Source organism: Ixodes scapularis, unplaced genomic scaffold (assembly GCF_016920785.2).
Source record: "Ixodes scapularis isolate PalLabHiFi unplaced genomic scaffold, ASM1692078v2 PGA_scaffold6__148_contigs__length_123643588, whole genome shotgun sequence".
Lineage (NCBI taxonomy): Eukaryota > Metazoa > Arthropoda > Arachnida > Ixodida > Ixodidae > Ixodes > Ixodes scapularis.
The window spans coordinates 27,127,942-27,249,837 of NW_024609881.1; the positions used below are offsets into that span (position 1 = coordinate 27,127,942).

The 121,896-nt window shown below is 46.1% G+C and overlaps 6 protein-coding genes across 6 annotated transcripts; 4 read left to right on the forward strand and 2 right to left on the reverse strand.

Annotated features, from left to right (window-relative positions):
• Positions 1 to 31,793: 31,793 nt before the first annotated feature.
• On the forward strand, positions 31,794 to 41,765 carry LOC115328698. Its single transcript, XM_029990062.3, has 5 exons — positions 31,794 to 31,872; positions 35,141 to 35,429; positions 35,708 to 35,895; positions 38,233 to 38,330; positions 40,867 to 41,765. The coding sequence occupies exons 1-5, from the start codon at positions 31,794 to 31,796 to the stop codon at positions 41,071 to 41,073; spliced, it is 861 nt and encodes a 286-aa protein (XP_029845922.2). The 3' UTR covers positions 41,074 to 41,765.
• An 8,766-nt stretch (positions 41,766 to 50,531) lies between these two features.
• LOC8038263 (methylated-DNA--protein-cysteine methyltransferase) lies at positions 50,532 to 67,990 on the forward strand. Its single transcript, XM_040216128.3, has 4 exons — positions 50,532 to 50,705; positions 57,000 to 57,186; positions 58,601 to 58,761; positions 67,015 to 67,990. The coding sequence occupies exons 2-4, from the start codon at positions 57,032 to 57,034 to the stop codon at positions 67,290 to 67,292; spliced, it is 594 nt and encodes a 197-aa protein (XP_040072062.1). The 5' UTR covers positions 50,532 to 50,705; positions 57,000 to 57,031; the 3' UTR covers positions 67,293 to 67,990.
• Positions 67,991 to 69,045: 1,055 nt separating this feature from the next.
• Positions 69,046 to 70,354, reverse strand: LOC8038245 (WD repeat domain-containing protein 83). The gene has a single exon (XM_002400267.4). It carries the CDS (start codon positions 70,159 to 70,161, stop codon positions 69,196 to 69,198), a length of 966 nt encoding a protein of 321 aa, XP_002400311.3. The 5' UTR covers positions 70,162 to 70,354; the 3' UTR covers positions 69,046 to 69,195.
• Positions 70,355 to 70,411: 57 nt separating this feature from the next.
• On the forward strand, positions 70,412 to 72,029 carry LOC8038246 (N-alpha-acetyltransferase 10). The gene has a single exon (XM_002400268.4). The coding sequence runs from the start codon at positions 70,744 to 70,746 to the stop codon at positions 71,299 to 71,301; it is 558 nt and encodes a 185-aa protein (XP_002400312.1). The 5' UTR covers positions 70,412 to 70,743; the 3' UTR covers positions 71,302 to 72,029.
• Positions 72,030 to 76,391: 4,362 nt separating this feature from the next.
• Positions 76,392 to 81,982, reverse strand: LOC8038247. The gene is made up of 4 exons (XM_002400269.4): positions 81,903 to 81,982; positions 81,463 to 81,531; positions 80,556 to 80,627; positions 76,392 to 76,572 (listed from the first exon to the last, which is right to left on the reverse strand). The coding sequence occupies exons 1-4, from the start codon at positions 81,913 to 81,915 to the stop codon at positions 76,490 to 76,492; spliced, it is 237 nt and encodes a 78-aa protein (XP_002400313.1). The 5' UTR covers positions 81,916 to 81,982; the 3' UTR covers positions 76,392 to 76,489.
• Positions 81,983 to 82,212: 230 nt separating this feature from the next.
• On the forward strand, positions 82,213 to 120,259 carry LOC8038248 (cytosolic endo-beta-N-acetylglucosaminidase). Its single transcript, XM_029990084.4, has 9 exons — positions 82,213 to 82,493; positions 84,933 to 85,081; positions 90,154 to 90,302; positions 94,252 to 94,569; positions 95,866 to 95,969; positions 101,587 to 101,695; positions 105,692 to 105,879; positions 111,296 to 111,550; positions 119,642 to 120,259. The coding sequence occupies exons 1-9, from the start codon at positions 82,291 to 82,293 to the stop codon at positions 119,844 to 119,846; spliced, it is 1,680 nt and encodes a 559-aa protein (XP_029845944.2). The 5' UTR covers positions 82,213 to 82,290; the 3' UTR covers positions 119,847 to 120,259.
• The last annotated feature ends 1,637 nt before the right edge of the window (positions 120,260 to 121,896 follow it).

The following is a 121,896-nucleotide window of genomic DNA, read 5'->3' on the forward strand; positions in this document are numbered from 1 at the left end:
TTTGTTCAGTATTTTAGATCAAAAAGAAAAAAACGTAGTTTATAAAGTATGGACACAAGAACTGACCCGTCGACATACCCGCCACCAGGCGGTGGAAAAAGCGGCGCATAGTAGAAGGGTGTACTGGGATCAGGCACCGACGAACGGCGACTGTAGAAAGGTCCCGGATGTACGCGGCGGCGCTGCGGTTGTATACGGCCTCGAGAATCTGACCGGTTCCGAGCGTTCCGAGGGCCTTCGGCGAGAAGGTTTTTCTCGCGGTTTGGCCGTATGGCGGTGTGGCAGCGCGAAGTGGCTCTCATTCGGAACTGATCTCCACCCCGTGTTTGATGTCATTTGTGGCCAGTGAAGTGTCATGCCGAATTAGTGTTGAATCGCGCAGCACATGCAATGCGAGCCGCCCTGGCTGTCCGCTTCATACAGTCTATCCAGAACATGCTTTAGTGGCGCCCTCTCAAGCCGTCGACATGGAGTGCGGCAGCCGTGAGCGCTCGCTCAGCTCACTACCCCTCATCTAGTTCACGCGTCCACTCAAGCAACCAAGGACGTCATGAAGGAAATTATTTTTTGCTTGTTTATTTAATTTTAATTTGTCTATAACTTTTACAATAAAGCGAAATTCGATAAAAGAAACGTTTTATTAAGTTACTACGTTCAGTACCCGTCTTATAAACCTTTTAAAAAGGTTTACAAGACGGGCACTTCCGTTTAGATTCATACCTTGACAAACAAAAGCTTCCCAATTCTTTTCATGGCCGCCGAAGTCTTTGTTCCTGCCTGTCTCGCCTACCTAGACTAATCGTCTCGCCGAAGTGATCAGTGTTCCGTGTTGACCCAGGTGCTTGAGTGAGACTTCCTGAAGTGAAGTAGTGTGTGTTTAGCAGCTGTCAGTGATAGGAAGCGACACGGGGTTTTGGCTTTCATAGCGCGGTTTGTTACTTTCGCTTTCCTCTATGCTTTTCTTTTTTTTTTTTTTTTTTTTTTTTTTGCTCGCGCGTGCAAATGCCGTTTTTAACAGGGTCCTGGGGCCTATGAATGCAAGTACTTTCGAAATAAACAACAGTTGCGAGTGCGCCTTGTGTCCTTCCACTTCTTTGTCCTTGTCTTTTTGGCGCTTTTAATTATTTAAAAAGCCTTTTGTTTGTTTGTTTGTTTGTTTGTTTTTTGTTTTGTTTTTTTTTGGGGGGGGGAGATGTCAGCTTCTTTAAAGCGGCACAGTTTCTCTGTGAACTGGTTCCAGATAAGTGATCGCGACAGCGAGTCTTCCAGCAGCCATGTCGCCCCGAAAGGAATGCTATTTGGCTGGAGGCAATCGGGCGTTTGCGTAGCAACAAACGTCCAGGTATGTTCTCGTCATTTCACTCCGGACGTTTTCGGACGTCCAAATTCTGCGCTAGCCGACGGCCTTTTTTTTTTTTTTTTTTTTTTTTTTTTTTTTTTCGGCTTTTGAATTATCTTACGTAAAGTTGTTTAAATTGAATGTGTACTGTTATCGTAAATCTCGGCTTGTGATTGCACCTTTGTAGATCATCTTATTCGTTTTGCTGGAGAGACACAAACGACGGGCATTACAAAATCGCTTGCATATTCCGCACTCCCCAGTCACCTTGTGAAAAGCGCGGAACTCGGAGTCCACACCGTGCTGGCTTCCCAGTCTTTTACCTGCTTTAGAGCAGTTTGTACCTGCTAGTAGGTATGCCTACTGAAACTGCAACTTGAAGCGAGGGGCAGTGCCAGAGAGAAAAGAGGCAAAGTTGGGAAAGCGTGCTCGCCCTCCGGAATTTCTGAACGCTCTAGTGATTGTACCATAATAAATGCACCAACGCCTCTTCCCAATATAAAAAAGCACTATATTCATTACGTAAAAAATGGTCTCGGTTCACGCATCTGTGGCCAGGTACGAAATCTTGCCCAAATTTATTCACACCGCAGGATCAGTGCAAGTAACTCGCACGAGATTTACAGAAAATATCGGTGGCGACTTGCTTCCCTGAAATTCGGTATAACCGGTCGTTTTCAGGACCGAATCATCACTCGAGCGGTGTGCGTCGTTGTGGAAACACGTCGCTGTGCAACCGCAGTCCAACAACACGAAGCATAAAAACGGCAGATTTAGGACAACAATCCGGAGTCCATTATTAAAACGACGTAATTTTGTTGAAAACGCCCGCAGCTTTATACTCACGGTATACGCCTCGCAAGTGGGCTCATTTTCGTCTTCTGCGCATAAGAAAGGAAGTAGCGGTGACGTCAGAACGCCGAACTCTGATTGGCTGATCGCGACCCCCTATCTCAGCGTCGTCTGCTCCTTTGCAACGTCGTCTGCTAGCAACGTCGTCTGCGTCTGTCTTACCTTTCCTGCGACTTTCGGAGCGAACTTGACCTCGCCTTTAAGAGAGGGCAGACGAAACAACTCGAGCGGTACGTTGTGTTTGTCTAACAACTAGCAGACGCGCATCAAGGAGGGAAGTCAAAGGACTCCCTGGCGAGATGTCCCGGGGCGCTGAGGTTTTTTTGCTTAGAACCGAGGCAAGTTCCCTCCCAAATACTTTTTCCCTCCATTCGTGTGCGGCGAGACCCCTCACCCTTTAACGGCGTCGGCGGGTTGGCGCAGTTAACGTCGTCTGCTTTACGTCTGCTAGTCAAAGCGGTCAAAGCGATGGCTGCTTTACCTTTGCTGCGTCTGTCGGAGATTCACCGCTTTTTTATCGGCGAGAGTCACCGTTGCCTCGGGAAACAAGGAGATAACAAGAGGAAGAAATTGACATTTTAATCTAAAACTGAGGTCAGCAATCAAAATATTATACGGGAAGGGTTCACAAGGGTCGCGCGGGCATATTCCACTCAGCACGCCAGCCGGTCGTGGGCAGACGGTCGCCGAGTCGCGGAGAGCCTGCTAGGCCTAACTGCCCAGCTCGTTTGGTCGCGTTCGGTGGGATCGTGGCCGTGGGAGCTTTTCCCGGGTGTTTGTGGATCCAGCGTTCTTGTTCGTCGTGGTCTTTTTCAAGTACTTTTTACTTTTTTCTTGCTGCTTGAAGTCGGGACGCGTCAGAACCGCACGTAAAAAAATAAACTTCCGTGGGTCGTCGCGACCGCGACGTTGTCGGCCATGCTGATTTGATCGTAAGAAGTGCGTAAGACAGCTTCGGAGCTGTCGTAGGATTTTGTCGTAACCTGCGCAAAACTTACGAAAATTTCGTTTCGTGAATACGAATTTGTTCTTAAGTTTTGTCTTACGCACATTTTTGGCGTAAGATCGTTTCGTGAATCTGGCCTCTGCACTTCCGAAAGTCGCAGGAAAGGTAAGGCAGACGCAGACGACGTTGCGAGCAGACGACGTTGCAAAGGAGCAGACGACGCTCAGATAGGGGGGCGCGATCAGCCAATCAGGGCTCGGCGTTCTGACGTCACCGCTACCCCCTGCGCGAGAAGCAGACGAACTTGCCCTCCGCATACGTAGGGAATCTTCCACATATTGAAACGGAACAAAGGAAGATTTAAGCGCAAAACACATGTACGACGAAACCGTCCGATCGGGCAATACGACGGTCGGGGGCGAGGGTTTTCAACGCTCTCCGGTGCTACGAAAAATCCTCGCTCCCGAAGGTCATTCCGGCAGTTCGCACGTTGGATCGGACGGTTTTGTCGTACATGTGTTTCGCGCCTTACTTTTAAAGACGTTCGCTGTGTCCTTCCAGACCAGCTGGACCGCATAAGCTGACGACGACGGGACTGAACCCGTTGAACCTCAACCCCACAACAACCGATCTGAGCTCCGTGTTAGTGTGAGTTTCTACTTCCAAGCACCGCACCACACCACAAACGTTTCAGTTCTTTGTCACATCGCCGAGTTGCACCAAACAGAACGAGATCGCCGAAGTGAACGCTGCGCTGTCGTGAACGTTGGCTTGTGGTTGCGCATTCATGGGCTCTGTGATTCCCTTCGCTATCAAAGCACACACGACGATTACGGATGATACTTTCCTTCTTTCGGAGACATCACGGGGGCTGGCAACAGAAAGAATCACAGAACGGAGCTTCTCGAGTGCCGTCAAACCGAAACAATACCGGCGCCATGTTGAACGTGCGTTGTTGTCAGATTTTCTCCGACCAAACAAAAACAAAGAAAAAAAAACGGCTTTAGGTTCCAGCGTGCATCGGCGGCAGCTTTCCCCCCTATTCCTGCCCTCCCTTCCCCCCAACGAGGTTGCTTCCCCCGCACAACTTGGATTGACTTGGCTGCGCACAACTCCGCAGCCAAGTCAATCCAAGAGCAAATCCAAGGGTGAGGTGCGGGGCGTACTACTACTACTACGCGCTGGTCGAAAGAGCGGGAGTTTCAAATCTGGAGAGATGCTGACTCCGACTAAATTACGTCCTGTGGCGTAAATATTTCTAATATACATATGTATATTTCACGGAAGATTTGTTCTCTGACATGGCTTGTCCCAATTACGCTGAACGCTCTAGTGATTGTACCATAATAAATGCACTAACGCCTCTTCCCAATATAAAAAAGCACTATGTTCATTACGTAAAAAATGGTCTCAGTTCATCTGTGGGCAGGTACGAAATCTTGCCCAAATTTATTCCCACCGCATGATGAGCGCAAGTAACTCGCACGAGATTTACAGAAAATATCGGTGGCGACTTGCTTCCCTGAAATTCGGTATAACCGGTCGTTTGCAGGACCGAATCATCACTCGAGCGGTGTGCGTCGTTGTGGAAACACGTCGCTGTGCAACCGCAGTCCAACAACACGAAGCATAAAAACGGCAGATTTAAGACAACAATTCGGAGTCCATTGTTCAATTAAAACGACGTAATTTTGTTGAAAACGCCCGCAGCTTTTTACTCACGGTATGCGTCGGGAAACTTCCACATCTTGAAACAGAACGAGGCAGATTTACTTTTAAAAACGCTCGCTGCGTCCTCCCGGACCAGTTTGACTGGATCACCTGACGACGACGGGACTGAGCTGGTTGAGCTGGAACACACACCACGAAGGTTCCAGCTCTTTGTCGCATCGCCGTGTTGCACCAAACAGAACGAGATCGCCGAAACCAACGCAGCGCTGTCGTGAACATTGGCTTGTGGTTGCGCACTCGTGGATTCTGTGACTCCCTTCGCTTTCAAAGCACGCACGACGATTACGAATGATACTTTCCATCTTCCGGGAACATCACAGGGGCACTTCTCCGGTCACGTCTCCGCTACATGTGCTCGCAAACCGCGTCAAACCAAAACAATACCGCCGCCGTGAGTTGTTTCCAGATCTTGCCGGAAGTTCAGACGCTGCGTCGTTCAACTCCGCAACGCAAGGAGAGTGAGGGGCGGGGCGTACTCCTCTACCGCGGGGGTCGAAAGAGCGGGAGTTTCAAATGTGGAGAGGTTCTGACTCCGACTAAATTACGTCCTGTGGCGTAATTATTGATTTTTTTTTTCGCTGAACATTTGTTTTGTGACATGCTTGTCCCAATTAAGCTGTTCGAAAAAATACTCTTTTTTCTTTGCAGTTACCCTTTAAACCGAAACCGAAATTTCGATTTCAGAAAAAAACAACGCAGGAGCTGTAGGCGGGACGCTACGATCCCTACAACACTATTTGTAAAGCGTCGAAAAAGAGGTCGAGATTGAACCGGGCCGACGAGGCGCGTGACGTCAAGATACCTAGTTTCCTCCTCTCTTTGCTTCGCTCCTTCAAGAACGCGAGGCGGAGTAGACGCTAGGCCGTTCCCTCTCCGTCTCGGAGAAACATGACGTGAACATTTCTGTCAAATGTGCCTCCTTTTCTTGAAAAATACGGTCATCCGTTCGATTCGAGATATCGCTGTATGAGTGATGTTTTGGTGTTTGTAGCATCCCGCTGCACGGTTTTGCCGCCGTGTTTTGTGGAATCGAGATTTCGGTTCAGCATCCCATTAAGAGACGCTAAAAAATGGGGGGTGTCACTTCGAGACAAAAATATGTCTCCTCAGTTAATGGCCACGGCGAATTCCACTTATAAAACGATTGCTCAATATGTTTCTTTATTGTCAGTCTCCATTCGTAAAAGAAGTCCCTTGTTCGATGTGCGTACAATGAGACAGGCTGAACACTACCGCGGTACAAATGTATCGCGATAGTATCTTAGAGAGACTTTCGAGTATCTGTACCTTTGTATCGAGATGCATTTGTCAAACGTGTTTGTATCTCAGTAGTGAAATAATTTTACGATGTATCTATCGACTGTATCGCAATACTTTGCTAGACTTAGGTGTCTAAATACATTTGTGTCCCAAATTTACTTGTGCGAAGGGTCTCAGAATTTATTATATGAAAGCGCTACAAAGCATCGTCTAAAAGGAGAAGAGAGATGTAAATATCGCCTTGCATATTGCTCATAAAATTTACCAAGTCATTTTTCTCTGGTCTCTCATTTTCTCATGCCAAGAAGAAAACAAGGACAAAACGAATGAAAAACTGGAAAAGACACTGCACCTTGTCCGTATTTTTTTGCTTATTATTCAGTGATGAGTAACCCACAAGCCCGATTTGCAGTCTTAATCTTATTTTCTGTGGATTCTGTTGTCCGGCTTTCATGTTCAATTTTTTTTTCTCTATCAGGCCCTCTGTCCCCCCTCCCCTCTTCAGTTACTCAGAAGCACTTATGTCGACAGTTTGTGGCACACCCTCGCCCCCCATTTCAAGTTACCGGCAAAACTGGAACCCAAAATGTTCCAAACAGAAAATGAGGCCGCGAAACAGGGCCCATTTTGTGCAGGCCACGTCCACGTCTTCGAACCAAATGTGAGGGCAGAAGTCTTTGGCTACGTTGACCTTTAGGAAAGACGTCTCAATGCTCCAATAAATACCACCTTCCATTGAGGCGCCATTCATTCGTTCCGGCGGCGGCAGAGATTATTGATTCTTTCGCTAGTTTGGTGCTGCGACCAAATCGTCGGCACTTTAATGAAAAGCTCTTTTAAAAGCTTCCCATGCTGAAATGTGTTTTTGATCAAGTAAGCCTGTGTATTGCTTGAGAATTCTATTAGAGTTCCTATTGCTTGTCGTATTTGAAACTTGCGATAGATAAGGAGTTGTTTGAAATGCCCTTCATCATTATACTCGTACATATTTGTGGAGCATGGCCTCGTTCGAGGAAAAAAAAATATTTTAGTACGTATCCGTATCTGTATTCCAGGATTATTATTTTTTTTTTTTTTGTAAAAAAAAAATTAAAAATGAGAAACCCCATTACATAAAAGACATGTATCTCACTCTGTATTTTGGCCTGAAAATACCTGTACCTCACTATTTGTATTCTGGGATACACTAATTTTTGGCCTCTCTGCCTAGCGGCAGCATTTGTACCCCCAAAGAGCGGCATGAGGCTAGTGAGCTTCAGTATAGTGTGGTCGGATGTTTTAATTGATCGCACTAAGCGACTCCATAAAGGCCGGAGACGCAGCTAGACGTAAATTGTCCTCAGTACGGTTAGTAACTAATCTGACATGATTATATCTAGTAGAATATATAACTGAACGAACAACCACATGACACACGCACGAAAAAGATTCAAACCCTAATACTGGTTCTAAAGTCAAAATACACATATTTTCTAGCAATTATAAATTATGAATAACGTCAGTATCTTGCAAGAAATAAAAAAAAATATATTTATAGTGAATGTGCGAGATATTTGAAACAATCGTTTCATCAAATGCTTGTCACAATATCTGCTTTACATGAAATATTGAATTTAGATAACAAACAAAAACAGCTCATTTTGATATTTACGGAGGTATCACGATTATTAAAAGTAAAATCGAATTTTGTCACACTAGAGACCTTGTCAAACTCTGTCCGAAAAAAAAAAAGAAAAAAAATCTTTCAATTGGACGGTTTTTTTTAGGTATATTGTACAGTGTAATAATTTAACTTAATTCACTCAGCAAAAAGAGACCATTATGAGAGGTTTGTTAGGTGTAGTAGTTTAAGAAGCGGCAAAATGGCAAGCGGCCAAGCATTCCATGTCCGACAAGCGAAAAAAAACGTATGTTTTCGCCTCAACGGTTAATAACATTAAAAAAAAAAAAAAAATCGGCGAAACTTTTGGGTTGCGTTTTCTTTCATTTCAGGAATACCCCTGAAGTTTTTATTTACTTTTTTTTTTTTCACTATAAGCATTTAATCATCAAACCGTGCCCAGGTTTAGACGGAAACACCATTGAAAGATCGGGCGTATAACAGTCATTCGTTGTTTGAAACGTCTAAACAGGTGCGATTTCAACATACCGATAACTGGACCTTTTTTTTTTTCAATAGGCCTTTGCGCATGCGTACACTCTCTCCCCTTCCTTGCTTCCCGCTGTCGCCAGTTTCCGAGGGCACGCCCACCATCTTCCTTTTCTCTTTTTCTTTGTACGATTTTTTTCGTATTGTAGTATGGAGCAAGAGGGGAGTCCGAGAAAGAGGGGAGTCCTTCCTTTCCGTCTTCTTGGACCGTTTCGTACAATGCGCGACTTGTGAGTTGAGGAGGAAAGTTAAGAGGGAAGATGTTGAAATGCCAAAGAGCGGCGCTGCTCCGAAGGAATCTGCTACGTCACGACTGCGTAGCAGATTCCACAACGTTGCTAGACTACCTCCCAAATAGGCTCTGCATTCATTCACCAGGTGCACAATGAAAGATCGTTTATTTAGCTTTAAAATTAGTTTTCTTGTTCCTTTTAACGGAAGACTGGTGTTTTTGAGGTTAGGGTGCAGCATGCAACACATTCAAGCTAGAAAATGAGCGCTGGAATTTCGTTTCCCTACCCCTTTAAAGGGACACTACAACCAAATTTCGGCGCTTATTTTATGGTCTATATGTGTTCAAAGGAGCAGCATCACATCAAACACACCGATATCTTGTTAAAAAAGTCACGAAAAGGAATTTTAAAACGAATTGAACGATTAGCAAAGAGCACCTGGAGGATGTCGCTAACGCCTCGTTTGTAGTGCCTAGGGAGCCTTCATGTGCGCTTTTCTAGAGTGATGCCACCCTTTGTAATACCATTCGCCGACAAACCAGCAGCCATTTTGGTCCTCGGCGAGGATCCGTGGGGCTTATAACCCTCCCGGACACAAGCACCTTATCTCACAAGTTCGGAGCAGCGTTGTGGAACCCACGGACGGAGGATTAGCATTTTCCCCCTCGGATGGGATTACCGATGCACACAAAGGCCACTTTCCGGCGCACGGGGAAACAATGAGAGGAACAAAATGGCGGTGGAAGAGGGTGTGGGAAAGGGAAGCAGGCAGTTGGCATCACCCTATGCGAAGCGCACATGAAGGCACTGCCCATCTAGGAACCTTGACAGCTAGTGACGGTGAGTGTCTCGCCTCCGGCCACAACGAGAGAAGAGGGGAAGGAGGAACCAAATACTTTACTAGGGGGAATACAAAACACTCCGCTCATTTTCATTAGACGGAGCGATGGCCGCGCCAATTCCTCCCCTGGTGGCGCGGGATAATTTGGGCGTTTCCCTCCCCCTATTTTCCCTCCCCTCCTCTCCCATTTTCTCATCCCGCCAGAACACCTGACCAATATGCGTCACCGACGATGCCCAACGCGGGCGGGCGATCACGCGGGCGCCGGGCTAAATGGCTAGGCCGGGCGCAACGACTATCAGCGGCCGCCATTGCGCAACTTGTCACCGCATGTTGATGCCGGCGTCCTTCTCTGCGGATGGCACGCTGCAGTGTCCTGTTGTAGAGCATCAAGTATGACGCGTTCGCCGCTGTAAACAGTCAGTGAAGATGGCAGGAGGGACAGTGCGCTACGTTCTCCTCTGCAAGAATCGAACCTTGCAGGGCAAAAACCTGCCATTATTTCGGTTCCCTCCAGATCAAATCACGTAAGTAAACAACTTCGGCGTCGCGTTTCTCATGCTAACCTAATTTATTCAAAATGTGTGTGTAAAACAAATATATGATCCGTGTTCGTTGAATGCTGAGCTGTACATATCTGTTCAAAGCGTTATTGTCTGTGTAAACAGAGATCTATGTTTGTTGAATGCAAAGCAGTACACATTTGTTCAATGTGCAATAAATATTGTTTCAACAAAAAAATTGTCGAATGACATTTATGAGTGGAATCCTAGTTCGCACCTTCAATTATTATTGTAGAAATACTAAAATATTCCAAACCAACTTTGTTCAAGGCCAGCACAGTCTATTAGGGAATAATGTTTTCTATCCACGAAGTAATAAAAAAATATTCCCAACTTTCTGAATATTTTTTTCTGTTGCCTTGGGCTGCTGCAAAGCACCATTTATTCGCAATTTGAAAATAGCGAGAAATAGATCACTCGATTAAGTCGTCTCATATCTAATACACACAACCCCACTCCTGATATCAGAATTTTGCGCCAGCCAGACATTACCGAAACCAGCACTTTTAACAATTCCCGACATACCGAGCTCGCGAAAATAGGGTCGTTTACTCAAGGGTACTTCTCGGGCGCTTTAGCGATATTCATAGTAGCAAATACTTTGCGGTGCAGTATAGGACAATACATTGCTGTGCCTGCTAAACGTGCTTCTCGTATCGACATAATTCCTTAATATTAGTTGCTCCGTACTGCTTTAAAGTGCGATTACGACAAACCACACTTATTAAAGCTGCTTTCAAAACCGCCCGTACCAATTTCGATACTCGCCGATCGAGCTACATGCGTGCGGTTTATATAACAAAACCTAGACATAGAGCTCATCCTACGTATACGCGCCTTTGAAATAAGTCACCAATAAAGTGTCCGCACGTTTTTAAATTCAACAGACGACCTACGCCGCCGCGACCGAACAGCGCGCGCACACTGAAAGAAGTTCCGCCGGTAGTAAAATATCCCGCTTCGAGAGACGGCGCTACTCACCATCCGATCCTAAAGGGGAAACCCGCAATGCCATGACACATCCACCCATTCAAAGTGCGCAAAACCTGTCGTCCCCGAGGCTACTGTATTCGCGGGGAGTGTCCTGTATTCCAACTCGTAAAGTATTTGGAGGAACTCCCGTCTTCCCAAGAATCCCTTTTGTGTGTTGCAGAAGCAGCTATTGTCCCCCTACAATATTATAAAAGATTAACCCGTCACTTCAAATTCGTACAAAAGCAGCCCCTTCGGTGGTTGGGACGACTAAACCATCCCCTCGACGTCAGCCTCGCCGTAGCTTTGCTCGTCCCGAGACGACCTACGTCACGATTGCGTCGGCTGTCACGTGCTCTAAGCTGGGCCTTCTCCGAGCGCTTGCCAGAGTGGGCCGTTTATAACAGAAAATACAGCCACCAGGCTCAAAATACAAACGTGCGATTGTCATTTACGGAGACTGTGGTTCATATAATCAACCTATTTTTGAACACGACGGATATATTTCAAATTTTGTTGAAGTATCCCTTTAATAAGCGCGTAAGAGTGAGGTGTAGTAATTCTTTGTGGTTGAAAATAGGGTGCACGTGATGTTTCGATCATGATCATGCAGAAAGATGTAAGAAACGAATGCGCCGCTCAACTCTGTTTTGCTCGGACAGTGTGACCGCTCGGACGGCTAATTCCCGGCCCTCGGCGCTTGGCGTAACGATTATGTCGATCGTCCCGTTAGTCGCACTCTTCCACTATCATTTTGGATGAGCGTCAATGAAACATAACGTGTACCATATTTTCAGTCACCGAGAGTTACTCCGATGCACTTATCAGGTTTGTTTCTCGCGACCACCGCCAGGGTATTATTTCCGACTTCCGGCATAGTCACATTTTACTTTCTGAAGACGCCCTGGAACACGCCCAGCCAGCTTTCGGCCAATGGCGCCTCCTTATTTGTCTTTTATACTACCTAACAAATGGCCAAACTCTACAAATACGGCTCTGGCCAGACCTATTGCTATTTTACCCGAGCATCAAGGAGAATGCAGGAATTGGTGTTCCACGAGCCGCACGTGCTGGCCTCAGCAGTAGCAACTTTGCTAAAGCAAATACCTAAAACAAACGGCATCCTGCACGCGCGTTCGTCAACGCTTTATTTTGGTTATTTACTTTGAATCTTTTATACGGGGAAGGCGTGCGCGTGTGGCGCGTGGAACACCAATCCCTGCTTTCTCCTTGATGCTTGAGTAATATAGCGAATGGTCGAATGTGTGGAAGCGTGCTTTTGTTAATCCATGGTTCTCTATAAGGCACGTGGTGATTCCATCTGTCCACAGTGCGGGTAGCAGGGGGGGGAAGGTGCCGCCGCTTCCAATGCACCCTCCTCAGAATTTACGGCGCTCCGTGGGGGCCGCCATGTTAAAACTTGATACCAGTGTTGCTGCATCTCTAGGTCATCTTTAAGTTAGAGCTGACGGAGAATATCTGGCCACGGCGCAATGCCGATGTACGCTGGAAGCTAGAGCCGGTTTGCTTTCGTTGTTTTTGTTTGGTGGGAGAAAATCTGGCAACAACGGACGTTCAACATGGCGCCGGGATTGCTTCGGCAGCTTCGGTTTGACCCCGCTTGACGCGGTTTACGAGCACATGTAGCGAAGACTTGACCGGAGAAGTGCTCCTGTGATGGTCCCGGAAGACGGAAAGTATCTTTCGTAATCGTCGGGTGAGCTTTGAAAGCGAAGGGAGTCACAGGGTCCACGAGTGCGCAACCACAAGCCAAGGTTCACGACAGCGCTCCGTTGACTTCGGCGATCTCGTTCTGTTTGGTGCATAGAGATAGGTTTGGTGCAACACGGCGATGCGACAAAGACTCGAAACGTTCGTGGTGTGTGGTGCGGTGCTTGGAGGTGGAAGCCCAGACTAACACGAAGCGCAAATTGGTTATTGTGGGGTTGAAATTCAACGGGTTCAGTCTCGTCGTCGTCAGCTGATCCGGTCCAGCTGGTCCGGGTGGACGCAGCGAGCGCTTTTATAAGTAAATCTTCCTTCGTTCCGTTTCAAAATGTGCAAGATTCTCGACGCATACCGTGAGTAAAAAGCTGCGGGCATTTTCAACAAAATTACGTCGTTTTAATTGAACAATGGACTCCGGATTGTTGTTTTAGACCTGCCGTTTTTATGCTTCGTGTTGCTAGCGTTTGCACAGCGACGCAAACCGCCCGAGTAGATGATTCGGTCCTGCAAACGACCGGTCATACAAAATTTCAGGGAAACTTAAGTCACTACCGATATTTTCTTGTAAATCTCGTGTGAGTTTGTTGCGCTTGTCATGCGATGTGAATAAATTACGGCAACGTTTCCTGCGGATGCATGAACCGAGACCATTTTTTACGTTGTGAACATAGCGTTTTTTCTTTATTTTGGAAAGAGGTGTTGGGGAATTTATCATGGTACAATCACTTGAGAGTTCAGAAATTGGAGAGAGCGAGCATGCTTTCCTAACTTTGTCTCTTTTCTCTCTGGCAGTGCCCCTAGTTTCAAGTTGCAGTTTCAGACTAGTAGACATACCTACTGGCAGGTACAAACTGCTCTAAAGCAGGTAAAAGACTGATAAGTCAGGGCGGTGCGGACTCCGTGTTTCGCGCTTTTCGCAAGGTGACTGGGTAAGTGCTTTTGCGAGGTATGCGGAATACGCAAACGATTTTGTTATGCCCGTCGGTTGCGTCTCTCCAGCAAAACGAATAAGATGATCTACAAAGGCGCAATCACAAGCCAATATTTACGATAACAGTGCATTTGATTCGGTGGTCCGTGTAGTTGCATTTTACGCTGCTTTCTGCAACGCCGTGTCATGGCGAAGAGCTGGAGCATTCACGGATTGTGCTGGGCTACCGGTTGACCCAGGGGCGGATCCAAAACTCCGTTTTTTTTTTTTTTTGGGGGGGGGGGGGGGAGGGAAAATCTAAAGCAAGATAAACAGGATTCGGGTTGCGCCTTTTGTTTTAACCGCCGCAGAACCACACTGCGCCGACGGCCCCTAGATGTGCGCCGCTGCGCCGACTTTTGGTTCTAAGCCGTGCTTTGAAACCGCCGCCGCGGGCTTGTCTCGGTTGAAGCGACGGAGTGGTTCTCCAAGTTCAGAGTACAAGTGTGCCTGCTAGAGTGCGACCTACCCTATTTCGAACCCTCGTCCTTGAGTACCGAGCCTCCTACCGGTAGTTGGTTTTATTTCGGGGGATCCACCCATGTCAAATCGGCCTTCGAGAAGGGGGCAGGGGGGGGGGGGGGGGGAGGTAGGGTGTTGACTATCGGAGGAAGGGGCGGCCGTCCCCGTCGCCCCCCCTTAGGTCCGCCCCTGGGTTGACAGAAGCCCGCGTCGCCAGCATCGGCACTGAGTGCACTTGGGCAGTTGAAGTGGCTCTAGGCTGTTGATGCTCAAGCCTTTCATCCGCGGCTGGCCGCCAGCTGATCCGGCTGCTCGACGGTGAGAAAGCGACAAAAGTTACCTCTGAAGTAAATGTAAATCCTTGTTCATCCAGTTATCCGGTGTCAAAGTGTGGAGGGCGTCCAACGTGTATTGAGGGCGGGAACTACGAGCGGTTTGCCTTGCTTTCGTAACCGAAACCAGAACAGCGAGATAACTGCCTTGCGTACTCCAAAATGATGGAAGCAATAAGTCGTCAAAAACCCTTTTTTAGGGTTTCAGACCAAGTAAACAAGACAAATATAATTAAACTTCGTTGTCTGTATGCAGGAGGACTTATGTAACAAACTATACATTCTCGCTCCAAAACGAAAACGAGAGTAAAACTCAGTCCGCCATATATGGCAGCAACTTCTCCACCTCAAAACCTATGCTGGCAACGTAAGCGGTTTTAATATGGCAGCCTCCGCTTTGCGCCGCGTTCCCTTTCCCTCCTTCCCCCCCCTAGGGGGGGGAAGGTGCCGCCGCTTTCAATGCACCCCCCTCAGAATTTACGGCGCTCCGTGGGGGCCGCCATGTTAAAACTTGAGACCAGTGTTGCTGCATCTGTAGGTCGTCTTTAAGTTAGAGCTGACGAAGAAAATCTGGCCACGGCGCAACGCCGATGTGCGTGCGGACCCGCGTTTTCCGCGCGAAGTACATGGACATGGAAGTGAAGTGCGTCATGTGCGCGCAGGGAGCAGACGAGACGGCGGAACACGTCATACTGGAATGCACGGGTATAAAGCCGGATGTGACGTACGAACCAGACATGGCGGTGGCGCTGGGTTTCCGGGGCGTTGACGAACAGTACGACGCCGACAGCTCGCAGCCAGTGGAGGTGACAAAGAGGAGACTGGAGTGTTGGTGGAGGAGAGCAAAAGAACACAACTACGTTTTTGGCTAGTGTAGCTACTAGCCAGGCTAGATCCAGCGCTGCTGAGATCCCCCGATACAAAGGGGTTAGCCCCAAATCCAATCCAATCCAATCCAAAACTAGAAGCTAGAGCCGGTTTGCTTTCGTTGTTTTTGTTTGGTCGGAGACAATCTAGCAACAACGCACGTTCAAGTTTCAACATGGCGCCGGTATTGCTTCGGCGCTTCGGTTTGACCACGTTTGACGCGGTTTGCCAGCACATGTAGCGAAGACGTGACCGGAGAAGTGCCCCTGTGATGGTCCCGGAAGACGGAAAGTATCATTCGTAATCGTCGTGCGTGCTTAGAAAGCGAAGGGAGTCACAGGGTCCACGAGTGCGCAACCACAAGCCAAGGTTCACGACAGCGCTCCGTTGACTTCGGCGATCTTGTTCTGTTTGGTGCATAGAGATAGGTTTGGTGCAACACGGCGATGCGACAAAGAGTTGAAACGTTCGTGGTGTGTCGTGCGGTGCTTGGAGGTAGAATCCCATACTAACACGAAGCGCAAATTGGTTATTGTGGCGTTAAAATTCAACGGGTTCAGTTCCGTCGTCGTCGTCAGCTGATCCGGTCCAACTGGTCCGGGAGGACGCAATGAGCGCGTTTAATAGTAAATCTTCCTCCGTTCCGTTTCAAAATGTGGAAGATTCTCGACGCATACCGTGAGTAAAAAGCTGCGGGCGTTTTCAACAAAATTACGTCGTTTTAATTGAACAATGGACTACGGATTCTTTACCTAAACCTGCCGTTGTTATGCTTCGTGTTGTTGGCGTTTGCACAGCGACGCACACCGCCCGAGTAGATGATTCGGTCCTGCAAACGACCGGTCATACAGAATTTCAGAGAAACATAAGTCACCACTGATATTTTCTTGTAAATCTCGTGTGAATTTGTTGCGCTCGTCATGCGGTGTGAATAAATTAGGGCAACGTTTCCTACCTGCCTACGGATGCATGAACTGAGACCATTTTTTACGTAGTGAACGTAGCGTTTTTTCTTTATTTTGGAAAAAGGTGTTGGTGAATTTATTATGGTACAATCACTTGAGAGTTCAGAAATTGGAGAGAGCGAGCATGCTTTCTCAACTTCGTCACTTTTCTCTCTGACATTGCCCCTAGTTTCAAGTTGCAGTTTCACTAGACATACGTACTAGCAGGTACAAACTGCTCTAAAGCAAATAAAAGACTGGTAAGTCAGGGCGGTGCGGACTCTGTGTTTCGCGCTTTTCGCAAGGTTACTGGGTAAGTGCTTTTGCGAGGTATGCGGAATGGGTAGCGGACATTTCATCGAACGCCGTTTCATCGAACGCCGTTTCATTGAATGAATGGACATTTCATCGAACGCCATTTCATCGAACGCCGTTTCATCGAATCGCTAAGGGCCGTTTCATCGAATTTCTCTGTATCGAGTTTTGGGGCATAACAGTGCTTTATAGATGTTTTACCTTACATTTGTTAAGACTAAAGTAGTCACTTGTGAAACTGTGTTTAAGGTGGAGTCAAACTACTAGAAATAAAAACCATTGGTATAAAAAGAAATAAAAACAAATGGGTATGCGACTTACTGAAAAGTTTTACTCGTGTACACAACAGAAAACATGACACTGGAGGTAAAGGACCGACACTTAAAACACTTTTAGGTTTTTGTGTCATTTTTTTACCGGCAGTCTGGGGGTTTCAGTAATGTGCAATTCACACCAGCTCGTTTGCACATTTACGTTTAGTTGAAGGTTTATTCACGGAAAGTATTTAACTGCCAGGGCAGCACGCTTATAACATAACAATACTCTGCCAGGAGAGCACACAAAATAAAATATAATGATACTCTGATTATCAGTTTTATTCTTAAATTGAACGTTTCTGCTTTTTTTTTTTTAAGTTTTCAAACTATACAGAGACAAAAGCTGCACAAAGTTTCAGCCAACATTGTTCCGGGCTACACCTGGACTGGAATCACCTCCCCTTCACTGTTAACTTTATCACCAGCCCTTTTGCCAATGAATGATATTCAGGGCGCTTTCTTAGGAAGGCCAACCCGCAGCAGACAATAGTAAGGCCCTGGCTGTTCTCTGTTACCGAAGAAGACAAGAACCCTTTCGGATCCTCACATAACCCAAGGTTACACGTACACGCTGTCAGACAATAAAACACTACCCGCTTCCCAGAAAGCACATCGTGCTTTCTGTTGTTGTTGTTGTTTTTTTTTTTTTGTCTCATTTTAGTTGTTTTATGTGACATGGAGTGGGGTCATTGTTTTATGGAGGCTTTCTTCTCGAAGCAGGATATGTTCACGATGGAACTTATCTCGTCACTGCACCCTGTGATTTAAAAAAGGGAGAATTAGATGACGTTGTGTATAAAAATTAAAATAAATTACAAAAATATTACAGGCTGTAACAACGTTCGATGAAAGGGCGTTCGATGAAACGGCGTTCGATGAAACGGCGTTCGATGAAACGGCGTTCGATGAAACGGTGTTCGATGAAACGGCTTCGATGAAACGGCGTTCGATGAAACGGCGTTCGACGAAATGTCCGGACCCAATGCGGAATACGCAAACGATTTTGTTATGCCCGTAGGTTGCGTCTCCAGCAAAACGAATAAGATGATCTACAAAGGCGCAATCACAAGCCAATATTTACGATAACAGTGCATTTGATTCGGTGGTACGTGTAGTTGTATTCTACCCTGCTTTCTGCAACAGCGTGTTATGACGAAGAGCTGGAACGTTCACTCGGTTTGTGCTGGGCTACCGGTTGACCCAGGGGCGGATCCAGAACTCCGTTTTTTTTTTCTTGTTTTTTTTTTTTGGGGGGGGGGGGGGCGAGGGGGGAGGGAAAATCTAAACTCTAAAGCAAGATAAACAGGACTCCGGTTGCGCCTTTTCTTTTAACCGCCGCAGAACTACACTGCGCCGACGGCCCTAGATGTGCGCCGCTGCGCCGACTTCTGGTTCTAACTTCTGCCGTGCTTTGAAACCGCCGCCGCGGACTTCAGTCTAGTGGTTCTCCAAGTGTGTGCGCCTGCTAGGGTGTGGCCTACCCTATTTCGAACCCTCGTCCTTGAATACCGAGCTTCCTACCACCTGGCAGGACGGGAGTTGGTTTTATTTCGGGGAATCCACCCATGTCAAATGGGGGGGGAGGGGGGGGGGGGGGGGTCGACTGTTTGAAGGGTAGGCGGCCGCCCCCGTCACCTCCCGCCTCCCCCTTGGGTCTGCCCCTGGATTGACAGAAACCCGCGTCGCCCGCATCGTGAGTGCACTTGGGCTGTTGTAGTGGCTCTAGGCTGTTGATGCTGAAGCCTTTCATCCGCGGCTTGCCGTCAGCTGATCCGGCTGCTCGACGGTGAGGAAGCGGCGAAAGTGACCTCTGAAGCAAATCTAAATCCTTGTTCATCTTGTGGGATGCTGCGTCGTGGTGACGAGCGAATCGGCGGCTTTATTGCCTCGGCGGCGTCGGTCGACGGACGTTCCTCTGTCCCGCGTGACTGTGTAGCGGGCGGCCGTGCTTCCCTGAAGCAGACGACGACGAGGTTTTATAGCGCCAAAATGCTGGTGATGGTGCGTCGCCACAATCTAGTTATCCGGTGTCAAAGTGTGGAAGGTGTCCAAGTGTACTAGGGGCGGGAACTACGAGCGTTTTGCCTTGCTTTCGTAACCGAAACCAGAACAGCGAGATAACTGCCTTGCGTACTCCAAAATGATGGAAGCAATAAGTTGCCAAAACCTGTTTTTAGGGTTTCAGGCCGAGTAAACAAGACAAATATAATTAAACTTCGTTGTTTGTATGCAGGAGGACTTATATAACACAACAATACATTCTTTCCAAAACGAAAAAGAAAGTAAAACTTCGTCCGCCGTATATGGCAGCAACTTCTCCACTGCGAAACCTATGCTGGCAACGTAAGCGGTTTTAATATGGCAGCCTCCGCTTTGCGCCGCGTTCCCTTTCCCTCCTTCCCCCCGCCCCTGGACGGCAGATTCCCGGCCCTCGGCGCTTGGCGTACGGATTATGTACATCGATCCGCTAGTCGCACTCTTCCACCATCATTTTGGATGAGTGTGATTGGAACATCACGTGTACCATATTTTCAGTCAGCGAGAGTTACTCTGATGCAGTTATCAGGTTTGTTTCTCGCGACCACCGCCAGGGTATTATTTCCGGCTTTGAATTTGAATTTGAATTTCTGAAGACGCCCTGGAACACGCCCAGCCCGCTTTCGGCCAATGGCGCCTCCTAATTTGTCTCCAATACTAGAGCACTATATAGCTCCTACGGAGCAGAGTAGCGCAATCCTTTGAACCCCGTGTTTTGCCGACAACATGGCCGACAGAGCGGCTCGGCGCGAGTCACGTGGTACTCAGGGTTCCAGGAGGCGGCCCGCCCTATGGGAGAATACATGGAGATCGACATAACACAGCTGATTAAAAAACTAACGGCGAGTTCACATTTTTCAAAACTAGCCTGTCGTGAAGTTAGTAAAGCGCTAAACACTTTATCAAAGTTTTAATAATATCGGATGCGTGTGCAAATTTTGAGAAGGCAATTTCCAAGGCAATGGCGTTTGAAGCAGACGGTTTTTGCTCGCAGCGGAGATGGGCTTTTCGGGTTGGCCGGAGCGGGTCACGTGAATGGTGTGACGTCGCCGTGTCGTCTGCTGCATGATGCCGCTCAGGCAATTTTAAAAAAAAAGTTACGTCCTTGTATGGCACAAAACTTATCGCATATTATTCTAAAATGTTTCATTATTATGTCAAAAATGATTTCCATTCCGCACATCCCCACAAAATTGAAGAAACGACGATTTTCTCACGTTCTCCATGCATTTCTGACCGCAGTTGGAACCTCCGGGCGTTCGCCGCTAGTCGCCGAGAGACGGCGTTCTAGATTGCGCTACTCTGCTCCGAAGGAGCTATATAGTGCTCTATCCAATACTTCCCCAACGAATGGCCAAACTCTCTACATATACGGCTCTGATTCACACTAACGGCACAGAGCACGAGCTCATAGCAGTTGATTCTAGGGGTGTCGCGAACTTTTGTCGAACCGGATTTTTAGGTCGAACTTTCGGGGTTCGACTGGGTCGAACCGGTTCGACGAACCTTCGAAACTTTTCACCAGATTCGACCGGTTCGACTTTGCGGACAGTGTGGCCAGACCTTGATAGACGCATGTCTAGGTTTGGAGAATTTATTTTTATGCAAATGGTTATTTTATTTTATGAACAGTTGGAATTAAAAGTAACCACTTCTAATCACTAAAGACGTTAATAACTTAATTTTTTTTTACTGTATTAACTGAAATAACCAACCAGCGGTGCCCTTAATTCATCCATTAGCCATTACCATCCAATCCGAAGCCAACTGGCCAGCCTGTCGCGCATGCGCACACGAGTCGAACCTCAATACAAGGTTCGTCGAAATTTCTACGAAAAGTTCGAAAAAGTCGAACCAGGTCGAACTCGAACCTCGGCCGGTTCGCGACACCCCTAGTTGATTCCAGTGTGAGAGCGCAGCATTGGCACCTCCCATGGCTTTGGCTTCGCGTGCGTATCATTCGTCTTGCTCCAAGTAAGTGTAACACAAAGCATAGTTTTGCTTGTCACCGCATGAGCTGAGTCGATCGAATCTCGAGGCGAACAGGCCGACATCGACGCTCGCCTACGACGACTGCTAGTATTTTCATTTTGTTTTGGGCACAAGTTCGCCCCATTAAACGTTTTGTTCTTCCTGTTTATTCATTGTTATTTTGGTCACCACCCGTGACGATATCACTGGGGCTCGTGTTCTGTTTTTCTTTTTGCAAATAAAGACGGACGGTCGCCTTTGAAAAAGCCTTGGAAACGTTGAGAGAAGTTTAAACACCAACAAAACCTTTATTAGACACACGTTTCGGTAACTATCTTTCCGAAACGTCTGTGCTTTATGCAGTTTTTCTGGCTGTTCAAATATAAATAAGCATCTATAAATTTCTTGGTAAAATATATCTAATAAGTCTATTCAAGAACGTTTGCCAAAGATCGTCCTTTCTAGCTAGCCTTTTTAGCGTAGGCAGCAAGGAGGAGATTATATGAATAATGAAAGGAGCCAGGGAGTTGTATCGAAGAAAAATTATCACAATGGTGCCGCAGGATGCCAGAGCACTAGCCAGCACCGTTACATCTCCCTTCCTTTACAAGGGAGGATGAAATAAACAAAATTAATGTTGTTCGTAATGTTCGTCGTACCACAACCGTTGGAGCGGCTTTTGCACACGTGTTGATCGTCGGACAGGAATGTCCATAATTGTAGACGGGTTACGGCTGCCTTGTGTCACGGGTCTGTTCCTAATGACGCTCCCCGGCGAAGGTATTTTAACATCTGTGCTTTCATGTCCAGGTGCAAGGTCAGGAAAAACTGAAGTCTGCGTTGTGTTATGGGTCTTCAGAGTGATTATCTTGCGGCACAAAGTCCTCCTGAGTCGGACGAAGGATTATCCGGTTTTGTTTCCACCTTCGGTACTGACCAGGTAAGAAACAAGGCGCTAGGCTTCGTTCGACTTGAGTCTTACCGGATCCGCACGACTTGACCTTCAGCGAGAGGATCTTGGGCAGATCCTGCTTTGGTGTGCTGTGTACTCTCGTGTACTCTCGTCCCCAGGCGCCTAATAGGCATATCCAGTATGTGCGACGAAAAAATAATAAAACATTTCAACCTGTAACCCAGTGGTTCTCAAATGGGGGTCCGCGGACCCTCTGGGGTCCGCGAAGGCATTCTGGGGGGTCCGTGAAGTCCTGCCTCACCGGTCAAGCTTGGCAATAAAAATCTTTTCTCCAGGTCGAGAAGAAATGATACAGTTTTGGGTGAGTTTTCTCGCATATATGTCAATTAGAGAGGCCTACTTCACTATAGCTGCAGCCACCTAATAGGCATGGGCGACGAAAAAATATCAAAACGTTTCAACCTGCAAATAGTAAACAAATAGAGGGGAGGCAAAACGAGAATGTGTGATGGTTACGTTTATGTCCTAAATGCCTTCTATTGGCGTGGCGACGGCAGAACAATGTTTTCGCCCATACTGGAAGTGACGACAATTCAAGATGGCGGCGCCCTTGCAAAAAAGGTCTATACGCTTGTGTACTGGTAGTCATAGAGATCATGCAGGGGGGTAAAGGTGGGTGAGGAGGAGTGGCAAATCCCGTGCGCCGACATCCTGGGTCCCGAGTGAACGATCGCGAAAGAGAGCGACAGAACACGAGAGAAAGAAGGCAACGTTGCCATGGTAAACGCGAAGAGTGTAAACTCTCAGCAATATAAACAGTGATAATTTAACGTTGTAAACTAAATTCTGAGCTATTCTAACGCTTATAAAAATCAATAAAGTCATTACGCTGCATTAACTTCCCTTCTGTCGAAATCTCGGAAATCTGGTGGTTGCGCAGTTTCGTATTCCTCAACCGCGCCCAGCCGCGCCCCACCAGCGAAGCCGGGTATATGGTTTAGTTTAGCGTTAACGCGAGGCCGTACATCTGCACGCTATGCAAAAAGAAACCTTCGAAAGGAACGCGAGTATTTTTCCACCGGTAAGTTCGTGGATTGTTGAAGTTCACGAAACTGCTCTGATGATGTAACCCTGTTTGGGACCCAGAGGGTCTGCCTGCATGGTCCGCCGCTTGCGGCAGCCATAATGTATGGGAAAATGGCGGACCTTTTCCTCTAGATTTAGTATATGATCTCTATGAGATCATGCATACTAACTCTAGAGGAAAAGGTCCGCCATTTTCCCATGCATTCTGGCTGCCGCAAGCGGCGGAGCTTGCAGGCAGACCTTCGGGGTCGTACACATGGTTACCAACCTGCCTACGATTTCACGAATATAATTATATCATCAGAGCAGTGTCATGAACTTCAACAATCCACGAACTTACCGGTGGAAAGATATTCGCGTTCCTTTCGAAGCTTTCTTTTTGCATAGCGCGCACATGTACGACCTCTCGTCAAAACTAAACTAAACCAGATAACCGACTTCGCGGGTGGCCGCGCCCCAGGAATACGAAACCGAGCAACCACCAGATTTCCGAGATTTCAACAGAAGGAAAGTTAATGCAGCTTAATGAGTATAGTGCTTTTTTATAAGCGTTAGAATAGCTCAGAATTTAGTTTACAACGTTAAACGATCACTGTCTATATTGATGAGAGTTTTCAGTCTTCGCGATTACCGTTGCGATTGTCGTCCTTCAGCTGGCAACGTTGGTTTCTTTCTCTCGTGTTCCGTCGCTCTCTTTCGCAATCTTACACTCGGGACCGAGGATGTCGGCGCATGGGATTTGCCACTCCTCTCACCCACCTTTAACCCCCTGCTGGTAGTGGAGGTTCCGTCGAAAAGTCGGAAGCGAGAGATCATACTATTCGACCCATCAGCAGCGCGCTCGGACTAGCTCGGACTTCCGCCATCATCCAGAGGTGTGGTTTTGTGATTTAATGGTCCTAGCCAAGAATCTTCGTCCGAGTCAACAGTTCTGTTCAAAATTCGCTTAATTATCTCGACACCTTTCACGGCGAGCCCATTCGAGCGTTGAAAATATCGGCTTGATGTGATGTGCACAAAGTCGTATTTGAGACCAAATTGCTGAAATTCGCGCTCTGGTAACTGTGGCCCCCTTATCACGCTTCAAGCGGTATTCTATGTTTTGAAAATGTACTGCTAAGCTCTCCACCACAGCCGGTGACGTTGTTCCACAAAGCTTTTCTATACTCCCGGAAAGTTTGAGAAAGCGTCATAACGTGGTAAGAGCAACTAGTTACCAGCTATTCGAAAAAGTCAACCCCAAATTGATTCCACGGGATGTCGGGAACCGGTCGCCTAAGAAGTGGCTTACTTGACGGCTTAAGTGATGTGATCGGCCTAAGGCATTTTGGAGCAGCTTTCGGAGCAGCCAAAACAGTGTTTTGGCCCAGTAAACGTGGCTTTTGGAGCAGCCAAAACAGTGTTTCGGAACAGCAAAAGTGGCTTTTGGAGCAGATATTCTTAGAAAAATAAAAATATTTGTTTTAAGAACTGTTCAACCAAAGGGCACTTTGTGTTGTGTTGTGTTCTGATGTGACGAGTTGTGGCGGAACTTGCTGCTTGTGTTTTTACAGCTGAGACATCCCACGAGTGTACAGTGCTGTAGGCATTGCCGAGCAATTCCGAAAAACCGCTTGCCACCGTTTTACTGGTTCCCGACATGCCCCATTTTAGTCAAAAGTAAGCAAACGTAAAACAATGGATTTCAAGCGTCCCAGCTGATGCCTCTGTCACGCAATCATGCTCCCATGCACGTGAGGGCAACTTCGGCAGGCTTGCAGTTGCGCGTGCTTCGTCGCGCGAGCGGAGAAAACGGCTGTTCGATCGAAACCGAAACCATGCCACTCCTCTCCGTCGGCATTTGATTCCTAAAGTTGTATGCAAAATGTAACTGTTGAGCATACGACAAAAAACAGTCCAGCGGCGCGTGCTTGCCAGGCCGGCAAACAAGGTACAAGCTAAACACACATAAAAAAAATTAATAAAAAAACTGAGGGCATTGATGCAAGACATTGCGAGCCAGGGTCAAAAAGATCTTGGAGCGCTTTGTGCAACGACTGAACTCGAGACAAACAAGCGCGCTGTGCGGGTTCAGCGTGCAGACATTGCCTTATTTGCTTTAGATCATGTCTCTTCAACTTTCTTTCGCGGCAGATTTTTCGGCTACCGGGGTCCCCCTCGAAAGAAAGTCCACCGACAGAAAACTAGGTAATCAATATTACTTCGACACAGCAGTTCTTTTGTTGTTGTTTTTTTCAGGTTAAAGAGGGATTTCTTTTTAGATAAAGTATGCAGTGGGGGGCAAACCAGACCTGACCCCCGCCCCCACTTCCCCTCCCCCCCCTCCCCTCCCCCCCCCCCCGGGGGGGCCGGGTGGCGGTGCCCTTTGTATCCCTTGGGTGCCGCCGGCCAGTGTTTGCCCTGCCCAGTGACGGCTGTTTCAGGGGGGGGGGGGGTCAAAACACATGCCTTGCCCCCCCCCCCCCCCCCCACACACACACACCTAAAAACTGGGAGGAAAACCCTTGCCCCCCCCCCCCCCCGGTTGGTACGCCCATGAACGTATGATTTAAACAAGAACAGGAATGTTGATGAATATGCGGCGGTACTTAGTTTCATTTTAGAAAGCGCCATATCTGCATCGACGTGGGAACGGCAATACCCGACGTCGCGCGACCATGACTGGAAGGCGGGGACCAAATATAGTTTTCCAACGGCTGTTGCTTTCTGGAGCGATCTTTAGCTCACAAAGTAACTCCCGCTACGTGAAAACGTGGTTTCGTTTCACAGCATAACGGCATGGCTGGTACCCGGTACGCTAGCTTCGTAGCGTCCGTACACACCCGCATCTATCGTTGAATATATTTAAAAAAAGACGCGAGATGAGATTCATGAGTCGACGAGAACGCGAAACGCGAGACGGCGGCAGAACCATGCAAGACCGGATGGACTAGGGAGCCTTCATGTGCGCTTTGCTAGGGTGATGCCACCCCTTGTAATACCACTCGCCGACAAACCAGCAGCCATTTTGTTCCTCGGCGTTAATCCGTGGGGCTTATAACCCTCCCGGAAACAAGCACCTTATCTCAGAAGTTTGGAGCAGCGTTGTGGAACCCACGGAGGGAGGATTAGCATTTTCTCCCTCGGATGGGATTACCGATGGACGCAAAGGCCACTTTCCGGCGCACGGGGAAACAATGAGAGAAACAAAATGGCGGTGGAAGAGGGTGTGGGAAAGGGAAACAGGCAGTTGGCATCACTCTATGCGAAGCGCACATGAAGGCACTCTAGGATGGACAATAAATGCTGGGTACTTTGTGTCAGGCGACCGCTTGCGCCACCATAACACACGCATACTAAATTACGATACTCAGTTTAGTTTCGGTTTTGAAAGGCGACCGAAATTGGATTTTGGCGCAGGCTTGGTGCAGATTATCCATATTTTGGCAAGATGTAGTAGCAGGGTTAGTCCGTTGGCGTAGTTTGGCGCAATTGGCGCAGCAATCACATCACTGCGGCTTATACGGGTATTGCTGACTAATGCGGCATATCTGAACAAGAGACGATGTCTTCATTGACACCAGACCAAAACATCTCCGAGGCGTTTTGAATAGATATAAATATATATATATATATATATATATATTCAAGTCAGGTTCGTCCGGGGTGGTGAGAGGAAGGATCGGGAGACTGAGACAAATGCATGAGGAAAAACAAATATATATCTATTCAAGTCAGGAAGTAAAAATAAAAAAAAGGCAACGCTAGAAAGGCAAAAGAAAAGAAACCATTCGACCGTCCAAGCACGTTCGGCAGGCAGTATAGTCACCCCTGGGGTCGTAGCCCGGGCCGCAGGTGCCCTTGATGGTTCGCCCCCTTGATCGTTGGTGAACTAGAGCGTGCTGCGATGTCGGGAGGGGGCTGGTTATCTCGGGTCCGGGTGCCTTGATCCCGGGACGGAGCCGGTTACGTTGAAGTTCAGCTTTCCTGCAGCCTGGACAGAGCCAGGCGCGTTGATTCTCAGCGCTTTGGGGCCGGGACGAAGCCGGTTACGTCGACCACACTGACGCCGGGACGGAGCCGGGTAGCGCACCGTTCGAGCAGCCAACCGTCGCGGCTCTTCGTTCAGCTTCGAATCCCTTCGCACCCGCGATACCGCTCTTCTTTTTCTTCCCTTCCCTTTTCCTTCCTTTTCTTTTCCCAAATCACGACAACAGATAACTCTTCCTCAAAGATCCGGTACATACCTTGTACTGGATGCTGATGTTCAACACTGTGTATGAGCTGTGCGAAAATATCATCGCTATCCCTCTTGGCTACTACACTCTAAAAAAGGGGTGTATAATCACACCCTTTGTCCCATACAATACACCCCAAAACTTTAGTTCGACGTACAGCGCGCTGACGTCTATCTGACGGTACTAACTCTCACGAGAGGCTTGATAGCCGTCTGGTACAACTTATTGAGAGAGTTAATGTACGTGTTACTAAGTACAAAAAAAAAAAAAAAAAAAAAATTTGGCGTTATTGCAAAATTTTCGCGTTTTCTTTCTGTGGTCTTTGATACGGACTTTAGCTATTTATTAAGTTATATCGCACTGTTATCAAGCCCCTCGTAAAATGTGGGGCCGTCTGTTCGACTCTATAGTGCGCAGTACGTCGGACTAAAGTTTTGGGGTGCATTATATGGGACACAAGGGTCTAAGGTGATACCCCCTTTTTTTTTAGAGCGCAGCTCTTAGGTGCCCATTTCCGGCTTGAGCGGCGTCGCCGTCGCCGTCGGCGTAACCGCGCGGTGCATTATGGGTAAATTTTTCCGAAGGGACCCGAGGTCCTCCCGAAGGAACCCGAGGTTGTCCCGAAGGAACCCGAGGTCCTTCGGGAGAATCTCGGGTCCCTTCGGGAGGACCTCGGGAGGACCTCGGGTTTCTTCGGGAGGACCTCGGGTTCCTTCGGGAGTTGCATGCAACAGGTTGCATGCAGCCTGTTGCAGGCAGCTGACATGCAACCTGTTGGATGCAACTGGCGTTCAATGAGTTGTATGCAACCTGTTGCATGCAATCCAGGTTGCATACAACCAGGTGACGACATCGGCATCCGCATCGTCATCGTCATCATTACTGATGACGAGCTGAAATTGAGGATACACGGTGGGCAGCGAAAGTGTACAAGTATCTATATATGAAAAGTCTAAACACTAGGTGGACAAACCGAACCCGCAAGCTTTCAATACATTCAACGAGATGGAGCCGATCAGAGCATATCAGTAGAAAAGGGAGTAAAGGAAACAGAGAGAAAATGGTGGGAAGAGAGAATGCAGGGGAAATCAGCTTTAGTAATATACAGGGCACAAAAACAAGAAATAAAGAAGGAACAGTTGTATGATAATTCAGTGGGGAGCTCTTTGTTGTTTGAGGCTAGAACGGGGGTGCTGCGAACGAAAACGTATAGGGCTAAATTTCAGGAAGTAGACACTCCGTGTGACGTATGCAACCGCGAAAGGGAAACTATAGAACATGTAATTTTAAGGTGCACGGGGCTTGGTCCCACCCTGTTGGGGGGATGACTACGGATTTGGAGGGGGCACTGGGTTTTCCGGACATGGATGGACGAATGGATAGGGAAAGAATAGACTACTTCCATAAAGCCCTGCATGCAACACGGCGCGCGTTGCACTCTGGGAACTAGTTGGCAAGGGAGGAGGGTGGCATGGTTTCGGTTTCGATCGACACGTCGACAAGAGATGGTTTTCTGGCCCCGAGAGCGTCATTGGTGGTCTCTAAACTAACCTAAATAGCCAGGCCTCGAAGCTTTACCACAAGCCTGTGGCGTATAGCTTGTCTTAACACATGCTTGTTGTATTTTTGTACTTGAGCCTTCCTGTTAGCGTTCCAATCGAGGTATGTGGACGTGCCAATGCTGGGAATCTCGACGCCGCGAAGCTCGGGGATCTTGCTTGTGTACGAATCAACAAGCTGTAGCAACCAATAAGTACGCATACATCGAGCTCGCGCCTTTACATTAGTGTTGTTTATCAGGAAGTTTGTTTGTTTAATGCGTCCATAGACGAAATATTACTTTTTGCAATTACTGTTTTCTTAATACGCCTGAGTACATGAGGTAAAACTCGGAGGCGTCATGGAAAAGCTCAATTATAACACACTTCTTATCTCTTATATCTGTACTGACCCGCAGCACTGCACGAAGCGAAGTCCCCACCCACTTACATTTTACTAGTATTCAACATCGCGTATGCGCATAACGTTATCCTGCAATCGTATAGGCACATTCGCACATACAGACCGTTTTGAGAAAGCAAAAGTCGAGCACTTGTGTGAAGAATGTCGCACCGTTCCCTGGAAGTGCGCCGGACGGGCATGAACCCCTGTGCGCACCGCATAGGGGTTCACGCCCGTCCGGCGCACGGTGCGACATTCTTCACACAAGTGCTCGAACGAATTCAAAGCGCGTTTGACGGTTGCTAATGGCCATAATATTTGTTATGTGTTTGTTTTCTTCCTGCCTGAGTATGCCGAGATAATTTCAGATACACCGTTCAGGCGGAGATCTTGGGCGTCAGTAAAAGCTCGTCCAAAAAGGCTTAGCGAGGAGTAGGGGACGCTTGTTAGGGCCTCCGTCGTAGCTAGCCGATCTCAGCGTTTGCGAGAAGTTAATCTTCTATACATAAAATTCGAGTAGGAGATATATGATGACACGAGGAAGACATCATAGTAACTTTTGTGCAGTAGTGAGGTCGAATTTATTGCGTTTCCTTAAAAGTTCATGCGTAAACGCTGGGCTTAACTTTGATACCCTGTGAGGATGCGGCTTGCTTTTCGCCCAATGAAGTAACAACAAACGGACGTTTGGCAAACAAAATACGTATAAGGCTCCAGATGAACAAATTTCCGTTCTAGTTCAGTGGTACTAGACGGGATTATTGAAATTGAGCTCAAACGTGCACTCGTAGGGTGAGGTGACTAAGCCACGTCGTACTACGTTCGCATATGCACGCACAATATCCGGTGTTTCGGGAACCAAGGAAAGTGCCCCGGTCTTCGTTTTGTATCGCTCGAGAATGAGTGTATTGTACGTTCGTGAAAAGTCAGATAATCGAAAACGCAAGCAGCGCGTTCGGTCGCGGCGTGATAGCATGAGGTGAAGCTGCTCAGTCGAAACCGAAACTGAGTGGCCAACTAGTTCCCAGAGTGCACTGCGTGGTATTTCGCCGCGATGGGGCGCGTCGGTTAGCGAGTTCGTTTCACGGCACTCGTGCCCACGCGTGCCCACTCGCAGCGTGGAACGGATTCGTTTCGGCCGGCGCTCCACGAGTGGTTGCACTCTCCGAGTTCGTTTCAGCGCTGACACCCCACGCGTGCATGCACTCGCTGCACCGAGAAAATCGGGAGTGCGCCAAAATGCAATCCCGTCATGCCTCGCTCCGGCGGGGCCGGCGAGGAGCGGGAGCAGACGACGAGGGTTCGTTTGCTACGATGTGTCGCGGAACCGAACGGAAAAAAAAAGTAGATTTTCTGATAGAAATCGCGTCCCGCGGGCAACGAAATCAAACGCGAGCTTGAATTGTGAGCGTCTGCTATTTCACGAAGAAAGCAATTGACAACCCGTGATTTATTTGCAGGTTTTAAATCGCTCTGTTGCCGTACAAACGCTGAAATATACCAGTGTGTAAAGAAATGCTCAGAACAAACGCAACAGCGGCCCCCGAGATGTCTATCACCATCCGTGTGCGGGTGAAAAATTTAACATTTTTCGATAATACTCCCCCAGCAGAAACCTCTGACTGCCCAATAAGCAGCAGAGAAAGCTACAAAACTTGAAAGTATAAAACAGAGAGGACGAGGACGGGAACAGGACATCTTTCATTTAGCAACAACATAGAATGGCACAACGATAAAACCGCCCCCCAAGGGTCTTGAGACCCTTGGGGGGCGGTTTTATCGTTGTGCCATTCTATGTTGTTGCTAAATGAAAGATATGTCCTGTTCCCGTCCTCGTCCTCTCTGTTTTATACTTTCAAGTTTTGTATCTATTAACCAACACGCTCGTTTTCAACTGTAAGAGAAAGCTAAAGATGGTGACTTTACCCGAGGATTGGGCAACATCATCATGTTTAACATTTACCTACGCAGCTAACTTGCCCCGTCGTATTTTGTTCGAGAGGGCTCTCGTTCTGGACGCCTTCACCAAGGCTAGTATCTAATCCACAATGACGATCCAAATCGAAAGTCCCAGTTTTGCTGATCGATATTCCAACAGGCTAGCTTTAAGCCGTACCCTTTCAGTGGTTCACGCATAATACCATGCTCAAACGGATCAAGCTTCTGCTCGGACAGCATCATCAGTTTTCTTCAGTGTAAACGGTTATAAGGATTGAAAGATCGCAACCAGCTGCTTTGTGGACAGCTGGTTGCGGAAATTTACGCCGTCTGTAACTATCTCTACGGAAGTCGAGCTGCTTGAAGACATCACAACTATAAACTACAGGTTGCAGTTGCCAACGTTTGTAGATAAACGTTGGTAGCGACTGCATTCTCGCATTCCCACGCATCGCTCGGAACAGAAAGGCGCTAGTTTCGGTTTGAAGTCGGTACCTTTTCTTCCACATAGATGGCGGCAGCATCAGTCTTTTGCACTCGGTGCATTTGGCGTGTTCGTTTGAGTTTTCCGTGCAACACTCTGTGAGTGCGATGCATTCTGGGAGAGAACTCGAACGGTGCCAGAGGAGATTGGAAGATTGGTGAAAGAGATCTAGGGAAGGATAAAAAATACATATAAAAATAGGCAATAAATTCAATTTAAAAGAGAGGGGGGTCTGTTATAACAAAATTCATACAAATTAAAAAAAAAAATAGTAGAAGGGATGACGAAATGTTAGGCTAGGTAGCGCAAGCTGCCGCCCGTTACAAAGGATATAGCCATATAGCCGTTACCATCCATCCATTCATTCATACACCCATTTTCTAAGATGGCCGTTTTTCTTTCGCGGACGTTCTGCGAGGCGAGTTCGGCGACTTACGTTACTTACGAACAGAACTACCAAATTGGTATGTTAATTTTGGTGGCTACTTATCGCGGAATATCGTGGGTCTCTTGTACTTGTACAAGAAGTAGTATTTAAGGTTCAGATTGTTCTTCGTACAGAGCGTAAGCTCGGCGGGTCGTCTAGTCTCTTCAAATTTGCTTGGTTGCCTTTTGTCCACGTTTATTTCCCTCCCAAACCCATCGCACACTGGTTCATTTTCCTGTTTCTAGTACCTACAATTGAGCTAACAAAAATGAGGTTTTGTATGAATTCAAAAACGTAGATAGAGACCATGCAGCTCTGCCTGCACTGTTCTTTTTATGTTGCGCAATTGAGACATCGCAGTGTCGAGCGTGTTCACACTCTTGCAACCGAGTACGACCGAAAGAGACCAGACCGGTTTTTAAGCCTCTTGCGATCTCTTAGGACCAGCCCCGCTGCAGCGCATCCGGTCCTAAGAGATCGTAAGAGGCTTAAAAACCGGTCTGGTCTCTCTCGGTCGTACTCGATCGCAAGAGTATGAACCAGCCTTTACGTCCGACGGAACCCGAAATAAAAATTAAAGTTACGTCCTGTCTAACCTACGCAACCTTCTTGAATGTTACGCTTTATGGCCGATGCATCACGTAAACACAATAATAACGTCAATTACTACATTACGTCCGATGCAGCATTCCCTAATTGGTTAAAATCCGACTGCATCTCCGGCAGGCTTGTTGAAAACTGGCACAATCTTCCCGTACCACTCGAGTCGCCACGCGCGCTAGCTTTGGCAGTGCTTTCTTCCAGACTGTCTAAATAAGCTGTTTCGAGGTGGCCGCCCGGGTGTGAGAGTGACAATAGACCCTCGGCCATATCAACTTTGCTCTCAACAGCAAAAAAAAAAGTTCAGTAAATTGTTTTAAAGGAGGGGATGCCCAGCTTCAGCAGCTTCGATGTGCGAGGAACACACTCCAGCCCCCTCAACAAAGCTGGAGGTGCAGATAGAGTTGAGATTTTAACTGGCTAATGAATGCTGCATCGGACGTTATGCAGTAGTAAGTCATGATATTTTTGTATTTATGTCGTGCATCGGCAGTAAAGCGAAACTTGGGTTGCGGAGGCTACATAGGACGTAACAACTTTTATTTCGGGTTCCGTTTCTCATAGTTTTAATTTTCATATTAGGTTACGTCGGACTAAACTTTTTCATATTGGTTTACCTTGGATGTAACTCGAAATCTTGGGGTAAGGTTACGCTAGACACTGTGTTGAAAGATACTTTTATTTTTCTGAAAAGTATTCAACTTACGGCAGTGGTGAATAGCACTTGTGTTGATGAGATGTTTTGCTTCCGCGTGTCCGAAAAGCACCCTCGCCGGGGCAGCTGTCAACTATCTATATAGGACAATAATGTTGCAGGTACAAAACTGAATAATACACTGTGTTGAATATTTATTTATTGGTCTTTTTCGGCAGTGCCGCTTGTGCCTGGACAATGGAAGATGATGCAAAGGCCAAAAGAAAGCTGTGTAGTTGATTATACTCTGCATCTGCACTTTGAATAATGTGGTGTCTCGGTAGCTACACATGCTTTGTTAAAGGGAAGTTTATTTTGCCACCTGCTAGGCATCATTGAGGTGCTTTGGCTGTGTGCCTTTATTTTATGCTAATAGAATGTACTGCACTTACAACTGCTTGTTGTAGGTACAGCCTACAACAACCAGTTGTAAAGGAGCGCCGTTTAGTGAATCCATTCGATAGGCGTAAGTAAATCTGGAAGGTGCTAAATGCTAGAGCATGATTCACTGAGGCATGTTGACCTATGCTTTGAGCACCCACTCTCCTCCCTTGGGCTGTAAACCAGGCGAAATGTAAAATTATTCTTGCGAAAACAGCAGGGATGTGGCATGCATAAGAACTTGTCGATCATGCTCTGAATATGCTGGCCGCCCAAGCGAGTGACTCACTGGCTGACTGGCTCTGCTTTGCCATCAGCCAAGGCAGAACAAGCAAATGCTAGAGCAAGCAGTCAAGTTCAGTGAATTGTGTTTTTCTAAAAACAAATTTGCTAAAAGGAGATTCGGTGCCATTTTTTCTAAACGGAGTTTCTTCTTGAAAGAATTCAATAAAAAAGGGGGTTTCAAAACTTGTGCTTGGGAAAATAGATGCCTCTGCTCGGGCCGTACACATCAACGTTCTGTCGGTTCACAAGCTCCATGGAAGATCAGCACTAAAAAATAAAATGAATGACGTTTACAATTCTCTGTAACACGAAATTAGAGCGCAGCACTTGAGTAGGAGGAGGGGAGGTTATGCCTCTCCTATCCCTCCATACCCTCTCCTCCTCCTCCCATTTAGCAGGCAATTTTCGCTAAATTTCCCGCTAAATATAGCGAGAATTTCCCCGCTAATATTAGCGGTTTAGGTTTCCCCTCTAAATCTTGTGGGGAAATCGATGTCACACAACCTCAACACCAATTCAGTTTCCCCGCTATATATTTAGCGGGGAAACTGAATTGGTGTTGAGGAAACTTAACCCTGCTAAATGGCACATGACTTCATGTCACATCACTCACAAATTCAGTTTCTCTGCTAGATTTAGCAGAAAAATTGACATCGCGTGACCTCAACACAAATTCAATTTCTCACTAAATTCAGCGGGGCGATCATGCAGACAGTGACGCAATGAAGCGTGGAAATGAGCACCTAAGAGCTGCACTCTAAACCAATTTTTCTCTGTTGCCGGTGCACAAGCAGGTAAGGGCGGATAGCATTCCTAGTGCCAATTCCTTTGCGGTCAACGAAAAACGCTTTTTGAACAACGCTCTTTCCCCGCGGCAAGTTGTCCCACCTCGATCCTTCGGCGCAACCTTCGACGATGGCAAGCGTGACCTTGAAAAGTCGACCAACGTGCAGGGAAGGTTGCTGGTCCCTCAGACGACACCGAACCTCATTCGAAACACGTATACTTGTTCAATCCCTTTGTAGATTAAAAACTAGCGCACGCAAGAAAGAGAGGGTTCCTGCTCCTCGTATCATGGGTGGCCTTGACTAATTCCCACAATTAATTGGCCAAAGTTAGAAAATTGTTGCACTGCCTATTAAAGAGAAGACACTGCAGTTATTAAAAAAAAAATTTTTTTTTTGAATAACTGCAAAGTATGCTACATGTTACAAAGAATGCCACGGGAATGTGTTCTGTGTAAACCAACTTTACCCTAAGATTCCCCGAACCGGAGCGATAACCATTTGTGTTCGACGCACCGCGTGCGAGTCCCAACCATCGTCTTCGGTCCCCGTTTCCGCAGGAGCACGCCGAGCAGCCGCAAGCCCGCAACTCCGAGGGGCTCTGCCGCAAGGTCGTCCGCGGCGCGTTCCGTCCACGCAGAGCGTGAGCCCTCAGAATCTTCAAAGACTGCAGACGTTCCCGAGGCATCGACTTCAGGCGTCGGTCGCCGTCCCTCGACCCCGAGGAATTTCGACGCGAGGTCGTCGGAGGAACGACCTCGGCAGGCGGGACGGAAACGTCTCCGCCGTCTTCCGGGGACGACGAAGGGCCCGCAGTGTCTGCATCCAGCGTCCAGCGCCGTTCCGCAGGTGGGTCGTCGCGGGTTATGCAGCCCGAAAGGGGGGCACTGTGGTTTGTCTCGAAACACAAAAGTACAGCCGCGCTGTGGCCTTTTTTTCATTGAAAACGCAACCAGGCATTGCGGCAGAATTGAGTCACACGATGCCCAACTCCTACGGAGAGGCCGACGCAGTCGGCACACCTTCCTGTTCTAGTACGCCCTAACGACGTGCGGGCTTTTCTGTTGTTATTCGTCACCACTTGGAGACCGCTTTCGGTGCATGGGCGAGACAGGACGCCAAATGGCGGGCCGAACCCCCGCCAGAAAGACGTCCGCCGACCCCGGCACGCCAAGCTCCTGCACAGCCATCGCCGGCGGCATGCCGAGCTCCAGCGCCACCGGCACCGGAGCCTTTGGCATCAAAGGGACCCAGCACCGGCCACCGGTACCGGAGTCTTTGGCATCAAAGGCGAAAGTCTACCTCTCCCAGGGGGGCAAGTGTCCCTTTCCTCGCAGTCTTTGCGTGGGTGCCGCCATCTTGAAAAATATAGGCACTAAAGCCGCTCGACTAGATGTGCCGAGAGTAGCATCAAGTTTTCGCGATGTTCGGGAGGAAAAGGTCCCACGCATCCCGGCCGCTTCGGTACGGCGGGGCGGCATAGACGCGGACGTCGGAGGTACCGGAGGAAGGTGCCGACAAGCACGTGTAGCCGGCAGCTTCTTAATGCACGCGGAGAAGCGGTAGAACGTCGCCCGTGAGGTCGGAGCCGCCTTCTCTTCAAACCTGCCACGCAAAAAAAAAAAGTCAGCGTTGCTCATGCCACGAAAACAAAGTCGACCAGAGCTCCAACGACCTCCAGTCGCTGCGGAGAAAAGCGCACGTCTGCTTTCTCTCCCCTCTTTTCTGCCGCCGTCTTTACCGTCCCTTTTCTCGGCACTGGCGAAGTCGACGCTCATGATTTGTCGTGCTCTGCTCCCGTCTTTACCCACCCGGTTGCATGGGCACCGCCATCTTGAAACCGTGCGAAGCGGGTGCGAAACCGCCGAAAGAGGTGCGCTCACGAGTAGCGACGCTCCCCCGGCCGTCTCACGGGCATCATTAATGGCACCCGGCAACAGCGGGTGCAATGGTTGCAATGGAGAGATGCAACTTCCTGTGATTTTTGCACGGTGTGTGGGGCACCGTGCAATCAAACGCGTCGTTGCGTAGGTGTAAATGAACACCATTTGCGAGTATTTAGTGCGTGGATTGTAAACAGGTTAAAAGATATATATTTCAGGCGTCTGGGATGACTTGCACCAAATCATAAAAGAATTTCCAATTCACAACTTGGCCCTTAAAGGAATTACTGAAGTTTGCTAATTAGTCATAATCGACCGAATAATTGGGCAGGTCGAGAAAAATGTGGCAACTATGTTAAGACGCTAACGACGTACAGTTGGTTTTACTTCCCTGGATGACTCCGCTTGCTTTTTTTAAAGTTTGATGCAAGTTATCTGGAACACCCTGTAGACATTGTCTCGATGTTCCCTAAAAAGCATTCAATGTACGGGTTTTTAAGAATCCCCTCTCCGCAAAAAGGTAATTTTTAATCTCTCGGAACTGCTTTCAGCTACGGCCCGGCACGGACCATAAATACTGCTCGAACAAACGAGAAATCGCATAATTTTAAGAGATTGTAGCAGACGGGTAACTTTTAGTTGTCGATTGCGTGCACAAACTTCGCATTTTACTCCCACTAGGGCATCCAAAACGGTTCCCCGATCGGCGCATTTACCGCGTCCAAAGAAAACTGGTCCCTCGATTTCCACCCGATGGCATCGCAGAAGGGCGGTGTTCCAGCGGCGGTGTGTTCATTGCCACTTCAAGACCACTTTCGGTGCGCGGGCAGAGCTTACTCCGCTTTTGGCGGGGCTCTCTTGCAGACACGTAGCGCACGATAACATTCGTGCCGTCGAGGCGCAAGACACGTGCAGGGTTCCTCTTGACAGTGGCAGTGCGAAGCAGCATGCAATGCATTCTGTGTTAAAGGGACGGTAAACCGAAATTTGGATTTAAAAAAAAAACAATGCAGGAGATGTAGGCGGGACGCTACAATCCCTACAACACTACTCGTAAGGCGGTATCTCAAATGGACGGCCGTATTTTGGGAAAAAGAGGTCAAGATTGAACCAGGCCGACGAGGCGCGTGATGTCAAGATACCTTGTTTCCTCCTCTCTTCGCTTCGCTCCCTCAAGGCAGCGAGGCGGAGAAGACGCGAGGTCGTTCCCTCTCCTTCTCGGAGAAACATGACGTCAACATTTCTGCCAAATGCGCCTCCTTTTTTGAAAAATACGGTCATCCGTTCGAGATATCGCTGTATGAGAGATGTTTTTGTGTTTGTAGCATCCCGTTGCACGCTTTTGCCGCGTGTTTCGGGGAATCCAGACAACAATGCAAAAAGAGCTTTTTTTGTGTATTTATTTGGTATTGATTTGCCTAACTGCAGGAATTGCTAGAGTTCTTTCTTTTGAAGGTGCGAAATGCTTTTCAACAGAGCCCCACCAATCGGAAGATTTCGCCCATCCGTCTGCCCGTCAATGCATTTCCCGCCAGGTTTAGCGGTAAAATTAATAAATATATAGCTTCTTTCCGAGACGACCGTTAAGTGTCTTCTAAGCAAATTTAGACGACCGGTCCTGAAATACCGCATTTCATGCAGCGTAAGACTTTAGAAGAAAAAAAAGTCGCCATCAGTTTTCTTTTTAAAAATGGCGGTTGACATTTTAGCCCGGTGGAGGCCAATCGGCAGGAACTAATCAGCGCGGTTGCCACTCCTCTTCTGCCCAGGGCAATCGGAGGTCGAAGCATCGCACTCCACCCTGGCTCAAGGACATCCGTCACCTCCAGAGGACCACGCGGCTCCTCATTCCGCGGCTGTCGTTTGCGTGAGTGGTGAGGGAGATACTGCAGGGTTTGGCCCCCAGTCGCTCCGACCGCTACTACATGCAGGGGCTCGCCTTGCAGGCGCTACAGGTGGACCTGCCTCGTCTTTCGGTCGTCGTCATGGCGCACATACCGGTCGCCGTCGGCAACGACCCGCGTCGTCTGTCCGTCGATGTTGGCCCACATACCGTAAAGTCTCGAGAGATAGCCCACCTAAAATAGAAAATTGGGTGAAAATGAGGGGTGGGCTAACTTTTGGTGTGCTGTCGAGGCAAGTTGAAAAAATGCTATTTTTTTATTGTGTGTCCCTGTCAAAGTTGTTATTGCAGCAAGGGGCAATGAAGCAAAGATGACTCTACTTTCCAGTCAGCAGTGTTCGCTTATATCTCGCCATAGCTAACTAGACGCATTTACGTCACGGTCATCATTGATCGGAAACTACGATTACTAGGAGTGGGCTATCTTTCGGTGTTTCAAATAAAATAGCTCATCGGGTCAGAAATGGGGATGGGTTACCTTTCTGGGGTGGGGCGGGGCGTCTCCGGATTTTACGATAGTCCTTTTTTTCGTCAATACATGCCTATTAAGTCGTAGGTCAGGTAGGCCTGTGACTGAATCGAGCTATGTGGCCTATTTAGTCGGTACCACTGCTAGCCTTGGGTCTTTGGCATACGCCGCTTGGCGAAACACGACCGCATGCCGGTAGGATGCTCGTCCAGATCGAAACGGGCAGGAGTGGGGAGGATCACAAGACCCAGGAACCTTGGGTCTTGCTGTGCGAGTTTGCGCTCTTCGCTCTCCGAGCCGCAGTGCACTAACAGACCCGACCGCCGGTCCTCTTTCTTACATGAAAGAGCAGTGTCTCCCCTTTAAAGAGGCGGTGCAAGGATTTTCTAACTTTGGCCAATTAATTGTGGGAATTAGTCAAAGCCACCCATAATATGAGGAGTGGGAACCCTTTTTTTCTTGCGTGCTCTAGTTTTTAATCTACAAAGGGATTGAACAAGTGGAAGTGTTTCGAGTGAACTTTGGTGTCGTATTTGGGACCAGCAGCCTTCCTTGCACGTTGGTTGACTTTTCAAGGTCACGCTTGCCATCGTCGAGGGATCGAGGTGGGACGGCTTGCCGCGGGCAAAGACGTTGAAGGTAGCGAAGGTGAGGAAACGGTTTCCCTTATTTCCGATAGATGGATAGATGGTGCCGCGAAAACCCGCATACCCCGAAAAAGGTCACGCCATAGTTCCGATAACAACCACACAAAACTGCAAATTAAAATAAAATTTGGTTTTGTTTTTTTGCAATTGGAGTAGAATATCGATGATATGAATCTGGAGGGATCGCAGAAATATTTGTATCATTCAAAATTCATACTAACAGAAAACAAGTCACATGACTACGTGAAAGCAAAGGGGGTGCTACTTCCAATTCATTGGTCACACTCCCATCTGAAGAAGTCGACAATGTTCTTCCGAGTCTTCTTTTTTTCGATGTCACCCAAACGGCACTTTTGGAACACGGAAGAACGAGCATACCTGTCGTCGCCGACCTTGATCTCGGGCTCACTCTGCGGCGCAGCACATCGAGGGCATGCAGTGTTTCAGCAGTCGTCGGTGGCTGCTTGTCATTAGTTTACGTCGCCGTCATCGTCTCCGCTACTTGACCGTCCTTGCGGTGCCGTCACTTCGTCAACGATTGCCTCGGCAGTCCTTAATCCGCAAGTAGCGAGGCTGTCATCTGCGGTAATGAAATCAAAGGCCGATTTCTCAGCACAAAGCAGGTCTCAGTCGTCAATTCTCAAGTTTTCCTCTGGTTTTGGAGGAGCAGCCACTGTAGGATTTGTGAATTCACACTTGCGAAAGCCGTTAGATAAGTGTCGATTCCACGATCAACGTCAATTTCGAACGTCATTTCTCACGTTCACTCAAGTCAGTCAGAGTTGCTGAAACCCATTTATCGCGTGGCAATAAGTATAAAGCAGCAACCCTGGAGTAAGCAAACGCGAGTTACTCCAGCGAGCCAAATTCTCATCACGCGACAACACAGAGCAGTGCTGGATGTGGGTATGTTTTCGAATTTTGGAGCGCTCCTACGGTTATCAAGATTTCATGGTGCGTATATAGAAAGAACGGCGAGAGAAATGACTCAAAAAAACTGCTACAGTCGTAGGAGCCAAGTGTTGCCGTCCCGCTGGATGTGTAAACGTTGATGATCGTTCAAAAGGTCCACCGTGGCCGAGAAAGCATTCGGACTATCCCGAAACGTAATAGATTAGTCTTAACAAACTTCGGCCGGGAATTTAGAAAAATTCGTATCGTACCGAAATTCGGACGAACCGTCGTCGTATCATCGAGATTCTACCGTATGCAGCAAATTTGCAGCATTTTGAACGAAGGTGGCACATTTTCTCCTCTTGTGTGAATAGAAACGATATAAAAAATGCGGGCCGCAAATTTTTCGACATTAAAATTGCGGGACTGTCCCAGTTCTAACATGTCGTCTTGATTCGTCGGCGTTTGACGGGCGTCACCTTTTTTCCAGGAGGCGTCGGAGCTCTTCGTGACAAACTTCCTGTCGGCGAGTTACCTGTTCTCCCTCCACGCGAAGAGAAAGACCCTGATGAGGAAGGACGTGATTTTCCTCCAGGACCTCCAAGATATTTGGCACCAGCCTCGCCACGGACTTCTGAACTTTTCGGCGGATTTTATTTATTTATTTATTTACCCTCAAGGACCTGAGGCATTATAATGGATTAAATTTCATAAGATAGTACAACATTGTGCAGTTATTAATAAAGACAAATAAGAGGCGCCTAATCATACAATGATAGCTAAGGCGTTCTTGAAAAGATTGTGGTCTTCGATGGCTGCCGTAGGTGCGGGAAGGCGATTCCACTCATCTGATGTGCGTGGGAAAAAGGACTCGAAAAAAGCGTTAGTTTTGCAGAGTGGAATTCCAGCCTTAAAAGCATGATCCAACCTGGATGAGATATACGGGGGAGGCAAAATAAAATCGTGGCGCAGATATGGGTGATGAAAGAGCTTGTGAAATAGACATAGTCGAAGTAATTTACGGCGAGATGCTAGAGTTGGTAGGTTGAAGCTAGGTTTCATTGAGCTTATGCTGGCAGTTCTGTTATAGTTAGATAGGATAAAACAAACTTAATTATTTTGAACCATTTCAAGTGAACCTATTAAGTTTTCTTGGTAAGGATCCCACACAGATGAAACATATTCAAGTTTTGAACGGATTAGTGTTTTAGATAACAAAAGTTTTAATGACGAAGGGGCTTTTGAAAGGTTACGTTGGATGTACCCAAGCATTCTGTAAGCGTTGTTAGTAACATACGAGATGTGAGGGTTCCTGGTGAGATCGGCTGTAATGTGAATACCAAGGTATTTGAAAGCAGTGACGGCATCAAGGGGACGGTGATTTAGAAAGTAGGTTGGAAAACTATTTGCTATTCTAGATACGCGCATATATTTGCATTTATTAACGTTAGGTCCATGTACCATGCTTTGCACCATTCAGAGATGGCATTAAGGTCCGACTGAAGATTAGTTATATCGTCGTCACAAGTTATATCACGAAAAACCACACAGTCATCGGCAAACAAGAGAATGTTAGAAGAAACGCAAGAAGGTAGATCGTTTATGTAGATAAGGAAAAGGGCAGGGCCAAGAGCAGAACCCTGTGGCACACCAGAGTAAACACCGGTTGGCTGAGAGTTAGAGTTGTTAGCTGAAACAAACTGTGAACGGTTAAGAAGAAAACATTCAATCCATGTGAAGTTTGTGATCAAGGTTAAGTTGGTGTAGTTTATATAGTAAAAGTTTGTGGCATACCTTGTCAAATGCTTTAGAGAAGTCTAAAAAAATGCAATCGGCAAATGAGGAATGGTCTAGAATGAGGTTTAGTTTATGCATAAATGATACCAATTGAGTTTCACAGGAGCAAGTTTTACGGAAGCCATGCTGTGAAGGTGTGAAAAAGCAGTTTGATTCAAGGAATGTAACGAGATGTGAAAACAATGTGCTCAAAAAGTTTACAAGGAATGCTGGTTAGTGAGATGGGTCGGTAATTGAGAGCAAAAGACTTGCTACCTGATTTATGGAGTGGAATCACCTTCCCGACCTTCCATTCCCGAGGAAGATAACATTAGTCGAGCGACTGCTGAAAAAAACTTAGAAAGTATAATAGAAGAATAAACATTTGTACTTTTCAAAAACTTGGGATTAATTGAATCGCATCCAGGAGACGAAGAAGGTTTAAGTGATCTAATGAGGCTCTCAACACCAGTAGGTTCAATGAGTATGGGAGACATGACGAGAAAGTCAAAGCCATGAGTATCGGGTATGGGGACACCTGACGTTACAGAAAAGTTGCGTGAAAACACTTCATTCAGCACCAATGCACACTGGCTAGGAGGAATTACGTTTCCAGTGCTGTCGACTAAAGTGACCACATTCTCATCTTTTGGTTGTATAACGCGCCAAAATTTTCTAATGTCGTTGATTAACATTGATGGCAAAGTACTTTGAGGAAATTCTTCCCTAGCATTTTTTAGCGCAGCTACATATTCGTCGGAGGCATGTTTGTAAGCAGCCCAGCGGGCTCCATTTCCAGAGAGTTTAGCTGATCTATATAAGCGCTTTTTTTTGTTTGATAAACGTTTGAGGTTACGGCTCTACCACGGAGCATCACTATTAGATGTGATGGTGAAAGTGGGAATGTATTTATTAGTTAAATCATTCACTTTAGCCACAAAAATGTCTCAATTAGTTTGTACAGTGCGATTATCAAAACTATTAAAAAAATTATCAAGAAAAATAGACGGTTCATAATTATTTGCTTCAAAATTTGCTTTTGCATAGTTACGAATCGTTTTAATTTTTTTAAGGTTTTTTGGCCGTGACAAGCAGATCTGGAAAGTAAGCAAACAGTGATCGCTTAAGCCAGGCAAGTGACTAATCTCGGAGGCAAGATCAGGCTGGGATGTCAAAACAAGATCAAGGGTGTTCACGACAGATTGTGTTGTCCTTGTAGGTTGCTTAATAAGCTGTGTAAAGGAAGATATAGAGCACAAGTTCAAGAATTCAGTGGCTAAAGAGGAGACGGGATGTATACTGGGCGGTTCACTGTTCCATGATATGTTCGGAATGTTAAAATCACCAAGCAGAAATAAAAAAGACGTGGGGTATCGAGATGAAACTATATTAATTACATCATGAAGTTCATCTACAAAATTGGAAGAAAGCGGGGGGGGGGTCGATAACAAACGCCAAGAATGATTTTCATATTACTGATTTCAACGACAGCCCAAACAATCTCAAGGTTGCAGGGAATAAAAACACACTGGGATGGAAAGTTTTTCGAAATGGCCAGCAGAACACCGCCACCTTGTTGCGTTGTGCGGTCGCAGCGATAAATCGAGAAATGCCGAGCAGATAGGAAAATTTCATGATCACGAAAGTGCGGATGCAGCCAGGTCTCGGTTAGTGCGATGAAATCAGCATTGCGTGTATTGATGGCAGAGGTTAAAGAATCGCGTTTGCTCATAACACTCCGAATATTGCAAAAAAGAAGTGATGCATGAGGTAAAGAACGTCCACTGCCTTGCGTCCCGCTAGGTCATTGTGTGTGTTGAACAACTGGGATGCAGGTTGTCTTGTGTTGATTTGAGCGTAAGTGCAACCACGTTATCAATTTCGGCAGCGTAGACGCATTGCTTTTTGTTTAAGACAAGCTTGTTATATCTTAGCTGAAAGGGAGGTGCCCAGAGTTGATTTTTAGCAAAGTCGACAAGTTTCTTTCGAGCGGAGCGTGTGGCGGGCGGGAAATCTTCGCTTACGGCAACGTTTTTTTCTTTCAGTTTTGTACGCGTGGAAAGTATCCTGTCTCTTATCTTGTATCCAGAGAATTTAACTATGATAAGGCGACACTTATTCGGCAAAGAGGGCCCTAAGCGATGAGCTCGCTCGATTGCATTCTCGGAAAAGGTGTCAATTACTCCTGCTAGAGCGTCTTTCACTTTTGTCTCCGATTGTTCCCACGATTCACGTGAGTCAGGAATGCCATGAAAAATAAGATTATCGTGTCGTGACCGGTCTTCCAGTTCGCCAAGACAAACTTGCAATGAGTCATGCTGAGCTGTTAGGGTTTTTACTGAGTCTTGAACGCTAGCGATACCTTGACCAAAGTGGTCGAGCGAATTTGTTTTCTCTTCTAATTCGTCCAATCTTTTCTGGATACATCCAATCTTAGTTTCAATGCTTTTCTGTCCAGCCTTAAAGGGGCACTGACACCCCAAAGGTCGTATTTATTTTTATTGTCTAAAACGATGCAAGTTGCAGCCATAGACACGCAAAAAAAAACCGCATCGCGAAAAAAAATTTTCCCGCGCGCACGCGCGCCTTTTTATTTTTGGCGTTTGATTTTCCCGCCTCTCGCCTCCTCGCTTCTTTTGATCGGTGACGTCAAAAATCAGGAAATTTAGAAGCTTTGTAGGCTGCATCTTTATAACATTTAATGACGGCAATCCTAAAACATGTTTTTTAAGGCAATTACGAACGCACTACGGCCCTTCTTTTTGAAATACCAAAAATCGGGAGTTCGTTGTGGTGCCGGCTCCTGGATTTGTATCCTCCAACGGAAAACAGGCGACACCGCTCAAAACCGGTCCGCCGCAACGCCGGCGCTAGCCGGCGCTCGCTCCTATCCTCCTCGCTTTGGGTCGCCATGGCAACAGCAGGGAGTGGTGACAGGGAAGTGGACTCTCAGGTCTCCGCAATTTTTGACGTCAAGGCACCGGCGCCGATCGCGCGGGAACTTCGAATTCGGCATTTGGAAATTGTTTTTTTACTTCACAAATACTGAATTCCCTAATTTCAAATTTTGAGGGTAATGTCCCGGCATCGTTTTCAACCGTTTCGGATAATAAAAAAAAATATGATTTTGATGTGTCAGTGCCCCTTTAATAGCTTTTACGTCAGCCGCCAAGTCAGTCTGACTCCTTGCAGACTGAATCGACCGCGCTTGAAGATCCTTTAAAAGATTGAATAATACAGCCATCTGTTCAGAGGGCTCATCGGGCAAACACTCTACATTTAAAAGAGCCTCGGAACGAGTAAGAGGTCCCGGGTTCATCTCAACATCACCAGAACGTAGTAGCAAAAGTATGGTCGAACAGCAATCGTAAGCAATTTCACAAAGCACTTGTGGGCACAGAAGCAATGACAAGTAACGATTGTCGTTTTTTTAGTGTGAAGTGAAAAGCGGTTACACACCTGCAAAGCGCAGAAGCGCGGCACGTAAGCCGTGTTGTAACTGCTTCCACGCCCACTGAAGAGAAGGTTCCGCTTCCAGCCGTTTATATCGTTGCTGGCGTCGCTGTTGAGAACTGATGTCATCGTTGATGACGTTGCTGCTGGGAAAATCCAGCCTCTCGAAGACGAGAGTACCAGAAAAAAGACGTCAGGGCGCTGGCAGTTGATATGCACTCCCGCGATGATGACAGCGGTATCGGGAACCCTGCTGAAGTCTGCGTCGGAGGCTGGTACCACAGCAGTACAAGAGCCAAAAATGCCTGCAAAGCGCAGAAGTGCGGCACGTAAGCCATGTTGTTGTAACTGCTTCCGCACCCACAAATACGACACCGGATTGGTGTCGTGTTTGTTCGTTTTCGTATTGCGCCTAAAGTTCGGGCACTTTTCCCTTTTTTTTTTTCTCATGTATTTCAGCATATCACTTTTAATGTTTGTTTTTATTTTCTATAAAGTTGTTTGTCATTTTAGAGATTAGGGCTAAGGTGTTTGAATCGGCATCCCGATTTCGAACGAAGGTCACAGTATCAAGAATGGGAGGGCTTTTAGGCCTTGTCATTTGATGAACTGCTTCCATGAGACTTGGAAGCAGTTCCTATTGCAGTAGGTTGCGTGCAAGCACTGTGACTGAGCAATTTGACCAGATGAGACATGTTTGCGTAGTTTTGGGGTTTTTTTTTCCAGTGTATCTGAAGAACACTCGGCATGTTCCTGCTTTAGTTAAAGGGTCATGATGCAAAATCTTGAAAATTTTTAAGTTACTCGTGATATGAAATCATTGCAAGCGGCTTAGTGCTCAACCTTCAAGGGTTTCGAGTAGCTTGCAAGTGTCTGTTTTTTTTTTGCTTTTCTTTTTGCTCTCTGTTGAATAGGATAATGATAGGAAGTTTGATGTCTGATAGCAGTGAACTGAATGCCCAAGTATACTAGGATTCTGTGTTTTCGAATAAACCCAGAAAAGCGCCCACGAGTAAAATCTTTGTCCATCTGGATTTATTCGCTAAACTCTATATTTCAATCTCCCAATGCAAAAAATATAAGATAGTAATATACAACTATAAGTTCGGCAAGTGTTGAAGGTCAATAGTCCTAAGAAAATGCCATCCCAGTTTTCTTTCAAATCTCGGGTCATTCACCATCGATGTCTTACCATTTAACTCAACAGTATTCATTCATGACAAATCATTGTACTTCCGAGTCGGGATAAAAAACACTTTTCAGGTTTCTAGTCTGGACCGTATTATTTGTACTTGGAGTTGGATTTGTACTATTATTTGTAACTGAAAGCTATGGGCCTCGCTTTGCTTGTCCAGGCAATGAAAGCGAGGCAGGTAGTGGAATTTCCCCTGAATGGATGGATGGATGTAAATTGCTATATCCTTTGTAATGGGTGGTAGCTTGCGCTACCTAGCCTAATAGCCACGTCCCACTAGAGCAACACACTACGAGAGGCAGCCTGTCTGTCCGCCGTCCCACCTGGCGGACGCGACGCAGAACACGGGGACAAGGAAGCTTGTTTCCTAGTGGGACTGGAGTTGTCAACAAAACACTTCAAAATACACAGACAAACAGAGTCTGGCGACGCGGTTTTCGTACTTTGCTCTTTGGGCGTGAAACACTGTGAAAGTGGAGACGATTGCTTTATTTCTTGATAAAAGCTTCTAGTCTTCATTTGCCATTGGCAACTTTCCGCAAACAGTCGTGACAGTCGACATTAAAGATTTTCCAAACTTAGAATTCCCAAATCGTTCCTTTTTTTGGGGTCGTTCGAGGAATTCTAGGTGAGCACCATGAAATTTTATGCCGATTTTGAGGGCGTTTATAACTTCGTATCCAAGGCGTCTTTTGGGAAACAATACGCCATCCCGATTACGCAAAATGTGATGAGAAGTTTCCCGTCTGCCGGAATGGTTTGTCGAAACGTCATGTCCTACTTCGTGGCGAGCGGTCTTACATTGGCCAGTCCTCGAGCCTCGGTGTATCCATCCTGATGCAGTGGCGTAGACCTCGGTGTTTCGACGCACCACCTTGCACACCAGGTTTTCGCGAGCAAAACCAGTCGCAGCGAATTCACTTTTGCAACAAGGCCGCCAGCAAGCAAGCCACGCCCCCCGCGAGCAATCAAGGAACGGGAACTCCAAGAATGATCAGTGGCCGCCAAGGCCTTCTCTGAAGGTCAAACGGTGGAGCGAGCTACGGGAGAAAGGGTAGAAGGGAGGGAAGAGAGGCAGCCGAGGTTACAAGTGGCTGAAGAGTTGTCTTCGAGAGATGTTCCTCGGTGGGACTGCTTGCGGCGCTTCAAGTTCAAGGAAAAACGGGAACCTGTCTGTCGTCGACTGTTTGTCGCGAGTGTTGGCTGTTGCTGTGGGACAGCATCCGCAACACGTAACTTTGTGGTGTTTCCAGACAAAAATCTGTATTTGTCGCTCTAGGGAGACGAGGTTATAAGTCTAAAAAGACTAACACAATTCCTGCCTCCATTCTAAGCCAATTTTCTCCCCCTAACTATCACCAGGATTACTTTTGGGGGATCGGGCAAAAAAAATGAAAAGCATCACCCCCTCCCCCTTTTTTCCGTGAGGGAGTCTTCAATTTCCCTCTGGTCAAACATTGTCGCCGTTAAAGGGGTAGTGCAACCATTTTGATGTTCAAAGAGTTGCCAGTTCGTATTTTTTATATTGTTTATCCAGGCACAAGTAACCAAAAACGTGTCGCCTTGCTTCAATAAACTGCTATTGCGCTGCGTAGTTGCAAAGAAAAAAAAACTAACTATATTTGCTGATCTGAAGCCGCGTGTGGCTGTTACAGGAACTACGGTGACAGCGCCAGTGGGGGATACGCGGAAGTCAACAAAAACCTCTCCCCCTCCGCCGCTGCATTCGCCGTCAGCCACGTGGCGAACCGTCCTTTGTGTCCATCGCTTGCCGCGACCTTTGACGATGCTAATAGTCGACAATCGCGGAGGAAGCGGCTGGGGTCTCTAAAGAGAGGGCCCAAGGGGAAACCAGGTGGTCCCCCAAATTATGTCACACGCAGTGGCATAGGCAGAGGGGGGGTTTGGGAATCGAAACCCCCCCCCCCCCGGGAGCCCGCTGGCTCTCCTGCGCGGGGTATGGAGCCAAAGGGGGAGCGTGCACAATTTCCAACTTATATGTTTTCGGGAAGATTGTTTATGGGGGGTAGAAAATGCTCAAATAAATAAAACAGGCAATATTCTTTCATTCATATATATTTAATGAGATGCGGAACTTGATCTCAGATATATAGAGAACCGATATTTCGAAACACTTGTGGGGTGAAGAATGGCAATTTCAAGACCAAGTATAACAAACTATCCTTACTAAAATACACAGTCCAATCAAAGCAAAGCGAACATAATAAAACAAACACATGGTGATAATATAAAACAATGTCAGTGATGTAAGTAATATTAAATGAATAATAAAAACAACTGCACTGTAAGGAAAGGTGTGGCACTGCAGTCACGCACAACTCGAGTACTGATCAGAATTACGTGCTTTCGACTATACTTATTAATAAAGAGTTTATTTTCGTCGTATGTTGATGGTGGCGATCAAGAAAAAAATGCTGTATTGCACAGCTTGACAAATGAACGAAAAAAAAAAAACATCTACAAATCTTGATTACCACAATTTAAGAAAGCGTGTTTCGAACATAATATAATAGACCCCTTTCGAAATACTGCCTTGTGTTGGCAGCTGCGGAACTCCTGCACAATGGCGGACTAAAATTTCAACGTCACGGCACACTGGAAAAAACACACCCACAGAAAAAGATGATGAGCGCAATGACGTTGCACTTTTGACGCATTTTGATTGGGTCGTCGGCTCGTAGTGTTGGCTGCGCTCCGGCTTTAGCTATCTTATGGAATGACTTGAACGTTTCTCGATGCGGTTGTTCCACCATTGTGCAGTGGTTCCGGCCTTCTAATGCTCATCATGCGACTTTCCAAAGGGGTCTATATCTCATTGTCTGTACAGTATAGACCACTTACAACGTAACCGCTTATAGTGCAGGTCCGGGTATAATGCAGCTTTTTTAAACCACCAGTTCGCCTCCCATAGAACTCCATGTAATTACATACCGCTTAAGAGAATATCTCAGTAGAATTTCATCTCCGATAGGAACTTTTCCGGAATCCAGATGGCACCGGGGGCGAAGCCTTTCCACTCACCTGCTTACGCGATATATATTAAATTTTCACAATGATCTTGCTTTGGTTTCTCAATAGGTGTAGAGCTTAGCTAATTTTAAAAACAATTAAAAACTGTTTGGGTGCTTTGTTGCGCTACCTGGCGGATGGCAGACAAACTGCTGATTTCTAATGTTCAAAAAATTTCCGAGGGCGGCGTTGGCGTCTGTATCATCATCATCATCATCAATCTCCCTCTCTTTTTACCCTCACATTTAAAAAATATATTGGAAGATTTTCTATCGATAACTGAATGGTTTAAGTACTGGGTCATGCTAATATTACTACACACTCTAAAAAAAAGCCCGTGCATCTACTTCCCCGCAACACACTCGGAGAGCCAATCACGGCAACTTGCGGAGGCAGCTCAGCGAATGACGATCCGAAACATATGTTTAGACCAAAAAACGCAGTCTGAGTTGTGACATTAAGCAATGCAAGCGTGACGTTTTGCATTGCTTAATGTCACAACTCAGACTGCTTAATAAATATTAACCGCTGGGCAAATAAATCGATATGAATGATTAAACATTATAAATATTACCGCGCTCCCCTCTAATGGGCGGCAGCTTGCGCCACCTAGCCTAAACTACTAGACTAGCAAAAGCGGTCGTTGTGACAGCCAGCCGAGCGAAGTTCTCTGTTCTCAGGCCAATCCAATCCTTTAGTCAAAAACTAAACTTCCGCGGTTGCTTCATTGCGTCGGGGCGTCGGTTTCGTTAGCATCGTCGTCTCGTACCAAGCATCGGTGAACTTGGCCCTGCGTGAAGTCAACGAACATTCAGCCTTAACGAGTTGTGGATATCTCGGGCTTTGAGAGACTGCCTGTGAAACTTCCGAAGCACGTAAGTAGCCCTTGTTTCGTTTTCTCCGCTGGCTTTCGGTAGCCCCTATCACTGTGGCAAGGTTTTCCAGGTTGAAAAAACGGGACAAACTTTTTCACTTTAGTGGGGTGAACTCTGGAAGGGCAAGATAGTTCACTCGCCTCCTCTTTAACGTTCGCTCTTCTAAGGTGGAAAGAGTGGAGGACTTCGTGGAAGCAGCTTGTCCTGTTTTGCCGACATTCAACTTGGGTTTTCTGCAGGGAAGATAATCCTTTTAGCATCCTCCTCTTCAAAACTGCAGGGGGTCCGTGTTTGTTTGTGCATTTGTGTCTCGAATGTCGAGTGTCATGCTTCCTCCTTGAACTGGTAGTCTCGCCTAATATGAAGCACAAAGGTTCCGGTGCAGTGCGGGGGGCAGTGTGAATGAGCCTTAAAACTCTTTAATGCATCAGACCATATTGCATGAGTGGTTAGTGAAGAAGCAGGTCCACAACATAATTAATAATGTGCTGAATCACGAAAAATAGAGAAAGTGACAAGTTTACGTCTCCATGTTTGGGTTCACCAACATTTTGTGAACTTTGCAGACTGGGAAAGTCCCCTATTATGACGTACACAATATTTAAAAAAAACGTGTTATTATCTGGACCTGTTTCATTTAAATAAATTTGGTTCCATAGAAATATTTGAATAGACCAACCTAGGCCAACTAGAAAATTAATTTAACTAAGTATTTATTAACAGGATTTCAAAATATTCGCCTTATGGAACAGGCAAATATTTTGAAATCCTGTTAATGAGTAACATATGGACATTTGCTTACGACGTCCTCAAGTTGATAAGTGACAGGCCCCTTAAATGAAACCTGACATTCATTTTCCGTAAGCCTGATGAAATTAAAGGGTGCAAACTGAAGTGGAGCGCCAGGCATAACACCATGAACCTGTGTAGAAAGCTCTTTACTGGTTTGGAGCGATGCGTTTTGTAGATTTCGGCGTTGCCAGCTACTAAAAGTAAATCCCTATTCGCTGTCGTCAATGCTGCACTCGGGCCATTTTCATGCAGACAAATTCTTTTCGGCGTTACATAATGTGGACCCCAGGCGTTCTCAAGCAGTCTGTGACAGTTACTTATGCGGGGAGTCTCAACCTTTGTGTTGGAATGAAGTAATTGAATTCAACTGGTTATCTGAAGAAATTCATTTATGCAATTAAAAAACTGTAGACATGGGACTAATTATGCACGGTATACAGTTTCTTGGAATTCACAAATGAAGTGTATGTTAAAATCGCAAAAACAATCAAGAACATCAAGCAAACATAGGTGTGATATTGTAAATGAATATGTTGATGTCCCATTATTTCTAGCATAAAAAAAAAAAAAAATTCAAATTAAGCGGGGTTTTTTTTCGTTTTTTTTTGTCCACGAGTTTATCCATATAGTTCAAAGCCACTGTTTCACTGTCTTTGACTTGTTATGAATTCAAAACACAATGCTTTCAGGAAACACATGTGGTTATTTACACTGAGTATTTTGTCACCTCCCTTGAAATCCTAAATGCACAATCATTATATACTTACTTTGTGCTTACTATTGCGAATGTTCAGCCACTATTAGTAGCAAACCTTAGTTCTCGTAAGTTATTGACCTTTAAACTCCTTGTGCTGTCTTGGGGTCATATATGTGCTCAATGTGCGTGAGCACTAACACTGATTCATGTGCCCATACAGCCTCTTCAGACATAGCCAGCACACCAACAGTAAAAATAGTCAAAATCTGTTACAAAAAGGTTGTGTATACTATGATGCAATCCAATTACGTGGTAAATATAAGTATCGGTTGACACTTTACGGAGTAAGGTAAGAAACGCGGTGAAACGCAACAAAAACACAAATTCAACGGATCCGCCAATGCGCTCAGAAGAGCGGAGCGTCGAGTTGAAGCAACCTAATGGCAGCCGCATCACGTGATTCCAAGATGGAAGCGCCTTTGCGGCGGAGAGTGAAAAGGTCTATAAACTCCTGCTGTACAAACCACTGTTGACTAATTTATTTCATATTTTTTTATATTTTACATATTTCCTTAACTACTTTTCACACAGTTTTTTTTTTTTTTTTTTTTCAATTAAAAAGAATAAAGCGATTTTCTGCATCGAATTCTACTTGGTGCCGGGTGCTTCTTGGTATTCACAATTGTTTTTGCAATCAGCACACTTGGGAAAGTTTCAAGAAACATCCAGTTATCTATCCGAGACATTTGTGTAATTTATACAGGTTCAATGAAGGGAGGTTTCATTCCATGATTTACTAGCCTTTTAAAGGGATACGGAATCGAAACTTGAAATATAGAGAAAACATCAAGAAATTAGTTCAATATGATCAGCTAAGCCTGTAATGAATAATCGCACGGTCGTATTTTGAGCAGATGGCTATATTTTATGCTCTAAATGCCGCGATTTTGGCGAGCGCTTCAAAATCAGCCATGGAGGAGCGCGATGCATCTCGGGAGATCCGGCAGACGTCTTGACGTCATCATGCCTCGGGCGACCAAGCGTACCGTAGTGACGAGTTTTGCCACTTGGAGGCGTCAACGCGTTACAATCTCTCTTTGTCGAAGTACCCAAGGGCTGTAGAGATCGCGGGGCCAGCACGCGCACCAAACCTGAGAACAACCGAAGCACCCGTTTGCACGTCGCGCGAGAGCTGAAACCAAGGTGGCTCACTTCGTTTTGGCTCTTTCCACCAAGACGCCTCGGTATTGCGTTCAGGCCTAGGCAATCTATACCAGTGAGCGGACATACCGCTGCGGTGCTGCTTTCAGAGGCATGTTGTCGTCATGACATTCCATTGAAGCTTCATAACCAACTACCAGGTGGTTTTTGATTATCGTTTAATTCACTTTAAAATATGTTTTCTTGCGTTTTCTAGCGCAATATTTATGTTTCTGTGGTTGTGCTGCTACCTGCGTCGTGTTGAAACAAAGAAATGAGCTCCAGAATTTGGTTTCCGTACCCCTTTAATATGTCGTATGGTCAAGCCTAGTATCCTCAGGATCTGGCATGTCTGTCTTAAAAACTGTTAATACAATAATTTTTTTATTAAAGAATAAAAACACACACACACACGCTGTTGCACAAGCGAGCAGCTTAAAAGACACTTGCCACTCAAGGGCTAATGCGACAAGATTTCTTCTCAAACCTCCACTCCTTGCCTGTGGTTTCTGTTTCACAGTAAATAAATTCGCTGCTTTATTTCAAGTTGATGCAAGATTTCCAAGAATGTATGTTATTATAATTATTTCCCTTGCAACTCACATTGTGGATCTCACTGTTTCAGATATTGACTTATACCAACATGAAACCGAAGTCGCTCGTCACATATTGTATAAAAAACGAAGTCCTAATACGAGTGTTCCAGGGTGTTCTGTGTGACTAGTATTCCAGCGTGACAAGAATTCCTTGTACTAGATAGCCTGTGACGAATTGGCCTACCAGATGAGTTCACCTATGACCAGTTGACCCGTGACGACTGGGCTTGTGACGAGTTCTAGACCCGGAGAGGATATAGAAAAGGAGGGAGCGAGGAGAAGTGGAAAGCACGACGGGTACGTCAGACTTCTACCTCAAACAAAGTATAGTCAGTGAGCGGCTGAATCCAAGGGTGTTTAACTTCCCACAAAGGTGTGTTTTGGAGGTTTATTAGCACTTGCTTTATTAAAGAATAATATCCACCAACTGAATCAGGTTTTTTTTTTTCTTTAAGCATACTTGGTATTAATATTGGTTCAACTAAGCCCCAACAGTCATGGAAAAACTGGCCGTCAAGCATTATTAGTAACGTGTGTTGGTTCATCTATCCCTCAGAAAATGATTGTTGGATCTCTGAACCCCATTGGCCAAGTCCCCTAGAGTCAATGATTTTTCGTATTGTGTTTAAGTTGTAAGCTCCCCCATGTTGCTCACAGGGATCCCTATTTGGCTGTCTTCCCCTTTGTGGTGTGTTGTAGAGACGGCAGCTTTATCCGCCTCTGGCAGAAGAAAACATATGGTTTGACTATAGCAAGTCTTAGTACGACCCATATATATATTGTCACGTTTTTGTGCTGGAGGCTGGCCCACACATTTTCACTTGAGTGTGATTGAGTGCACTGTGCTCACATAATCGCTTATGACAACACTTGCACACTGGCCCCTTCCATTGGGGAGACCTAAAACGCTTCCAACGTGTGCGCAAGGTTTGACAGTATTTGTAGGATCAAATTTTATGAGAAATGGCCACTTACATTGTCAGAATTCCAGAAATAGTTGATAGATTGTGCCATTGTGAAGCCCCTTTATGCATTTGTGTTAGTTTCTTTAAAAGCGTCGAATGTGCAAGGCATGTGCCCCGTCTGGCCCCTGGAAGAGAATGGCTGCACAGCGCTCGCTCTTGGCACATGTCTTGCAAAGTCGCACAATGACTGTTGGTAGTGCTTGTAAGAAATGCCCAGCATGCGTTCGATGAAAGAGCATTAAAGGGCCCCCGAAACAAAACAAAAAAAAAGGATTTTACGCGAAAAAAGAAATTTCTTTTAAAGCAATATTCAAAGCGCAAGATGTGATTTTGTCGGTAGTCACCTCCTTTCCACTTCGTTTTCTCTCGGCATTTCAGACGCATGGAGGAGAGGTGGATCGGCTTCACCTTCACATGGAGGTGGAAAGAGCGAATTACCATCTCGTTGAGCGACTGACCATTCCTTGACGTCGTGGACTTTGCCACGCAGCATTTCCAATAAATCTCTCGCCGTAAATATTGCTCTAAAAAAAATTTTTTTTTTCCCGTAAATTTTATTTTTTAGCACGCATGCCCCCATTTAGACTGTTTAAAAAGACTTTTAAAAAAACTTTTTTTTTCCTTTTCAGGGGTTCTTTAAAGTTTCTGAGGTCCTCTATTTATGATCATTAGTCAGTTTTTAACCTAAATGTTCTAGAAAACCCAAGATCGAAGAGATTTGCAGCCGATTTTTCTATTAAATTGGAATCAAAGATTGCAACACAGTTGTTTTGCGGTAAGTCTGCAGATAAACCAGAGGGCACCGTTGAGTATGCGACAACCAATCATGAGCGATCGCTGTGCGCTAACAGATTTCTGGATGTGTGCAATTTGCACGCGGGAAGCGGTCACCCGTGGTTGGCTGTCACATGTGCAAAGGTTTCTGGTTCCTGCGCTGTATCGCAGAACAGCAGGTGTGTTGCAATCTTTGATGCTGTTTTTAACAGAGAAATCAGATGCATATAAATTCATGTCTTGGATTTTCTTAGATGGCTTAGAGCCTGCAGTAGATTTAGTTATGACCATAAAGAGACAATCTCAGAAACCACTTTAGTGCCCGTTTAAAGAGCAACTCCGCTTCATTTTTGTTTTTGAAAAAACAATGCAGTCCTTTTCAGTATCACCTAGGAAGACCACACGTAAAATATTACGACATAGTTCTGTCTAATAGTTTCTAAAACGGTCCGGAAAACTGTAACTCGCCAAGTTGCCAAAATCAGCTGACTCGAGCTGGCGTATTGATGCGCAACCAGCACTGCATTCAAGGCTGTGGTGTAAGCATAACCATCATTGGGTTAAACATCATCACCATTGTGCCCTTTTGCTTGTTTTTACTTCTCCGTGCAAGCATAACAGGTGCCATCAGCAATGTTTCCTCCAAGCACTTAGCAGTGTCCACGTGACTGGCGATTGGCGTAACGCACCTGCGCAGTGTGCTTCCCGGGAGTCTTGTGGCCCCTCCCGCTGTGGTCCCGTAGTTATCACCGTCTCCCGCGTTGCAATTGCCGTTGTCGTCTTGCCGTTTGTGATAATTGTCTCTCGGAGTTTCGTCTACACTACAGACACTACATGCACAGATCTTATGCCGCAGTTGTGCAGACGTCGTCGAATGTCGTAGACACAAAAATGTGGTGAAAAGTGCGGTGCAGACGACGCTTGCACCTGGCACACGCCCGCCCCAGTCTCGCCCGTCGTTGCGTAGAGGATCACGTGACATCTCGTACCACATGGTAGCCATGTTTTTGGCAGCCCGAGGCCAATGTTGCCGGACAGAGCTAATGTTTCGGTTTCAATTTCTGTATGTGTTTAAAACTAGATTTAAAAATATATACTGTACCATTTTTCACGAAGCTGATGACATGGTGTCTTTTACTAGGGCTTTTTAAAGCGAAATCGCTCATTATCCCGACATTTTCGAAACTGGGCGGAGTTGCCCTTTAGGACAGCCTTGGTACGCAAATCCCTCTGGTAGCGAAACCTGATCAGGTGGCCTTCCTCTTGGCAGTGCTGCGTCGGCTCGGTTGTAAGGAAGCGACAATGAGGCGCCAGAAGGGTTGTCCCTATGGCCCCACCAACGACTACCTGCTGAGCAGCCCAATCGGACAGCTGCTGGTCAAGAGTTGCCCTCACGGCCTGCATGAGCTGAATCAAGTGGAGGGCATCAACGACAGCACATTTGCACCAGATGAAAGGTAATCATTGTCCGCATCCCATTGTTTCTTTCACTTTCCTTTTACTCTGCCTTAGGCAATGACAGCGACTGTGTTTCATTCACCGAATTCTACTGTCCTGTAGGCCTCACTGCTGTTGACAGGCATTAAAGTAAACTATCTATTCATCTTCTGGGGTCAACGCCTTACGTGTTGTACAATAGGGTGGTGCCGCATTCTTTACAGATGGCTATGGACAGATTAAACAAGTATCGTTATGAGCATAATATGCCAGCGAGGGCCACTAAATGATTGACTCTTCAGGGTCACAACATTTCATCTATGGATGGACCGATGGTGTTGGCTGGAATCTCTGAATAGGTTTCCAGTGCGCCAAAATTCCCAGGCTCCGCGCCGTGGTGCTCAAGTTCATCCATATCAGTGCCGCCATCTGGAATCCTTGCATTGTAAACTGTACGATAGCTGTTTTTGACAGGTCTTTCAGGTAAGTGTGTGGCACTGTGAATGGCCACCTTAAATGATTTACGTCATTATTTACTTATCAGTCCAAATTACATGGCGATTCACGTTAAAGACTCCAGGTTAGCTGTCATACCGTGCTTGTCAAATATCTCATCTTGAGATGAGTCACCCTTCACTATCCAGACAGCCTTGGTTGCAAAGCCCGACCATGCGGCCCTTCTCCATGCAGTGCTGCGTCGGCTCAGTTGTAAGGAAGTGACGATGAGTCACCACAAGGGTTGTCCCTACGGCCCGACAAGAGTGATCGGTTCCCGCGTTCTCATCGCAGTGGTGAACTTTTGCTTTGAGTTCAGCCAGCTATCTCTGATATATCGAGCTGCTGGCATATTTCTTTTTTACAGCAGAGCTGTTAAGGGCTAGCTTCCCCGGGATCGTATCCGGTACCAAAATCTTGTCGACACAAACCTCCACAAACCTCTGGACAGCTACCGCCATCTATAAGCGACGGCGGCAAGCACGCAACCAGTCTGATTGCCGCCGTCGCTCGTAGATGGCGGCAACCTTTCCAGCTATCATAGAAGAATGGATAGTTGGGCGCGTTGATGGGAATTCATAGTAGGAAACGGCGCGAAAAACGGAGGAGGACGAAGAAGAAACAAACATGATGAGCGCAGCGCTCGTCACGCGTGTTTCTTTGTCCTCATCTGTTTTGCGCACCGTTTCCTACGCTCTGATCAGTTTCGGTTTAGACTCACATGCCATTTTGGGGAAAGAAAGAAGACTGGGTGCAGAAAGAGCGGCGATGTATGCAGCAGCGCGAATGGATCCGCGACCAACGTGAAGCTGCTGTCGCCTCGACTTCCAGTGCGTCCATCGCTTCAGACTCCCTTGCGAAAGGAGAGCACATCGCTCGCCTGGAAAGCCGCCGCCGAGAACAGAACCTCACTGAAATTTGCTTCACTTCCCACCACAGTGCTGAGGTGAAGCTCCTCAGCCAGGAGTTTGAAGACAACGGCTACACGTACCGTCCCGTCCTGAGCTGTCTCTCGTGGCTGGACGGGTACTTCAGGGACGTGGACAGGATCCCTCAGGTGCCCCTGCCCCCTATCTGCGAGGCTACCTGCTTTCCAAAAGGTGGGCGGTTTGGCAAGAATGACGCTATCGGGTGTTTCATCAAACCGTGGCCAAACTTTCGACACCAAATGAGTTTTATCGGAAAATTTGTATGAGAAAATCGTCACGAGGTCCCATCACAAAGTGCCGTCGTGAAGTCTCTTCACAAAGTCTTATTGGTCCCGCCGTGAAGGCCCGTCTCAAAGACCCGTCGCAAAGGATTGTGACATCATCACGAGATCACCGTGATGCCATGACTGAACGGTGATGTCATCACGAAGTCTCCAAGATGTCATAACGTCACGTGATTTCATGTAGACATCATTATGTCACCGTTGCATCATGAAGCAGTGTGGGTGTCATTATGAAGTCATGTTATGTCGATTTCCCAGCGAGGAAATTGTGTCACGTGACCATGTTCCAATATGGTGATGTCAGTTTCCATGCTGGGAAATGGACATTACGGGATCACATCACGCGACCTGAAATCACGTGACATCAATTTCCCCGCTAAGTTTGGCTAGAAAATTTATGTTACGTGGCCACATCAATGTCTGCGAGGTTGTTCTGCCGGGTAATAGTTTGCAGTCGGCAGACTCTCCGCTTCGCAATCTTTGACAGCATGATCAGGCTTGTACAGTTTTGTTCAAGCTATGCATTGCAGGGGAAAAGCATTGGTGCCATACTAGTAACTGTCAAGGGTCCTGTCTAAGGGGGGCCTATCACTGGGGAGAGTCTCAGTTTTGAAATTATTAGTTCAGTCACTGCATAATTAAAAGTGACTCACATTGTGACCTACGTCCTGTGTATGCGCCTTCGCTACACGGATTTCATTTTATTAAAAACAGAAGCGCATGCACATCAACTTTACAGTAAATGTACACAGCAGGACCATCCCTTTGTCACCCACCGGAATGTTGCATTTCAATTCAATTCATTTATTTACTACCACCATACATATGGGTGATGGAAACAGGGAAACGAGCTGCAAACGGTGCAGCTTGGCGAGGTCCCTGCCCCTAACGGCAGATTGGTAGGCAGGAAAAGTCAACACAACATTTTAAAGACTGAGAGAAACAGGCAGTGCCATGCAGGAGAAAATTTTAGAAGTTAAAGGTGAACATTTTGCATATTGTTTTCTTATTAAATGCATCAATACAAACATGTTGGTCTTTTAAAAGGTTTAGTACGGTTGGCAGTGTATAGTGTACCATTTGAAGCCCAGCGGTGCGTTCGTCCAGTCTTTTCGTTTGTGTCCACAAGTTCAGCTGACTCGATTGCCAACAGTATGTACCAACTAGCTTAACTAAAACCTGTAACTGAAGCCCATAGTTTGTCCTAGGACGAGGTACTTTCTGGGATCCGGCGCTACATACTCCATGCGCCATATTTTAAACACTTGTCTAGAAAACAGCGGTAATGTGTGGTTAAAACATTTCAGGGATGCCGCGTGTACTGTTGCAAGCTTATATTTGTAATCATCGGTAATTTTATTACTTTATGCTTATAAAAAAGGGGATTGGTCCGTGCATAATATGACTCATTGGCTACAACTCGAATTGCTTTCTTCTGCAATAAAAAAAAGTTATTAAGGTTTGTATTAGTCGTGGTTTCCCACACTTGGTGACAGTAGGATATATGAGAATTGAACAATGCATTATAAATTAAGAGTTTAACACTAGATGGTAACACATTGCAATGTTTATATACAGGGTGTCGCAAAGAAAGTTGACAGGGTTTTTTTCACTGCAAAAATAAACTAGGCATCGCCGAACGCTTATTCTCCGCCCAAAAGTAGCGCTAGAGGTCACAACCAGATGCCAAAGCTTCAGCCCGAACAGACACCTTATTCAAAAGTTACCAAGTGATTTTCTGAAAATTTTAGTGGGAAAATGGAGCCCATTTTTTCCCGTTTTCGGTTTCTGGTGCCATAGCACCCTATGTATTCAGAAAATCATTTATAACTTTTGAGTAAGGTATCGGATCGGACTGAAACTTTGGCATCTGGTTGTGACCTCTAGCGCTACCTTTGGGCGGAGAATGAGCATTCGGCGATGCTTAGTTTATTTTTGCGGTAAAAAAAAAACCTGTAATTTTTTTTTTTTTTTTTTTGTGACACCCTGTAGAATGTTTACGTTAATCGAGAAGTGCTCGGGCACTTGACGATGTTAAAGGGGGAAACTTTGCCGATTGTTTTAGCAAATTAATTTAAAGGCATCATCTGAATGCAGATGGCTTCCTGATTCCCCCAGATTCACTCTAGTTAATTAAAAAAGTGATAAGCTGTGCTTTCTGACACTGAAACATTGTTCTCCTTCCCTAGTTTTTCCCCAGTTTTCCCCGCCATCCAAACGTGACGTCACCGGCGTGCAGCGAGGCGGGCGATGGGCAATCGGGTCTAACAGCGAGAAAACGGGAGCGTTTGTGCTACCTGAAGTTAATGATAATCTCTACTTGCACAAAGTATGACCTTGGCCTACAAACTTAACTATGAGAAAGTAGAAAAAAAAAAAAGCAACTGGAATTTTGAGGAAACTGTTTTTACTACTCGGTATGCTCAAGCAGCGACTAGCTAGTTTCATGAAATCGCGAGCAAATCTGTTTTCATTCTATCCCGCGTCTAGATCACCTATGTAGATTACGTCCAATTCAATCATCAACTGTTTCTCACCAGACTTTCACACTACCATTGGCCATCGAGTAGTGGAATTCACTACCTCATAACATTGTTTCTATTAAGGATACTACTAAATTTGTTGAGGCTATTACCCTCTCTTTATCTAACATATACCTAGCTAGCTTACAGTGTTATAATTGTGGTTACTGTTCCATTTGTTTTTGTTCTACTGCCACTCCTTTGTATAATGCCCCACGGGCCCTCAAGGAAAAATGTTGACAAGTCAAGCAATAATTTTTTTTACAAGTTAGCAAAGCATCACGTGGAATGCTTGGACTACGGGTACAGGTGCCCCACACTCTGGTCTTATCTAAAGAAATGGGCCATTTGTTTTAGATTTTCTTTAGAAAAGTTGCTGTTGCAGACGATAGCATGTACCACCACTTTTGTAGCTTGCATATGCTCTTTGGTGCTTAAAGGAGGAGCTGTGCAACGATTTTAACTTTGAAAGAATTTGCATCTTATACTTTTGACATTGTTTATCTTGTCAGAAAGGACAGAAAACACACCTGTTTCCTTCAAAATGTTGCAATTTCACCACGTAATCGGGAAGCAAAAATTAGAATATTCCCCGACCCGCAGCCGCGAGCAACATCCATGAGAATCACGCGGCATGAAGTCAATGGGGGTCTTGTAGAAAGATAGCAAGTTGTGCGAATACCTGCTCGATAAAAGGTAACTTTTCTATAAATCTTGTCGTTCTAACATAAATATAAATACGTAAAAAGCCTGGTATCATCGAGAAAACTTTTATTACACGGAATTTTAGTGGCGCCATCTATCCTAGGCCCACAGAACCGTCAGCTCTCTCTGCTACTGCGAACAGCCACCAGAAGCCGGAGGGGGAGGGGAACAGGGCCGGACAAGTATGGCCAAACCCGGATGAGACTTTCCTCCTTTCACAATATTGTTTGCGCTGCGCCAGCGCACGGTTGCGTGTGGATGAGTTCTCTAGAGAGAGAGAGCTTCACCGGGACCCCGTGCGACCCCCATTGACGTCACAGTGCACGTGACTCGGAAGATGGTGAAGGAGTTTGAGGTGCCAAAAACCTCAATCTTTGTCCATTTTTAAAATAAAAACTAGGACATGCAGGCAAGAGCGGTTTTTTGTTCTTTACTTCAGAAAGGTCAAGACACCAACTCCCAGATTATTTAAGCAAAGCACTGATATTGTTGCACAGCTCCTTTAAGTAATAGAACAAAATTTCTATGGACCATTCCAAAAAAGTGCTTCTGGACGGTGCCATTTTCAGTGTTTGTGCGCGTGGCGCATACTTTGTTCGCCTTCCAAAGCGATGATTGTGTGCTTACTAAGCTGTGACCTAACATATCTAGGCTGTGATTCTCCTAAACATTAAATGTATAGAATGGAGTGAGCTGCATTCGTGTAGGCCAGATGACGGGTTAGTATTCATGAAGATCGTGCTGAAATTAAAATTAAAAGAACTCTGCAAACACCAAGCCAAACACAAGGTGCAATGAAAGGCGTATAAATACACAAAATCGTTGCACATTCATCTTCAAATAATGAATATTTGCTTGAGATAGTGCACAGAGTACAGAAATGCATCATAAAATTTTTAATTCAAAATAAGTTAACCAATTGTTACCCAACAAGAAAACTTTCAGCCTTTCCACTCTGGAGAAGGAAGACCAGCAAAGCTGTACTATGGTGGGAATGAAGTAATGGCCAGTTGCAAGTCGGAGTGGAAAGGCTCGAAAGGTTGCCGCCATCTATGAGCGACGGCAGCAACCAGGCAGCCGGCAAGCCGGTTGTCTGGTTGCCGCCGTCGCTTATAAATGGCGGCAGCTGTCCGGAGCGTTGTGCCGACATTTATTTGCTGGCGGACACAATCCTGTGGAAAGTAGCTCTTAACAGCTCCACTGTAAAGATTTAAACCCATACTTATTTTTTTCTTTTTACTGTCGGGATTAGAATGCAACATGCTCAAACACTCATCCACTAGTGCACATGGAAGAACGTAATTCTATATACAATTTTTTTTTAATTAAGTGTTTTTTTTTTGTCTTTGTCAGCTGTAAATTTGCATGCCTATCTCCTCAATGACATTAATATTTTCATAGTTATAAAAACCTTTCAGCCCTTTATAATATTTCTCCGTTTTCACCTCCTCTTCTGCAAAAAAAAATTTCATGCCAACCATTTGGCAAACCAGGCAATGTCTCTCTCGTATATTCACGGAGCTCAACAGGGCCTCAACACTTGCTCTCTAAACCTCTGTTGTACCAGACACAAATAGCAGTGTGTCAAAAGTCGTGTTGAAAGTCAGACTTGAACTTTGTTTAGACGTTTCACTTCTCATCTTCAAGAGATTTGTCGCGCGAGTGTCCTTGGGAAGCCCGAGCTAGGCTCGATGTCCAAACCAAATATAGTGTTTATGAAAAAAAATAACTGAATCAATTGGGAAGAAATGTGACCGTGCCAAATATCAACTATAGTGCTGTAGTTGGTGACAGGTTAAAGGGAAACCAGTGTGGTTTTGCAGTTGAAGAAAAACACCTAAATCATCTTTATTTGGCCTCCAAGATCACAAATGTAGAGAATTTTTTTTTTAAATTTTGTGCACGGAGGCTGCAGAAATTAATTTGCAAAGTACCGCCGAAGCCCCTCCTTCCCGGGACGTAACGTCATATTACGAGTTTTCAGAATCTCCAATCTCGCGCATCTTCAGTGCCTGTCAGAGCTATGCACGCTCAATCTTGCTATTTTCAAAAAAAAGGTCAAAAAGATACATCACGACCGGTGTCAATGCAGTGGAATATACCTGGCAAGCTTGCAATTGCACGCGCTGCCCACACGAGCGACACGCGCTTGGCGGCCCAAAGATCCTAGTATGACGTCAAAACTGATCGGAGGTTTTTTGTTTTTTTACGTTTAGTTACATCTCGGAGAAAAACGAACGTGATATTTGGATTCATGGGATAAGAATATGGTACCATTCACCTCTATCTCGTTTTTTTTTCAAGAAGTATTTCAGCTTCCCATTGAGAGTTCAGGGCGAGGAAAAGGAAGGCTGGGGAGGAGGAAGCAGGCGGAATGGCGGAGAGGGGGATGTTTCCTTCTCTTTAGCAATCAATCTGCTTTCTCCTCTCCAGCCTTCCTTTCTCCCACCCTGAACTCTGAGCCTGGCTTCTACTATAGAATGTGCACTATTTTTCGCGGTATTGCTGGCACTCCTCTTTGGACGGATGTTGTAGTGGTCACAGCCGGTTTGAGTCTGCGCTTGCCTCTCTTGAAGCTGTTCCAACTGTAGCAGGAAACTCGACTCGCGGCATGCGGCTATAAAGTATTCCGAGCATAAGCGAGAGTGTTTCATGCGACGCTAGTTTTCTCGACACACAGCTCGCTCGAAAGCACCTTGACGTGGCTGGCCTCCACTGCTGCCAGAGAGCGCATTTGTTTCTCCCACTACACCAAAGATAAAAAGGAAACTGTCCACAATGCTGTTTCTACAATTTAGCGCGGAGCACAGATTGCTACAGATTAAAGGAACTTTCAACCCTGAAGCTGTGAGAACATACTCTCGATCACCGGCACCCAGAAAGCTGCTTCGTGGCTGCCTGGGTTGCCTGTTTGCCTGCCTGCTGGTGACGTACACGGGTAGGGAAAAGCAGGAATTTTTCATTGTTGCCAGTACAGGGTCGCCTCCTGGAACCCTCGTGGCCGGCATAACATGAAAATTCAGTAACTTCACGGAAAAGTTTTATTTTTATGAACTATTTTGGCTATCAGTTGAGAAAAGGTTATTGATGTGGTCTACCACTTTCCAGCCAAATCGAAGACTACCAAAAAATCGGCGGAGTTAGCCTTTTAAGACATTCCAAATTCTTAACCCAGGGAAGAAATGTGGCAGTCCGTGTTGTCTGCACTATAGTCCGCAGGCTGTACATGTTCAAGAGTTTAATTTAAATTTTATGTAGTGCAGACTATCTACAGGTGCAAGACTACAAGGATTTGTATTTTTTCTAGATTGTTATGACAAACCTGTAATAGATTTTGTGAATAGCAGAGCTTCTTTCAGAGCTAATAAAACGGGCGTTTATCGAGGTGTGCTACGAAGGATAATTTTTTTTCGTGCCGACTATGTACCAGGTCCGAACTACCCGGGGAAAAACCTTTTGTTTCCAACGGTCTATAGATCATTCTACTAGGTTGATGAACGAGCAGGAAATGAGCGTCGATGTTTGGGCAGTTCCGGCTACAGAGGCCACCGGAACTGTCGAACAGCGCATGCCTTTTCCTTCTTTAACCACGACGATTCCATCCAAATGTTTGGATGGTGTCCCCCCCCCAAAAAATATACAGGGTTTTTCCAACGCAAAGATAAACTATGCATTGCTGAATGCTCAGTTTCTTATGTGTGGCGCTCGTGGTTCGAACCAGCTGCCAAAGTTTTAGAACTAAAAGCTGGTTCACGCAGACCCGTTTTCTTACGTTACATTACGAAAGCTTATGTCCAAGTCAGCGGGAAATCTGTGCTTCACATTAAGTGGGGCTACCAATTCAAAGGGATAGCTTGACACTCTACATTCTAAACACAGAGCATGAAGGACACATGGCTCGTCTTAATGTCTTAACGTAAGGTAAGGAGTTAAGCTTGGTTCAACTTTTAAAACTGGTTCACAGAGCACTATTTTCTTACATTGCTTCTAAGTCACCGAAACATATGTCTCGAACGTTGCGTGCCAGGTATGCCCCCTCAAATTGGTAGCCATGCTCGATATCAAGCGCAGGTATCTTGGTGGCTTGTTTGTAAGCTTACATAACACAACTTAGCGAATCGGGGCTTTGTGAACCAGCCTTAAACGTTGTCTTGCTCACGGGTTAGAAGTTATATTTTGAAAATTTCAGTAAGAAAAAGGGGGCCTGTTTATAAGTTTTTTGGTAAATGGCTTCATTCAACTCTATCTGTTCAAGAGGTTCATCAGTCGCTTTTTTGCTTTTGAAAATTTTTAAAAGTCGCAACTTTTTAATGAGATACCGGTTAGGTCTGCAACTTTGGCATCTGGCTGAGAGTGCCAACGCTATTTTAGGGTGAAGAATGAGCGTTTGGCAATGTAGTTTATTTTTGTGGTGAAAATAAACCCCGTAAGTGTTTTAGCGGGGGACACCTTACGATGCTGCTGCAGTCTAACAAAACAACAGTGCCCAGAGAGCTTAGTGGAATGGTGTATACACTCATCTCTATGACGGTTTGCTGGATCGCTGATTGCCCCTCCACAAATCTGGTCGATGGTCAGCCATGTTACGTCACCCGCTCTAGCGCTGCCAAGCCTCGACAGCTACCATGGTTACCATCTGTAGGTCATGCGACCATGGCCTTAACAATGCTTCAGCGGACGACGTATGATGGCATGATGGCAGACCGGTGGCCGCAATAGACTTGAAGCGGGCATGCGCAATCAAACAGATTGTTATAGATCAGTGGGTCTATACACAGGGTGACAACTATGATCCGGAAAGTATGGTGATTCAAACTATTTTCCAGTGTTCCAGAACAAACGCTTGGGCTCTTTTCTCGATGGCCACCATTGCCAAACATTTTTTTTTTTCTTTTTTTGCGTTCTGCATTAAGGTTCCTTCCAAGGACTGGTGTGGCGCACCCTGGTGGAGGCGGCGGGCCCCGGCACCACGCTGAGCTACGGACAGCTGGCCGCCCTGTGCGGCAACCCCGGGGCATCCAGGGCCGTCGGATCGGCGCTACGCCGCAACCCACTGCAGCTAGTTGTGCCTTGCCACAGGGTGGTGCGTGGCGACGGAAGCCCGGGACACTACTCCGGGGGATCCAGGGACCGCGTCAAGCATTGGCTCCTCAGCCACGAGGGATGTCCCTGCCCAGTGACTCGGCATTAGGAAGCTGGTTTTGTGCGGAGGTCATTGCCACAGCAGTTGTGTACCTAAAATTGTGGAAGGGTCCACCTGTTGTCCTAGCGCATCGAGACGACCGGTGAAGTCAACACATCGGGAATAAAATTCCGCGACCTTGAAAAGTAGGCCAGGATAAGGAGATCCCTTTGGTGGCTCGGGGTTTTAAGCTGCGGAGGATCTCGTCTTTTGGGCATTCTGCCGGTTAAGATTTGGCGTTAAAGTATCATGCTCTATAATCTTGAAGGTTGATGGAAGCGGGACATGCCCCTCTGGCAAAACCCTCCTCTTTCCACTTTCAAACATTGAAGAGGAGGCAAGCAGACTTGCCACCCCTTTGGTGTTCGCTTGCTAAAACGGAAAAAGTGGAGGGCTTTGCCAGAGGAAATTTTCCCGCTTTTCTTAACCTGGAACGGGATGTAGCAGACTTCATTTGTGATCTGTAGGACCACAGGCTATCTTCTGGAATGTTGGATAGCGAGACCAGTCCATTACATGACTGACTTGACGGTTTGTTCCATTCCCGTTTCACAAGACACCGGTTAATAAAACGAGTGTTTGCTGCCTGGCTGAAATCAACTGCAAATGTAACGGTTTTTTTTTTGGTTTTTTTAATGACAGCAAGTGGTTGTTAGGCTTCAAAGATGTTCAGTGATCCAGCATTAAAAGTTTATTGTGGTCTCTCAGCTTTACTGCGTCTTTTTTCCATTCCACAACTATCATATTTTGGCTCTGACAGTGATAAACTATACTGCTAGGAGCCATTGTATGTTCCTATATTTTTTACAGCAAAGCTGTTAAGGGCTAGGTTCCCCAGGATTGTGTCCCTGTATGTCGACACAAACCTACCTGGACAGCTACCGCCATCTATAAGCGACGGCGGCAAGACAATCGGTTTCCGCCGTCGCTCGTAGATGGCGGCAACCTTTCCAGCCATAATAGAAGAATGGATAGTTGGGCGCCGTTGGTGGGAATTCATAGTAAAAAACAGCGCGAAAAACGCAATGACTAAGAAGTGCACAGTGTATTGAGTACAGCTCCGCTGGTCTTCCTTCACGAGAGTGGAAAGGCTGAACGTTTTTTCTAAATCTATCGTAAATGGCGAAATAGTTTTGTGGATAAATCGGATTACATGCAGACTTTTGAATCCACCCCATTTGGGAAAGCCACCATCTTTGGTGGGTAGGTGACGTCACTTGCCCAACGAATGGCGCCCCCATGCACACGCTTGCTGACTTAACTCTCTCGGCATCTCACACTTTGCCCCTTCACCTTCCGTATTTCGACGATGACGTCTGTGGCATAGCTCGCTTCGTCAGAGTCTTCGCCACTGATCGCAGCTGCGACGAGCGAATGTTATCAGATGTTGGGAGCTGGACGTTTCGACTTTGATCCGTTGGCGACCAGCTATAGCGACGATGACGAGGAGATTGTCGGAGACGAACTTGCCGTCGTGCGCAACGATCTCCCATGCGCATGCTGGGTGGAAGATCAAAAGGACGAGAGCAAGAGTAGTGTTGGAGTAGCGCGAGGCTGCGACCGCACGGAGGTGAGCCGAGCTTGAGTGAGCATGGGGGTGCCTGGAGTGAGGGCCTTCAGCTACAGATCACAATTACATGGTTTATGGGCCCCATGGTGTGACTACATTGGGCAGTGTTTCTTGGTGACTAGATCAAAATGATCCAAATTTGTAAATTGATCATTGCAATTTCTATGGCATTAATAATTGCAAAACTTGGTGTATATACTAAGTAGCCCATGAGCATTTAATTGCAAGAATACTTGTTTCATGTCCTAATTATGCAAGCTTAAACTTTTTGCACTGTCCACACGGGTCCCATGGTGGCCACTGCAAAAGTTTGGCACGGCATATTTGCACTGCACAGTGTCCTCACCACGGTTGCATCACCGACAGTCCTCTGCCTTCTGGTTTATGTCGCGCGTCTGCAGTTTCGGCAGGTTGGGGAGCTTCCCAGAGGTACACCAGCCCCCGAGTGGCCGTTAGAAGTATGGCCTTGCTCGGGTGCTGCGAAAGAGAGTGCACGGGCGCCGTCGTTGGATGTCGTAGCCTTTCCACTAGCTTCCCTTCTACCAGATTCCAGCAGCAGACGGCTCCGTCCTCAGACCCAGAGTACACGTGGGCATCGTCTTGACTGAGGACACAATCCAGATAGAACTGAGCGTTCTTGTGTCCCGTAAACTCCTGCAAGGACTGTCCGGTCACTTTGTCCAGAAGCCTGACTGGGCCGCCCAGGCAGCTGGCCAAAAGACAGAGTCCATCTCGAGTCAGCTGGACCCTGGTCACAGGAATCCCAAGAGTGTCTTGAGCCATCCGGCCCAAGCGGAGGTCGTACCGTCGCAGACAGCCGTCCAGGGACGAACTCACCACTTCGTGATCAGTTGCCAGAACACTCGTTATAGCATCCCTGGCTTCCTTGAGGGCCTGCAGGGGGTCCCTGGTACGACTCCGCGTGTCCCAACAGAGGACGCTGCCGTCCACAGAACCGGAAATGACGACGGAGGAGTCCTCGTTGAAGCAGACGGCTTGTACGGAGCCGGCGTGGCCGCGCCACTTGCGGACGCTTTTGGCTGTGGTTACGTCCCAGAGGATGACGGACTTGTCCCCGCTGACGGACGCAATCGAGGCGTTGTCGCATGAGCCCCGCACGTCCATGACGTCGCCTCCGTGGCCCATGTAGCTCTGGAGTTGGACACCGCGGAATGGGTTCCATAGTTTGACAGTCCGGTCGTTGCCACCGGTTAGGCAGTAGTTGCCGTCTGCGTTGAAGCGGACGACGCGGACTGCACCCTGCTTGCAGTCGAGCTGCTTGGTGTTCTCTGTCGGAATTGCAGCCATTGCTACAAAGCTAGAGCTTACTGTGAACTTTCAAGCCAGTTTATGCATGATATGTGCGGCGCTGGTATTCCATCCCGTTTTAAAAGCAGCGGATGACCTGCCCGAACTGCGCGAAGCATGCGAGCGTGGGTAGCAAACGAACCAAAGAACGGCGAGAAATAAACGACTCTTCTACGCTTCGCTTTTTGACGCTCGAAGAACGCCCGAAAAAGGTGAACATCACCTTTTTCGCCCACGGAGAGTTACGACGTTTTGGCCAGTGAACATCGAGCACTGGCCAAAACCTTGCTCCACCTTTCACTTTTAATACAACTTTGTTTAGAACAGAACAAAATTAAAGAACGTAATATGTTAAAAATGCTTTTAATTGAAATATTTTCCAACATCTCAATGTTTCGCGTGCTCCACTATCTGTCTATCCGATTGGAAGGCCTCGTCGTTTGTGTCATCGTGTCATCTATGCGTTCGAAGAACTCGCCGCTTCAAGAGAGGTACGGCGTGGGAACCCTCGACTTGTGAGCCCAAAATATTGCGTTTAACTATTGTTCTCATTGAGGAAGTGTCGCTTCGAGAAGCCCCGCGATGAATATACGGTGCGCCAAGACGGAAGACCTGATGAACATGCAGCACTGCAACCTCCTGTGCCTGCCCGAGAACTACCAGATGAAGTACTACTTCTACCACGGACTCTCGTGGCCGCAGCTCTCGTACGTCGCCGAGGACGAGAAGGGCAAGATCGTCGGCTACGTCCTGGCCAAAATGGAGGAGGACTCCGACGACGACCCCCACGGCCACATCACGTCCCTGGCCGTGAAGCGATCCCACCGACGACTAGGGCTCGCCCAAAAGCTCATGGACCAGTCGTCGCGAGCCATGGTCGAGTGCTTCAACGCCAAGTACGTCTCCCTTCACGTCCGAAAGAGCAATCGCGCTGCCCTGCATCTGTACACCAACACCCTGGGATTCACCATCAACGAAATCGAGCCCAAGTATTACGCCGACGGCGAAGACGCCTACGCCATGAAGCGGGATCTGGTCGGCTTCGCGACCCAGAACAAGCTGAGCCCCACCGATCCAGTCAGCTTCTTCGACAGCAAGGCTGGCAAGAGGGATAAGGAGGTGGACAGTGAGAAGCACTAACTGGGTGCCGCCATTGTTTTTCCGCTTACTGTCACTCTTGGAGAAGACGCATTTGAAGTGGACACTGAGAAGCATCGACTATGCGCCACCATTGTTTGTCTGCTGACTGTCTCGCCTGGAGGAGACACAATTGGCTGCGAAGAAAGTCAGGAGGGATGCATAATTTTGTAAAGCGAAACATTACTTGGTCGTCGCCATTCTTGTCTACGAAGCGCACAAGCTCAGGCAGCGACTGGGTCCCACTGTCGTCGTCCGCCAAGTTTCGCAGAAGAAAGCCAATGAACAGCGTATTTGAACAGGATGTCGGTATTGTTGTCTCCCGACTGTTACGCGTCTGCTATAGTCACTGACGAAGTGAGAACGACAGGACGTGTCTTTAAAACACCCAGCCTCCGGCACGCGCTCCGTGCCTTCCACCATGCTTTTGCTGCGCTCACACGCTCAAGGTGCACATAACGTCGACGTATTGTCGAAGGTATTGAAGCTCGCGCTAGAGGCGGGACAACTCAAGCTGCTTCCTGCCGTTTGCACCTCGTTAACTATTCACACTGCTTGGACAGTGCGTCTCAGCATACCTCTGGTGACGAGACAATACGTTGTGTTGATTGGTGTGGCGCCGAGTTGATGTGCCTTGTCTAGGGCATGCAAGAACAGAAACGGAAGGGACTGGTCCTTAATGTTAGTAGGAGGTCCTGGACATAAAGCAAATAAACATAAACGAACCTCAAGCTTTTCTCTTTTTTAATGTTTGGTACCACCACACGACGAGAACAAACACCATGCAGCACCATAATTTCCCTAGAAGGCGAATGATTATCCTATCCTGGTCACATTCTTGCCTGTAAAATGGGGGAAAGAAAAAGGAGACACTTGCGGTGTATTCGCACGACAGATCTTTACCACCCAAGAAAATTTAATATGTTGCAGATCTGCAAGGAGGAAAGGCCGTGAGAAGGGGAGCTGATGCAGAAAATCCAAGCGAGCACTTGCACAACAGTAGTATGGGGTTGAGCCGGCGGAGTCTTTCTTTTAATGAACGTGTTTGCAACCTTCGGGGGCGCATCGAACAAAAGGCAGGAAGAAAAGAAAAGAAAGGCACCCCAAGGCTCAAATAGGGTGGCTGAAGGAAGGTATGCTCATTGCCTGCTTCAATTCAATCCACTGATCCAGGACAGAAGTGGAAGAAGCAGTTCTTGAATCTGATCAAAATCTGCCAAGTATCGCGTGCCTTTCACCACGTCACCACAGGTGCTGAGATCATCTGGTATTGATAGTGGTCAGCAGTAGTCTTTTGGATGCTGCTGCTGCTGACCGCTTTTCCATCCATTGCAATTTACCTTATTTCCTGTAACGGTCTCCCGCTACGAGAATGAACCTGGCCCTCTGTGAGAACCGTAGCAGTGGAGAATAAATGTGAAAACCGAGCAGTTCGACCAAGGGACGACCTGTTACGTGATGACGTCGTTCTCGAAAAAGTATGATGCTTTGCTAGAATCCTGCAACGTCTCAGCCAATAACATGAATGTACTGGCGCCCGCCGACTAAAACGGCTGCTGTCCAAATCGCTGCCCGAGGACATTAGCTGGAAAAGAGAGAAATTTACTTGTAAGATTGTGTGGCCAGGCTCTCACTCTGGCGCAGAAAAGCAAAGTTGAATAGAATTTTCCTCTTTCAGACGTTTTCGTCAGCGGAAGTATGTTGTAATTCTTATGGACACGGGCTCGTATAGAGCCTTTCTAGTTTTTCTTTCACTCTGGTATTGACTGAAGGAAAACAAACTGGGCTTTGTAAACATTTAAATAGTGAAAGGTCAATTTGCCTCCGAGATTCGGCAGCAAGGTTCAATATTGTGGAGGGGCAACTTACCTAGTGCGGCTTGAGACTTCACTTGACGTCTGTAAGGTGCTCCATGCTGCTGTGATAACACAACTGCACGCTCGTACGATGCCTGTCCATGTCAAAACAAGCAGAGGTGTGGCTCAGGTCAATGACTGACTGAGCAAGTGTTTGGCGTTTGCCTCAGGTTCAATCCAATCATCCCACACATGTCCTATTTGCAGGGCTGGGCAGTATTGCGATACAAATGTATTGTGATAGTATCTTGGAAATATTTTTGAGTATGTATTGGTACCTTTAAAAAAGTATTTGTAAATCAGTAGTGAGATATATTTACGATGTATCATTTGTAGTGTGGTGCAAATATTCGAATACCTAATAGTTTCGAATAATACGGTATTCAGCATTTGCTTCGAGGTGAACTGCATTATTTGTACTTTTTGAAGTGTTGATCGCAGCGAGTTAGCCCCGCTCAGTGTGCCTTCCACCGAGCACCTACACACTGCGGGGAAGCAATACGTGCGGAGCTTGCGTGCTCTGCCGGTGTTGCTTTCCTGCAGTGCCCAGGTGGTCGGCATGAAGTGCACTCAACGGGCTAACAAGCCACGATTATACAAGAATGTGTTAGGCAGCGATATCTTGACAACCTGCGTTCATCAGTCACGACTGTTTTTTTTTGTGTTTGTGTAAAATTTGAAGTAGAAGAAAGAATATTTGTATACACGGCAAACATATTTATAAATCCCCTCAATTAGGATATAGCTGCAACAAATGTGTAATTTACATGCCGCAGTGCATATTCATATATTAAAATTAACTGAGCTTAGAAGTGGACAAGTGGAAGGCTGGGAAAAAACCTTCACAGGTTCGGCTGAATTTTCGTATAAGCATGGTGCACGCTTGTGAAAGGCTTTGAAGAACTGTTTGATTCAAAAATATTCGTCCAAAACCACTATTTGCTTCAAACTCAAAATCCACTATTCGCAGATGACTAATTGTTTGATTTGTGATACTTTGTTAGGCTTGGGTATCTTTTTACATTGGTTATAAAAAATTAACTTTCAGTGTTTACGATAAACAGAAAATCTTGTTTTCGGCGCGGGGAATTTCACACTATATATAATATTAACCTGCAACATAACACCTTCCACAGATTGTATGTATAGCTCAGAAAAAAGCAAGAACAAGCAAACAAAGATGGTTTGAGGAAAGGTTGCTTGAAAATAATAGCAGGGCAAGCTCCTCCTGTGATGCTCCCATTTTAACGGAGTGAACGCCGTAAAGAACGCGAGTGGCAAGAAGGGAACTACCAGTCATGAATAATAAAGAACTGGGGGCGGGGCTTTTCTTCCTCTAATGTTGCGACAGGTTCCACGCACACTAGGGTAGTGGCAACCGAATGTAGACAGGCTCGACTCCGTCGTCCAATCTCCACAGCCTGAGCGACTTGGAAGCACTCAAGACGACAGTTTGAGACACCCCCTCCAGGCAAAATACGGTTTATTTCAAGCAGACTTTTGTCAACCAGGGCAAGCAGTCGTCTGCTCCCAGTATTTCCGTAGTTCATTTTAGGCAATAATGCTCTTTTTATTTTTGTTAGCAGTATTTGGGATGCTAGTTTTGTAAGGGGACGTGTATAAACTTGCACGATGAGAGGAACACAAGCACCACCCTCTGCGTTTGCCGCAAACTGCACTTCTCAAACCCCCACTGCTGTTTGAGAAGACATGCATCTCTGCCCATCTGTATTCTGGGATACCTTTTGGCCATTTTTGCAGAGTATCTCGGGGATATCCCGTTGCATAAAAGACTGACGTATTTCGGTATCTGTATTTTTGGCCCCAAAACACATGCAACGCAGTATTTGTAGCCTAGAATAATTTTTGGAGTGCATCAGTCGACTTGAGCTACGTTGGAGCGTGCCCCAATGCGACCAGATTGAGGTATTCCGATGTTCACGCAGCAGCCTACTACACGTTTATAAAAGCTCCAACGCTCGACATAAGTGGAGAACACTAAACAGACATGGAGCTCACCTTAGTAAATGCTGATATCAAAACAACTTCAACCTCTTCTTCTGTTCTTATTGGTTCTAGACAACAAATTCTCGAACTGGCTAGAACAGTGTGCCGTGTACCAAATGCGACTCGACTGGTCAGCACCGCTATGCGGATCATGGACAGGTGGCATTTCTGCCACAATGCAGAAAAGCAAAGAACACTTTGCACCATTACGAGGGGGAGGTGTGCAATGAGCACACCTCCCCCTCGAGCCCACCCTAGCTGAATGCTGCTGCACGTAACCCTTACCCAAAAGGAGGCTGAGCAGTAGACAGGACAATGGATATTCTGTAGACCAGTCACAGATCTTTTGCCGATCCTGCGGGCCCAGGGGATTAGCGAACATCCATGACACGGCAGACTTGACCTCAAAACTCGACGACGTTCAATCTCCTTCTAGGAAAAAAACTCGGTCGTGCGAATACTTTACAGTACTTCATCCATATGCAGTGTTTAGACATAAAACTAAAGGATCCATGATATAAAGAAGGGCACATATTGACATCAGAATTTATACTTTCCACCGGGATCATTCCTCTTTTGTCACCATCTTGAGCCGACCTAAGAGTTCCAGCTGTCGGTCATTCCGGTATTTGCAGCATATTTATGGTCAGGAACTGACATCATTGTCTCGAATACATTGAAAATAAAATACCATTGGTTCGGAAGAAAAGCAATAATTCATGCGGGCAACATGGTTTGCTGGGCCTTGCTTGCATTGCACTCTGAGCGGAAACAAGGAACTGATGCTTACATACTTTTCAATCTGCAACACCTTTTTGCAAACCCCGGAGGCAGCTCTTTCTCTTCAGCAAGAGCAAAAGCTTACAGCATCGTTAATGGACCATTTAAAAAATCAAGACATAAAACATTTTTTTCCCCTCAAAATTATTGTCATTTTGGTAAAAAAAAGCAGACAACATGCTCATTTAGTTGAAACACTTGGCTCGTTCGATTTACTAGCACTTGCCTGCACCCATGCAGCAAAGTATAGTGCGGTGCAGATAAGCGCAGGGCAATGTACTTCTGGTTGCGTTTTGAGATAGGCTGCACTTGTGAATTGGATACGGCGATCTGCACTGAGTGCAGCTGGTGCAGGCAAATCGAACAGAGTATATTGTCACAAGCCCCTCGCTTGAATTTCACAAGGTCACCAGAAAGTGTGAATAAACATGCACACTCCATGATACTTGCTCACTGTAAACATTCATACACTTTATTCAACTATGGTGGTGCGACTCTTCGTACGACGACCGTTTCTTTGCAGACGACCTGGGCAGTGTCGTAGCCGCTCACTTCTTGGGGACGGTGTGGGGCACGAAGTCCTTGAAAGACTCCCGAAGTTCCTGGGCGTACGGGTCATCATCTCTAACAACTGTAAAGAGCAAGAGAATAGGAGTGATAGAAACTACAGTCACTATAGAACCTTTTCTTTGCAAACGGCACCAGGCAATGCTCCAGTCTTTGACATGCCAGAGAACTTCTATAGCCCATAAAAAGAATGAACAAAGCCTACCTTAAAACCCTGCTTCAAACGTCAATGTAACACTTAACTAGCAATTCTCCAGGTGAACGCCAAGAAAAACCAAGAAGTGAGAGATCTGTTAAAATTTTTCTAGTATTCCTGTAAACCAACTTGTCTCCCCCAAGACGTTAAATTGTACAGCCGAAGGCCCTCAACAAATCTGCAGCCTTGCTGTCCGTGTAGCATTTATGCTTTCTAACACTGGTGACATAAGCAAGCTTGACAGGCTTGCAAAAACGGAGCGACCGGAAGTCGCTTGGGATGCAAGCGGTGACTCAGGTTTGTAAACAGTAGAAGGGTCTAGAGAGGGTGGCACCTACGTATAGGAAGCTCAAACTTTCACCGAATCTGCACTGAGCAGGTCAGTTTTACAGTGTGAAATTTCAAGATATAGTTCTCTTCCTGAAAAATAAGAGAGCAACAAACTTTCCGAAGTCATTAGTCAGGCACTTTCGCAGACGACCGAGTCGGAGAAGTTAGTTACTTGTGGCAACACCTCCCGATAGGTGCGGCGAGCAGACGACACGCTCTGTTGTCTGCTCACTGTGCCTATCGGGAGGTGGCACCACAAGTTAATGCGCCGAGAAAGCGAGGGAGAAGAGGAGACGAGAGCGTGCATAGACGTCAGAATACCGAGCTATGGTTCGAGTGTTTAGGGGGTAGACCTAGAGCTAACTGCCTTTGTCCCCACTGCACTTGTCAAACGCATTACAACGGGGAATGCCGGAGTCTGGTATTTGGCTCTTGCATTCAAACGCGTTTGACGGGTGGAGTGGAGACAGGAGCTCTAAGTTCTAGTTATAGGTCTACCCACTAAACATTCAAACCAGATCTTGACGTTCTGACCTCTTCATGCACTCTCGTCTCCACCCCCTCCCTCAGTTTCTCGGAGCATAGCGTCGCTAACTCAGTCGTCTACATTTTAACGAACCAAAGTTGATATATGTGTAGCCGTACCGTGCCGTCATCGGCTAAATTTGGTGGGCCCTGCTACATTTTGTAAGATGGCAATATGGGACACGTGGTTCCGTAACATCACACTGTCACACGAAACCGTCTCGTGTCACTCCTCGTGTCACGTCACATTACACCACAACTTAACATCGCGACATCACACTGTCACGGAGCTCAAATTCGCATACATGTCACCAGTCATGAGTAAGTTACTTTTTAAAAGTATTTAGTTACACTTACAGTTTCTTTCGTAACAATGTATTTAAAATACAGTTACTTAAAAATAAAAGTAATGCGTTACAGTTACTTCGGCAGAATAACTTATGCAATATGCAATATGCAGTATGCAATATGAAGACATGGATAACAAAACAAAATGAGCAACATTTACATCTATTTTGGAATTTCTGAAAACTCTAAACTTTTCAAGATATATTTAATAATGGCGTGTTATTATTTACTCCATGTTGTATCGAAGCAGCAATCGCTTTTCGAAATTCTTGGCGCTTAGCTTTCCCCTTTTTATGCTGAAAGCATCCCGCCCCTTTCTGAAAAAAACATTGAACAGGTGCGCTGGAAGGAAGCGCGACATTGAGGCGTAATAAATCTTCCTAATGCTGTGAAGGCCTAAATCCGTCTTTTCTTATCTACAGACTGAACACCACTGTAGCCATCAAGAGAGACAGCGTTCATTTTTACGAAAAGTAACTAACTTTGCCACTACTTTTTCGTTACTTTTAGAAAAAAAAGTAATTAAGTTGTCGTTACTGATACCCTTTGAAAAAGTAACAAGTTACAGTTACAAGATACGAAAAAAAGTAACGAGATACATTATCTCGATACTAGTAACGCGATACTACCCAAGACTGCATGTTGCCAATGCATTCTGCACTCTTGGGCAGTAGTTCAAAGGATGCCTCAAAGGACACATGCAAAGTAAAAAAAAGCTTTTTTTAAACAGGTTAGATGGAAAACGAATATTATAAAACAAATTTACAACAAAGAAAAAAAAATTTAGAGCTATATTTACAACACAAAATGAATTTGTAGTTGGCGCCTGCGGGAGCCGCCGCTGGTCACGTGGTAGGCCCGCGTGCCGGTGCGATGCGTCGCCGCCGTCATCTGACCGGCGCACAGGTCTATCACGTCTACTTGCACTTTTTGAGGAGTTTCCTTTGGGCTCTAAAAGTTACTTATTAATCTTAGTTTTTTATTATACTTCAAACAAAGATAAATAAGTTACTTTTAGACGCCATAGGAAGCTTCCGAAAGAGCGCAAGCACCGCGTGATAAATAAGGGTCAGTCACGTGATAAACAAGGGCCACTTTTCCGCGGCGCCCGCGGGTGCCAACTACAAATTCGTATAACGCCGTAAATATAGCTCTGAAAAATTTTTTTCAGACTTTTTAATGATTCATAAATAATTTATTTTGAACAGCTATCAAAAGACTTGGTAGGAATTTGTCTCCGTTTTGCATACTGCATTCTCTGGAGTACACCCAAGTCGCTATTTCTTTCCCCCAAATTTCCATAGTAGATTAATGCAACTCACGTCCACATAACCAGAGAAATTCTAGAGGCGCACACAATCGGAATAGAAGGAAGTGAGCAAGTCCACCTGCATAGCAGGGAGATTAATAATCTGGACACGTGACTTGCGTGCATATTTGGTGTTTCGTTCATAGATATGGACCTTAAAGCTCAACCTACGAAAAGGTTTTCCGTAAGGTAGGAAAATCCTTCTTGCCACCCTTCTCATTTCCCCCTCTTCCACTGCCATCTTGACAGCGGCAGACTCCTGCTGTTACTGTATCTTGGGGCTGGGTAAGTCGGGATACAGCCTAAAGGTGCAGCAACAAAACGACACCCCACCCCCGCTGTAAAGATAGCAGTGGAGGAGGTGGAAAAGGGAAGGGTGGTGAGGAGGCTTCTCCTACCTCGTGGAAAATTATTTTGTAGGTCGGACTTTAAAGGCTGATCCCCACACTTGCTTACGATCCAGTGCATTATGAGCTCTTTTCATCTCCTTTACGAGAACACACTCCCCTAAGAGAGCGTGTTTTCCGCACTGGCGCCATCCGGGCAGCCGCGGAACACTCACAATTTCTATATATTTTCTATTATTTTTGTACATTATTCTTTTACTGCCAGCTTAAGAATATTTAGACAATGTTATGACAAACATTTCTCATAGATAGTATGTAAGTTTGATTTTGCATAGACTGCAAAAGCTTTGGTCTAGTGAAATGCAGTTCCAGGGTCACCTCATAGATGGCACCAACATCTTTCATCGTAAGACGTTGCAAGAGGTCGTAATGCACTCGGTCGTAAGTGGTCGCAGGCACATGAACCAGCCTGAATGGTGTAATATGTAGACATCATCAAATTTATAACAAAAGAGGAGTAGAAGAGCACCTGCCAATGACTTGCTCTTTCGGCAGTCCAAAGAGGTTCCAAGGCATGGCTTGGACTGCCTTCGGATCAGCCGCAAGCGGTGTACAAAGAGGTGCAGCTTATATTCCGGAAAATATGGCCCTTGCCCTTTTTAACACCTTTCATTCGGCCGATTAAACCAATTAAAATACTGAACGCTAAATGAAAACTAGCTGAAATAGGGCACTTCCGAGCGCCTTCCAGCGGCGGCATTGGAGGCGTTTCGGGTTCCGTGTGTAGACGAACATGCCTACCTAAACTTATGCTCAAACGAGTAAAAGATAACCTAGTTATAAAACTGAACACGTGGCGTCAGTGTCACGTGACAGGTCGATGTTGTGCAAAGCGGTTGCGCGACGTCGCATACCACGACAACCCTACCCACAACGCAAACAACTCTTGCTGTAAAACAAAGCACGTTGCAAAGAGTCAAGAGACCACTTGCCTGTGTATTCGGTCCTGTAGTGCCATGTCCTGCAGTGAAGTTTGTAGGAGCTGTACAGTGCCGGAGGGCACACTGTAACAAAAGAAAGTGGAAACACATCTTCGGACGACCGCAGTGCATTCCAGGGGCTACATCATATGGCCTTGTGGGCCGCTGGTTGCCGACCCCTGTTCTACACCACGATTTGATGCTTCACACGTAGCTACTCGTCACATGTGCAGCATACCCACCTCCGAAACAATTTAAAGGGACTTGTTATCAAAAAATAAACCATGCGTTGCCGAACCGTCCTTTTCCACCCAAAGTGTAGCCCTAGAGGTCCCAACGAAATGCCAGGGTTTCAGAACTCAAAAGAGCTTGAATGTTTACCCCTGATAATTGCAGTGAGGAGTGAGAAACATATTTACAAGTGTTTCCTGTGTTCGTGCTATTGTGCTGGTCATGGAGACTGGGAGAGTCAACCCAATGACGAGAACGAAGAGGTAACAGAACACAAAACGAGTTGTAAGTCAGGACGTGTGTTTGTCCTTTTGTGTGTCAGTGTGCGTGATTGATCCTGCGTTGTTAACCTTAAGATTAGAACTAACAGTCATTTTATTAATAAATTACAAGTGATTTTCTGAAAATTTCAATGGGAAAATGGGAGCCAATGAAGCCATCGAGTACATGGAGATGAAAGGTGTAATTTACTGGGAACGGGGCCCATTTTCCCAATTAAATTTTCAGAAAATCACTCGTAACTTTTGAATAAGATAACGTTCAGTTAAAAAACTGGCATTTGGTTTAAATCGCTGGCATTATTAGATTTGGGCAGAAAATAAGAGTTCAGCAACGACAAAATTATTTTTGCAAAAAAAACTTTTTTTGGGAAGGGGGGGGGGGGGGGGGCATGAAAAGGAAGACTTACCAGCTAAGACCACGCCGCCCATGATCACCAGCTCTGGCCACTCTCTCCATCCCTGCCTTATAAACCGAACTGCGAAGGAAAGGGAAACGAAACGTCCGTACAAGGTAGCAGGGAGCAGAGGACATGCTGCTTTCAAGGATACGCGCAGACCGGGACTTCTACAGCTCTTTAATCGGTCAATGGTAGGCTGAGGGTGGTTCCTTTAACAATAATCTATGATAATTGGCATTGATTGTGTACCACATTGGCGATTCTTTTCGAGAAGCGAGTTTTTTAGTCTTCGGAACTGCTCGACCGAGCATTTGGAAGCATGCACGAGAGCAACGTGCACGAGAGTAAGGTCAACCGAGACCTTTCGCATACAGTTTGGTTGAAATAATGCTGCATGAGTGGGGTTAAGGGGGCTCTTGTAAACTGAAAACAGTGTTAAACTTTCGTACCAAGCGACGACATGCTCCTAGCGACGACCTTCCCCTGCAGAGCCAGCGGCCGCTCAGCCGAAAACGAATCCGACTTTGAATGTGGATATACATTTGTCTTCGGATCATACTTGTTTTTAAAGTTTATGAGTTTTGTATGTACGTTGTTGTTTCGGTCGTTTTCCGCGATTATAAATCAACAAAGTTCAAATTTATATGCGTTTTAGAATAAACAATTTTCGTCTATGTTAACACACAACTGCTCTGACGTCACTTTTTTGTAGAGGCGCCCAAAGTTGAATAAGCGATCGAACGCGCCTTCCACGTTTAGGTTGTTTCTTCGCCCGCGGCTTCTTTTCCAAGTTCGAAAGAGCACGGTTCACAAAAAGCGCACAGCCTCGAGCACCTGATGGGCGACGATCGTTCGGCGGTGTCGACGGGCGTCGGGGAGGAATGTCTTCCGCTCAAGACGCTCGAAGAACTCCTCAACTTCGACGCGAAGAAACTCGCTCCGAGTTCCGCGATCGAGCCTCTCAGAGACCGAGTTCGAACTCCGGACGGGCCACGGACGCTTTTGTGCCACGACATGATGGGAGGCTACCTCGAAGACAGGTGAAACACTTAGGAAATCGTCGCCGGATTTACTGATAAACACTATGCGGAGCTCAAGTTCGTCTGCTAGCCTCTTTTGAGGCATTTCAGTTGTGGTGACGTCAGGACGCCGGGCTCTGTTTGAAGGATAGCGGATAGACTTCGAAAGCAGCTTGCTTTGAGGTCTACCCACTATCCTACAATCAAATAGCCCCTTCCCCTGGCAAATGCCGAGCGCTCCGCGCTAGCGGTCGTCGAGCGGTCGGCCTCCGTGAGCGATCGGTCACGTAATCCATCCCAGTGGCACGCGCTGCGGAGCAAACCGAACGACGCTCCCAGCGCCATCGCTTCCAGAGCGTCTGCTCTCGCTCTTGAACAGTTGCGGTTCCCCATTGCTATCTTGCTGAAAGCATGAAGTTCTGATCAAAACTTTATGCTTTAAAAAAAAAAAAAAAAAAAGATTGTTTATTACTTGATTAACGGTGACCCCGATGTTAAGACATAATTCATTTTTCCTTGCAGTTACATAAGCCCGATGAAGACAACTAGAAGCACCTGTGTGAGCCATAGGATGCTATTAAGCAATACCAAACACGTATGCCGTAAAGCGATCGTCATCTCCGAAGGCGACTTCCATCTGCGGAGTGCTTGGCGTGTTGTCTTCTAATTATTTCAATTACATCACAGAGATCACAAAACAAACAAACGACATACCTAGCTCTTCATCCAAATAGGCGCGCACAACGCCTAAGCTTCGACGTAATGCGGTATCTTGGGCCTCTCCTCAGGACAGACAAACGACTCGGCAAACACTTTGCCGAGAACGGCTGCCTCGTCGTCACTCGAGCTGGAGCTAAGCTGGTATCTTCGTTGCTGTCACTGTGTTTCATTAGACCTCCTGAAATTAACTGCAACGATGTCATCGCCGCAGTATGCTCGGGCGAGTCGGTCATGACGAGGGGAACGAAAACAAGCACACCAAGAGAGCCCACTCTGCAATCGAAACAAAAAAGCCGCGAAACTCCTTCACTCCCCCGCGGGGATGTAGATAACGAAACTGAAACGTTGCGAAAGACGACTACAGATTGTACTCCTCCGAAAAAGGCTGCGCGGAGAACTACTCCGAACCGCTCGACGCGCTCCGCCACTTTTCCACGGAGCGGTTGGAGCCGCTTGGCAAGCGCCCCACTGGCTCCAGATCTACAAGTGGCACACGGAGAGATTGCTCTCATCTCGCGAGGGAAACAAGAATCCACTCGGCGAGCGCGCGCCGAGCGCTCGCTATTTGCTAGGGGAAGGGGCTATTGACAATCAAAACTGGGTGTCGTTCTGACGTCACTGCAGACCCCTGTGCAAGAAGCAGACGACTTGCTCTCTGCATTTCGCCATGTTTATGGGACATAACCACAACTATAGCGTACAAAAAAAAAAAAAAAAAAAAAAAAAAAAAAAAAAAAGGTTAGTTATTGTGCATGCGCACTGTGCACTCTTTTGTGGCCTCGATGGCATAGAAATGAAAATGTTCCAAATTTGCGATATAGTTGTTCTTGTGGAGACGCCATATTTCAATGCGTTCACATGGTGAGGATGGGCTCATATTTATTGTATGCTAAGTGCATCCTTGTCATCCGCCACTTCGACAGCGTGGAATGCGCTTTGCGAGATTGCTGTGTAAGCTCGCGGTCATGCTCAACAGCCTCAATAATCGCTGCATGTGAATGCCCCCTGTGCAGGGAGGAGGCTAGCTTGCCTTGCAACTTGCAGCAGTAAGCTCATTTGATTTACCCACGTTGACTGCAACAGTCTATGCTAGGTGCATACCTCCTTATTCAGTTTACGACCTCAGTGCAGCCTGCTAGAATGAGCTCACGGTCACGCCCCTGCTGTAGGGTAATTTGGCTAACTAGAATCCCATGGTTGCACAAATGAACAATTCAGTTAAGAAATGTCGTTCGCACTGTTGCAGAACACCTCACAATGTTTTTTTGTTATTTTTTTTTTTTTTTAATGTTGCTTAAATTTTTTATTGCTTTCACCTTTTTAGAAATCATGACGACGATTGTCACGGTATTGCAGCCTAGCACTTCTTCGAATGTTAATTTTGCCTCAAGATGAAGGCTTGCAACATGAGTGGTTGAACTCAGTGTCTCCCGTAAGTTGAGGGGGGTCCTTACAAGAAGGTAGAGGGGGGGGCGGTGTTCTGACGAGATGTACTAGATGCACATAAAATATACCCCACTGCTGACTCTACCCACGCTGTACCTGCAACCCTCAAATTGGTAATCCCCAAATGTCCGATTTCTGAAAACAAGCTATTTTATTCCAAGATATGCTTTTGATTTCACTCATGCTGGGGCTGTGGAGGGGGGTCTCAGACCATCCGTTAAAATCAGTGGGGGGTCCGAGACCCCCTGAGACCCCCCAGACTTAAGCCCTGGTTGAACTGGTCCGACGATGCAGGTTTCTCCAAGGGTCGAGCAAGAGCGACAGCTACAGGTTCCACCACTGGCACCTCATTGACACCTTCGTGTACTTTTCCCACTACCTTGTAACCATTCCTCCGGTGGCGTGGATCAACGCTGCGCACAAGCACGGGGTCAAAGTCCTCGGTGAGAATTTTAACCCTTTGACAGCTACTGCAACAATGACGTTGCAAGATCTTAGTAAATGAGACATATGTCCAGTTTCCAAGTGGCTTCTGGTTTCCCTAAAATCAGTGGTGTGCAAACGCTCAAAACTTCAAATACTTTATGTGTAGTGTTTTCTATTCGGTTCGATTGACATGACACTTTTATTGTTTGAGATATTCGAGTTATGGAATAGTAGAAAATTAAAGGGGCAACTTTGGTCAGTATCTTTTTAATTTGGGATCAAGACTGTTTTTAGCTAAAGTTTTTAGCTGAATTACAAGGTATAATTTTTTTTGTTTGATATTGTGCATAGTTTTTTTTAATATATTACGGCTCTAAGTTTGGTTTTGGGCATCTATGGCAAAACTGACACTTCCTGCTAGAGGTATGGCAACACCGATCATCAGCCGTACGGCCGCGACGGGACGTTACGAGAGTGCTGCGATACGCGGTACAACCAATGAACCGCAGCTTCACCGCAACGCGACATCACAGGGGTGCTGCACCAGTGTTCCTTGACTAAAAGCTAACCTGCTTGCTGTTTGCTAGGGAGCAGCTGGTCACATCTTTAAAATCTGTTTTAGTGGTGCATGCAACTTCACTTTGACGTAATATTTTGGTTGTGATCATATTTTGTGCCATTAAAGCGATACCAGTCATTTATTTTGGTTTTGTTTTCGACCAGAGTTGCTTTTTAAGAGTAAGGTCTTCAGGATTCCACAATCTCTCGCATCAACCTTCACTGCTTCTTGTCTGTAAAAAGCGAGGAAGCTTCACCGCATCGTACTGGCGTGCAGGCGTCGAGCTTCCCTGCTCTGCAGCGGCGTGCTAGGAGAAACTGGCGACATGGGAGAGCGTCTCTTAGAGCACTGCTTGGGACGGAATTTGTAGGCCCGGCCTGACCTGGCCCGGTAGAGGCCCGGCCCAGGCCCAGCCTGAGCCTGATAGAATATTTAATTTCTATGCCCGGCCCCTCCTGGCTTGGAAGAGACCCGGCCCGGCCCGGGCCCAGCCCGGGTTCGGCAGAATTTTGAAACAGAAGCTTGAACCCGGCTCGAGCTTGACAAAAATTTTGAAATATAAGCCTGAGACCGGCCCGAGCCAGGCTCGGGCCCAACTGAGCCCGAAAAAGTTTGCAAAGCTTTAACCTGAAAAATGTCTAAGCATAAAGCAAGCATATTTGATTCCAATTTCTCTAAAAGTTTGGCCGACTTTTTTTAACACGATAAATATTGCAACTTAGACTATGCATTTTCGAGAATATGGGCGAAATATGCACTCCATAAGTGATTTTGAGGGGAAAAAAAAAGTGGGCAATATTTTATTTATGAATTTCTTGAAGAGATATTGGACGTTTCGTTGTTCACTTCGTTTCGCAGATAACTTTCCTCTCTAGATGTCTTTTGTGAAAAAACAATCACAATCACGCTAGTGCATCTTCAGAAGGCTGTATAAGCATAAAATTATATGTGGTAGTTTGCTTATTTTTGGTGGCATAGTAAGGCCCCCTGCACAAAGTGCGGTCAGGCTCGCATTTTTTTCTTGTTTTTTAAAGGAGAGCAAAAAGACACTCCTGTTGTATCCTGCGACTGGAGTACCCTCGTTTTCTTGACCGCACTTTCCCACTATGCTGGAGAAATCCATATGTTTCCTTTTATCCACGTGAAAGCCTCCGAAGTGCAAGACGTCTTCTTTTTTTTTTGAGCGGCGCCGTAGTGTTTTTACATTTCACTCGTTTGTTTTCATTGAGCTTAAAAAGATCAATGAGCTCATTATTTGTTATTAACATTCTAGAATTTGTGGCACATGACTGGCCAGCCACAGTCCGGGCCGGCCCGGGCCAGCACGGCTTGGGCCGGCACGTCCTGAAAAATATTTAGTTCAGGCCCGACCCCGTCCCGGGCCCAAGAAAATGTGTGCTACCCGGCCCGAGCCCGGCCCGCGGGCCAGGCCGGGCTCGGGTTTTCGAGTTGGCTTGGGCCCGTGTTGTGCTCTGTCGTCTCTGTTGGCTCCATGTTCTCGGAGATTTTGCTTTCTATTGGAGGTCAGCCTTCTTTGGTTGTAATTATACTTCGACACCTGGCTTTAAAGGAAAGTACCAGAAAAGAAGACATGAAACTATTATATTAAAATACAGTGTAGACCGCATATAACGTATGTCGTGGGAGTCGCGAAAATCCGCACTATAAGCAGTACAGCGCTGTAACTAAAACATCAATTTTTCAGGCCAAAATACATGCCATGAGACAACTTACCTTTGTAAAAGAATTTATTTTATGTTAGATGAAAAATAAAGCTTAGTTTGAGGAAAGTCTTTATTTCACCAGACTAGTACACTTCTCTCTCAAGTGTGTCACACATTTTGAAAGAAATGAGCGACTTTTGCCTGGCGCAGCCTTCTAGCGGCGCCGCGGGTTGCGGACGGACGTTGTGAGCGTTCAGGATTGCTAACGCTAATGACTTTTATTTGGTGATGAAAACGCGTGAAAATTTGCATCCTTTATACGGTACGCGCCAGTAATACCTTCAATTTGAGCACAGGCATGAAATTCCCCAAATAAGAAATTCGGGCGATGTTCGAAAACACAGATGTTTAGAAAGCACCACTGTAGTCGAAGTAAACAAACACGACGACACGGGCGTTTCTGCCATCTTGTGTGCCGCCATGACATCGCCGCACGAGTATGTGGATCTTCACTTCTGGTATGTGCTGGGTTATCATAGCGGCACACAACGAAAATTCACAGTCAAGAATGGCGCTTTTACGCGGAACGATGAGCTTCCACCACGCCGTCTACGTCGACGATCACAACCGACGCCATGTTTGCGGATAGAAGAAGCAAGAAGCTGCCCCGCGACTGGCATGCAACGCGCGCGAACACTTCTCCTCGACCTGCGATTGGTCTGTCGTTGCGGTTGTTTCCAACGCACGCACGTGAACGACACGTGCAAGCGTCCCTCCGTCGCTATGGCAACTGAAGCTTCTCTCTTCCGCTTCTTCGAGCAACCTCCTTGCCCCGCGAGTGCCGCTTGCGGCTAGCGCCGTTATCTTGGTTATCTAGTGTCGCACAGGGAAGCGTGCTCACTGCGTCGGTCGGCACGGTCGGCGGGCTGTTTCAGAAGCCGCATTATAACCGGTATTTCCATTCGCGCGCCTGCATTTTAAACGGTATGTAATTACATGAAGTTCTATGGGAGGCGAACCGGTGGTTTAAAAACCCATATTATACCCGGTCCTGCACTATAAGCGGTTACGTTGTAAGTGGTCCATACTGTATATAATTTGTCATTGGTTTGCTCACCACATTACAGTATGCTCTACAGAGCTTGTCTTATCTTTCTCTTCTTAATACAAGTATATATAAAATGTTTCTCATGTAGTGATCCCACCTTTTTCATAGGTATGCTTTCTAGAAAATATTTCGAGCTGCAATTTATTGAAGCATCCACGTTCAACTCACTCTCATTAAATGTCAAATATTCATGTCTGAAAATATTGTAATTTGATTTGCAGTCAGAATTTTATACTCATCTTTGATTTGCAATAAAAAAATTTGACATTTGCATGCTTCTGCCCAATGTTGCTTGAACAACTCACTTGGGAAGCTACCATGGAATCGTGGAGAACTGACTGCAATCCGTACCTTGGGGCTGAGGCCGACACCAAACTAAAGGCTCCGTTTCCGACCCACGTGGCCACTCAGAGATCTACCCATGCCAAAAGAGACGAAGAAAAAAAATTACAGGAGGACACTTAAGACTGCTTACATGGAGGAACACAAAAGCATTATAGTAATCCTGCGTGGTCGCCTCAGTATATCGCACGAAGCACACAACGAGCACATATGAAGTCCGAAGCGCACCTTTTGCACACAGCACACCGGTGGTGTGTCACGGACGCCAAGAAGCCCCTGCCGGCTTCTTGGCGTCCGTGACGAAGCATCTGCATTGTTGTGCTTTTCTTTGTATTTTATTTCTGAGGTGCATCGGCTTTGAGCTTGAGAGGTGCGTGCTTGATGCATATTTTTCTGGCCATCTTTCGGGGACAACGCCAATGCCTTTTCGCATAATAAAGCATATAAGGATTTCGCCTTAAAAGAAATAGCAGCAACTTTTATTTTTTATGTCCTATAATGCATAAGATGCAGTATTCAAGGAGCCATAAGTTGAACTTGTTTTCATTTTGGGGGGTGAAGTAACGGTATTTTCAGCACTTTCCGCGCTAATTTTAGCAGAGAAACTGACTTGGCACAAAGGTCACACGACATCACTTTTCCCAGGAAATTTAGCGGGCAAGCTGAATTGGTTTAAAGGTCTCGTGACATCGGGTCACCTGACATCAATTTTCACTCTAAATTTAGCGAGGAAACCGACTTAGTGTTTAGGTCACGCGATGCCAATTTCCCAACCGAATTTGGCGTGGAGTCTGAATTGGCGTATAAATAGTGTTACATCAGTTTCACCGCTGTATTTAGTGGGAAATGCGTAAACAAACAAACTTTTGGTACGGGGATGGGGGTTCAGTTAAAAAGCATTTCGTGCCTCAAAACAAAAGTCTCACCTGTGTCCGCAAAGCGAACTTTTGCTAACCCCCTCGTCTCGCGACGGATTCCGTACCGCCGACTCGCCAGCAAACTAAAGGCACTACTGGAACGGGCCAACCACAAAAGGGTGGCGCTGTAATCGAATCTAGGTCATAGTGGCTCGGTTCTGGTGGATGGAGGGGTCCGCATTTCAAGCGCGAGTTCAGAGCCGAGCTGTTCTAGTGACATTGCTTCAACCGTGGTGCCTAGAACGCTTCTCCGACCAATCTGTCTAGCATCCTATGGCACCCGTCCTTCAAGTATGGTCCTGAAGTGGCAACGAACGACATCGCAGAAACTGGCGTGTCGTGCCATTGAATACTGCCGTCCCAAAGGTTGGCCCACTTTTTACAGCGTAGTAAAAACACCAGTTGGAGACACGTTTAGTTTTTAATCTAAATTGTTCGCTAACTCTTTCCCTCTTTTCTCAAAGGGACATTCGCTAACTTTTTTCCTCTTTTCTCAAAGGGACATTCATCACCGAATGGGAGTCCGGAACTAAGATTCTCGAGGAGGTCAGAAACTCCCAGGCTACACAGAAAGTGGCCACTCAGCTGGCGAGCGTGGCAGCGGCTCACGGCTTCGACGGCTGGCTCATCAACATCGAGAGTGCTCTGGTAACTAAATGCTCCTGGGCTAGGTGGTGAAAGTTACCGCCCAATACAAAGGGTAGAGCCACCATAGTCTTCTTTCCACATTAGCAGACCAGATGCTGGAGAGGAGGACAACCAGTGCTTAAAGTCTCCCGTAAGTTGAGGGGGGTCCCTACAAGAAGGTAGAGGGGGGAGGTGTTCTGACGAGATGTAATAGAAGCACATAAAATAATTCCCACTGCTGCTTCTGCCCACGCTGTACCTGCAACCCTCAAGTTGCTAATCCCCAAAAGTCACATCACTGAAAACCAGCTATTTTATTGCAAGATATGATTTTGACTTCAGTAATGCTGGGGCTGTGGAGGAGAGTCTCAGGCCATCCGTTCAAATCACTGGGGGGTCTAAGATCCCCTGAGACGCCCCAGACCTTTAAGCCCTGAGGACAACATACTCTAGCATTTGCTTCGCTAATGTGGAAAGAGGGAAGGGCTCCATCTCCTGGTCTTCTGGAGTTCCAACATACTGTATCTTGATCTGTCTATCCATTGAAACAGTGTTTCCCAAACCGTTCATCGTGTCAGATTCAGCGAAGGGGGGGGGGGGGGGGGTCACGAAGTGACTTGGGAACTTGCAAAAATACTAACTTGGTTTCCCTGTGGGGGTGTTGACAGAAACAACTTGGTTTCCCTGTGGGGGTGTTGACAGAAACAAAAGAAAGGTTGCAGCTCGACGTGGAGCCGGAACCGAGAGTTGCGGGATCTAAACTCTTCCCTCGTTTTGAGGAACTGTGCTCCAACAAATAAGCTCACTCTAGTCATTTGCAAGTCATTCCTGATGGCATGCATTCTTTTTTTCTTTCGGTGATCATGGTTTCTATCCCAGCTGATTTAATCTCACTATATTAACTGCTAAAGAAAATTTCAGTGGCAGTTTTTGTGTTAGTACTGTTCACGCACCGAAATCGAAAAGCTTGTGGCATTGCTAAAAGCCGAAGGTGGAGGTGGAGAAAGTTGAATTGCGACAATATTTAAAATTTTTGATGGGTCGCAGGGTAGCAGAATTTGGGAAGCGCTGCATTAAAAGACAGCAAATGTCATATGTTTTCACAATATTTAGGTTCACCTCGAGTGATCGGGGAGCGAAGCTTTATGCTACGTGATGTGCTATCGAGCTCCTCTTTTGCATTCTTTGTTATGTCCGAGCTGCAATTTTACCTAATTGTAAGCGGGTTGATTTTGCTACACATACTTTCAGCAGTTTTGGTGACTTGTTAATGCTGCTAATGGCATGTATTTTTAATGTATTTTATAATGAATTGATACTGACACACTTATCATGAACAAGCCATCACCGGTTTTTCCTGCTTATCTGTTAGTATTGAAAGGCTGTTGTCAAAATTACCAGTATGGTGTAAAAATTTTAACCAGGTTGGCAACTTAGAGAAACACAACTTTTTAAGCACATTTATTTTAACGATCTGGTTGTGTAGTTATAGGAGGCATTATTTTTGGTGAAAACAAAATAATGAACACAACTGTACGTGATAAACACACAGTTTAGATGGAGCCGTATTTGCAGCGTTCTTCCTCAGCTGGCATCCGACATCACTTCGCTGCACCACTTGGTTTGTAGCGGACAGTCACCTTTTTCTGGTTTCGCCTGCAGATGACTTTAACTTTCCGAACACTTGAAGGGGCCCTCTTATGATTTTTTAACTGGTTCTCGTCAAACGTAGGAACACCGAGCAAAAACATTTTTTTCGGAAAATGCGATTTATTTTGCTAGTTGTAAGCAAATTAAGATAAAAAACAAAAAATGAGCAAAACATTTTAACTCCTTTACATCTTGGGGTTAATTCATTGATTGGAGGGTTGGAGTGAAGCGGCTGGCCCATGAGCCGCGGGTTACGTGTTTAGGTTCGTGGCTGCCGCGCCTATAGTTGCCATAGCCCCTTGCATTGGCCCAGATTCAGGCTCCAAACGCGATAGTGCCAATGCCGTCCACTGCGCCATGCCCGGCTGGCCTATTGTGCTGAGAAAAGTCCGACCAAACTGAGTCGAACGTGATCTAGTGCCCCCTGCTCCTTATTTTTTTCCTCTTCTGCCGATTGGTACCGATGCGATCAGCGTAATCGAAGCAGTGATTCAGGTCGGGGGTAAGCTGCACCGTTATAGGTTAAATGAAGAACATAAAGATGGGGAGAACGAATTCGAATAAGCATTTATTTTCTCCCGAATGTAACGCAAATGTAGGCGAAAAAAGATAGCAATGCCGCGCCCGTCGAGGTCGCTCGGCACGAATCTGCCGGCTGGCTTTTGCTTGCACGAATCGACACTTGGCATTTCTCCTTCTGTCCGGGAACAGCTGCTGGCGCGTACAACTAGCACACAATGATACATAGCTCATACATGTGGTCGTCCTTAATTCCAATTAACTCTGCCTTTTACGAGTCATCCAGCCTCAAGATTTTGCCATCCGGCTTGTTAGGCCTACGAAGCTTCTTAGGGCAATGCCAGCGGCACGCATAGACTCGTCCAATCGAGCACACTGATGCGGAAACCAACAAGGAAAAACACGATGACGGCAATCTGATTGGTGAGAACAGCTACCAGGCGACACACGGCAAGAGCGGCAAACTCAAATCACAGAAATGAACGTCCCACTGATTTCGTTGTTCTGGCACCCCGAATGGTGATTTTCGAATGGGGCTGATAAGGCCGATGGGGCGCTTGTGCGAGGTTCAGAAAACTGGTTCGGTGGTCCTGCGGTCACCGCCACTGAAAGGCAAGCATCTCAATCAGTTTTTTTTTTCCTGCACATTTTAAACTTTTTTTTTTTTTCGCTAAGTAAAAACTACTTTTTGAAAGCATAACGATACTTCACGGAGTGATACACTTTATTTAGCCTGCATAAAAGAAATTTCGATGGCTCTTGCCAACATTGCCAATCACAAAGTCGACCATAAAATGTCACCAGTTTGTCCTCAGCTGCGCGTTCTGAACACACTGGGGTGCCACCAGACGCGCTGTTTTTGCTTGATCGAGTTAAAATGTCATGCGCTAAGATTTCGTGGCTACTGCTTGTTCCCTGAGTAGCCTGACCCACTCATGAATTAACATAAAAATGTGCTGCAGCTCAAATATGTGGTGCCCCTTTAAAATCACCTGCCCCATTGGTGTGGATTCCTTTTTTTCCAAAGGGATATAGTACGAAGAATGAGTCATTGCACAGATTTTTATTGATTGCCTAACAGGAACATGATTAGTAGTGGCAAGCTGTCCATAATGATAAGCATAGAATGGTGAAAATGGGGCAGCTGAAAAGTTGTTGCCTTTCTTCCATTCTATTTCATTTTGTTGCGTCTGCTTCCCATCAGCTTTCGTAACATTCAGGCGGTCTCAGACTCTGAAACAGAGGTATGTTAGAAAGCTTTTCTGTCAGATGATAAGTTCTCGTCCTCTGAACTCGATATCGAGAAGTGCTAGAAGTTTCACGAGAAAATGCCGACGCTCCAATTGCTGCTACCTCTAAAGCAGCTGGCACTCGAAAACAGTCATCTCGAGCATATCATGTACTCAGACCATCTAATTTCGAAACTGTAAATTGCCCCAGCAAACCAAGACATGGTGCGAATAGTACACCTATAGCTCCCCAAAGATATAACAGATTAATAGCACCCCCTGGATGCGCGTGCTTTTGCATTCAGTTGGAAACTTTCAAATGCGTAATTGTCTCCGTACACGCACAGCAGTGATGCTCAAAGGGTTAAGCCCTCTGTCTTCTCGTTTTACTTTCCTGGGCAATTGACCTTTCGTAGCAGACAAACCCGCACTCTTGGCTCACATTCGAAGACAAGTTGTCTGCTAAGGATGCTTGCTTCGTGAGATTTGATCTTTCTCTCGCCGTGACCAAAATCGGACCCCAGCGAAATGTTCGAGACTCAGTCAGCATCTCACATGGATTGTTCGCACAGGGAGAAGATTGCGGCCCGTTTCTGGAAGTCCTGCTGTCGGCCATTACGGCCGAGACTCACCGAGCGGTTCCCGCTTCCGAGGTCCTCTGGTACGACAGCATTCTGGCCAGTGGGAAACTGGACTGGCAGAACGAGCTGAACGAGCTTAACGGCCGCTTCTTCGACCGCTGCGACGGCATCTTCCTCAACTACGGCTGGACGGAGGAGCACCTTGAGAGGTCGGCGCGGTTTGCCGGCGACCGTCGGTGGGACGTCTACGTCGGCGTGGACGTCTGGGCCAGGAAGACCAAGTACGCGGGAGGCTACGACACTTACAAGGTGGGACGAGCCCATTCTTCCTCTTTGCATTCGTGTGTGCCTCTTCTCATTTGTGTTGTCTGTGCTGAAGTTGTTGCCTGGAATTGATTGGCTCATCATATTCCCGCATGTTGTTCCATCTCTTCGCTGTGTCCTGCTGTTTTGTTCTTTTTGTTCTGTCCTGGTACTTTGCACATGTGTACTAGCTATTCTGTCCTAGCGTTTTGCATTCAGTGCATGCCTTTCCTGGGTCTTCTCTTTCATGAGAAGACCCAGGTAACTATTATCCCGCCTTGCCTTTGCATTTCCCATATGTTGCCGTATTGTACCTTTATATATCCAGTAGGAAGGCTTTGTCGTGGCCTTGTAATTTCTTTCTGTCCAGGTTTACAATTCCTCTGTTTCTTTGGAGTTTGCATCATGCTTTTCCCAGACAGCTGTGTTATCCTTAAGTTTGGCTTCATTTTTGCTGTCCTCATCCTTCCTTCTTCTCAACGCCCTGTTCCTGCTCATACGTGGCCTTTGTCTTCATTTAGTATTTTTACCAATGTAATGAATGTGAGACTTGGGCTGCGTTCTAAATCTACTTGAGTAGATCCCAGCTACTTTCACGGGCCACATCACGAAATCACACAGACGGGGCGACGCTGGACACGAGTATGTTTTCGAATGCCAAGGTGTAAAACCGTTACTGCAAAGTCAGATTGGATAAATTCTGTAGCACAGCCTTAGGGAGCGTCCAAAGTAATTGTTGCAAAAGGAAATAAACCAGCACCATCACACTAGCAACGGTACGGTGCGTAGAATGCGTCTTTGACTGGTTTGTTGACTGCCCTACCCCGCCCGTACATCTCAGAAGTGGTCCCGAAGTTGCAACAAAATTGACGTCGGAGAAGCCGGCGTGTCATGCTGTTGGATGTCGCGTTCCTGGTGGTCGGTGCTAGAAGCCCCGACAAGAAGTAGGAGCGAACGCAGTGTCACTGTCGTCACTGCAGCTTAACTTCTGGCTGCCGAAGCTTTCGCGAACCTGCCTCATCAGCCACCGCTGCTGCGACACTGCCGGAATTGCAGCCAGTAACAGCGTGACACTCATACGATGTCATTGGGCAAAAATCGAGGAACCGCTTTTTTGGGTGTAGTGAATGCACCGGTCGGAGACGCATTCCGGGCACCATAGCGATGGAATCTTTGGCTGTAGTGCCACTTTGGCCATATTGCCGCTTTGGCCATATTGCCGCTTTTGGTCGTAGTGCCACTTTGGCCGCAGTGTTGTGGCAGTAGGGAGATGCCAGATTTGGTGCGACGTGTCCCGTCCAGGCAGTTGCGGCTGCGAGGAAGCAAGGCCTGTCGGCGGCCATCTTTGCGCCGGGGTGGGTGTTCGAGATGGAGGACAGGGCGCTCTTCACGGAGAACCAGTACAGGTCAGTTCAGAAGCCCCCTTGGAGCCATAAGGTCCGCTTTAAACCGGGCAATTTTCGTGGCAATTTAAGTGTTGCTGGCGAGTCGTTCCTTAGCTTTCCCTAGATCCTCGTGCTGCAACGTGAATCGCTGGGATCGAGTTCGGCTCGAAATGGAGGAGCAACTCGGACAACTCGGAGATGTTTTAAGTGGCAGCTGCCACTCGGGGGCGCTATATTTCACGTGGCACAACTGTGGTGGTGATGATGACGACTAAGAATTGGTTCTGGTTTGAAATGAATTGTTCTTGGGAATAAATCGTTTCATAAAGATGAGTTAATATTCTCAATGTCATTTAACTATATAAGAACATGTTTATAGTGCGTAACTCTGCATCAAAATAGTGCAAGAAAATTAGAATCTTATGGTGATGATGGCAAATCGTAGCAATTCGTTTGCTGTGTGCGAAAGGGGGGGGGGGAGGAGGAGGAGGCTTGTCGCTGGTGTTGCAAGGTCAAGTTGCTGAAATATATTGCTCTATCTGAGGCGTGCCTCAGGACAAACGGTACTTGAAATGTTGTAGGACGAGTGCTATGGGAAAAATTTCCCAGCAATTTCGGGGCTGTTGGCGAATTGTTCCATAGCTTTATCTAGATCCTCGCGCTGCGACACGAATTGCTGGGAGGGGGTCCGGCTCGAAACGGACGAGCAACTCGGACAATTCGGAGATGTTTGAAGTGGCAGCTGTCAATCAGGGAGGTCCTATTTTCATGTGACACCCCTATGATGGTGGTGATTATAACTAAACATTGGATTTAACTAGCTCTGGTCTGAAATGAATCATTTTCGTGACTAAATATACGGTGTCCCAAGGGGACCTTCCGCTGTGAAACGAGCCACAAGAATCGGCACCTACACATAGAAAGCTCAAACTTTCACTGTGAACGTGCACTGAGCAGGTACGTTTTACCGCTTGAAATTTCAAGGTACAGTTCTCTTCCTGTAACAAATGAGAGCAAAAAACTTGCCAAGGTTGAGGTGGACGCATTTACAGACTACCGAGTTAGCGATGCCATTTACCTGTGGTGCCATCTCCCGAAAAGGGCAGCAAGCAGGCAACGCACTCAGTAGTCTGCTTGCTGCACCTGTCATGGGATGGTGCCACAAGTAAGTAGCGTCAGTAACTTGGTCGTCTGCAAACCCACCCAACCTTGAATTTAGCAAGATTTTTTCACTATCTTTTTACAGGAAGAGAACTGCACCTTGAAATTTCACGCGGTAAACATACTCAGCGCACGTTCAGTGAAAGCTTGAGCTTTCTATGTACAGGCACCAATTTTTCCGGCTTGTTTTACTGCGGAACTTGGGACTCCCTATTAGCCCCGAGAAGTTTGCGTGGCGCCCCCTTACGGCAAACCAGGGTGACGTCACGGCGAGGAGAGAAGTTTTCCCCGGCTCGCCCCGCTCGCCCTGTGGAGGCTGTGGCGACGTCAGCTGTTGGCGCGCTCGTTTCTATTTAATTTTTTTTGGCTTGTTTTTCGTAGGAAGTGTAAAATTTTTTTAATGTGCCTTTCTTGAGGTCTGGCCTGTAGCTACAGGCGAAACTTCAACCAACATTTTAAGCATGGTTGACAGGGCAGGCAACGCATGAATCGCAGCTGGTATATGAAAATAAAGAAATATGGCCACAATTGCAGGAGCATCATTATAGATTTACATCTCGCACAATAAATGCTGCTGATGGTCTTAATGAATTGGCAGGTTATGTATACTATTTTTTTGTTTTGTATCCGTTTTTATACAAGATCGCCGAAGCAGAAAAGCTGCATGCTGCTCGGGCAACATGCTAAATACAGTCTGGGCCATGGGGAGAGAATCACAAGTAAGACAGCCCAAGTGCAGGGGCAAAGCAAAAAAAAACAAGGAACATTTATTATATACATTGCTCGCATTTGACCTTTGCTGGATTTGGGTAGTATTTCAATGGACTACACGGGTGATATCTGTGGACGTGTTTATATCAACCCTCAAGTAATGTATAACAAACGTAAGCGTAGGTGTCTAGCTCGTTATTAGTCCGTTAAGCCCTAAAATTGAGATTTTACTTAAATCGAATTGTCCTGAAGCTAAAATACCAGAACCTTTTCTCACGCAGACTGTCGCCCTTCACGGGTTCCACATTTTGTGCTACTAGTGCTCCAACTACCACTGGACAGACGTTCGAATGCTTGCTTTCACTCCTGTTTTCCTCTATTGTCAGAGAGTCCAGCTGGAGGGAGTTTGGAGGCTTAGGAAGCTTTTGGAGACCTGCAGCAGTTTCTCTTTTAATTGGAAATGAGAATTCAGACTAAACGATGTATTTTCCGAATACCCAAGGCTGGAATAAAAATGTCAGGAAAAAGTATAAACATTCCAAATTACGGAACTATTGCTGTTCATATTTTGGGCAGTTCAATACATATCATACGGGCAACTGCGGGCAATTCGGCCATTTTTGCTGCTACCATACAAACTAATTTCTAGTAATTGTGCATCTTCTAAGAAATATGCCTGCATACGTGTATAAACTATATAATTAATTTACGAAGAAGCTACATTTATATAAAACAACCCTGTTCCATGAGCACTTCAAAGATAATCAGACACAGGGCCTTTAAAACATCTGCGAACCAGCGCATGCAGAGTGGCAGCGCAAAGTTGGAGTCCCGAGCTAATTTGCCGACCACCCAAAGGCCCATGATATAAATGCCACTTGAAATGCTTTGAAAGCGGGATGTAATATCGTCCTAAATCATGAACATGCAAGGGACAGAATTCCAGCGTCTGAAACATTTGCACCACTGCTCCACCGATCCTTCGCAAAATTGCCTTGTGTCGTGTGGATGGGCGGGGAGGTTCATCGGCGGAATTGCCTCCGCCGATAGCTTTCGGGATTTGTAACCCAATTTTAAAAGTAAAGGGGACAAGCAGGCTTATAAAATGTACGGAAGCACGTCAATGTCGGCCTAACTCAACGTCCTGCACACCGGGTAAACGAAGTCCAGCTCCCCGAAGAGCTTGCGGCACACAACACCAAACCAGGAAACCGGTGCTGGGAAGCGAGCCGATGCGAGATCGCGGAGCGGAGTCATCGCCCTGACGTCACGGTACACCTCACCCAATCAGGGCACGACGACCGCAGCGACGCTTGTGTTCGCTCTCGGGGCTAATAGTTTCAGGAGGACCAGAGAAAATTTTCCATTCCATTAAAGTTATAAAAACACTTTGTTAATGCAGTGATGTGATTGCTACACCAATTGCGCCAAACTGCGCCAAGTGGCTAACCCTTGCTACATTCTGCTACATTTTGCCAAAATATGGGTAATCTGCGCCAAGCCTGCACCAAAACAGTAATTTCGGTCGTCTTTTAAAACTGAAACTAAACTGAGTACCGTAATTGAGCATGCGCCCATCCAGTCTTGCCTGGTTTTCCTGCCGTCTCACGTCTCGCGCTCTCATCATCTCGTGGGTTTCGTCTCGCGTCTTTTTTAAAAAGGTTTTCAACAATAGACGCGGGTGTGTGCAGACGCTTCGACGCTAGTGTGCCGGGTACCAGCCATGCTGTGAAACGAAACCATGTTTTTGTGCGGCGTGAGTTACTTTGTGAGCTGAAGCAATTGCTCCTGAAAGCAAAGGCCGTGGGAAGCTATATTTGGTCCCTGCCTTCCAGTCACCGTGGTCGCGCGATGTCGGGTGTTGCCGTCCCCACGTTGCTATAGATATGGCGTTTTCTAAAATGAAACTAAGTACCGCCGCATGTTCATCAACATTCCTGTTCTTGTTTAAATCGTACATTACTATAAAAATCCCTCTAACTTAAAGACTGCTGTGTCGAAGTATTGATAACCTAGGTTTGTCTCAGTGGGCTTTCTTTCGAGAGGGACCCCGGTACGTGAAAATTCTGCCGTGAAAGAAAGTTGGTGAATAGAAGTGAGCTAAAACAAAGAAAGCAATGTATGCACGCTGAACCCGCACAGCGCGCTTGTTTGTCTCGAGTTCAGTGGTTACACAAATCGCTCAAGAACTTTTTGACCCTGGCTCGCGATGTCCTGCATCAATGCGCACAAATTATTTTGTGTGTGTGTATGTGTTTAGCTTTACTTTGTTTGCCGGCCTTGCAAGCACGTGCCACTCGACTGTTTTTTGTCGTATGCTGGACAGTTACATTTTGCATACACATTTCGGAATTAGTTGGCGACGGAGCGGAGTGCATGGGTTCGGCTTTGATTGAACAGCCGTTGCTTCCGCTTGCAATTCATTGTCTTACGTTTGCTTACTTTTGACGAAAATCTGGCACGTCGGGAACCAGTGAAACGGTGGCAAGCTGTTCTTCGGAATTGCTTGGCAATGCCTACAGCACTGTACACTTGTGGGATGTCTCAGCAGTAAAACTACAAGCAGCGAGTTTCGCCACAACAAGTCACATCAGAACACAACACAACACAATGTGCCCTTCGTTTGTACAACACTTAAAACAAATGTTTTTATTTTTCTAAGAATATCTGCTTCAAAATCCACTTTTGCTGCTCCAAAACATTGTCTTGGCTGCTCCAAAAGCCACTTTTGCTGTGCCAAAACACTGTTTTGGTTGCTCCAAAGGTCACATTTGCTGCTCCAAAATACCATTTTGGCAGCTCCGAAAGGTGCTCCGAAATGGCTTAGGCCAATCACATCACTGCTAATATGTAACTTTGTTTCTTAATACTGCAAAGAAATTGCAATTTTAATTAGTACAATTGCAAAATGCAGTGAATCAGGCTTCAGTGCTTCAGACAGTCTGCTTTGTCTGAAACGGGCCTTGGGGAATGAAATAGTTGTTGAACTGGAAAGTGAAGGGGACAATGAAATACTTTTCTTAATGCAGAATGCATTTCAACAGAAGAAAAGTTGGGATTTGTGTCGCGTCGCTGTCACGTCGCTGTAGCCACACGTGCTGCCGTCGGCAAAATTTAATGGTCTAGCCGTCTATTTTCTTGCCGCACCTGCCAAGAGATGGCGCTGCAAACCAAACCCTTGGTTAAATCCGTCTTCTGCGCCGACATCCGCCGTCGATCGCGCCAACGGTCGGGTTAGTTTTTTATGCGTTGAAATTTCACGAGGTAAACTCCGCCATAAAACCAGGGGGGCAAAGACAGGAGCAGAACACGGCGAATCATAAGTGCTGACTTTGGTGGTCCCAATATAAAGAATGAGAAAGGGGGCAACGGCAGAGCGGGAAAAAAAAGCAGACCATGAGTTTTACATGTTTGTTTTGCCGCAACAGCTTGAGGTTGTTCAGGTGCTTGTGAACTTCTTATTTTCGCACGGCGCATAACGCAGGGTGTTTTCATGCAAAACAAAGCTAGAAAAATGCTAGATACAGACTTTGGAAGTGACATTTCTTTGCTTCTTTGCGTATATCAAAGAGTCTGCCCCGCCATTCTCAAGAGGCAAAAATGCGTGGGAACTTTCCTTCTAGATTATTATATTAATCCTACGACTAGATCGCACCTCCGTCGAAGATTTTTGATCGCTACACGTGCCGACTCTTCCGGTTCTTCTTAGAGCGAGCCCCGGTATCAATAACAGCCCGTAGTTCACAATGTCTCTTCCGTGTTCCAGGTTGTGGAACTTTCCGAGTGACTGCGGCAGGAGGTGCAAGTTCATCACGCTTCCCATTTCGACCACCTTCTGCCAGGGCTTTGGAAAAAAGGCGTTTCAGGATGGCAAGGTGGGTCTGTGGAACGCCGAACGGTGGCATCCGGCATTGAGCATCCAAATGCATTCGAGCAGTGTATTCTTCTGCAGTTTCCTCACATTGCTCGCTGACTTTCACAGTGTATGAAGTCTGCTGATTGGGGTTGTCAAACTAGTTATTTTCCGGGAATTTGTTTTGTCTTCATTTAAAATTTGGTTAACACACTTGCGACTGCTTACAACTGAGTACGCTACACCTTCTTGTGATCTTTGACGACGAGGGGACACACTGGCGTGCTGGCACCGTCTGTGAGGTGGTCCTGGAACTGTTTTTCACTGGGCACAGTTTTATCGGTATTTGCGAGACCAAATGTACGTACCATCTATGAAAAATGGTCGTTTAAAACACTGTCAAAAGATTTTGAGCCAATAGCGAAAAAACTATGCACAAGAAAAGTGGGAAATGTATGGAAATCACGAGTGGCGCCAGTGTGTTCTCTCGTCGTAAAAGATTATAAGAGGCTTTAATGCACTCTGTCGTAAGCAGTCATAGGTGTGTGAATGAGCTTCGAAGGGAATAAAAAAATAAAAACAGTACTTTGGTCGCACTTGGCAGGATCGTCGTCCGTAAAGCATGTGTTTGGGTTGTTAAATCACGGCGCAGTCATTTACGTGTCAAAACTCGTACCGGTACTTCCAACAAGGAAGCCAATAGTCGTCACTACTGTCACGGGATTGCTTACACCGGGCAAAGGAAGTGGGTCGCCACCTGCGATACAGCCCGGCTGCGTCGGTAACACTATTGCAATGGCCACCAAAGTTGGAGACGTACCAAGTCGACGAATTCTGTTACATTTGCCGGGCAAGAGTCGCCCGTCAAATTGAGCAGACGGTGATCACGTGACCCCATTACGCCCATGACATTGCGTGACGGCCGTCCGGCAAATTTCGTGCCGACGTTTTGCCTGCAAAATTTTTCAGATCATTGTTTGTGTGATGCCATGCCCTAACACTGCACAGTCTTAGTTCTCGCCTATAGTAATATATTCTATGTGAAAAACATGTCGGTTTTGGGTGAAATGCAGTAAACATCTGTTAACCCGAATTCTTAAAAACTAGAGAAAAAATTCAACATAAGCGAAGTTTTGAGATGAGTGAAGTACCGAAATTTCATTGCACTGATCATGCATTGTAAGGATGGAACCCTTCCAACAATTGTGCCAATGGACTTTACACTTACATGGTATCCGTGAGGGGAGCAAAGTCCTCAACGATATTATCTACAAACACCCATAAGTGCAAAAGAAAAACAAATTCACGAAGAATTTTGCAAAAAAAAAAATGGAAGAAAGAAAAAGAAAGGCCAATGTTGTGTGGAAGAGAGAAGTCCTTGAGATGGTACTCCATGCACAAAACAAAACCTTTTTTTTTTCTTCGATTGACAATGGAATTTTTTGTTTTCTTTTTTGTGTTTTCTTGCTTTTTCATGGCTGTTTCTTACACCAATGTCTTTTGCCATCATGTTCATTGTTTGTTACGACCTTCCTATTTTTCTTCTTTTTACTTTATTTGGAGGCAAGATTTGAAAATATTTGAGGTCCCTCCTGAAAACCTTTAGAGATAAGCAACGCATATTGTGTCTATGGGAGTTCATTCCATGACAATAAAATCTCTCGACTTCACCGACATTTCGAGATAGTAGCCAAGTTCAAGTTAACAAAGGACTACTGCAGCTTTACAGTACTCGAAGTAAAGCATAAAGTGTGTTTTTGACACATTCCTTTGTGACTTTGCTTAAAAACTACTTCCAGATGATGCATAGATCATTCTACTGCGACGGTTGCGACGTTGAATTTCAGTGTTTTTAACAAAACATGTTTGAGGGTCGGGATGCCCGAGGAAAGCATGACAGAAGAACACCATAAACCGCCGCAAAATCTGCAACACACTTCACAGGACAGTCTGAACAAAAGAACACATAACTGAGAAGAAAGAACGAAAATTCTAAGTGCGGTCCCATGGGAATCGAACCAGTGACCCTGCGGTCACGAGCCCAACACTCTACCGCTGCGCGAAAGGGGAGACACGCGAAGGAGAAACAGCCCTCTACTTACTGTTCGCCAACAGTAAGTAGAGGGCTGTTTCTCCTTCCAGCTGGAGGTGGAAGTTTCCACTTCCAGCTGGATTATGGAACTGGAAATGAGGCAGTCCAGCTGGATTCCAGCTGGACCCAGCTGGACCCAGCTGGAATCCAGCTGGACTGCCTCATTTCCAGTTCCATAATCCAGCTGGAAGTGTACCGATTTTCATCTGAGGAACGCGAATGCCAGGCGTGTTCGGACAGCGACTAAAGAGCTTTGCACCCACCCACTATTCGTTCCAACCAAAGCTCGGTGCTCCGACGTCCCCATGTGCTTCCGTTTCCCCCTCTCCTCCAGTTTCTATTTATATAACAAACAAGAAAAAAAAAAACAGAAAAACTGCAGAGTTGGTCACGAGCCCCGAAGAATGTCGCATACACATATTTTGTGTTGTTTTTTTTTCTACTGAAAGCTTGCAAGGGGATCCATTCAGAACAGTTTAGACATCTTGATTAATAACCTTGCTGTATAGTTGTCTAGGGAAAAACGAAGGGAAGAGCTTGCACACAAATGTATAAAAAAAAAAATAATTATAGCCGAATGAAAAAATATTGTAAAAAGCAAAGCGTTTTATGGTGATGAATCAGTTTGGGGGGGGGAAAAGATACTGAATCGCTTTATTTACCAATGAAAAGGCCCATTATCTTTGCTGCTTCTTTCCTTTGGCAAGGAAAGTGATTCAGTTTCCCCAACCTAGCTACGTGCACCATAGTTGAGCATGGCGACCATTGTGAGGAAGTGGTCTCTAGTTTTACCCTGTCTGGTCTGACCTAGGCTCACTTAATAAGTTGCGTTTGGGGTAGCAGCCCTACGTTCTCCAGTTGCCTTGTGGATGCAAAATAAAAAAGAATTTAAACTAGAAAAGTAATGTTTTCTTGCAATCGAGTCAGAATGCAAAAGAAAAGCAAACAAAGCTTTTAAACAATTAAGTTTCAAGCTGTGTTTGTTCTACTATGGAAGAAATTACATCAACAAAAAGTTGCTAATTAAACTGTACTTTAAATTTTTATTAATTATTTCTACCACATTGTAATCATTGATTGGATGAATTGATCACTTAATCTGCAGTGTTTAAAGCAGCGGTGCAATGATATTTAGTTGGAACGTTTTTCGCTTTATGCATCTTTACTGGCACTTTCTCGCACGCAATGCCATTGACCAAGAAACTTCTTTCCTTTCAATCTCCCCTTCGCAAAACTTGGATGATGTAACTTGGGGGCCGCAGTATCCCCCAGTGACGGGATTCAAATGCGGCTTATAAATTGGACCCAAGCATTGCGTGAGCACTCAATTTCGGCTCGTGATAATCGATGGCTCGAGAAGCATTCGGGTAGTGGCCCATGTCTAATCGCTGCAACGACGACAATAGCTGAACCATAACAATGTCTGGAACTCGGTGCTTGTCTGGTGCCTTGCCAACCTCAGCACGTGGCTCTGGTCAACATTGGCGGCATTTAATCGGCTCCAGATGACGTGGCCGCTTGCTCTGGCTGCGTGTTGAGGGGGTGAACGCTGCTCGTTTTTCTTTATCTTTCTCTGCAACGTTTATTGCGTGGGGAGAAAAAGGAATGCATGTTTCATTGGTCATAAACGTCAGGGATTCATTCTAAACGGTATTCGTGCAAAGCAGAAAAATTGTTGCACCACCCCTTAAACAATACATCTACTGGTAAGGAAGCACTATTTTGTAGTTACGGTGAATAAAATCATATTAATTTGATTTAAATCAAATAAATTTTATGTATTTTATTTTTAAAATGAAATAACAATATTTTTACTCTCCTGTCTGTCGCAGACTTTTTTCACATTTCTGGAAGACAAAAAAGCGTTTCAGCAACAAGATGGCTGAAGTGAAGCTCCAGTCTAACGTATCGTGGCCCAATTCGCAGGTGGTGAAGAACGAGGGCTGGTTCAACCTGAGCCGACAGGAACTCCAACCGCTAGACCAGGGTGAAGGTCTCTGCGACGGCCACGGATCAGCTATGATATGTGTAGAGGACGGCTTCTCCGGTGGAGGTTGCCTCCGGCTGGAGTTCAAACCCCCGGATGATACTCCGCAGAAGGAACCATACTTCAGGTGCCTCGCTTGTGCAGTTTGAGCTTAACATGGACGTGATGTGATGCGACGTCTGAGCATGCTGGGGTGCACTCCCATACATACCCTCTGCCGGACCTGAATATTTTATTTATTTATTTATTACATGTACCCTCAGGGCCTTTGGCATTGAAGAGGGGAGTGGTTACAAAAAATGATGTTGAAGTAAAAGAAAGCAGTCACTAGAAGTACAAAAAATGGCATCTATTCATACAATATTGGCTAAGGCATTCTTGAACAGGTGGAGGTCTTCGATTGAAGCTGTTGGTACGGGAAGGCGATTCCACTCTTCTGATGTGCGTGGGAGAAATGACTGAAAAAAAGCATTAGTCCTGCACGATGGGACACCGACCTTATGGACGTGATCTAATCAAGATGAAACGTATTGGGGAGGTAAAATAAGTTTGGTGCGGAGATGGGGGTGATAAAACTACTGTGAAGGAGGCAAAGACGAAAGTTTTTACGATGAGGTGACAAAGACAACAAGTCAAGGCAGGATTTCATTGTGGTTATGCTCACAGTTCTGTTATAGTTGGACAAGATAAAGCGAACAGAGTTATTCTGGACCATTTCAAGTGAGTGAATTAGATTTTCATGACAAGAATCCCAGGCTGAAACAGCATATTCGAGTTTTGGACGAATTAGTGTTTTGTAAAGTGAAAGTTTTAGAGATGAGGGAACTTTTGCAAAATTACGTCGAAGATATCCCAACATACGGTTAGCGTTATTAATTATATATGTTATATGAACTGTCCAAGTGAGATTTGATGTGACGTGAATACCAAGATATTTATAACTAGTCACAGCGTCTAGGGGCGAATTATGAAGATGGTAAACAGGTAGATTGTGAATTTTCCTGGACACGCGCATAAATTTACATTTGTTAATGTTCAATTCCATATGCACCACGTTGTGCACCAAACAGAAATGGCGTTAAGATCGGACTGGAGCATGTTAATGTCATTCTCGCAAGTTATTTCCCTAAATACAACACAATCATCGGCAAACAAATGAATATGAGAAGAGACACAAGAGGGTAGATCATTAATGTATATAAGAAAAAAAAGAGGTCCGAGCACGGAGCTTTGTGGCACAGCGGAGTGAACGCCACTCCGCTGAGAGAGATGGTTATTAGCTACAATAAACTGCGAGCGGTTAACCAGAAAACATTCAAGCCAGATAAGAAGTTTTAGATCAAGGTTAAGTTGGTGCAATTTACAGAGTAATAGCTTATGGCATACCTTATCAAAGGCTTTTGAAAAGTCTAAAAAGATGCAATCGGATAATGAGGAATGGTAAAGAATAACATTTAGCTTATGAAGGACTGATACCAACTGTGTTTCACGTGAGAAGGTTTTTAGAAAGCCATGTTGTGACGACGTGAAAAACGAATTAGTTTCAACGAAGTTGGCGAGGTTTGAAGACAGTATATGTTCGAAAATTTTACTTGGGATGCTGGTTGGTGATATTGGTCGGTAATTAAGTAGAGAATACTTGTTACCTGATTTGTGAAGTGGAATCACCTCCCCGACCGTCCACTCAGCTGGGAGACAACCATTATCGATGGTCTGTTGAAACATTTTTGACAGCATAACTGAACAATAAACGCTCGTACATTTTAAACATTTGGGGCTGATGAGGTCACGACCAGGAGCGGAGGAAAGTCTAAGTGATCTAATTATGCTTTCGACACCTAAAGGCTCTATGATTATCGGGAACATAGCAGGGTAGTCGTAAGAATTGGTAGTTGGTAGTGGGATGTTGGAAGTTACAGAAAAATTACGCGGAAAAATTTCATTGAAGATAAACGGACATTGTTGAGGGGGAATTAGATTCCCTGAACTGTCAACTAATGAAATATTAACATCATCAGCGGCAAAAATTTTTAATGTCGGTTGCAAGCATGGATGGTAAGGTAGTATTATGGTATTTTTTCTGGCTGTTTTAATTGCCGCCACATATTCGTCAGAAGCCAGTTTGTAAGCGGCCCAACGAGCATCGTCTGAGGATGAATTGGCCGATCTGTACAATCGTTTTTTTCTGTTAGATAGACGTCTGATGCGGGGGTTATACCAGGGAGCATTACTGTTAGATATGATAGTGCGGGTGGGAATGTACTTATTTAAGTCGTTGATCTTGGCTATGAAGATATCCCAGTTGGATTGCACGCTGCGAATTTCAAAGTCCTTCAAAAATGTTTCGAGGAAGATGGATAGATCACTATTAATAGCCTCAAAATTTGCCTTTTGGTAATTATGAATAGTTTTCATTTTTCTTTTAGTCTTAATGCGCTGCAGGTTGACGTGAAATGACAAAAGGGTATGATTGCTCAAGCCAGGTAAGTAAGTAATTTCTGAGATGAGATCAGGGCAAGATGTTAGTACAAGGTCTAGTGTATTCGCGACTGATTCGGTTATTCTTGTGGGTTGCTTGACAAGTTGTGTGAATGAAAACACAGAACATAGATTTAGAAATCCATCTGCATACACTCGTTACATGGCTTAAAGTTTTTTTCTTGTGGCGTCGCCTGTTTCTTGCTAGTGGAATCTTTTGTTTAGGCAACTTCTGTTTCAGTTTTCTCCTTCGTTCTTCCAGAATGGTGAACCTGCTGTTTAACCTCGAGCTTTATGGCAAACACGCAGATACAGTTGAATCTCGTTAATTCAAACTCTCTTAATCCAGACTTGCGGATAGTTCAAACTATGGTGCCTGGAACGCGTCTCCGACTGGTGTGTTTACTGCGGCCAAAAAAGTGGTCCCTCGATTTCCGCCTGATGACGTCATAGAAGTGTCATGCTGTCGCCGGTCGCGATTCTGGCGGTGTCCCAACAGTTGTGGTAAAAATGGCTGACGCCTGTTCTGCTGCAGGTCGCTTTCCACTGTGACAGTTCACGGAAGCTAGAGCAGCCAGAAGTTGGGACGCCTGAAGGGACGTGGTGACAAAAGCGACACTCTCGTTCGCTCGTGCTTTTCGCCAGCATTTCTACGGCCAACCGCCAGGATCGCGACAAGCAACAGCATGACACTCGCGTCATTTGTTGCCACATCGGGACCACTTTTGATGTATGGGCGGGATAGGACGCTAAACACACCAGTCAAAGACGCGATCGAGGCACCGTAGTTCAAACTAACATACAGGTCCCATCCTACGCGTCTCTATGGGAGGAAACTCCCAATAGTTTAAACTTTGCTCTATTCAAACAAACGTTCGGTCCCCCTCGAGTATGAATTAACGAGATTCGACTGTATAACCAATGAGCCCTTAACCCAACGACGGTGAAAATGAGGAAGTTACATTTCCAAGTAAAGAAATTGTACTAATTAAGGGTGCCGAAAAAGAGTGCTCTTTTTGGACGACCGAGGACAAGGTGCCTTTTTGCACAGCACCGCGTCTTGAAAAGTACAGCATGAGAAAAATATTCTAGGTTGGAAGCATGCAGACATTAATCAAGGTTGTGCTCATAAATAAATCATATTTAATCAGTAATTTTATTTTATCAAGCAGGCTACTGTTTCATTGAAACTAAAATTTGCATTTGGTGCCAAAAGAAAAAACGGGCATGAAGTGTGCATTGGAGAAGAAAATGAGGCATTCAAAGGAATTGACCCCTTGCCTACCCACGTTTTTCTTCGAGGAACATACAACAAAGTTTTATTTTCAATGGGAAATTTTCATTAAATAAGACAAAAACGTTTCCTCAACTTCCAGGTGTAAATCTTGCTCTAAATCGGAACTTCTGGTCCGAGTCCCACCGACAAGCAGACGCCAAAGTTGATGGAGTGCTGAGTAGATTCACATCGTTTTTATCACTCCTGTCACTGCCCATCGAACTGCCGTCCGATTCCTCGAAATCGGGAGGGCCGAAGGATTCATAGTCACATATGCCCGGGCATTTTTTTCTTTTAAAAAGAAGGTTTCGTATCTCTTTGTCGGCTTAAGCGGACCTCCGCGCCAAAGCCACATTGTTTTAGTCTGAATGCTCACAGTCGACTGCATTTTGTTTTCTTGGCTGAATGGAGCGTTCCCTTTCTGTCAAACAGCAAAACAAACAAGCAGACTGCCCAAGGTAAACAAATGGAGCAACGGGGGCGGGGGGGGGGGGGTGTTTGTCATCTTCCAGAGAGTGCGCAAGACAAGCGTCGAAACCGAAACGCGAGTCACACTTGTGATCGGGCTTTTATGGTTCGTAAGGGATGGCACGAATGACACTCGTGATTAGCAGGCAAGGGGCTAACTGCGGGAAATAGTCTCTTTTACCTAAAGAATGAAGACCAGAATCACAGTTTTATACTTTGTGATTATGCAGCAGAATCGGGGTTTTTCGGCAGAAGACAGCATGTTTCCTGTTACGATCGTTTCGAAACAAACAATGTAAAAAATGTAATCTGCAAATTCTTTCAACGTTGAAATTGATACACTGCCCCTTTAAAATCACTCCTACCAGTTGTCCGAACACTTATCTTAAATTGCGAGAAGTGCTTTTCCATCCTCCAGAAATGTTAAAAGAATCCTCGACAGAGCAAAACGATATTGCCTTAGTTTCCTTATGCTCGGCGACTCCCATTTTCAGGTAAAAACTAGATATTGCCAGTTATGAACGCCATGCGCTAAGCAACAAAATGGTGGTGCCTACAAGACGTTTGTGGAAGGAAGTCTCGATACTCTAAGCCAGGACTCTCCAAACTTTATGGTTAAGGGGCTGGATTATTGACCCGTTACAGTCTCGAGGGCCGTAAGAAAAAAGTAATTATAACTGAGAAGAAAGCTAAATAAATAAAGATTGGTAATTATTTTTAAACACAAAAATCAACATTCGAGCAAGTAGTGAGAAAAAAAAAAGAAACTAAGGGGAATGAAAGTAAATGTACTTCAACTTGGAATTTATTTGGCCAAGAAAACTACCCGGGCACTTGGGAATTCAGCACATTTGCACAGTGCAAAAGACTAGGGATAATGATAAAACTAATGCTAATAGGCAATAGTCGCGACGGAGGACACTTAGTGCAATGTACATGGTAATGCGAAGGAATTTTAACATTGTTAAACAGACACGAAGCAGGGGACCAAGAATGCTGATGCTGGTGATGACAACGTTCGATGACTAATATGCCGAGAGAACCCGCATTATTATGCAGTTTCTCTAGTTGTTTCTTGTATCTTCGTTTGTGTATTTGGAGCGCATCGCTGTGCCATTTTTTGAGGCGCACCTCTTCTGCCGATGGCAGCGGATCTGCCGGAGGCAGGCCGCGGGCCAGGCTCCGTTGGAAGTACCGTGCGAATCCGGCCCGTGGGCCGGGGTTTGGAGACTCCCGCTCTTAGCGTAGCTTAACTCTAGATGTGATGTGAAACAATGATATACCCGAATGTGCTAGTAACACTGACTATGTTTTGTTGCAGGCTGTTTGAATGCGAGCTGCCTCTAGACGCCCTGCGTGTGAGCTACACGTTCAAGCCCGCAGCGGTTGCGGAAGACGAGGCAGACGACGAGGCAGACTTGGCCCTGGTGCTTAAACTTCGAGAAGAGAATGGCCGATGCGACTTGATACTTGGCTCGAGCTCCATAGACGGCACGGATCGGATTTCCGTCCGTCGGATCGGCGAGAACACTCGGGAGAACTCTAGTGACGGACCTCGCAACGGCTGGTGTACAAGGTAAGACAATGCAAACCGTATAGATCGGGGGTCCGATTTCGGTCAAGGTAAAGTCCAGAGCGTTCTCAGATGCCGAGTGGATGTGGCGCCACAGCTTGCGCGTGATCAACCAATGAGATTTTTTTACGTCTTTGCGAGTTCATAGTCGGACAAAACTTTGGTGAGAACGCTTCGCCGAGATACAGTATAGACCACTTACAACGTAACCACTTATAGTGCAGGACCGGGTATGACGCGGCTTTTTTAAACCATTGTTTCGCCTCACATAGAACTTCATGTAATTACATACTGCTTAAAATGAAGGCGCGCAAAGGGAAATATCGGTTATAGTGCGGTTTCTGGAACAGCCCGCCGACCACGCCAACTGACGTCGACGCAGCGAGCAGGCGAGCGCGCTTCCCTGTGCGACACTAGATAACGGCGCGAGCCGCAAGCAGCACTTGCGGGGCAAGGAGGTTGCTTGAAGAAGCGGGGTGAAGCAAAGAAAGAGGCTTCAGTTGCCATAGCGACGGAGGGACGCACGCACGTGTCGTTCACGTGCGTGCATCCCTTCGCTGCGTTGGTTGGAAACAACCGCATTGACAGACCAATCGCAGGTCGAGTTGAAGTTGGAGAAGTGTTCGCGCGCTTTGCATGCCGGTCGCGGGCCGGCTGCTTGTATCCGCAAACATGGCGTCGGTTGTGATCGTCGACGTAGACGGCGTGGTGGAAGCTCATCGTTCCGCTTAAAAGCGCTATCCTTGACTGTGAATTTTCGTTGTGTGTCACTATGATGACCCAGCACGTACTAGAAGGGAAGGTCCACCTACTCATGCGGCGATGTTGTGGTGTTGTGGCGGCACTCTCAAGACAGCAGAAATGCCCGTGTCGTCGTGCTTGTTTACTTCGACTACAGTGGTGCTTTCTAAGCATTCGTGTTTTCGAACATCGCCCGGATTTCTTATTTGGAGCATTTCATGCCTGTGCTCAAGTTGAAGGTATTACTGGCGCGCACCGTATAAAGGATGTGAATTTTCGCGCGTTTTCATCACCGGAGAAAAGTGATTAGGGTTAGCAATCCTGAACGCTCGCAACGTCCATCCACAACCCGCGACGCCGTTAAAAGGCTGCGCCAGGCAAAAGCCGCTCATTTCTTTCAAAATGTGTGACACACTTGAGAGAGAAGTGTACTAGTATGGTGAAATAAAGGCTTTTCTCAACCTAAGCTTTATTTTTTATCCAACATAAAATAAATTCTTTTACAAAGGTAAGTTGTCTGATGGCATGTATTTTGGCCTGAAAAATTGATGTTTTGGTTATAGCGCGGTACCGCTTATAGTGCAGATTTTTGCGACTCCCGCGACATACGTTATATGCGATCTACACTGTACAAGTAGCAAGAAAGGTCACGCGGCCTCTGATGTCCTTGTCCTACCTTCACCCGTCACTGTCGGCTTCTGCACGGCAGCTGGACAACTTGGGATTTGCAAAAGAAGTGCAGTTTGTCAATGGCTTCCCTTGTGAAATGGCAGACGATTACAACTCCAGCCTGCGTCCGATCTCGCCACGCCGTACCACTCGATTTGTAGCAGACGATACACTTTTTTTTTTACTGCGGAGCTGTTAAAGGGACACTGACACCCCCCAAAAAAAATTTTTAATTTTTTGCCAGGCGTTTCATTATGGTGTCGGAGGACTACCCAATTAATATTTTGCAACAGAGTAGCGTATTTTTTTAATAAAGCCAAAAGACGCAACTGCTCGAAACCGAAACCCAAACCCGACGGAGGTCGGAGAAGTGGAGAGAAGAGAGTGGAGTGGCGGAAGTCACGTGGCTGCACCCGACCGTGCGTCTTTTTTTTTTCTCCTCTCCGGTAGCAGACGACACGACATGCGGCGTGCGATGCGGCGTGAGGGAACTGCTCGCCGTGCGATCCTTTTGCAGTTATGTTTGTTCCGCTCGTTGTTCTGTACTCCAAGATGAGTTGTTTTGTACACTGAGGAGTTGGAGATGAGTAGTGAGTGCCCGTGGTGAATTTCCATGACCGGCTCCGAAACGAATACACCCAAGATGTTGCGTGAAGAGCTGGCTCACATTTCCTGCATCCGAAAAAAAGTGGCATTGTGCGACAGAGTTTCCGAAAGATCAACGGGATCGGGACCAATGGCTGGCAGCAATTTCTGTAGAACATATACGGGCACCTCGGAAAGCGGACGCTACCTGATTTATATGCTCCTTGCATTCTGTGGAAAGCGATTACATTGAGTTCGCAGGTGTCAAAATGGAAATCCCATACTATTTAATTCAGCGAAGTATCGTCCACAACATTTGTTTGTTATTTTTTTGTTTGTTTCTTCAGAGATGATTGTAAAAAAAAGAAAAAAATATGTAAACATCAAAAAATGTTTGAAAAAAAAAAAAAAAATTTCACAGGGGATCGAACCCGGCCCTCCCGCGTGGTAACCGGACGTCTTTCCCACTGAGCTACTGGGGCATCTCGTTTTTGGTGGATCTCTTTCCTTAGTAGCAATCGAGCCCGTAAACTGTAACTTGGAAAATTTTCTGTCGATTTTTCTCTAGCAAAAGCACTCCCCGGTGGAAGTCGGGAAGCACCACACTTTGGGGACATTCGCACCTAGTAAAGAAATCGTACGCGTGCATATTCAACTCGAAGTAGACACGTCGTGCTTGACGTTTGCGCGAGCGATGTCTTCAGCCACGAGAAGGGAGCGACGGCTTGGCGACGTCTTCGTGCAAATCGGCTTGGTGGCCGGGCGTGTCGTACGGGATGAATACCAATTCTTTCAAACCAAATCAGTCCCAAATTTCTCTTTTAACGGTAGACAGAATTCGCCGGTACCGCGAACGACAGTTCTGAAATAGAGGTCCCACGCCCGTCGTCTGCTGCCATCGCCGTCCCCCCAGACCCACGATACGCGAAACGACGAACGCACAGAATGCTTCCGGTTGTCTGTGGAACTTTTTTTTTCAATCAACGTATTTACAGCTTTTTAGAAGCCACAAAAAATGGGTTTCATATTTTTTTCTATATTTAATATTGAGTGTGTGCCTTCAGTGACCCACGACTTTGATTAAATTTGGTGGTCGCATCGATACCTTAGAAAATGGCCCGTGACCGCGGAAAAGAGAGTGAGCGAGACTCGAACCGGCCAGTTCTTGATCGGCGGTTTTCGGGCGGAAACAAACCGAATTTCGAGCCGCAAATTCTGTTCTGGGTAGTTGAGCTCTCATATGTCACGTACAACTAAAAACCTCGGCGAGCATAAATACCCTGTCAGTGTCCCTTTAAGGGCTAGTTTCCCCAGTTTCGTGTCCGTGGACAAATAAATCTTGACACAACCCTCTGGACAGCTACCGCCATCTATAAGTGACGGCGGCAACCAGACAACCAGCTTGCCAGTTGTCTGGTTGCTGCCATTGCTCATAGATGGTGGCATATAGTACAGCTCCGCTGCTCTTCCTTCTTCATCAAAGTGGAAAGGCTGAAAGTTTTCTCTTCCGTTAAGCAGCGGACGTTCAGCATTTTGTTTTTTATTTCAGTCTGCGAATGGCATTTTGTAGGAGGCAAACTGCATTCTTCGCTCCTATTAGCAGACGAACCGTTTACGAACACTATCTTTGTGCGCTCTGCAAAAGACAGATTCAATCTTGCTCTCATGCTGACCAAAATCATACCCCAGGATTCTTTGAAGACACTTTTTGAAAATTAATGCCATGTTATGGTAGTATATAGTAGTTCATTCCAGGAAATCCCAGCTGACTATTTGACGCTTGTGAAGAATGGGCTTTGACTACTTTTGTTGTTTCTCTTGCATCCGTCCAAGGCCAACAAGATTTACACTCATCCCGTGTTTGCGATGCACCATATGAGTAGGGTTCCGTGTTTTCGAATACTAAATCCGAAAAACTCAGAATGACACCCGCCAGTAAAAATTTGGTAAATTCGGATTTATCCGATAAACTCCAAATTGTGATATGCCAATGACCCTCCTCCCCCTTAAATAAACTAAATAAGGTGATATTTTACAATTAAGTTTGATCAGCGCACAGGGTCAATGGTTCCGGGAAAATGCCACCACGCATATCTTTCAAATCTCGGATCATTGACGAAAGGGGTCTTACACTAATTTCGTCAAGGTTCAGGACGGCATGTCATTGTACTTTCGGGTCACAAGAAAAGCCTCTGTATTGGTTTCCAGTGTGGGCCGTACTATTGGTGTTTTAAGAGGAAGGGGAGGATGTGTTTTTGTAACAGTCAAAGCTATGGACCATAGAGATTGCATAAAATTGGAAGAGGGGCAGTGGAAACTTCCCCATTACATCCTTTACCATTCCACCTCGTGCGGCCGCGGGGTAGCATGGAATAAGATGGGATGAATATGTGATTCCCAGCGACTACCTCCAGTTTATTTTTAAAGTATCGACATTCATCTAAGCCACAGATGTGTGCAACTTTTGCCGTGGGACAAATTAGTATTGCCAATGGCAATGGCACCAACATCAAATCCACCTGAAGAAATATTAATTGATATAAGCACGTTTTATTTTTCTTTATCTAGCACACGTTTACACCCGGATAATATTTATTTATTTTTCATTGGAAACGCTGCAAAATTGAGCTTCGAATTTCGGAGATTTTGGAATCGAAGAAAAATAAACTCCTATAAAATTCAAAGTTTTGGGAAAAAAAAAAAAGACTCCGAAAAATAAACTCCGAAAACACGGAATCCTACATGTGACCTATTCTTTGTTTAAGCATAACATGGCAAAGAGGAAGCACTAAGGCCCCCATGGGCAAATCAGAGCAACGGAGCGAAGCGTGCGACAGCTTTCCACAGGAAGAGCGCACTCCTATGATACGCTGTCCCATGCCCCGCTCCGGCACTCTGGTTGTCCTGTTGGGGCGTAGCTTTCACTGTTTGACAAGTTATGGTGAAACAAAACATCACACCAATTGCTACTTTCGGGTGCACCTCATTCGCTTCTTCCATGGATGACCAGAAAGCAATTCTTGACTTTGGAGGTGTTGGAAAGGCTTGCAAGAGAAACAAGGCTTCAATGCTACCAAAGCTCCAGGCTACGAACTTCGGTTTTATTACTGTACAGGTGTTAATTAGGACGACTCTTTGTTAACCTAGAGGGGCACTGAACCACTTTCTACAATAGTCTATTTATGGTCATAACTCAATCTACGAGCTCCAAGCATCCCAAGAAACCAAACATTACACTCGTGCGTGGCTGACTTCTCTATTAAAATTGGTATTAAAAGATAGACACCAGATGGCGCCATCGGACGAGGAAGGCCCTTCCTCGTGTGACAGCGCCCTCTGGCATCTGCAGTAGTTGCGAGGTGGTCAGTCTTTTGATACTGATTTTAATCGCGAAATCGACCACTTATAAATGTAATGTTGCGTTTCTTACGATGCTTGCAAACCATGGATTGAGTTATAACTTATGACCATAAATAAATCATCACAAAAAGTGGTTTAGTGCCCCTTTATTGAGGGCTTTGCTGGAGGCTATTGGTGTGTTGCCCCAAACTTTAGCGGAAGTGCCTACCAGAGACATCCGCTCGTACTTCCAGCCTCTACTCCTCCTGACATTGAAGCGCGACTTTGGGGTGCAGTTGGAATCATTGCAAGCACTAACAAAGGAAGTTCTTTGTCTAAATTACCGAAGTATCAAGGACAACGTTGGCACACGCACTACATGTGCTCACGTTTTATGGTGAAAGATTAAAAGTAAATTACCGAAGTAAGGCGTCGACGATCGAACGCGCAAACTGCCGTTTCTTTTAGGATTTCGCTTTTGAGCGGTTACTGCTGCAGACACCAGTAGGTGCAGCGCACATAACTGTGCTCGCAGCAGGCTCCTTGGCAGTTGCGTAGCTTAGTGAAAGTCATATTGAATGGGTTAAAACAGCGCAGAAAGACAAAGGACCAGCGCTGTGTCTGTGTGTTTTCTTTTAACGGTCCTTCGTCTTTCTGCGCTGTTTTAACCCATTCAATATGACCATCAACCAACTCGCCCAACTTTCCACCTTGTTGCTTAGTGAAAGGTTTTTCACGGAAATGAACTGGGGGACAGGTGGAGGTGAGAGTGTGCGAGGCTCTGGTTGGAACGATTGATAAGTAAATGGAGAGCTAGCTGCTTTCGTCTCTACTCGTTGTTCCGATGCGTTGGTACGCCAGCAATGACGTTAGGCGTTAGGCCAGGATCGCGACCGGCGACAGCACGACATGTTTACGATGTTGTCGGTGGGAAATCGAGGGATCACTTTCTTGGACGCGGTAAATGCGCCAGTCGGACACGCTTTTCAGGCGCCACGACAGAAACATACAGGCAGCTTTTTTAGGGTCCACTGGCTAATCGTTGCAACCAGATCTTGGTGTTTTGAAGTCCCTGCACGCTCGGTTCCTATCTGCATTGGAAATGCAAGTTAGTACGCGTGAAGGTGAACCGAGCTCCTAATGGTAAACGTTTGTACGACCAATATGACATTTCGGTCACGCGTCGAGACTCGGGAGTTCTCTAGGTGGTCGAAATCAATCCTCGGTCACTCGTTAACATGGCATCTGGGCGTGTGGACTCAAAATACTGTCGCATTTTTACCAGGGTGATTTTGGGATTGTTGGAAACGTCCGTGCGAGCGAAACTAAAATCAATCTTTCGAGACCCTTAAGACTTGTTGCAGGTTAATTTCGGTCCGCTTAAAACTGATACTCGTAAACATGACTTGCACGTGATGTCATCACATTTCAATGGTGCTCCTTCTTTCTTGTTCTCACCACGAAAAACAAATTCGGTGCTACGAAACGTGTGCTGCAGAAGTGTGCGCTCGGCAGCAATGGCCGCTAGTGTGACGTCAGTGCGAGCTATGCGCAACAAACGCACTTTGAATAAATGAAATTTTTATGATTGGCGGGTTTTACTGCACCCTCTTTGATCTCGCTAAATCTCTCTCTTCTGGAGGTCTGCGCGAGCAGAGCACGAGATGGCACGACCTGTCTCGTGAACGAGCGCCTTCCTCTTGTGAACTACAGTTATGGCGGTGGCGCACATGCTTGGAATGCTTAGTGAGATAGGTCTATTTGAACGGCGCACAAGTTTGTCTGCTTCTTTTGCAGGGGTTGTGGTGATGTTAGAACGCCGAGGTCTGATTGGCTCTGATTGAAGGATAGTGGGTAGACCTCGAAGCAAGCTGCCTTGAGGTCTACCTACTATCCTTCAATCAGACCTCGGTGTTCTGACGTCACCACAACCCCTGCAAAAGAAGCAGACAAACTTGCGCTCTGCATAGACCTTCTGCCAAATTACCCAAGCATCAAAGAGAATGCCGGGAACGTAGGTACACGCACTGCACGTGGTGGCATCTTCAGCTCTGTTAGAGAGTAAAAATCTAAAGCAAATGGCGCTTCGCACGTGCGTACCATGGACGCTCTCTTTGTTGGGGAAGGCGAGAACGTCCGGTGCGTGTATTTACATTCCCAACATTCTCTTTGATGCCTGGGTGATTTAGCAAAAGTTCTATGCATACTTTTTGTCCTCGCAGCCCTGTTGAGTGCTATTCTTTCTGAGCACTGGTGCACCGCAAAGAGGCAACACCCGCGGAGCTTGCGTCCGCAGCTGTTGTTCTTCTGCAGTGCACCGGTGCTCGAAAAGAAGCGCACTCAACTTGCTCGGATGCCGTGATGGCGGCATGGCATAGGTCCATGTCACAGCATCCATGCACTTCTGCGCATTGCTTGTTTTCATCGCTTCTTGACTTGATGAACAAACTTTGTAATTTTGTTTAGAGCTGTCATGTGCTCTCTAAACAGTCCTCGATAAACAACATTCTTGAGGGATAAATAAACTTGTCATACATTTCACAAATGTTTCATGTGTGGCATACCTGCTTAGGATCACTAGGCCTATGTAGAGGAAATTGTCAGCTATCTGCTTTGTGTATGTGCGGCCATTCATATGGTAAATACTAATTTTATCTTGCATCATATTGAGATTAATTTCTGATAATTCAAACAAAATTTGTGGCTTCCTGGAGTTTGAATTAATGAGTGTACTGTATTTACATTTTTCCTTGTGCTCAGGACGTACCTGGTTCAGCACACGGGTTGTGTTCAGCCGTCCTCATCGGTGGAGGAAATTGGTGTGCAGTTCTCGAACAAGCGACGTCATCAGTGCTGTCTTCTCGGTCGTCTTGTCGTAGAACGACCGAAGTCTGCGAGGCGCGAGCCAGAAGATCTTACGATGGCAGCCAAGCGCCGCCGTTTGGAAGAACCACAGGCATCGTAACCGCAGCGACGTAATTCACATCACAATTTATTTTGCGGCGATGAGCCCAGAAACTGCTCTTGTAGCTTCTGCTATGCTCGCCTTTAAAGTCAAGTGAGGTATAGTGCTTTTCTAGTCCTTGTGAGTGTCATGGTCCTATCTATGCAGTGCCAAAATATGTTGTAGAAATTTTCTACTCCAGTCGGTGGTCATCTTGACAAGATTCTCGACTAAAAACGTGACAAGAGCCATTATTTTTGTTTAAATTGAGGCTTAGCTGGTTTAGAAACATTTGACGATTAATGAAGGTCATAGGACGAACGTTTGTGAGTGTGAGTGCCTCTTAAGTATGGAATATTTCTGAGCACCATGCTGAAAGTGTTTGTTTAAGCTGTAAAGTTTGCAATAAAACCACAATTCTTTATGTATATAAAGATATGGTTTATTTACCATGGAAACCATTGATGCTTGGATGCATAGTTTTAGAGTGATGCAAAAGTTGGCATGCCAGTGTTGAATAGGTCTAGTTAAAAGGATCCATTTGAATACATGAAGATGTTTTCGGAGCTTTCATTTTAATTTACTTTGGGCCTAGAACAGTTGGAGGTTCATCTCGAGGTGGTTACTAAACGGGCGATTTCACATCAAAATTCAATTCAGAGTGTATCCCAGCCACATTTAATGATGGGTATTATTAAATCTTTGCTCTATTAAATTATCTTTCCTTAACCATATTTTCTCAAATATAAAAAAACGCCCCACGATGCAAGCAGCTGGGCAGGATATAGTGGTTCATTAATGCACACCCGTGAGCGATATGAAGGTGAACAGCCCTCTTCTTGTTTTTGACGCTCCTGCAAGTTTTGGAACAAGCTCTGTTCCAGTAAAGGGCTAGAACGCAAAGTTTCGACCCCAAGCCTCGTACCATTTGAGACGTTGAGAGTTGATATAGCTTTAGGGAGCCGTAAAACAGGCAAAAAACCAGGTAAGCTGTTCACCTTCATATTGCCGGCGGGTGTACATGCCAGTCTTGGCTTTCAAAGGTTGCAGCAAGGTAGGGTTGCTTAATCGGCGTTCATCAAGTTGACATAACCTGCGAATTAAAAAAAAAAGGACGCACAAAATAAAGAAACACGGAATGTCTCCGCGACATCTGTTGTCCCTTCCTTTTATATGTTTTTCTTTTCCTTCTGTCTTAGGCTATGTCAAATTTTCATCAGCTCACCTGCATGCTCACCCTTCTTGCAGTTCACCAAGTTCCTTTTTTTTTTTTTTTAGCAGAGAAGCTGTTAAGGGCTAGTTTCCCCAGGATCATGTCATCCGCAAAGAAATGTCGACACAAAACTCTAGTTGCCGCCGTTGCTCATAGATGGCGCAACCTTTCAAGCCTTTCCACTCTGGCTTGCCGACTTGCGGCCGGCCATTACTTCATTCTTAGCATAGTACAGCTATAAGCCACCCTAGTACAGCTTTGCTGGTCTTCTTCACCAAAGTGGTAAGGCTAAAAGTTTTTTTAACATTGAGGTGCTTTATTAGTTGATTTCTATAGAGTTCTGTAACGGCCGGCTCTAACGACTATGAAAAGCGTCTTTCCCATAAGGAACCATATAAAAAAAATATCAGACCCCCGGCAGATTAGCTATCTTGAGAATGTGAGCGAAGTGATTTGCCGACTGAGCTGTCCAGGGTCAGGGGCCCAAGCTTCATGGAGATGTTGCCCACGCCCTTCTCTTCCCTGGAAGGCCTACCAGAGATACTGTGCTTACCATTCTTTGTCAGCAAGATCTTGCTTTATACAATCTTTTTCTTTCATTATACCTTCCCATTCTGAAGGAGTGCTCTCCCGCTCAGCATGTGGCTCTGCTCTGCTGCAGGGAAGTCAGATACACAGGATTTGAACAAGGCGTACTCATTGGGCATTGCCGTTTTGCGGTACGCCGATGCACAACGAAAAGCAAACTCAAAGGAGCTATCTTGTCCAAACGGACCATGATGGGGGACATTACAAAACCTTGTCCCACACTCCCTGCATAGTAGTATGCTATTAGAAAGTAATGAAATTTTGCACAAG

Bases quoted from the DNA above. Each gene is read 5' to 3' on its own strand.
- LOC115328698 (XM_029990062.3), top strand. From the start codon at position 31,794: ATGGCCGTTTTTCTTTCGCGGACGTTCTGCGAGGCGAGTTCGGCGACT. The intron at 31,873-35,140 runs GTATGTTAATTT...CCGTTTCCGCAG, and splicing joins CGAACAGAACTACCAAATTG to GAGCACGCCGAGCAGCCGCA. The intron at 35,430-35,707 runs GTGGGTCGTCGC...ACGCCAAATGGC, and splicing joins CGTCCAGCGCCGTTCCGCAG to GGGCCGAACCCCCGCCAGAA.
- LOC8038263 (XM_040216128.3), top strand. From the start codon at position 57,032: ATGAGGCGCCAGAAGGGTTGTCCCTATGGCCCCACCAACGACTACCTG. The intron at 57,187-58,600 runs GTAATCATTGTC...TTCCCACCACAG, and splicing joins ACATTTGCACCAGATGAAAG to TGCTGAGGTGAAGCTCCTCA. The intron at 58,762-67,014 runs GTGGGCGGTTTG...TTCTGCATTAAG, and splicing joins GGCTACCTGCTTTCCAAAAG to GTTCCTTCCAAGGACTGGTG.
- LOC8038245 (XM_002400267.4), bottom strand. From the start codon at position 70,161: ATGGCTGCAATTCCGACAGAGAACACCAAGCAGCTCGACTGCAAGCAG.
- LOC8038246 (XM_002400268.4), top strand. From the start codon at position 70,744: ATGAATATACGGTGCGCCAAGACGGAAGACCTGATGAACATGCAGCAC.
- LOC8038247 (XM_002400269.4), bottom strand. The intron at 80,628-81,462 runs GTAAGTCTTCCT...CTTTTGTTACAG, and splicing joins GGGCGGCGTGGTCTTAGCTG to TGTGCCCTCCGGCACTGTAC. The intron at 76,573-80,555 runs GCAAGTGGTCTC...TGCTCTTTACAG, and splicing joins CTACAGGACCGAATACACAG to TTGTTAGAGATGATGACCCG.
- LOC8038248 (XM_029990084.4), top strand. From the start codon at position 82,291: ATGGGCGACGATCGTTCGGCGGTGTCGACGGGCGTCGGGGAGGAATGT. The intron at 94,570-95,865 runs GTGGGACGAGCC...TGTCCCGTCCAG, and splicing joins GAGGCTACGACACTTACAAG to GCAGTTGCGGCTGCGAGGAA. The intron at 101,696-105,691 runs GTGGGTCTGTGG...CCCAATTCGCAG, and splicing joins AGGCGTTTCAGGATGGCAAG to GTGGTGAAGAACGAGGGCTG.